General features: G+C 39.5%; 1 protein-coding gene across 1 annotated transcript; it reads left to right on the plus strand.

The window, feature by feature from the left end:
- Nucleotides 1-9,907: 9,907 nt before the first annotated feature.
- On the plus strand, nt 9,908-85,258 carry FHOD3 (formin homology 2 domain containing 3; the record flags this gene model as incomplete). The annotated part of the gene is made up of 15 exons (XM_009877565.1): nt 9,908-10,042; nt 13,363-13,413; nt 17,864-18,078; nt 25,624-25,923; nt 29,525-30,414; nt 37,276-37,434; nt 44,787-44,969; nt 48,182-48,301; nt 48,784-48,945; nt 57,947-58,137; nt 59,778-59,970; nt 65,831-65,854; nt 68,541-68,712; nt 71,010-71,171; nt 84,621-85,258. Coding segments are annotated over 15 exons (3,040 nt in total), but the record flags the coding sequence as incomplete, so codon positions are not given.
- Nucleotides 85,259-103,301: the final 18,043 nt, after the last annotated feature.

The following is a 103,301-nucleotide window of genomic DNA, read 5'->3' on the forward strand; positions in this document are numbered from 1 at the left end:
GTGTATATATATATATATATATAGGGTATATATACATGTTTAAACCTATGTAACACCTCACATCCTTTCCAATATTAGTGCCCAGAATGATTCAGGTTAGGTTTTTTCAGCATGCATGTTTTTCTAGCCATGAAGTATTGATTTAATGCTTTTTTTCAAGTGAGTAATTACATTAAGTTTAGCTTTGCAGAAAGGCATCGTTTTTCATTTGCTCATCTTCCTAGAGTAACTTGCCTTGATTTGTCTTTCCTGATCTGAATTACATTATTGCCAAGTGTAACCATGATAAAAAACTGTAAACAGGTATTTTCACCCCCTTCTGCCTCAGCAAAATAAATGCAAGATAAGCAAGAATTCAAAGTATCCTGCTGCTTTTGACGTTTTAGATTTCCAAGCCTCTGTGCAGTGGTAAACTTCTGATGGCTGCTGCAGCAAAGAAAACCCCAAAGCCATTAAACACTGAGAATGGCTCAAGATGGTTGGACCTGTCCTGCAGGAGGTTGATTGTGCGGGCCCTGCTCCAGTAAAGGAAGCAAGCTTTCATTCCAGCATGCATGTAAGTGCATTGCTGGTTTGGAGCCAAAATGCCTTGGCCCCACAGAATGAAGCTTGTAAAATTCGCAGATTCATGGAGAGTCAGGCCATAGGAGAGCTCTGTAATCGTCTGTTGTGACCTGGAATGGGTCTCACAGAAGCTAAATGAAAGACTCTTGTACCTTCACGTGTTTTCAAGTGGCAGCGCATGACTTCTCCTGGAAAACATTCCATATTTATCATCACTGCTAGGAAATTGTTTCTTATTTTGAGGCCACTTTGTCTAGCAGCATCTTCCAGCCATTGTCCCTCGTCCTGCTTTCCTCAGTGAAACTGTAACATGCTCTACCTTCAACTATCAGATCACCCTTGAATGTTTTAAATGTTTTAAGTGTTTGAACACAGTGCTCAGAATGACGTCTTTGTCTTTCCTTCATGTTACGTGTACAGCTTTCCACTTCACATGGTAAAAATCTCTCTACTCTTGTTTAAATTTGCAGCTTTCTATTCACGGTAGTTGAATTCAGCAAAAAAAGACTTTTTATATTTGAAGGATGTTACAGCCTGATACTTTCTTGTGTAAGTCTCTGAGAACTGTGAAAAAAGTGTGTATGCTACAGCTGCACATTGCCTGCAGGATAGATGTAGTTATTTCTTGAAAGATAATTGAAGTTACAGGATCAGATGCCATTTTGCATCAAGTCTTGTGTTTTTTGAGTGTGCTGCTATTGCAGGCTCTAATGGTGTGACTACTTTGAAGAAGGGCAGAAGCTTGCTTTTATTTCATTGTCCTGAAAGACACGGGTTGCAGAAATCTCTGTGCAGAGATGGGCAGATAAATTTGCTCATTGGAGAGTAGGCTATGTAGTGCATGAAGCAATGCTCAGTGCTAATTAGTAAGTGGAAGGTGTTGTGGACGTTTTCACAGTCTTCTGTCAATTGTGTTTGCCTTAGATGATGTAAACATTATTTCCTATCTCCTGATGGTAAGAATTTACATGGATTCATACACAAGAAGTAGTTAAAAGATGAGGGGAGGGGGAAGGAAGATACTTGATAAGAAGCAGATGTATATCTGTGGTTAGTTACAAGGTGAGTTTTCTGCATTCAGCTTATGATTACAGTTATCCAAAGCCTTCACAGAAAGATTCCTGTCTTTTATCATGCAGGGAAGAGATTCAAATGCAGTTCCTGGTAATGTTTATCTGACCTTCGAGAATGAGGAGGAAGGAAGAAGCAGTATTTAGAGCAGTGCCCATTGAAGTGATTCATGCTTCATTCAGTTACCCTGACAGGCCTTTCAAACCCTTGGCTGCATTTTGCTTCTGTAAACAAGAGCTACAACTTAGGTGGAAAGAAGCAGTGTGGTTGACGTTTTGATATTCATACTTTTAAAACCCTCTTTGACTAAGATTGGTAGGGAATCCAAAAGAGTAGTATAATTCAGTGCAAAAGTAACTAGATTTTGTTCTTTGAAATCCACATAATGTATATATTTCTGATTGTACAACAGAAAAGGCTTACTTGACTGTTTCTCAGTTTCTAAATTCAGCTGCAGCCTTTTGCCAACTTCTTGCAGTACTGTTATTCTCTCTCATTTCTTTGAGTCCCCTGTGGAGAGCCATGTTTCTGAAGTGCATATTGCAACCATGGGAATCCTACTGAAGAAGGGCAAATTGCAGGGAACTTTCAGTTCAACCCTTCACTGGGAGAGGAGAAAGGGTGGATTAGTTCCCTCATATGTCTAAGCTTGTGCAAGTTGCTCCTAAGGCATAACCCAGTTTTCCTATTTTGAACTGCCAAAGACTGTTTTGCTCCATAAATATACTGCTCCCACTGTTCATGACTTAAATCACCAATGAAGTCTCTTCCCAGTTTCTAAATAAATAAAAAAAAAATCTTGATTTCTTAACCTTATAAGTCTTAGTAACAAAGGGAAAGAGCAAGATATGACTGGAGCACAGCAGGCATTTCTCTGTGCCTTCGTGTTGCCATCTTGCCTGAGGCAAGAAGGTGTTTTCAGTCTCTTCTGTGTTTTCATGCCTTGTGCTCATATGTAGGGTATTTCTGTGTAGCTAAAGACTGTCTTCCCAGACTATGAATCTACAATGGTCTCTCAAATTGAAAGCTGCAGCCTGGAATCTAGCTGAACAGCAAACTCATTACTTGCAAAGCTTCACACACACCCCAGTGTGGTTTTGATGGTGAAGTGTATGCATTGTTGATCGTGGCCGTAGTTAGAGGAGACCCTGAAGGAATCTAAGTTCTAAGGCAGGATCTCCTGAACTGAGCACCAGCTTTAATGCATTCCGTTGCCAGAAAAACATCCTGCTGATGTGTCTGTCAAGGTAAGTTTCTTCTGATGCGTTCGCCAGGAGGTAGTTTACACTGATCTTGACGGTCAAACAGTATTGCAGTTAGCCGTCGTCTCCGGGCACTGTGTGCCAAGGGCACAGTTCATGGTCCCCATTCTCTTGCCTCTAGCTGTTAAATCAAATGCCAGAAAGTTCAGCTTGCAAACCTCCACTTCTGGATCTCTTGGCCAGTCACTGCGAACTTAGTCTCCACCTCTGGCTGGTCCCTCTGAAGTTCTTCCAAATCTCCTAGCTTGGTAAGGACCTGCTGTGGTGTTTGCAAATTATTCCTGTTTGATGCACTCCAGCTTTTCCAGACCATTAGAAAATAGGCTTAAGAAGACGAAATATGTTTCGTCCGTTAATCTATTTTCTGTCTTACTTGCTTTATGATCTACAGCAGTACATTACCTTGGGCTCCTGTGATGCAAGGCCTTAAATGTTGAGGGTTCATCTCCATATTGTCCTATGTCTTTTAAAGGAAATGTACCTCCAAGCATTTATTTCTCAAACTAGTGCACACAGACACTGTACATGACTAGATTATACGTAACTTTCTCCACTGATTTTAAAGGCACTTTAAACACTGAAGTGTGAACGTGAAGTGTAGCAAACATCTACAAATACTCTGCTTTTGAGTTTTATTCCCTCTCTAGGTGACTGAAAGAGTGATTTCTGGAAATCTGGTGCTTTTTTCAAATTCGTGTCTCTTCAAAACAAAATGAACTGCTTGAGAATGCTAAGCAGCTTTTCAGTTAGACTTTCTACTAATATAAAGGTCCCTGTAATTGGCAGCACCAGGGAAGTGCTGTTGGATGAAGCTTCTTGGCAGGTTCTTTATTTTTCTTTTCTTCTTTTTTTTTTAATTAGCCCGCTATCACTAATCTGCACTCTGGAGTTACCTTACTCCAGCTGTTAAGCACTAAGGAAAAACAAGAAACCCCACTCTACAGTCTACAAAGCTGCTGCTCTCCCAAGAATAGCTCCTCTTTCCTTGGCTTTCTATTCTTTCTGCTTCTACCATCTTCTGTGTGTCTTAATATGTACTTCTGGGCTCTCAGACCAGAGACTGTGGTTATTTTTTCTTGTGGTAAATGCCAAGCACATCTTTCACTCTGAATAGCATAATGAGGAAGGGATAGCTTGGTAGTTGATAATAGTGGCCCAGGGCAAAAGCCTCAAGTTTATTGCTGAGATTTTAAGAGGAGAAGTGACCATAGGAATTGTCTGATGATTTACAGTTTGGGAAGCAGTGGTGGCTTACACTGGGCTTAACTGCTTGTCGAACTACTGTGTAAGCAGTATGCTTGATTGTGGGTTTGTAGACTTCATTGTAGGGCACATGTTTAAAGAGAAAGCGTGAGCCGAGTTACGGTTTCTGGCTGAGCATGCAGCGCGCGGTGCTCATGCTCAGGAGAGGACGCCTACCTTCACCTGGATCTACAGGGAGGCTCTGCAAGCCACTTCTAATTAATCTGTGACTGGCATAAGGATGAGAAGCTGCAGGCTGGAGAAAGACAGAAGCGCAGGGTCAGACCTGTACACGTCAGGCTATGAGGGGAGCACATATACTGAAAGTCCTCGTGTCCTCGTGTGTTGCCCTGGCTCTGCACAGCTCTGCTGCTTTATTTTGCGTAGCCCCTCAGGCCGGTTAAAAGTCTAACTTTAATCAGTTCCTCTCTTGCTCATTCTCAAGTTTCTTTCTCAAAGGAAGCATTAGTCAGTAGTTACATCTCTCAATTTGGTGTTTATTTTTGAGAGGAGTTTTGTAAAGGTTCCTCAAATAATGTTTAGTCTGTTTGCAAAATCTTATATCAACATGCTTTTGAATTTGCCATGTCATGTAGGGAGACATAACACACGGAGAGTTTCTTTAACTGTGAAAAGCAATATGGCTCTTGGCAGCTTTGCCTGATCTTTTGTCTCTTTCTAAGCTGGAAAGTGGATTTATTTTGTTAAAGCCAAGAGACATTTAGAGTTACTTAAGGCCTTAGTAGGAGCTGCTGACTGTGGTTCCCTCTCTGTAGCATTCCTATGACTGCTGGAGCACGAGCACTTTGAAAAAAACCTCGTAATTAGTGCTTCCTTATAAAGGTTATTAATTATTCTGACCCTTGTTATATTAAAGAAAATCCTGAATATTAACCTTGTGACCTAAAGGGATTTCCTCTCATAAGTCATCTGTTAATTTTTTTTAGCTCCTAAAAATATACATTTGTATCTTGTATTCTTGCTATAGATATCCATTTCAGTTTGGAAGATTTTAAAAATGGAACTAACAGAGGAAAACACAGTCACAAAAGAGGAGTATTTCAGAGTTAATGTGTATGAAGAAGTTAATAACTGCAATTGTTCTGTAACAAAGTACCTTAGAGTAAGACAAATATTTTCTTCAATTTTGAACAAATTAGAGTAATTCAGTTCACATATCCCCTTCACAATATAGAGCTGCGATGGAATATAGTCAGAAAACTGCAAATACTTGACAAAATTGTGAGATATCTTGTGTGTCCCTAACCCGATGTTTTGGGTGATGATTACTAATTCACTACTATGTTAAATGCAGTGAGTCAGGTTAGCTAAATTTTTATTCAAAATTTTTGGGGGCCTATAGTCATTGTTTTGGCTTTGTGTCCTCTGCCTGTGTATATTTTTATTGCCTTCTTTTTCCTGTTTTTTTTTTTTCCTATTCTTTGCTTTTTCCTCTCTTCTACCAACACAGTAAGTAACTGATGACCTCTTCAACCCCAGGTTGTAATGCCATGGTGTGGAGCTATATTGACAAATCCCCAGACTTAAATGTGTTCTTGCTGTGTGTTTCCTTTTTGAAATCAGAGTGTAATAACATAGCTTGTTTAGCTTTGCTGATTTTAACAGCAGGCAGAAGAAAGTTTTTCTTAATATTTTTATATTAATAGTCCATTCTTAGTAGTCTTGTGTTCTCTACAAGTCTGAAAATAGTAGTCAGAGTAAGCATCCTTCTAGACATTAAAATGCTGGTGCATATTAGCTATGACCCTGTTTTGTGAGTGATCACTCTATTATGCTTTTCTTAAGTATTCACATACTCCTTTCTGTTAAAATCACCACCTTTGATTCAGTGCCAGAGGTTTTTTTAGCTTTTTCCTTGCTTACCCATTTTTAAAATGCAGCCTACAGCAGTAAGACTTAAATATTCTTGAGGCCTGAAGATACTGCAACCTTTAAACAGCATCAAAGCACTAAAGTTACCTGAAGGCTCAGCCCAAGCCTTCCCGATGGCTGTTTGGCCAGTCTTGCTGCCATTTGCAATTCAAGTATGAGTCCACCAAAAGGGAACATTTACTTTAAGCATTATTGCCAGGGGAATACAGAGACAAAAAAACAAAAACAGCCAAACAAACAAACCAAAAAAAACCCCACACAAACAAAAAAAAGCCAAGGAAAAAAACCCACCAGATTTTGCAGACAAACCAAGCATGGACAAATCAGTTTTCAAATTGTTTAGAATGTTTTGTGAATACCTCTTATGACTTGCTTTTCCTTCTGGCTGTTTTATGAGTGTGTAGACCCTGAAAGTAACACCTGTTTCCTCCAGGTTTAATTCATGCACATGCAGAAAATTAAGGATGGAGTCTACTGGATACTAAAATCTGCTCATTTACAGTTGAAGTTCACATTAAAAAGACGGTTGATGCACCCAAATACCAGTTAAATTACAGTATTTGATAGCAACAGCGACACTGTGAGTTTATGAAGTTTTCTAAGGCAAATAGTCTCTGCCCAGATGAGATGTGTCTGGTCGAGTGGGCTGGACACTGCAGGGTCTGACAACCTAAGCAAGCACTAACTCAGCAATATCAATGATGTTTCTTTTCCTGTCCTTTTCTAAGTGTGTCTGAAAACCCCAAAACCTGACTACTTGTGTTTTAAGAAGTCAGTGCCAGACAAGGAGTCAGCTGACCACATTTCTGTCTAGTTATGACCTGTTTCAACAGAACCTTCTCACAGCTTTGCCTGTTGGTGTGACCATTTCATGCAATAAGCTGTTGTGTGCAATATGGCAGGCCAGAACTGACTGTGTTTAGGACAAACGAGTTGAATCAGGTGTGTATGTGTACACCATCCTGTAGTGTGTAAATCGGCTCAATTATGGACTCATAAAATAACTAGTGGGAAATACCAGCTTTGGACTAATGATTATCAATTTGATTCATTTCCAAGAAGTGGCGAACTAGCATGGCACATGGATATTTCAGTTTCTTAGGCATTGGCTGTGGATCTTTTCTTCAGGTTGTTAGTCTGCTGTTCATACATCTGCATTTTTTAGCTGAGAGAGCAATGCTAGCCAAACTGCGCTAGATCAAACCTCCAAACAAGGTGTTTTGGCATGCAGAGGCATTTTACTACCAGGGTCAGGATAGAATCCTGTCTGCAGGACTAAGCTGCACTTTTCCATGTGATTGCCCTGTAATCCCTTGGATAAAAATCTGTATTTACTGTGGAGCCCCAAAGAGATTAGTCAGAGCAGAAGGCTTCCAACCAGCTAGATTCTGTGCAGACCTACAATCACTCTTTTGCTCTCTCACCCCATCTTTCCCCTTAATTTTCCTTCAGTTTTTATTAAGTCCTAGCTTCCTTTGACTCCCAATGGAGTGTACAGACTTCAGGGCAACTGGATGGGATGGGACAGGATAGCACGCTGAATACACAGAACAGATACAAGCACAGACTTGGCAGGGACCTTTTTTGCCATCTCTCCCAGTTTATTTCCAGATATCTTCATGCAGAGGCACTGTCTGTTTTTCTCCTTCCAAGAGCAGTTTCTGATGATGTATCCAACCTGATTCCCATGATTTTTCATGCTACCAGCTTTTGAATCTTAGTACAGTCGTGCTACTGTTTTTGCTGAAAGCCTTCTCTTGCAACAAGCACTAAAAGATCAAAAGTTAAAATACATTTAAAATAAGTTCAAGGGAAAATTCACCATATGTACTTGACTGTCAGGGCTTCAGGATTATTTTTTTTCCTTTTTCTCAGTGCTGAGGCATATTAGAGAATTTTTATGGTTTTGAGTGTGATCCAGAATTGATACTGTAGCTCTGGAGGCCTGACAGCAAGGAGGCTTACAGAATATCGAGTTTTATACCATCTTATGTAATGTTTGTACGGGTGGGATATGACATATTGAAATTCAATTTATTGAAATTATTGAAAATATATTCATACTGCCTGCTGCCAGTGGGGCTCAGACACCTACGTTTTGTGGTGTCCCTGCTTGTACATAGACAGTCAGGGAATGTGGATTTTTATGAATGTTTTTTTCTTCTGCTGCACCTACTTCCATTGGTGAACTTGTGCCATTACAGTAAATGCATACATTGTGCAACCATAGACGTGTAAATAACTGAGGGAAAGGGTTTGAGTTCTTAAAAATATCAAAAATTTATTCAGCTTTGTGTTGCTGGTTTGGAAACCTTCCTTTAGCCAGTGTTTAGTTTCTTTTCAGAAAAGGCAGTATCTATTTCTCTCATTAATCCTTTCATTGCAAAACTCATGTTACAACAATGCACAGAAACCGCTCTACATGAGTTATGTCTTTTTGATTTTATCAGTCTAATTCAATCAGTGTGGATACATTTACATCTGTATAAAACTACCCTGTGAAATACACATTTTTTCCTGTCTAAGAGCAGAAAGAAAGACATGTTTACTCTGAGATCATTGTGTTGTCATGTGAGGGGTTGGTGATACCAATATCACCATGCTGCAGAAAGATGTGTGAGAGGAGCTCCTCTCCTAGCCAAAGTAGTGCTTGCAGTAAAAAAAAAGAAAAAAAAAGTATCAAGAAAGAAGTGAATAGAAATGCAGCTTCTTTTAAAATGTATTTGCTACTTGAAGCTGTTTCATCTCAAAGAAAAAAGCATTTACATATTTGTGAAGTCTTTAGATGCTGCCATTTATGACAGAAGTCCCACTTTTTTGGCTGGGCATTTACTCACCTCATCTCATGCATCTGAACAGCCTCCTGAACTGCAGCTAGAAGTTTTATATGAGTTGCTGGTGGGAACATTGAGCCTTCCTCATTACAGTAACTACCATAGAGTATCCAGATCATAGTTCTGGTCAGAGGACTGCAGAGGAATTCCCTTTTTGGACTAATTCTTGATTAGCCATAAAGCAGGTGGTAGTAAACTGTTCTTTGTGTTCACTGTCAACAGAACAAGAACAATTTGGTCTGATTCTGTAATAAATGGCAAAAAAAAAAAATTTAGGCAAGACAGCACAGAAGCCTTCCTTGATGACAGGGATAGTTAAGCACTAGATGGATGTGTTATGTCCATCATTAAGGGGTTTTAAGGCAGGTCAGACAAAAAGCTTTCAAGAATGGTTTGAGCAGACTAAATCCTGCTCTGGGCAAGGAGAGGAAAATGGATAAGCTGTACTCCTCCAGACCCATTTCCTCTGATTTTTTAATAACAATTTTGATGCTACTGAATTATTATTATAACTTGCTGTACTGTCCCTGTGTACTTTGCTGATATGTTCCTACATGTGATTCATTTTGCTCTTGCAGCACATGCAGCAAGGAAATAATGATAACAGAATTTGTTAATGTGTAAAACAAAAATCTGCCCATACTTAAGAGAGCATTAACATCCTGAAGGGCAGTTCTGTCATCCTTTACTTTTGTTTTTCTGTATACAGAATTCTTAGGTGTTTGTGACACATCTGTTTTTAACATCATTACATAACATGTTTGGAAAGTGATGGAAAAATATTCCAGCCTTTTTTTTTTTTTTCTTCCTTTACAATTTCAAAAGTCCTTTACAGGGTTCAACTATCGTTTCTAAGCTCATCACAGTATCTAAAATCAGTTTAGCAAGAAGACAGCCAGTGCTTTGAAGCATCCACACATAAATATTGCCACGTTATTCTGCTGGTTGGGATTATGTTACTTGCTGAATGATTGCTACTCATTTTTTGCCAGTATAATCAATGAAAGTGACACTGAGAAATCTGATCCTCTTTCTCTGCAGGCCAGCTTTGGGTGGTCTCCTTACATCATCTTTTCGGCAGCACCAGGAATCCTTGGCAGCAGAAAGAGAAAGACGACGTCAGGAGAGAGAGGAAAGGTTGCAAAGGATAGAACGTGAAGAAAGAAACAAATTCAAGTAAGAACCAAATTTGCTCTCAATCTATTTCTTTAATTTGTGATGGATTTGTAAATCAATGAGATATTCAATTGCAAAAGAATTTAATTGATGAGTAGTTTGTGTATCTCTTTAGATACCTTTCTCACCTAAGTTTCTTAAGAACTGATATATTAAAGACATAATGGTGAGTTTTGGCATTTAATAAACCAGCAATTTTTTTAAAGACAGCTCTGTATTTGCCAAGTACACTGCCTGCATATCTGAAGAGGCCAGGTTTTATTAGCTAATATACTCCTCAAAGTATAATCTCAGTGGGAAATAGAGTTTGAAGATGAAACAGTGGCAGGAAAGCGTTGAGAAGGGAGGAAGAGACAGCACTGAGACATCCTTTTTGCTTTTATGTTCTGCAAGGTAAAAGTATTTTGCTGTCTCAGCAAAATACTTTGCTTGTGTTTTTTTTACTCCCTTTTCCTGCTTTTCTGAACTTGTCTATTCTTACTGGAAGCAACAATTGACAGAAAGTTCAAACCAGGGCCAGACAAAGGCCCCAGCTGAATTTAGGACTCTCCGTTTTCACTCTGAGAACATACTGTGTGCTGTGGGATCCCTGGGTGTGCTGCCTGAGGGTAGCAAGAGACAAGCCCTCACCTCCTGTTAAATCCATGCCTGGAAATCCCAGCACGGGCATTAGCAAAGACTGCAGGGGGCTTAGGGTGGATAAGGAGCCTATAGGTGAAGCATTTTGGCTGCTGTCTGAAGAGTGTACGTTAAGAAACCAGTTTGTTTCCTCATAAACCAAAGTGAAACGTAAACGTGTTTTTAGCAGTTAGAAGACATAATGTGGTAATCTAAAGAGCTGTAGGATAAATGTTTCATAGCCTTAGAGTTGGTATTTATGGAAAAGATGGTACTGGGTTTCATGTGAGTTTGTTTATTAGTATGCAGGATTGTTTTCACTGTAATCATCTCTTTAGTAAGTGGAAATGGTCTGTGTCATAGTGAATTTGGAAAGAGGAATAACTTACTAGTGGTTGGTTGGTTGGTTGAAGGAGATACTCTCCTGGCTCCAGAAGATAGCTAGTTTAGAAGAAAATGAGGCGGAGGGAAGGTGAAAGAGCACCATAATAGGATCTTTGGCAGCCAACAGCTGCCCAAGTTCTTCTGAAACAGAAACAATCAGGTCTCAGCCTTGAAGCCTTTTCCAAAAACTCTCTCTCTAAGTGGTATCGTCAGGCTGCAGCAGGCTACTGTGGAAAGCCAACATGATCTTTCAGAAAGTAGACTCCCAGACCAGAAAAGCCACCAGGACACTTGGCAGCTTGACCCGTTCGAATAACAGATCTGCACATTTCACTAGAGATTGTAGCTGTTCTGTCACTTAAAGAACTTCCTTAAAAGCAGAAAAACAGTTTTTAAAAAAATCTTCATCTTCGTCCTGTTACTCAAGAGTCAGAAACTGATTACCTAAACGCCATGACGGTGTTGCATATTTAAGATGACGATATTTCAGTGCCCATTGTTTTCTAGATTTGAGTTTGCTGGTCACTCAAAAGTTGTAACTTGTGTTTGAGTAGAGGGTCCCCAAAGCCACTAGATTTTGCAGACAGACAGGATCCCACAGCTGATTAAACAGTCTGACGGCAGGAGGACAAAGCCACAGCAGTCATGGACAATTTTCTAAGAGTTCTTGGGATTACATTATCATATCATCAGTCTGGCTAGAAACTCAGTTTCTGAAGATGTATTTTTGATTTAAAATAGCACTTGCAATTCACAGGCTTTAAACCCGTGAGCAGTACTGGATTTACCATCATGACTCATTTGTTATCTCATTCTTTCCAACTTTGCTTTAAGAACATTGCACTAGATTCTGGCACCATTATTGACAAATCAAGGATAATTTAAGGGAGAGCATCACCAGTTGTGAAAGTGCTTGGTTTTAGGAGAGACGTTAAAAAGCTTCATAAGCTTTTGGTAGCAGAAGGAATACTTTGCATAATGAACATTTTTCTCAGTAGAAGGACTATTGTACCCATTGGATATATAGAACAGTATGTCCTAAAGTGCAAGGGTTATTCTTCAGCTGTAGGGGAGGGTGGAAGTTGTCAAAGGGGAAAGAGGAATTTTAAAATTTGCCTGCTGCAAAATTCCTACTTTTTTTTTTTTCCTTGGAGTTATTCCCATAGCTACTGTAATTTGAAACAATACTCTGAAATTATGGTAGAAGTATAACCAGTTCAGGGATTTAAAGGATGTGAAGATAGCCTGTATGTTATTCCCTGTTCATGGACTTTTGAAGAGCACTTGCAAGCTGATGTTTCATAGCTATTTGTGTAGTAGATGGTAAGTGATTCATTAGATGACACAATATAAAGAGAAAAAATAGTGGTTTATTCATAAATGGAGTAGTTCTGAAAATCTTTCTCATACTCACAGGTTATGCTGTGGATAACAGATAGGGTGAAAGTCTCATCAGATTTGTCCACTGGATTCAACAAATTATTAAAAATATGTTGTAAGGAGCTATGTTACTGTGATATTGAGGCTGGCTGGGCATTCACTGGTTTCTGCTGTGCTCTGAGTTAAATTTGCCTCCACACTTACAGATGTGACAGGCCTGCCTGAAATTACAGAGCTCAGGTGTCCAGCAAAGTTGACTTGGCAAAAGCTAAATATACACCTTGTTTGAGGACCTATGGGAGGGGCAGCTGAGATGGAGGGATGTTTGTATCTAAAACTCAGGGTGAAAAATGAAGAAATGAAAGATTGTTACCTGTCTGATGATCCTGTGTGTGCCTTGTAAGAGCGAAATATTGCCCTACTCAGTAATGCCAGTTCACTGTCCTGTTTCCAGCTGTGACACCTAAAACACACTGCGGAAAGATATATTAGAAAGAAGGTCGGTATTGTATGTTTCCTGCCTTGGGCTAGTCTGCCAGATACCATGGTCACTGTTTCAGGGCATTGTAGATGGAGCAAATGAGGAATGGTTTAATAGTCACTAATGTGCCTGTTCATCACGGACAAGTCCACTTCATTGTATCTAATTTCAGATACCAGATTTCAAAATTTTGTCTTGTTGTTGTAGGTCTTTGTATAATTACTTGTAATGACCTTCTGAATAGCTGTATTTGATGTACACATACCTGTAGTGTATACATGGATAAGTGTACACACAGACTTTTCAGCCTTTTTTACCAATTTTTCTTGACCATAGCCTTCATTGTCTTCAGTCAGCTTGTTTATACTGTTCTTGCCTTCTCCTCCTGCCGTTACACTTCTGTTCCTTACCTCGTTTTTCTGGTTTCCTCTGTAATTTACTGCAATTCTCTTTTTAGCCGCGATTATTTAGACAAGAGAGAAGAACTAAGACAAGCGAGAGAAGAGAGGTTTGTATATAATGCATCCATCCTTCCCTTTGTTTGTTTGCACTTCATATATTCTTTTTTTTCTTTGCATTTTTAATTCTGCATGCCCAGAACACTTTTATTCCAAAAGAAAGTAGTTGTTTCATTAAAGAGGAGAATGAAGTCCAGCTGTAAGCACAGCAGTAAATGAAGAGCAGTGGGACTGGAATGCATGAGAATGATTGATGATCTATCTTTTATCTATTTGTGTGGGAAATAAGCTTACTCCATTTGCCTCAGAAACTTTCCTGAATTTAGTATAGTTATAAATTGAATAAGCCTGTCTTTCTTACCCAGTGGGTCTCAAACTTTCCAGAGGGTCAGAAGAGGCAACTGAGGATAAAGGAAATTGGGGTCACAAGTATTGCAAAACTGCAGTCGCGGACTGATAGAAACGGTTCTGATCCGTTCCCAGGATATTTGTATCTTTCAGGGCCAAGTGTTCTTTGCCAATGTCTCGGAGCATCCGCGAGTAAATTATAAAGCTTAGCAGTGTTTATCATTGGGGCATTGTTTTATTTAAATGGCATATTTAAAGGGACTGAATGTTTGATTTGTTGTTTGGGTTTTTTTTTATTTTTTAAATTCAGTTGAATAGTTTAGAAATTGTAGATTGAACTGGGAGCTACATGCTTATGAAAGTACATTTTTCAAGGAATACTCGACTAAAGACCTGTGCCTTTCAGTAGCTTCATCACTACCTCCACTAGTAATTACACCCTGGAGGGAGCTCTTGTTTTTACCTGGAAAATATGCACATTACTGAGCAAATAACAGATGAAGAATCATCCAGATTGCTTCAGCTCTGCTTTTATGATCCTCTAGAGGTTATCCTCTGGAGATACTTTTGGATTGTCAAGATCTGGAATTACATTTTCAAAATATGAGAGCAGCCATCTCAGAAATTGTTGTGCTGCTTTGTGTTTGTTTTGGTGAGGTTTTTTGTTTATTTTTTGGTTTATTCTTTTCACAAAATCATCGTGCAGAAGGTAGTTAATTTCTTCAAGTCTTATCTATTGTGACTGAAGCAGCAAATATTAAAAAAATATTTTGATGTCTCTAAAAGTAAGAAAAGGTAAATGGGCTTTCCTTTTTCCTTCCAGCCGAAACAATTACAAATAGTTTAAAGCATTTTCTGAAATAAGCATCGTACACTGATTTAGCTGAGTAAAACCTTTTACAGCAACTGTACTTATCAGCAAGATTTGAAACAAATTAGAAGCAAGCTCTCCATCACTTTCAAGTAGTAAGGGAGCATGCCAAGTAAACTGGAGTATTTTTGGAGAAGTCTTCATGAGTATGGCATCACTGCTGTGCAATCTGAGACAATTTCACTGGTTATTAGGAACGTATCTTTATCCTTAGGGCTCTTTTGAACTCAAATGTTAAACTATCAGTTCTTCCGCATAAAGCGGAAAGGCACGTGTTTGCTTTGACAGCACATAAATATTGGAGAAAACTTCTGTAAGTGAAGTCTTGTACCAGTAGTCCATTACATTCACCTTCTGTAGCTGTGGGGGGTTTTTTGGAAACACCTTTGCACAAATGAAGTTTCAGTTCCTATAGCAAGTTGCATTTTGGCTTATTTTATGAGAATGTGGAAAACACAATGCCAAGATACTAAAATCTCAGCTAAAATCTGGATTCCACATTTTCTCTGCATCGGTTTGGAAAAGTAGAAGGAGATAATCTTGAGCATATAGGAAAATCTCCATTAAAAGCACTGATTTGTCTAAATTCTATAAACTGTTTGGAACATTCTGAGTGCTACCACATTACCCTGGAGATCCAGAATTCAGGCACCCACTTTTCTAGTGGCTCTGGGGTGGCCTTGGTATGAGGGAGAAAATTTCCTGCAGTTTCAAGGGGTCTGAGTGTAACTGAGCACCATTCATTTTGTGCTTTTTGCTGTTAACTGATTTGAGGATGTTTTTACTTTGCTTGGTTGTGTGTTTTCCAGTGGTAATTCAAAAAAAAAGCCAAAGAAAAGTGAGCTCTCAAGCACTCTCTAATATGATTTACAGCTCAAAGGCTTTCCACCCTATGACTTTGTTGGTACATAAATATTTTAAACTGTCCTCAGAGCATTGCTGAGAGACCTAGAGATGTTACAATGATATTTTCATCTACTTGGTAAGTAGAATGTCATATTTATGAGGTATACCAAATGGGTAGCCCATAGACTTTAGGCTCTTTGTCTACAGAGAAAAGTCAGCACAGGCATGGTAATATTTCTGTGTTTCCATGATTTAAAGGAACATATATGTAGGGACAGTATGTCAATCCTGTAGTAGGCGAACTAATTGCAACAGAGTTTTGGTAGCTCATCCTTTCAACTCCATCAGATTTTGGTCTTTATGAGAACTTGTGTATTTGATGCTGGCATTCATTTGTTGTGTATACATTAGGCAGAAACAAAAAATAACATACATAAATGTCATTTATCAAATATGAAGTGTTGAAAGCCAATTCTTGAATGTTTTTTATTTCTTAGTTTAGTTGCTATATCTGCTTATTAGGTAACTAGTTATACTGATATACTGCCATGAGGGCTGCTGTTCTGTCTCCCTTTTTTTCCTCTCAGATATAATGAACAGACACATTCTGAGAAGGAACATCTTGATAGTAGTCCTCTGTTTTGCTGGTTAGTTGTGCAGCACACAGCTACAGAAGCTAAAATATTAAAGCAGCTGAAAAAGAGCTGAAGACAATAAAAACCTCACCCCCTTATATATAGAAGGATCCCTCCGTATCTTTCTAGTCTGTTGGCAAACTGCAAAACCCTTCTTGGCAGCAGCCAGTTGGGCTGTAGCTGTTTGAGCTAAGTGATCATTTTGAATGGCTCTTTCTGCTCCACTTGTGAGGAGGCAGAAGGCACAATATGTAAGTGACCAGCATTAGAAGAAAGACTGGTTTCACAAACTGTAACAAAACATTATGCTAATGCCAGTGAAAGGCTTTCTCCTCTACTGAAAAGGCAAAAATCATTCTCAAGAATTGGCTTCATGTTAGAACTGTAAACAGTTCCTATTTTATAACCATACAAGTATGTGGCTTGTTATATTTTCATCCAGAGTCTGTAGGGGTTCCTTTTCGTGCAGAATTTGTTCAAAGCTTGTGCATACCTCTGGAGGAATAAAAGAAAATGAGCTTGTTCTTCATTGTTGCTGTTTGCAATAAAGTAAATTGCCTCTGAAAACACAAGGACTGCTCTTCAAAGACACGTTTCTGTGCTTTCTATGAATATTTGCAAATTTGCATGCGTGTGTGGCTACCACGTGTAGTAAGCATGTTCATTAGCACATGTGACTGACTTCCTTACCCTGGCTGGTTTAATACACCTCGTACAGTAATTCGGGCTGTCATTGAGGCAGAAGGAGGGAGGAGAGGTGTTCCATGTTACGAAGCGTTCACAATGGTGGGCTACAGGAGGATGACCACAGTGTTTCAGGGACATAAGTAGTAGTCTTGATTAACCTATTTAACAGTTCACTTGTGGGTAAGGCAAACAGTTTAAATCCTGATCCAGCTGTATTCATGAATTTATTCCTTAGCAAATAATGATGGATAAAATTAGCAGACATCTGGAAGAGGCACATAATTCAAAGTTATTTTGGTCGAAATGTATAAAGCACACTATGAAGAATATGATTGGTAGCTGGTCTTAATAAACAGTTAGTGAGTTCTGCCTGCCTAAAATGCAAAACAGATGTATCTTTGTTCTTTTAAAGTGACTTTGATGAATAAACTACATGTGACGTCAGGTCCAAGCTATTGGATGTCTGAGTCCGACAGAGAAATTTTTTAGAATAAAAAAAGGAAAACTTTCCATTGTAGGCTCTGGAGAGAACAAAGTAAATTCCAGTGCATTGCTCACAGAGCAAATAGAAGCAGGTTCAGAGACTTCAGATAGTCAATCCAAACATTTATTATTGGTATTATTTTCAGGGAGATCTGTTTTTGTCTGCTGCACTGAACCATTTTCCTCTCCTTGCAGCAAGTCTCAGACTTTGGCTATTTGCATCACTATTAAGGGGCTCTGGCTTTGGAGGTGGTGTTTTTTTTCCTTTTTTTTTTTTTCTCTTTTTCCCTCCCGTTTTAGTTTTGGAAGAGGGAGGGCTGGGAGGAAGGTGAAAAGGAGGACAGACAAATGCTTCCAGAAGGAGAAGGACTATGCAGACACAAAACTGTATCTAAAGACTCTTTAACTCTTCTGGTTTTTGCTTTTGATTTGTCATGAGCCTTTTAACATTTTTCAGGGTAATAGTCTTTGCTTTGGTGTGCATATTTTGGCAGATTGAGCAAGCAGGCAGTTTAGTGCTGTACCCCTCGTGTCAGGAAGTCAGCTCATTCTCTGCAGGTGTTTCATCCATAAACAAGCATCAGCCACAGGCTTTTTCTTTACGGAAACCCTCTGGAATTTAACTTTCAGATACAAATACTTGGAGAGGTTGGCAGCGGAGGAGTATGAGAAGGAACTGAAGAATCGGAGTGTATGCCGAGGCAGAAGTGAGCTGTCCTTGAATCTGAGATCTCCTTCAGCTCCATCCTCGCCTGTACCCAAGTGTGTCAGCCCAGCATCCATAGAATTCTTGGAAGAGTCGAAGACCCCTTCCACCCCTTGTGGGACCCCTCAGCCCTCAGAAGGTAAGTGAAAAGGTAGACAGGGAAAAGAGTGGTGATTTTATCATCGTTTCTCTTGGGCTAGCAGTGATTTTTGATGCATGACTGTAAGAATATAACTTCCAAGGTGCCAAAGAAAAGGATCTTAACATATTGTCTTATTCTGTCTTTCTAAATTTCCTCCTTTTTTTGCATGGATTTGGATGTTTTCTAGTCTATTCAATCAAAGAATACACTGCAAATTGTTGCTGTGATTTATATTATCATTATCTCCTCCTATTAGAATGGAGTAATTGGAAAATACAGCATACAGAGGGTCTTAATTTTAACATCATGTTCCTCATATATTAGAAGTTACTGAATACTAAACCAACAATATTCCTGCCAGCAGATTTTGCTTATGTGGATTCCCTGAAAGAAATGCAACAGATGAGTGCCAAGATTATAATAACTTTCCAGCAGAGCATAGGCTGAGTGGGACAAACAGAAAAGGTCTGGAATTGAAGGCAGAGAGGGTATGTTGGTTATTTTTAACACCAACAAATACTCTTAAAATTGTAGCACAAGTAGTAAAGTACTTAAAAGACACCGCAAGCAATTAGTAAAAAGGAGATTATAATTAGAGTTTGCACAGTTGGTTTGCTGTCATAAAATTTATTGCTGTACAGAACAATATTTTTTGTGTGTGCACGTCATTCTGCCACTTGCATCATGTACCCCTCCTTCAGTCTGCAAAAAAAACACGCACCGTACAGATTTATATTTACGCCTCATGATGTTGCATTAACATTGGGAGCTAGAATGCATGTTGAGGGTGAATTATCACCATCATTCATTTTTATTTTATTTGATTTCCTGCTATGTGCTATTGGTGATTAATGCATTTGTAACTTGCACTGCTTGGTTTTATTGAGTGTTATGGCTGGTAGCATGCTGTAAAGCAACGCAATTTAGGAAAAAAGTTGCAAATACTAAATGCTGCATATGTTTATCCTCACTATACTAAGTAAGTGAAGTTTATTTAATTTAGGTTTATATATTTTCCCAGTCATATTCCCAGTTTTCTTGTCTGACACCTTAAAACTCTCAGTGGAATGATTTGAACTTAAAACACATGAATATTTTTCTATTACACTGATATTCAGAAACATCCAGGTGCCCATTTTTTTTAGCACAAGACTGTTTTCTAGAGCAAATAAGCTGGATTTTTCCACCATTAGGATTTCAGAGCTGGGTAGGGAGCAAGTATCTCTTTTATGATGATTATTTTAACATATTTCTCCTGGAAGCATTAAAAAAAAAACCCTGCAGCATGAAATGGAGCACAATCCATTTGGAGAATACATTTGGAGCAGGTGTACAGGGCAACTTTAGGCAGCAAGAATATATGGCAAAGCTATCAATACGCAGGTAAGGCAGGACGTCTTAACTAAAACTCCGGGCAGTATCAGTAGGCTTCAGAGGGCAACACCTGAAAGCCTGGTGGATGGACTACAAGGAAGAACGTATGAACGGGCAGGATAAACCTCCAGCCTAGGGCAGCTGTGGGCAGATGGCCAGGACAGCAGCAGAACAGGGCCCTGAAATCTGCATACTTCAGTGGGAGCTGTGCATAAGCTAGGACTGTTGTTTCAGGCCTACCAAGAGCATTGGAAAGGTCATATGAAGTAATGAGCATGTGGGCAAGGCAGGCTCTCTCGTCTGGGATGTGGCCAGATTGTAGGATATCAGCCAACTGCTGGCAGGCTTGTTTACCGGGTTTGTGCCATGGCCTCTAGACTATTACCTGAGTTTCTTATGCTCTATAATGAATTAAAATCTCAACTTTTACTGCTCTTAGGAAATCATAGAATCATAGAACAATTCAGGTTGGAAAAGACCCTTGGGATCATCGAGTCCAACCATTAACCCTACACTACAAGTTCACCCTTAAACCATATCACTCAACACCCCATCTAAACGACACTTGAACACATCCAGGGATGGCGACTCAACCACCTCCCTAGGCAGTCTGTTCCAGTGTCTGACCACTCTTTCTGTGAAGAATTTCTTCCTAATGTCCAGCCTAAACTTGCCCTGTTGCAACTTGAAACCATTCCCCCTGGTTCTGTCCCTAAATACCTGTGAGGAGAGACCAGCACAAGCCTCTCTACAATGTCCTTTCAAGTAATTGTAGAGCATGGTGAGGTCCCCCCTCTTCATGAAACTGAACAGAGCCAGCTCCCTCAATCGCTCCTCATAAGGTCTGTTCTCCAGGCCCTTCACCAGCTTTGTTGCCCTCTTCTGCACTCACTCCAACACCTCGATATCTCTCCTATACTGAGGTGCCTAAAACTGAACACAATACTCAAGGTGCGGCCTCGCCAGTGCTGAGTACAGAGGGACAATCACCTCCCTTCTTCTGCTGGTCACAAAATTTCTAATACAAGCGAGGATGTTATGAAATGTTATGAATCTCACTTACTAGATGCAGAAACTGAGGCATTAATGTGCTTAAGCTCATTGTAGGACAACTGAAATAGAGCCATGGACAGGAGCCAGATTACTTGCACCCCAAGCAATTACTTTGAACATGGGGGTCACCATCTTCCCAAGCAAGGATGAAACTGCAGGAGGAAAACATTTCCTCAGTTCTGTGCATAGGACCCTCCAAAGACTGCAAAAACAGTGATAAACAGGTGTGTGATATTTGTCTACAGAATTCAGAACCAGAAGTCAGGTGGGAAGTGTGTTCCTCTCCTAGCAAAACAATAAGTGTTTTTCAGATTTATTTTATACCATTTGTGCTAAAGTATACTTTGTCCATCCAGTATCTACTGAGCTTCAGAAGGAAATGGATTTTGTCTGTGGAATTGTATCCCATGCTGTGAAACATCTCAGTATCATTACCCAATACATTACTGAGCTGAAGTGTTTTCTCCTATAAAGCAATTGGTTCCACTAAAGTAATCAAGTCTTGTAAGACTTACTCTTGTAAAACTTGGGCTATGGCATTCAGAGGAAATGAAGGCAGTCCCATAACTGCAAAATGGAACTTAGTATTTTTTTTATCAGAGCAGCTACTTCCTCTTTTGTAATTTTATTGAAGAATATTTTATGAAGTGCACATGTGCAGTACAGGAGGGCAACAATAAAAAAGACATCTCTAAGGTCAGTCCACAAAGGAGTGGAGATGAATCTTTCTCTGAGAGGAGCAGCTTCAGGAAGTTAGCAGGCCAACCCAAGTGCACAGAGTGGGCAGCAGGAAGCCTTCTGAACATATTAGTAGCTGAGCAATGTTCACATAGCACCTAAAGTATGACCAGTGAAAGCATCTCAGCAGATGGAGAAGTACATGAGTGCTTGAGGGTGCAGTGAGGACGTTCCAACCCCAGTTGTAGAGCCAAAAGACCCATAGTACAGGAAGTCAGAGGAGGAACTGGGGTGAGGGACAAAGAAAGGCTATTTCTGACTTGATGAAGAAAGAGTCAGCTCCTTACTCGTGATCTCTCTGTGCCACTTCTTACCATCACAAGGAATGGGAAGAAAAGAATTCAGTAGGGATGGAGAAAGAGAGTCCCTGCTGAATTCCCAGCAAGGAGAATCCTGTGCTGGAGGAAATGAAGGAAGATAACTAACACTTCAAGTGACGCCCGAGTGATTGAACCAAGATGGCTTAGGTAGATGTAGCCATCTTCAGACTTACTGTATGCCTCTGAAAGAGACACTTGACATTTATATCACCCGTCTCCAAGTAGAGAGCAGAGAAAATAGATGAAGATGCAGTTGCCTAATCTGTTACCCTGAGAGGAAATTAGATGTGCACCCAGAGGGGTGTTTGTTCTCTCTCAGGGCTTGTAAGATGGAAGGGTTGAGTTCTTATCAGCAGATACTAGGGATACAACATCTCTTCTCTGCTTCAGAGTTCATTTATAGTTGAGTGCCACAAGAAAAGTTGTTTCCTTCCATGTGCTTGTATAGCATTATAATCTTATAGGCATATTTTTCAGAAGGGAGCAGTTTGCTCTCCACTCTAACCTCTCACTCAAAAGAAGGCTGTGACCAGCATCTAATCGGAGTGTAGTAGATCACATTGCTAAAGCTTTACTTGATCGAGTCTTGAAAATGTCGAATGTGGATTGCACCATCTCTCAAAACAACAAAATACTTACACATTCATTGAGGGATCATGCTGCCATCTCTTTTCTGGTGAGGTTACCCAGCTTCTTTGGGAGATTTCATTCTTCCGAGAAATCTTCACATTTTTTCCAATAATAAATTTTTAGAGATTAAGTTCTGGCAGAAAATGAAGTGGGCATATGACTCAAAAATTAGTCCTTAAAGCCATATTCAGTTTTCCTCCTCCTGATTAATACAATTGCAAGCAAACTTCTGCTCATTTAAAAACCTCTACTCACTCATTTGTTTTAATAGCAGTGGGGCAGGGAGGACGAGGAGAACTGGGCAAGCTAAGCCCTGAGAGGAGTGTGAAAAATAGCAAATGTCAGTGAAAAGAGATGACCTGTGCTACTGAATCTGGCAATCCCAGCTTGAGTTTTAAGAACTCCGTATGTGTAAGAATTGGGTGGTTTTTCGTTAAAAAATAATCTGTTCCTTGTAATGGCATCATATTTCTTAATTTCTCAGGAACAGCACCTTTGCTGTTGATACTTTTTTGTATGACCATACTTGCCTTCCCTGAGTTTCTGCACTCTCTGTCAGCAGGAGTCTGAAGACAAGGGACAGAGCCTGGTCCATTAGTTAACTCTTTTGCCACATACAAAGTTGCCACTTAAAGTAGTGTTTTGTCTGGTGTGAAAGTGGATCCAATAGATATGGGACTGAAAGTTCCAGCACATTTCAAATAGGCCACCACTAAGCATTCACTAAGAACTGTATTTTTTAACATCTTTAGAAGGGCTCACCAATAGCAGCACAATGGTTTACACAATGAAACTGCAAGTGATGGACACATGTTTAGCTTGCTGCCGATGTTCTCCTGCTACTATTTTCTGACATTCTTAGTTTTTAAACTGCTTTTTAAGAGACATGGTACTGGACTTAGCTCACTATAAGTTTTTTGGGTTATAGGGGAATTGTCTGATATTATCCAGAGAGAGAGAGAGACTATCAAAATGAGTGTCAACATATCTTTTGTTCTAGAAGTGCTTAGATTTTGATACTCCTTAAACCCACAAGAGCAGCATGTGTCAGCCTATTGCTCTTGACTCTGCAATATATTAGATTCTGATAAGATACAGCGTCTTTCTGGTATGTGTGGAATATTCCTTGTTTGAAGAGTATCCAGGATTCTTCTAAACATTCTTATTTTTTCAAGCACTTCTTATGTATCCCTAACTTTATCCTGTTGAATTTTCAGTGTAGCTTCAGGATGACAAAAGTGCCATAAGCATTAGCAGTCCTGGTCACGTTTTAGTCAGCTTCTTTCTCCATGTGAACCGAAATTGATCTTTCTGGTTGTTGCATGAGTGCCTTTGTTTTTAGAGAGACACGTCTAAAATTGTACTAGAATTTTATTAGTATCTGTTATTTCATTATTATCTATTAGAATTAGAAAATCTAAAAACTGTGATTATTCAATGATGAATTGATGATATTTGTATATAAGGATCATACGCAGTGTGGCAAGCTCAGTCTTTCACAGGACGGTACCGTCTTAGTTCCAGGAACTCCTGAAGGATTCCTAAGCTTCCATCTCAGTTACAGTCAAATCTTGGCTTGACTTTAAAATACCTTTGTGCTATACCTACACACTGACAGCTGTGGTCAGAATCACACCACTGGGATTCAGAACGCCTGCCAGCTTCTTGCCAGCTCTCTGTAATTTTGATTCTCTCATAGGCAGTGGCCAGGGTACAGTCATGTGTGAGGTACATTTAGCGAGACAAAGCATGTGCAGAGCTGCTCGCATATCTAACATTACACCTTTAGATGCTCTCTGTGTAGAAGAGTCAGAAAGGCAAGCTTCTGCCTGGGAGTGCTTTCAAACATCTTGGAGGGGTTTAAGTAAGCATGGGCTATATATTAAACATATTATGTGTACATTTCTATTAGATGCATGTCTGGTTATTTAACTAACTGCAAGTTTAAAATCAGTTGTGAAAATGTAGAAGCTTAGCTCCAGTGAAATCAGTGGCAAAAAAACTTATTTGTAATTTTGTACAATTAAATTCTATGAAGCAAAGTGGAATACTGTGGTACTAAAGATTCATTACTGAAAGTTAGTTTGAAAACCTGTGTGTTATTTTAAACATAAGCACAAGCACTGTCAGAAATCTTTATTCTTTGTGTGGGTGTCTCAGAAAATAGGATAGGCACACAACTTGAAACAATCTTAGGAAAACCTTATGGCCTTCGTTATTTTGACTTGTGCTTTCTCAGGATAAATCTATTTACCTGATTCCTAGAGGACTGAAATGTTTGGATTACAGTCCAGTGTGATAGGTTTTTCCCTTCAAAGATTTGTGTAGTTCTTGATGTCTCATCATATATCATGTGATCCAAAGTCCATGTCAAGTCCATAAGGCTCTTTTGCAATATTGTAATGAAAAATAGTTTAACAGAAGGGAAAAAAACAAGTATGACTTTCTCATGGTAGTTCAGCCACCCAACACAAGTTTTAGTACAGAAGTTTGGCAAGTATGTAGAAGTAACATGCATGCCCATTTTCATCACTCTTGCATGGCCATGTCAGTTTTCAGAAAAATGTGAGCTGCTTGATGTGAATATGTGTGGATGCTCTTCAGTTTCTTTGCAGCATGCAGAGAATATTTGCATGTGAAAATCTGCTGTTATAGCCAAAAACATAAAGGTGAATGAATTGATTTCACTGTCACAGAAGAAGAAAACAAGTGTACTATCAGCAGTGTGTGCTGTGTGACAACTGATAAAAAAGCTCATCGTATGCCATATGCCAACCAATTGGAAACTAAATTTGTGCCATATGCCAAGCAGTTGGAAACTTTGTTCAGTTTTGATGTGGCTATTCTGAAATAAATGTGCATGAAAAAAACATATGTTTTTTGTCAGCCAAATGTTTGACAGTGCCATTTCCAGACTGTGCCATTCAACTGTATTAATAAAACTAATATTTGTATTTTTTTGTTAAAGTGTTCCTCATCAGGTGAAAAAAGAATTCTGCCAGAACCTAAAGAAAATTCAACCAAAAGCCACACTTCTTTTTGCTTTTTAAAAGACTTCTTCCTTCCTGACTCTGTCTAGGCACTGAGTTGTCAATGCCATGCTCAGGTGGGATGCCCATTTTCTGCTGGTTCGTTCAAATCATTATGCGAATCCGACATTCCAGCTGTGGAAGTATGTATAAAAACAGTGGGCTGGCTCCAGGCAGCAAGCGAGGGGGTTTGCCAGGCGGCTCTCACGTGCAGGGCTGTCGTCGCACAACATTCATCAGTCTGTTGCTCTGTATGTTCAGCATGCTGCGGACTTGCTTTTTGTTTTCTTTCTGTAAGGCACTCGTGCAACTTTCACGTCGCTCTCATTTCCAGAGGTGAGCCTGAGATGACTACGTTGTTTAAGTGAATCTTTTTTTCCCGTTGTTCTTTCCACCAGTGAGTGCCAGTGAACCCGAACCAGAGACAGAGACAGAACCAGAACCAGAGCAGGAGGCTGAGGCCGAGCAGGGAACGGAGACACCCAAGGAAATAGAGGCTTCAGAGGTGGGACCAGAGAGTGAGGTGGAGCAAGGACCAGAGAGAGAGCCAGAAGAAAGTGCAATACTCAGTGAAAAAGAGAGGCAGAATGAGGAAGTGAATGAAAAAGACAACTGCTCTGCATCCAGCATATCCTCAGCAAGCAGCACTTTAGAGAGGGAAGAGAGAGAGGACAAGTTAACCAGTGACAATGAAACTGGTAAAGTGAAGCTTTTTCAATGATGAAGAGTTTCTGGTGCTAAAAAAATGTTAACCTAGCAGTACTTGTGTTGTGTTAATTAGCTAACAAATGCTTTGCGCCTATCTAAGACTTTCTTCACCATGGCCAAGTCTGGTCTACTCTCTGCTTGGAAATCTGCAGACTATGATGGGGTTTCTGTGTTTGAGGAACAGTAAAGCCTTTGATTTGAGACCATTTTCTTCTCCTAAGATTAATATATTAACTGCTGAATCACTGTGCTGCAGCAACTTGCATCTCTATCTCCCAGAGAATTTGGGACATAAAACAATGAGACAAGGGGCCATGATGACATGATTTGTCATTTGTCATTTGACATGATTTATGAGATTCCAGATACCTTCTCTCCTCATTTCAGTGGAAGAGAAAGAGCAATGAGGGCTGGGACATTTGTTGTGTCCCTCCAGCTCTCCTGTCTTGGTCAGGCTTCAGAAAGCAGAGAGAGATACACAGGAGCTGCTGAAGATAGGTCTGGACTATGGCCATCTTCAGCTCATGTGGAGCAGGCACATGAAATAGACCTAGTCTGGAAAAAACAAGTTCTGTAGTGACCAGTAGTTCTGGTCACTACAAATATGCTGCTAGCCTGCAAAACACCTTAAGAACCAGTTTTCTGCCTGGATAGAAGATGACAACCAGAGCTTGTCATACAGCACATAAAGGGAGGAAGTAAAAGGCAGATTTTGATCTTTATTGATTAGTTACTCTTTTCACCTCTTTATAGGGAGATAAAGGAATGTGGTGTCATTAGGGCATTTAGTTCCCAAGTTTTCTTAGGGCTGTACAGTGGAGTGTGTTGTCCTAAGTTTTCTAAATTCTGGGTAGGAAAACAAGAATTGCTTCACCGTATGAAATAGTCTTACCCTTTCCTGACAGAGGAGAGGTAACTCTGAATCACAAGGATTACCTCACAGAGGTTAACTGCCAGATTGTACTGTTCACGTTTAAACCCTATCACATCTTTTATCTGTGAAGCGTTCTGCTAATTTCATTCTAAATTTAAGAACTATCTTCTTTTCAACCAGAACCAAAATTAAGTTACTTGGAGTGATGTTGTACTCTTGCAGAATTGTCATGGTTCTGGAATGTAGATGGATATAGATGTAGGAAAGGGACGGGACAAGTGGCAAATGAAGGATGTCATTACACTGTGGCATAGTCCAAGATAGTCCAAGTACAAATAAGGGAGAACAGGTTCCCCTTGTCTTTGTCTGTTACCAGCTTGTTACCACTCTACTTACGTGCTTATATACTTTCTGTTTAAATTGACCTAGGTTACCAGCAGAACAAAGATTTATTAGAATGTGTGAGGTAGGAGGTCTCTCATAGTGAGTTGTTTGCTCTCTAGCTGGTGAGGACATTTGGAAAGGAAATGAGAGTGCTTTCTCCTCGAGTTCTCACATTCCCAACAATCAGTTTGCTGTTTATGAGGTGGCCTCTAGATGCATTAAGGACAAAGAAATAAATCCTTTGATCCTGACTCCTCCGTTGTTAGCCATCCTGCTCACTTTGGCTTCCAACAAGTCTTGTTTCTCCAATGGTATTGCAAAGCTTTACTAGCAGAGAGGAGCTCAGAAAAGGCCGTGAAGGTAGCAAGAGTCTTCACAGTGATAATGGAGCAGATAGAGGCAGGCTTGGGGAATCCAAATTAGAGATTATGTCTGGGGAAATTTTAACGAGCAGTTTTGCAAAGGATAAAATCCTGGAGGATCTCAGCTGGTGAAACTGAGAGCAGCTAGGTCACGTGGGATTTGTAGGCAGAACAATCTTGAACATCTTTGAAGGAAAGACTGGGAGTAGGGGGAAATCCTCTCGCAGGGCTCAGATGGGTAAAATCTATGGTGTGGGGAAGGAATTGTCTACTCATGTTGTCCATCAGGTGAGAAAGCAATTGCATTAATAGTGCCTAAGGAAAGATAAGTAATAGACACCAAGTGGCCTGCAGCAAAGTAGAAGGTTGTACCCATTGCTGAAAAAGATTTCTTATGTCTGAGGTTAGACCTCTGGACACTTTTTAAAATGTGGTTTAGAGGTTGATCGGCATAGAGGTGAGTCATTACTTTGTCCTTTGAGACCTGTCCTACATTTTAACATAATATTATTGTAAATGAGTGAAGGGGTTGTGGAGCTTTGGATGTGGGTCTCACCAAAGGGACACCTTCTCAGAGCATAGAGCTAGATGTCATGGTAAGAAAGCAACTTTGTTGTTGAAGGAGGCAATAGAAGGTGTTTAAAACTCTAAAGTATTGAAAAAGGTGGGAGCATAATGGGAGAAACAAAGATAAAGTAGAAGTTTAAGAGTAAAGGGCAGATGACAGGTATAAAAGAAAATTTTTGACCACACGAAACTAAAAGAAAGGCAGGCTAGCAATCAAAATAAAATGTGTTTAAGAAATAAAGTTTATAAAAAAATATGTAGGTAAAATGTGTAAAGACTATGGGGAACAGAAGGAATGTCATACAGGAAATTCAGTAAGTGTGAAGAATTATCTTTGCCCGTGTTTAATCACTTTATCTGATGCCCACTGGAAAAAGAAGCACCATAATTTTTGGACACATTATCCACATTGGTTAAGCAATATTATATTCAGGGAAATGTAGATGAAGAGACACTTACATCATTTATTTTTACAATTTGACCACTGTAGTTTGCTATTTAAGGTGCTGTCTCAAACATGGTATTTTGCAGATTATTGTTGAGAAAAGCAATATTCAGAAAGCTGAAGCTTCATTGCAGTGACATGTTGACTGATTGTGATTTGCAAAGAAGGCCATTAGGCTTTCAATGCCATCATAGGTTACAGGAAGGGTAACAGTGATTAGTAAGCAGCATTTTCAAAAATATTTTGTAAAGGTGCTCATATTCCTAGAAATAACTTTAAAAGCTGTGCTTATGCTTATACTTACTGAGTTGCCCTGAGAGCTCTACCTGGATATGCAGGCTGCTCTGTGATTCAAACTGTTTTGTGAAGATGAACCAGGTACTCAGCCAGGAGGTCTGAGGAACAGCCAGATGTGAAAGGTGTCCTCCTCTAGCTAGCAGGGAGGGAGGAGGAGCAGGAGGAGAAAGCAGTTACGTGTTGACCTTGGCATCACCCAGGGAAGATCTCTTTTATAAGGAAATTTTTCCAGAGTGGTTCTAGTTTATGGCCAGATGAAAAGTACGACAATAGCTTGTTTTGTGCCATTGTCATTTAAGCTCCATTCTGAATTACCAAAGGTTCTGAGCATTTGTGGGCTGTATAATATGGTGTAGTAAGTACAAAGTGAAACCTGACAGGAGAAATCCGAACCTTGAAATTCTGACAGTTATATAGTCCCTCCTGAGCTACACTGGTTATTTTCTGCTCCCACTTCTTTTTTGAGAATTACTCCCAGCCTGTCAAGATTGGGCCATATATCAGCACTGTCACTTATTTCAAAATTTTCCAAGCTACTGCTTACCCAGTTTCAGACTAATTGTGCATGTGTCCCCCAGTTTTTTTCCAGTGGGTTAAAGAGTGTTCTTGGTGCTCTGACTCCTTCTCCTTGACTCTTCCCATCCGTGTGTGTGTGATTGCAGGTCCGTGGTCACAGACCATTCAGGATGCTGGTGTGAATGAGCAGTACAGCAACATCCTCAACAACAAGCGGTTTATGCTGGACATGTTGTATGCGCATAACAAAAAGCCCAAGGATGAAGACGAGAAGGAGCTGGAGGCGAAAGAGGAAAAGAAGGAGACGGAGGAAAGCGAGGAATCGCTCACTAGCCTAGCCAGCAGGATCTCTATCCTTCAGGCCACGAAGCAGGCCAAAGATGAAAGTGTCAAAAAGATGGAGATTGGAAATCTGGACAACCAAGGCAGCGTGAAAGCCTTTGCAGAAAAATTCAACAGTGGTGAGCTGGCCAAGGGGACAGCTGTGCCTGAAGATGAAATCAGTGAACAGGTCCCCGAGAAAACACCAGCACAGCCAAAGAAGGAATCCGACTACATCTGGGATCAGCTCATGGCTAATCCTAGAGAATTGAAAATCAAAGACATGGATTTTACAGACTTGGGGGAGGAGGATGACGTAGATGTGTTGGACATGGATATGGGTCCTGGGGACTCCCTTGTTCCCCCTCCACCACCTCCACCTTCTTTTCTGGGTTTGCCTCCTCCACCACCTCCCCCGCTGTTTGGATGTCCGCCTCCACCTCCACCCTCTGCTAATTTATTGGCTCCTCCTCCGCTGTTCAGCACTCCTCAGGGTTTAGGGTCACCCCAGGTTTCTAGGGGTCAGCCAGCATTTATAAAGAAGAAGAAAACCATCCGTCTGTTTTGGAACGAGGTACGGCCATTTGAGTGGCAGTGCAAAAACAACAAACGCTGCAGAGAATTCCTGTGGTCGAAACTGGAACCCATTAAGGTAGACACGTCCAAACTGGAGCATCTCTTTGAGTCTAAATCCAAGGAACTGCCTGTCACAAAGGTACAGCTCATATTCACTTTGCTATTATTTTACTATTGTATTGGTATTCATTCTTACTTAGATCTAGATGATTTATGTTGTTTATATGAAAACAGTGGAAATTACCAAATGTGTTTCTAGCTTGGCCTATGATGGAAGATATTCCATGGCCTTAAACTAGGGAGATGAGTTTAGAGTGGTGCATGCGCCAAGCTGTCCTCCTGTCACAGGTCTGCTGATTCTGGGTTATCACTTCAGCTGGGGAATACTATCAAATTTTACATTAGCTTGTTAGTAGCTGAGTTCCAATGTAGGTATTGAAATCTGAAATATTTTCTGTTACATTCATATAAAGGTCAAAGCGTGATGATTCATATCTCTATATTTGACAATTCTTCACTTGGTAATATTTTCCTAATTGTTATGTGGAAAGGTTAGAGTATCAAACTGAATCAGCTGTAAACAGCCTACACGAGTCCTTTGTTCTGAAGGATCAATTTATCAGATGGACCAAGTTCACAGCTTAACTCTGCAGGAATGTTTTATACTCCTGAACAGGCCTATTTTAAGGCCTTAATTTGTACAATGTGGCTATCCAAATTTTATGATGGAAGCTGGTACAGGGAATAACCTCTGTAGCTAGGATTCCCTCTTCCTTAGTGTTGTTATAAAATAAATACACAAAAGCTGTTGATATGGCTGTTTAACATTAGCCTCAGCAACAAAAGGAAGTCATCTGTAGTTACGTTTCACAGGAATTTGCAGTAGCATTTGAAAAGTTATTAGCTTGAGCATTTGTTTTTCATGGCTACATAAACTCGTTCTTCTAAGCAGAGTAACCTATACCAGGGAAAAAATATTTTTTCCCAATTAAAATGCTAGTAAAAGATATCCAACTCTCTTACTTAAATCACTTATATGCTCTCTCTGTATGCCTAATATGGTTTATAGTGACATAAAACTCAGCCAACACCTTAAATATTTTACATCCCTTTGGCTTGCAAAACTTGTTGTATATAGCACATATATTATTGTTTGCACTTAATCTGGGGAGACTAGATACCTCACGGTCATTTGTCTAGGTTACTAATTTAAAATTTTCTAATAGTCATCCTTGCCCTTCTTGGCCAAGTGCAAACACTGCAATTTGAATAATCAAGCCTCTCATTAAGTACCTAGCAAACAACAGGTACATAAATAGATGGCTCGCGTAGATGCTGCTCAGTAAGTTGAGCGTGGCGCTAACAACACCAAGGTCGCGGGTTCGATTCCCATTCCGTCCCCATATGTTGCCTGATCTAGTCGAGAGGTGGCGTCCCTGGCGACAGGGAGGTTGGATTAAATGATCTGTAAGGTCCCTTCCAGCCTAGGCCATTCTATGATTCTGTGATTTTTTTTCTGACACAGATGTGTGTAGATCTGAAACGTATGGCGTAACAGCTCTCAAAACAGATTCAACTGATTATTCATTTGGCTGAGGCTAAGATTAATTTTTCTCTCTCATTCCTTTTCTGCTGAGGAAGGAATGCTGGTGACGTCGTGGCGTGTTAATTCTCTTCTCTCTCCCTGTAAAAAAAAAATCTGCCACAGATGGTTCATAGATGGAAGGAATGAGAGCATTTTCTTAGATCCATAAAACATTTAATTCCTTGTATCAAATGTGGAATGATGACATATTTGCCATTTCCAAATTTTAGTCTTTTGCTTAATGCCAGTATTGTAATTAATCACTCCGGCTGATTCTTAAACTTCTGTTCTCACCTGAAATTTTGATAGAATGGTAAGTTGCTGGAATTTTGACTTGTTTATTTTTCCAGTCATCCACTGTGCACGTTCCCAAACTACCTTTGGCCATTTTTCTTCCTTCACACTTGTTTCCAAAACCTGCCTGATGCTTTGGCGCAGCTTTTGGCTTCTGGCTGGAAGATGAGTGAGCAGGTTCCTTTGAAATTAGTGTAAGTCTGAGGAATGATTTAGGTGACTGCTTTCCTCTTGGAGACTAATAACTGCTCTCTGCATGAGACGTTATACTTTTGGCTCTCTTTCCACCTTGTCCCGTGACGCAGACATAGAAGTCTCATTGTCTCTGCAGAGAAGACAATGGTGACCAAGGAGTGCTGTAGTGGAAGTCTACCCACACTTCTGAGACTCCTACCTGGTTTTGGTGAATACCAGCAAATCTTTCAGGGTAGCAGATGGTCCTTAGTTCAAGTGAGAGTGGGAATAATTAGGCAGACCACGGAATCCGTAGAAGACTTGAGGTTTGGTACAAAGATTGCACTCAAATTAGGATAGCTCCTGCTTTTTCCAGACTGCTTGGTTTGTTTCCAGGGAGTACATTCCCCGTTGTGTCTAGTTTCTCCTGTCCAATGGCTACAATCCAAAACAGGTTTATTCTATAATATCATAAAGTCTGACTCACAGCTCAGTTTGGTTCAGCTGAAAAAAGGAGCGCAAAGCAACAAATCAAAAGACAGATCTCCAGATTTCATAACAGTAGATGGAAGCAGGTGCATGGAAAAGGAACAGTCCAGAAGGATGAGAGGAAAAGCAAAGTCAGGGGTGTAGGGGCAGGCTTGTCTCTATCCTGTGCATGTGCTCTCTCTTACAGCTGTAACCAATTTTACTCCAGTTTCTAATCTTTCGCTGTGATTTCCACAACACACAGCTATAAACAGCTACTTCCTGGCTCATGAGAAGTTTTTCATTAAACACAATAGACTGCAATAAAATAAAGTGGATTTTAAGTTGTAGCATATAATATGGGAGTTGAGGGGGAGGCAGGGCTGGGAGTGGACATTTTTGATTTTAGGAAAACTTGTGCCACACTGGACAACTTACATGTTGATTATATGTAGTGGAGGACCTTTAATTGCAGAATGTTTATTTTCTAGAATAGAGGGCCACGACATCATATTTGCCGATAAAAAAGAATTGATCAGATATCCCCTCCCAAGCCAGTCTAGAATTTCTTTCCTTCTCACTCCACCAAACAAAGCAGATATTTTAGCAAAGCACTTCAAAGTGTTTGTTTTTCTATGAAGAAAATGAAAACATGCAGAAACTACTAAATCAAGCATTGTTCAGGCCTTCTGCCATCCACTTGGTTCTGCATGTCATTTGAAAGTACTGTTTTGCTGACTCATCTGTAACCTATAAGATACAGTGATCCATCTTGTGCCCACAGACGTAAAAACTAATAGGAGGGAAAAATTAAGGAACATGTTTTTGTGTACACCTATATGTATGCTTAAACACATATTCCTTTTGAAATCGTTTGTTGCAACTTGAATAAATGTCAACATCAGTCATAAATGTGGACCAGAATTTCTGAAAAAGTTCATATGTATGTATCCTGGATAAAGTCAGTGGCAGTTGAATGATTCCATTTTAAATTACCAGTGTTACATCCTTGCTAATTGAGATAGAAATAAAAAACTGGCATCTCACTATTAAGGGATTGCCCATTTTTTTTCTGTACTATTGATGCAGATTGTTCTACAAGTTAAATACAGAAGATATTTCTCCCTTGATGCTCATATATAATTACTTATTTATATGACAACTGGAAAAATTATTTAAATTTTTCTGATTTTTGTGTTAATTAAAGCAAAGAGGTGTAATTTAGACTATGTACTCATCAGGCTGCAAATCACCTTCTGTGGCATGGGAATGGTTTTTAAATAAACTATCTGGACTACCCAGCCTTCACTAGAGCCAACAGAACCTGTCCAGTTAGGTCTTGTAAAAATCTAAACTCACTGTAATTGTTAATACGTTGCAGGAACATTTTTTTCTCACAAATTATACCACCTGATGTATTTATATTTTTTAATTTTGTATTTACATTTAGTAGTATAATATTTGGAAGCTCAGGGCTTATGTTACATACGGACACATTAAAATATGAACTCAAGTGCACTAATGCAATGTTCCCTCAAGCATTTGAAGTCATTCTGTTAATGAACTTAAAAAGCACAGTCTGAAGTCACCTACTGTTGTAATAGAAATTAGTAGTTGTAGCTTATTTTAACAGTCAGACACTTACACACGTGCAATTTCATTGCAGACAAGAAGCAGTTCTTTTCCTAGTGGTAGGGTCAAAAAGTTCATAGTAGTAAAATCCTTCTGTTTTCCTCATCCTTTTTTTTTATTATTTGAAAGAGATTTCTTTGTAACTCAGCCATCATCCTCAGAATTTAAGATCTCTTCTGGCCCTGTTTTTGAGAAAAGTTACTCTACCCCAAAATTTTGTACCCCATATGCAGTTATAACTCTGGAAAACACCTATGTGCATACATCCCCTATGCAGCTCATCTGTCTTTCATAACTCATCGTAAAGGAGCGAGCACACTGTTGCAATCGCAGTCGTCCCAGCGGTTAGCATCATATGTCCCCCAAATGAATATGTCTCTCTTGTCAAACTTAGTAGCTTAAAAACAGAGCTGTAGATTTGAGGTTTACTCACCCATACCGCATGTGGGAAGCCTAAATTTAAGTCCTTTCCCCCAGCCTTTTCCCTTCTGCATACATTCTTTGGAGCTGTGTAATTCTGTTCTGTGAAGGACAAGGTAAAAAGTGGTGGTTTAAAAAAGGTTTAGTGCGACGTAGACTCAAGAGGAAGCAGTCTCTGGTGGACCTCGCTTCTTTTTATGTGGTCTTGGCAACTAACTGTGGTCCTGAAAATGAGATTAATGGCCCTGGAAGTAAAAATGCCTGCTTTAAAGGAGAAGCTGCATCTCAGATCATTCAAGTAGCTCCTCAAGAAAAAGATGACTATCTTACTCAAAGGAGGGAAAGCTCAGGAGGGCTTCAAGGATGCTTTTAGGATGTTACAAAGAGAGCAATTTGACAGAACAGACATATAACAATTGAAACCAAATGTTTTCTTTGCTCTGCTGTTTACTGCAAAAACAGTCATTTCTTTTAACTTTAAAAAAACAACCCTCTTACTACTTTCACAGATCATACACGTGGTAGTCCCCAACTCCTGTAAACTGCACTTGCCTTCAATCTCATCTGCACACAGAAGTTGCATCATACCACGTTAATCGTGGAGGTATGGTGGAAGGGCTGTGGTGCCACACATGTGCTGGGCGGGCTGGTGGGACCGGTGGGCATAGCTCTTCTTGTGCAAACAAGAAACTGAGCTATGCCAGAAAAAAAGCATCTTTGTAATGATAAAACTGCATTCTTATTATGGGATGACCCACAGCTGGAGATACTTAATAAGATTGTGTTTACTAGCTTAGACAGTTCTTCCAGTGCAGAAGAGCATGTAGGGTAGGGTGTTTTTTGACTTGATGTCTGTACTGCAGACCCAAAGGTAGCGGAGAGCAAAGCTTCATGGTCTAAAAAGCAAACCTGAGCACAGGCTGAGACTCAGGCAGTGAGAGTCTCCTCCAGGGCTTCCCCCAAATCCGCAAGAGATGCGAGAAACACTGCTGCTGTAGACAACACAGGTGATTCCCTGTACTGAACAGTTGCAAAAGCCTGGAGAAAGGAATTACTCAGTCTCTCTCTTTGCCCCTTTGAGGTGCATCTGTGCTAAGGCTGCTGCTGCTGACCACAGTCCAGGTAACAGGCTCTACAAGGAGGTCACAGTCGTAGAATCATAGAATGGCCTAAGCTGGAAGGGACCTTAGAGATCATTTTAATCCACCCTCCCTGCTGCCAGGGACGCCACCTGTTGACTAGATCAGGCAACACACGGGGACCGAACATCCCATATCTTCAGCCTGTGCTGTAACACAGATTTAGTGAAGCATCTCTGCTCTTTCTTGCATCCATGTGCTGGTCTTCTCCCTACATTCCTGTGCTCCCTACATCCCCCAGCCTGTCTCTGAGGGGGCAAAGGAAGGAGAAACAGAGAACTTGTTTCCAAAGTTCACATGTATGGAGAGGGAGGAAAAAATGCTGTGTATGGAGCAGAGTCCTCTCGTCTTTCAGTTGCCTGGCATATGACATATGTAGTTGCCAGAGACACCTTCTAACCAACCTGGGGTAATGAGAGAAAGAGAGGCAAGCTGGGGCAGAAAAGCAAAGACCCCGTTAAACACTGCACTATGCCATGTAAATAATTTGTAAGTCACCTTGCTTAGTTGATTCACAGATGGGGAGAGAAAGCAAAAGATTTCTTATGTCTTCTCTAGAATGGAATTTAAATTGTATGTAGTTATTTCTTTGTACTTTCATTATTATATCTAGTCTCAAAACTTTGAAAAAAGCAAATGGTTGAAGTTGTTCTGCACCTGTGAAGGACTTGACAGGCATTTCATGAGCAGCAGGGTAGAATGCCCTTCCTCTGGCAGCCAGAGGTCAGAAAACCGTGACAGTGTCTCCAGAAAGGCCTCTGCAGCTCCTTTGCCAGTGCCCAAGGTGGATTTATAACACAAGAGAGTGCTAGCTGGCAAGTGGGAACCACCCTATCTGTTTCCCAGCCAGCCATGCAGGTGAGAGGTCGGTGGCCACTCCGAGTTGATGCATCCAAGGGCAAACTAAGCCTCAGAGCCCGTCAGCTGACTGGTTCTGCTGCCTGGCAGAGCTCTTGCCCGGTAGAGACAGCTTCAGGCTTTTTTCAGACCTATTCCAGCCTCAAACTGCAACGTTCCAAGTCCTCACAGGGACTTCTGTGTCTCAGGGTAGATTGGTTTTGCATGGCATCTGAGACTGACTTTAGCTCTCTGGGTAAATCCTGGTAGCTCATAGTAATACCAGCAAGGATGTGGTAGAAGAATTCAGCTTTTTTGGATGACTGTAAATGAGTTAGATTTACATTCAGTGTCAGCACACTTGAGCAGGGGAAATCATTAGTGAAAGGAGTGACTTTTTCTTTATAAAACAGGCTGGAGGAATAATATTCTTGTTCTCTTCTTTACCAAGAAAACTGCTGCAGATGGGAAGCGACAGGAGATCATTGTATTGGACTCAAAACGAAGCAACGCTATTAATATTGGCTTAACTGTGTTGCCCCCTCCCCGTACTATCAAGACTGCTATTTTGAACTTTGATGAATATGCCTTAAACAAGGAAGGAATAGAGGTAAGAAAGAATAGTCAATGTCTTCGAGTCTGCACTTTCATTGCTTCCTCTTTTTTTGGTGTTGCACATGGCACAGGCCAGACTTTTCATGGAAGAGGGCAAAAGGGATGTGTCGTATCATGAAATTTGTCAGATCGCTGCAGTGTGCTCAGAAGCATGTAGTATTTACCTGAGGTTCAGCATGCGCAGTAAACATGGATTCTCTGCTTGCTTTGTGCCTAAGTTTGAGTAACAATGAATGCTGTTAATTCCTGTCAAGATTTTCAGAGTATTGTTTGTCCTCCTGAAATACTCTGAGCAGCAAGAATAGGCAGTGAATTACTAGGGCTGATGCAACTGCTACGGGGGTTAATAAAGTTCATGCCCAGCTAGCTGTTGGAGCCGTTCTAGATTGTATATCTAATGGAAAACAAATACAGTGACTAGTTCTGCTCAAAATAGCATTTCTGTGTTACTGTTGTTTGAAGAAAAGCAGTTGGTATAAAGATTACAGATGATGTAATTTTTACCATTACATGTTCAACTTTGCAGATATTCTTACCGAGATCCAAGATGAGCTCTGTTTATTATTTTTTTTATCAAAGCATTTTTCTTGTATGAAGTGTAAAAGAAGCCCGCTGCTTCCCTGTTATTTTTCGTTGTGGTCATATTAATTTCAAATTATTTATTTATTTATTTACTTATTTTTAACAAGCTCATATAATCTAGAAAGAGTAATCTGCACAACTACAAATCTCAACCAGAGGCTGAGCTGCAGAGGACATGTATTGGTTCACAGTCACCTTTCAGTGGTTTGGCGCTGGGTTTCCTGATTTACCCCTTTACACCTTCACTGTGCTGACTACAGAAGAAAATGAGAAAAGCTGACTGGAATAGAAATGGAGTTGCCAACAGTTACATGCAAAAGAAATACTTAAGGCAAAAACATTGTTCTAGCTAGAAGGCAAGGCCTGATTTTTCCATACTAGAATATAGTTCCTTCCCAAAGCTGTAGCGTTTATTTGCTATACATATACTTTATTCATATTATGAGGGTGACAAATCAGGCTGAAAAAGTAATTTTTCATGACTCAGCTCGTGTACCTACCACTGCAGTGTGCAGCACTAGGATTTAAAGTGTTAGAGAGAAGTACCCCTCCATCCAAGCCCAACTTACAGACCACCAGTTAGATCTCTGTGCTGTAGGCAGTATTTCCGTACCAAGTCTAACATAAAGTGGCTGGTAAAGAAGGACACATTTTCATTATCTTCCATGTATCATCTCCTTTGGATTATGTCCTCGTCTGCCACACTTGACAGAAGTTCCGCTGCTCTACATGGATCACCCTTTCCAGTGCCAATATCTGTAGCTGGGCTGCCCGTCTGCTGACCACCTGTGGTGTCCACAGTTGTGAGTGCCTTGTACAACCACACCCTCCTTTGGATGACCTTTCAATTAGTTGCCAGAAACCCATAATTTCATTTAAAATATATATATGCAGGTAGCTTTCAAACTGAAGAATTCAGAAACCAGGAAATGATACATTGTTTATATGTGTGTACTCAGTGCCAAAGAAAATGGGATTTCTGAGTTCTGTGTCCACAGATTGGAGCGAAAGACATGAGTAATCCTGATGTGATCATTCAGATATTTAAAATCAAGAGAAAGGGTAAGTGGAGCAGAGCCCAAGTACTTTGCACCTTGAGGAATGAAGCCTTCATTGGTTGGGAAGGATGATGTTCATGGAGAATAGAGCTTTTTTCCCTCAATGTTCCATATTTATTTACTTATCAGCTATAAAACTTTGTACTGAATTCAGATTCTCTTCCTCAATCCCAAGTTACAGATTTTTCTTGTAGCACATTGTAGAGTCAGACAGACATTTATCACAAGACAGAAGGCTGGATTAAGCTATGCAGAATTGCCCAAGAGGTGCACAGAGAGATACATAAATGCGTCATTGTGAGTCCCACTGTTTGCAGCAGAGCCATGCCTTAGTTTTCTACACTGCCCCTTTGATCTACGGTATAGACAAGCTTGGTTTCTTGTTTCTCTTCTCTGTATTCATCTGTTATTGGCTTTAGCCTTAGAGGTAGCTTAGAGGGAACAAGGGTTACCTTTTCATATCTACAGTTCTTAAATACTAGGAAATAATTGCTAGTGATGATGAATGAATCAGTAATAGTGTAACCATCAACTTCATTTATATAAAACTGTAGAGAATAGAGCAAATTATGTGCCATATGGTATACTTCATAGCTAATCTGTGAGTTGAATGAGGCAGGACTACTATGGAGAAAATTTATGCAGTTGGTCTAGTTAAAAAACTGCATTACAATGCGTAGTCAAAAGCTTTTCTGCATAGTTAATTGTTTAGGAGAGACATTATGGCGAGTAAGCAGAAGGGAGAGATGTAAGGAGAGCAGGAGCAGAGATATCATGTGCAGTGAAGACATAACATTCACTGCTAAAATTTCAGAGTAGCTATAATTCAGGATCTTTTTCAGCTTTGAGACAATCCAACAAGGAGCAGAACATCAACAGAGTAAAAAGTCACCTAAGCCAGCATTTGCCTTGGCTATGACCTCTGTTTTCACTGCGGTGCATCATCACTGTACTGTTAGTGTGTGTGTGGCTTTAGTTTTGCAGCTTGGTGGATAAGTTCAGATTAAATGGTATCTTAAAACTGACCTTAGCAATTCCTTTAAGGACGGTGGACTAAAGCAGTGTTGATAGTAGTGCTAGCAACAAGGCAGCAATGCAGTGGGATGCAGACTATAAGTTTGGGATAACCCAACTCACTGTCCTACATTCTGCTGAATGCTGCTTTGCTTGTGGCATTTAACTCTTGTTAGTAATCTATACTTCACTTCTTAACTTCAAATATGTAACTAAGATAGGAGAAAAAATTATCCAGGTATTTTAAAGCCCTTCATACCTAAGTAGATTTTGTATTTTTAGGCCATATATTTGCATTGTTTAGGTACCTCTGAGCTGTGAAAAAGGGCAGCAAATGGGGGCGGGGTGCTAGAAAGGCATTCAGTATGCAGACCATTTAGTATGCAGAGGAGGCACTGTTAGAAACGTGTTTTCAGAAGAATGCACAACGTGTGGCTGCAAGCATACGTCAGTCCAACAAAAAACATTTTTACCACCTTATGTTTGCCAGAGTAGTTGTGTTTTCCTTTCTTTGAAAGCTTGGCATTCATTGTGTTCAAACAACTCAGAGCTTGCTGCAGAATAAAGAACTGCCTGCTTAGCATGGATGAGGGCTTTCTATGAGCTTATGCAAAAGAGGCAAACTTAAAATTCTGGCACCTAATTTTTATTAAGTGTATCATGGGCAACTGGACGAGTAGAGTCCAACAAACCAGTTCTTGATGCTTGTCTTTACTAAAGGAAATTAATGAATTCCTCTGTAAAAATGCTACTCTGTAAGAGAATGTGGATTGAAAACAAATTATATCAAAGAGTATGATTTAGCAGTGTAACATGGGTAATTCTGTGAGGAAGTTAAGGTGGTTTACTTTGTGCTTTACAACATAGCTTTATGATGCTGCGCAATATTGGTTGCTTTGGTATGTATAGCTTTTAGTAAAACTATTTGAAATTAAAAGGCTTTTCAGGTATGCTACGCCCTCCATTCCAATTGGACCACTAGGCCCAATTTGAAGTTCAGGTGTCTGGACTAACTAGGTAGCCGTTGACATGTGAAAAGGGGTAAGAAATTAGAGCCTGGTGTTAAAAAAGCTTCTCTCAGAATTGTATCATTTTTTGGAACAGTTGAGATAAAATTAGTGCAGCGGCCCTCACTTACAGTGAAGTCCTGACCTTCATATGCTTTTGGATTTTGTTAGAGTTTCTGCAGGTAACGCAAACTACCAATGTGTCTCTTTAACAGCTGCCTGGAAAGATAAAATGTGAGAGCCTTTTTGGAGCTGAATCATCTGCTGAGGCCTGTCAAATATCTGATGAAATGCCCACTAATGTGCATTTGGTTATGCAGCTTATGAATCTGTGGGCCTCGAGCCACAGAAAGCTTTGAACCCAACAACAAGCAGATATTTTGTTTACTAATCTTTTCAGGCTCCTGTCCACCTGGTAAAGTTGGCTGAAACCAAATATGAGAGCCAGGATGCCCCAGCAACCTCATCATCACTGAGAAGCTCCATTATCTCCTGAAAGAGAGAAGCACTTAATTTCCTCAGACGCTCTAGGCTACTCTCAGTTTCTGGTTCGGTGCTTCCTTGAGTCCCACAGAAACCCGTAACCTTCAGGCATATGGGGTTTATAAATTTTGCCCTGTTAGCCTTCCTCTAAGAAATTGTTGGAGATCATATGTCAGGATGGCTGAGTCCAGGGTGCAAGCTGTTTGATCCCTTCACTGAAAGTTTAAGCTAATGGCTGGAGCCAGCGGTTCGGGAGCAGAATAATTAGGATCCATTATCTCATGAGAACAGGATATCCAAAAATTACTTCTTTTTCTCCATGTAAAGATTTGTGCACTGGTTTTCCTCAGAATGCTAGTCTCTGGGCCAAAAGGCTGTGTAAGAATGCGTGGAGGTGAGGTATGTGTATCACATGTATTAGACAGTGTGAGAATGAGGTTTGTTGATAACTAGTTTTTAATTGATCTGAAGAACATTGTACTGGGGAGGGTATTATGAACTAATGATTAGATTCAAAGCTGTTTGTGATTTAATGGTCACATCAAGAGCCAGTAACCTTCTGCTCTGCTGTGGTTTTATGCTACTTTTGCTGTCAGTGATATTTAAAAAAATAAAATTAAAAGTAATAATGAGCTGGCAGATGCTGTACTCATCAGTTTCCAGCACTGAACAAATGGCTCAGATTAGTCATAGAGTGGAAATCAAGAATAGGAACATTTTACCACTTGCTCAGGGGCACACCAGTAATTCTGACCAGCAGAATTATTTGCCTGAGCAGATCAGAAGTGCTGGTGAGTAGGGCATGCTTACGGGGGTAGTTGCACTCTGGATGGTCTGAGACCCGCCAGCAGCTGTGGTCCCACCAAGGCGAGACAGCAGGGGTGATCCTTGGCAGCTGGTACCACGAGTACAGGCTATTTCACTTGGCATTCTCTGTTTCACATACTATGGTAAGCACAGCACAGCAGCCTCGCAGTACTTGGACTCGAATGCTTTTTGTCAGCTCCATCTGGCTTGTGGTGTTTACATGAAGCTCAAGGAGGAGGAGAGTCCCTTTGGAAATAGAGCTTACTGTTTCATTGCTCTCTTTAAAATGCCTGACAGTGGTGCAGAATCTCTGGAGCGAAGGCCCTGTACTACCACAAAATACTTGTGGGATCTCTGGGTAACTTCCAAAAGTTCTAGTTGTTTGTAGGAGGCAATTGAGAATACTGCTGAAGTGTTAGCCTTCAAAAATGCATCAGAAGCATTTTTGCATCCACTGCATGGCCACTACTAAACTCTCCATGTATCAGTGTTCATACGGTCCCATTTGCAAGCAGCCCTGGCTCAGCTAGGGGAGGGTGCTGGAGAGAGAAGTAGACACTAGGAGGCCTGACTTCTTCAAAGTACACTCTGCAAAACACCTTTTCTTATGAGTTTCCAACTCAGTCTCTCTTTTTTATGAACTTTTTTAGATGAGTATTGGTTAAGCACCAAGAAATTCCCTGAAGCAGCTACTTATAAATCTAGGTTGATGTTAGATATGACCTAAGTTACAGATTTCAGGATGGATAGATGGATGGCACATCTCAAAATCAATACACAGATGCTATCAGTTGGAACAGGTATACATCAGAATGTTTTCCAGTCATTGACAGGGGAAGAAAAAGCACCAGAGTGTAATGAGGGGTTTTTCTCCTTTTCTTTTTTCCTCAAGTTATTAATTTATTAAGGTAGAAGCTTGTAGTGTCTGAGCAGTAGGTTCTCTTTCTTTTTTTTCCTTTTTTGTCTAAAAGATAGAGCCAACATTAACAGAAAAAAAATTGCTTCTTTATTTATGTTTATGGGAGTCAGCATAAGAAGATGGACAGTAAGACAAATGCTGTGGCTAAAATCGAATAACTCCCATTTCAACAAATTGAACATTATTTGTTTGCTTAACTCTTGTTCTTAGCCCGATTGACCAGGAAAAGTCCCTTGCTCTCCATGCTTAGCTTCAGCGCTGTATAAGGAGCCAGATAAATTATCGGTACTGGCAGGGGGTGGTTCTGCTACTTTGATGAATTAGCTATGTCCAGTGCTGGAACAAAGCTTTAGTTTGGATTGGCAGGACTAATAGCTCTTTGGCTGTGTTTTTATTATTCTCTCCTCCCCTTCAAAACAGCTTCTGTCATTATAGAAGGCTACAGCAAAAACATGTAATTCCTTAGATGAATAAACATAGGTTGTGTTGAAAATTTACTACTCTCTTTTAATGAGGCATTGATCATCAGCATGAAGACCTCAACTTATCTGATGCCCTTATGTTGTTTTGTTTGTCTTTTTAGTTTTAAAATGCATTTATTATGTTAAGAACTAATTAAGAAGCAATACCTTAGAGAGCAATACTTTGAGAGGAAAAGCTGCCACATGTAAAGAAGCATGTAAAATCCAAGAGTTAAAGTGAAAATTTAGACGTTTTGAGCCGTACTGACAGCAGAGTCTGAAAATATTGAGAACCTTTTTCATCAATATTTTAGACTTTTCAGATCAAAAGAGGAAAAGTCCATATGTTATGTCATGCATAATTCGAGTTTAAATTCAATGCGTGTTCCTTGAGAAGTTGTCCTCAATTTGGGTGAAATTTTTGGGAGTGACCTAATAAGCTGCAATAGTTGTCATGTGTCATAAAAAAAGCCGTCTGAACAAAAAGTAATAAATTATGAAAACAGCAAGTCCTCAGGTTACTTCTGTATACTCACAAGTATGCTAGAAGATTTGTAGATATTGAGGTTAAAATGGACTTTAATATCTAGTCAGACCTGCTGTAAATCACAGGCCACAGAATTGCAGTTCTTCTAACCTCACTTCGATATACAATTTGCAGGAAGGTGGCCAGTTTTGACTCAAACATATGAAAGATGAGAATGGTCCTAACCAATCTCCTGGTGTCTCTTTCAGTGTTCCATCCCATAATTATCCATTTCCACCAAGTAAAAATTTTTTTTTTAAAAAAAAGTATTTTAATACAGATGTGATTTTCAGTGAACTCCATCTGTTTGAGATAACAGGCCTTCTTTTGCTTTCCTGTGCAGTGGGTTAGTTCTTGGTTACTACAGCGCTCTCTTAATTTACCAGCCAGGGACTCGAGGACTTTTGCTGTTTCTGCTGTGAAGCCACCAGAAGCCCTCACGTGCCTCTCCGCCCTGCCACTGATGCCTGCTTTTTGTCTCCTTTTCCAGAAAATCCTGACCATGATCCCAACCGAGGAGGAGAAGCAAAAGATCCAGGAGGCGCAGCTGGCGAACCCTGATGTCCCCCTGGGCAGTGCCGAGCAGTTCCTTCTCACCCTCTCCTCCATCAGTGAACTCTCTGCCAGGCTCCAGCTCTGGGCATTCAAGATGGACTACGAGATAGTGGAAAAGGTAAGGGGAAAGCAGGGAGGCAGGGGTGGAGACTTTTCCTAGGCTTTGCCTAATCTTTCCCTGACCTTGTTATTATATGAGCACGTATATTTTGAGGAAACGGTAAATGGGTCGCTTTTGTTTCGGTGGCCAACCAGGAAACAGCTAAAATGATCCTTCATAATCCATTCCTTCTATAAAACATAATTAGAGATTATGTCTTCCTTCCTTTAATTAGTCAGTAATGATATTGAAACAAAGAGGGCTAAATCCTTACCACATCTTCTCCAGATGTTGTTATTCAGGAAATTCTTACTTCATAGCAGTAAGAATTTTTCTTTGGATAAAGAATGAATGAGGACTACAGCATTCAGCCTTACATTGTAAAATGAGAATATTGATCTTACTGATCTTACATCCATTTGAACTAAGGAAAACACTTACCATTAAGGTTTTCTTATGTTTATAACTCTCTTTCAAAGTTATAAACAAAAGATAAGAATTCTTTCAGGTCTGTTCAGTTCAGAAAGACAGTTGCTGCCACCTTCTTCGTAGATGGCATTTATTCAGAGACGACTATAGTTGGCTTGTCTGTCATGAATGATGAATAACAGACAAAATTCTCAAAATGACAGCGTATAATTTTGGTGTATAGGATAAACAGAATGAAACTGTAGGCAATTTCAGCTACTTGCTCACTTTCACAAGCTCTTTTAGGAATCGCAGTGCAGGAGCCTTCTTCTGGCTGCACTTCTGGTGCATACGTCCTCTTCAAGTAGCTCTCTCCTGTATATATTAAATTTTTTTTATGTGTATCAGTGCCCATGTGTATATTAAAGGATCAATATAACTTTGTGTGATACGGATTTTGAGAATTGGGACATGCTTCTGAATATGCCTTATGTTTACCTAGCCATGGTTATTTAACAAGTTATACAACAGTGGATTGATTTGCAGATCATACTATCAAAATTACTCAACCTCTGCTTAATTTTCTTAGATTTCGGGAAATGCAATCACACTAATATTCAGGATTTTTAAATTGTGGCATTTTAATCTTAGACATTTACATTTATGACTTGTATCTTTCAAGTTCTTTCATAGAATCATAGAATGGCCTAGCCTGGAAGGGACCTTAGAGATCATTTTAATCCAGCCTCCCTGTCCCCAGGGACGCCTGACCCAAATATTTTTTTTTTTAATTCTGGCACAGCTATTTATTCTTCATTGAAGGTATGACAAGGCTAAATTGTTCCTTTCATGTAACCTGAGTTAGCTGTAGCTGTTAATCTATGTGTATTAAATGCAAATACAGCAAATTACATTTTGGTCACTACAAAGTTCCCATCGCAGCCAGATTTCTACCCCTCCCAGAATAGCATTTTTACAGGTGCAGTAGAGCAGTTTGGTATCAATGCATATCCCAGAGCAGCTGTACACAACTGCCCCAGGACCGCTGGATTCATTGCACACATGTAGTTGAGTTCATTTGTGCAAGTCTGTCAAACATTTATCAGGCATTTTCAGACATCTCACAGCCAGAAATTCTGAACCAATCCTCAAATTTCATTCAAGCATACCTTTTAGGTGAAAAGTAAAACGGTGCCAAATAAGGATGCGAGGTTTCTAAGGAAATGAGGTAGCTCTGCGTTATGTATCTGCTCTGTTTAGGTAGAAGGTGAGTTTTGTAGGAAGCAAGAATGGGTATTTCTTCTGATTGTACAGTATCTTGCTTTTTTGTTTTGTTTTTAATGCTATGATCGAATAAAATACAAAGACCAATTTTATATCTGTACAATATGCAAGAAAGTCTAAGCTTGGGTAACTTGTGTGTAAGTAGTTAAATGAAGAAATACAGTATGGCCTGCTTTGGAAGCCTTTTATGCACCTTCAAAATGTTCCGAATTAACCTTTTAGGCATCATTTTTTAACAGGTTGCAAACCGATACAAGTAAAATAGTTCCAAAGCCTGTGTTTACAGCAGATGCAGAGCAGTTTGATTCATCCCTATAATGCAAAAAAGCCATCTAAATAGACCCTGACTTTAAAGCAATTCAAACAATTCTGTGCAGCAGTTTACTGATTTTAGTTTAACTTGATAGAGTCTTGGATTATTTAGCACCTCTCCTCTTCTTGTATAAATTACTTTGCTCACTGTATAATTTCTTAATTTGTCTCGAATTTGCCAGATTCTTTTATTTTCAAGAGATTAACTAGAAATGTGTTTTTCCTTCATCTTGATGCTGTTATTTATAGTCAAATATCACTACAGTTGTTGAATGACTCATTGTATTTCTCCAAGGAAGTGAACTTCTCAGCTATTTTGCCTCTTGGTCTAAAATAATAGCTGAATTTTGGCTTCTTTGCTCATAAGCAGTGTAATAATTTGGGAAAAGAATGCTGGTTACAGATGCTTAGGATGGCATTTGGAGATAGAAACAACATGAACTCTTACTGTGCATACAAAATAAATAATCCTGGGCCTCACAGAAGGACATAGAAATAAGCTCCATCAACTCGATTACCCTCACTCTCTTCCTTTGAACTTTCTGGCGTAGTTCACTTCCCGGGATAATGGAACGGAATTTATGTTTTCAAGCCTTATCAGTTTACATACCTATACTCAGATAACACATGTGGATGGAAGATGCATTAAGTTAAAAGTTTGAAATGAGAACACTTGTAAAGCTTGATGTTTACAGTGGGTTGTTGGGGTGGGGTTTTTTTCGGATTTAAAGTCACACAAGCAGAAAACCATATCTAAAACTCAGAGGTGGCCATAATTTAAAGAAAGCTTTAGGGTCAGGCTACAAATGTCAAGTCAGCCAAGGCTGTAACTTTTTTTTTTCCCCCCGAAGATTAGAAAAAATGTTTATAAGAAGCTTTTTCTATCAGTTAGGGTAAGGGGATGTTTGTGCCCTCAAATGCAGCAGCCTCTTTTTTGATTCTCTCTTTCCCATTTGGAATCACAGAATAATCCCCAGGACAAGTAAGGCAATTGCATACATAAAGAAGCAACATTAGGAAAGTGTTTTATTTATTTTTTTGCTGTCCTTGCATGTGATTTATTAGCTGGAATATGGAAGAAAGCCAGCACACACGGCCAGTTTGCACTCTGCAAGACGCCAATTCAGGAACATTTTGCAGTAATTAATCTAAACCGTAGTATTAAAAACTTAAAGCGGCTATAGCCAACTGCACCCTTTACTTTCTTGTTTCTATTTTCATGGCAGGAAGTTGCAGAACCACTTCTAGACCTGAAGGAAGGAATGGACCAACTGGAGCACAATAAAACTTTGGGATTTATCCTGTCTACTCTACTAGCTATTGGGAACTTTCTTAATGGAACCAATGTAAGCCTGATGTCCCAGTATTTACCCTGCAGCTTTTTCCTTAAAAAAACAGAAGTCAAAACCATTATGGTAGTTGCAGTCCAGTTTTTGTTTTGTACCAGAAAAATAATTTAGAAAACAAAACCTATTTTTTATTTTTATTGTATATTGGGGTGCTCTTTGCCTGTTTTAGCATAACCTGAGGGAAATGTGGAGCTAGGCAGTTTTCTGGTGTAACTCCCCTGAGTTTAATGTTGATGCTCCCCTTTCATATTGTGAGAACTGTGTCATGAGTCGTTTTACTGCAGATGGACTGATTTTAGACCTACTCTTCAGCAAGTTAAAAATAAAAGCAATGTTTCTTCTTCTTTTCAATAAGTAGGATTATTGTTTTTCTTCTTTCCCCTCTACCCCTACATGGTCATCATTTTTGGCTACTAATCTGCAAGGGAAAAAATAAACATTTCTATTTTTCATTTGTTCCCTTTTTTCTCCCCTTACAGGCTAAAGCTTTTGAGTTGAGCTACCTCGAGAAGGTTCCAGAAGTCAAGGACACAGTGCACAAGCAGTCCCTCCTGCACCACGTCTGCACTATGGTGGTGGAAAAGTTCCCAGACAGTACTGATCTTTATTCAGAGATCGGGGCCATCACTAGGTCAGCCAAGGTATGTCTAGTGGGTAAATGCATACACATTTTTATAAAAACTCTTTAAAGTGAAATATTTAAGATTTTATTTTATTCTTTGATTTTGTTCCTTTCTGGTCACAGCACCTTTTATGAATGTGGATTCATTGTGTCATTCCCACTGAATTTCAAAGATGCTAGTACTCTCTCTTTTGAGCTTTATCTCTGGCTGTCAGGCAGTTTCCTCATCAATACATTAAGAGAGGGCCACGTTATGACAGCCATTTTAATGTTATATACATGATTAATGTATATAAATAACTATTATGAACTATTTTTGGGTTAAAACTTTATTCAACCAATACCTTCAAATGTATTTATTTTGTGCTTTGGGGAAATATTTTAAAGGGCATGGAGGGAATGAACTTTTTCCATAATAAAATTGTTTCCAGAATGAAATATTGTATTTAACTCCTTTTCTATCCTCCTCATCTTAATGATAGGAATTAGAGAAGATAATAGAAATAAAGGTAAATTGTGGCAGCACCTCTGTTTTGAAAAGTGGTAGTCCCTTGGCTAATGCATGCGTCTGGTCAATGGCTCCTTATGGTGTGCAGATTATTTATTACTGCTGCTAGCAGACATGATAGAAACACTGTAACCTCACTCTTGGAGCTCTCAGTGTGTGAGGTTTCATGGATGACCCTTAAAAAAAACAATACCTTACTTGATTAATGGAGTAAACATGGCAGAATATCATTAGGAGATGACAGACATGAAAATTCTTGTTTAAAGTCATGTCTCATGTGAAAATGGAAATAATTGCAGCAGATAATACTAGTGTCCATCTAGTCCAGATTCAGATAGTGACCAATACCAGCTGCTTAAGAGGAGAGCTTTGAAGGAGGAGGAAGATCTCTCCTAGATAAATTGTATTTTATGCGCTATAATACTCAATATATGCATAAAATGGAGGAAATCTTTTCCAGAGGCCACTTTCTTTGGATATTTGGAGCAGGGGAACCCTGTATGATACAATTTTTTTTAAAAAACGAAAAAATTAAATCTTATTTTGGCTTCTAGAGAAGTTCTTGTGACAGTGGATTCATTATTTAATTTTGTCTGAATTTGCCAGTTTCAAAATTTACTACCTGAATATATTAAGCAGTCAGAACTTATAAAATAAGTTCTCTCCATTTCATAGAATAACTTAGAGGATGAAGGGCTCCTGAAGGTCTTCTGGTCCATCATCCTTTTAAGTGCAAGACCAAATTAAACCAGGATGCCCAGATCCTTGTCTAAGTCTCAAATAATCCTTCTACATTTTTAAAAATTTTTTTTTAGACCATTTCATACTTTTTCTCAGTCTTCTGTTTTAGAATGGGCTAAACAATACCAAACAGTGTCCCAACCTCTCCTTATAAATGTTACGTTTGCTATGTTTGTCCCATCTGCTTGTGCTATCTTTTGTTAGACGTCCAGAAGTTTTCTCTGGTTTTGGACTCTTGCTATACATTTGACACTAGTTGTCTTTAGGCAGTTCACAAGGAAATTCGGGCAGTCTCCTGAGGCGATCAGGCGGTTCAGAACTGGGTCTGATACCACTGTGCACTTCATTGAAATCGACAGGAATGACCATGATCTACTGAAACAGATTTACTACTTGTCTCTCAAACCCCTAATAATCTTACATCAGGACTAATCAGAACAATTTCTTTCCATCTGTGTATTTTAACCTCTCAGTGTGCTTCCATATTTCCAGATCATTTTGAAATCCATAGTAAAGATCATGAGACAACTGCTGTTAACTCTGTCATCAAATGAGAATCAATATGTATTCCTTCTTTTCTTTTGCTCTCTTATCCTTACATATCATAAATAGCCCCCCATGAAGCTCTTGGGAAGATTTTGAGAGTCTAATTTTCTTTACTTGCTCTTATGTGTCCGCTATTATATAAACATATTTAGAATTTAGTGACTCTTTTGATATATTTGATTTCCTGTTATTCATCCTTTCATCCAGATTACCAAGTACAGTAATAAAGCTTGGAGCTCTACAAGCTCCTGAATGATCCTTGCTGCTTTTGTATAGATGAAACTTCAGCTATCCTCTGATTCTTCAAGTTACTAAGTGCAGTGAGCCAGTGGCTCACTTTATTTTAATTGCTCTCAGAATTTTTGTCTTCTGTTTGTTTACTGCTTTGTAAGACGTCATCCTCTTCCAACGTGTTTCAGCTAGCAAGGATTTGAACCTTGTTATAGTTCACATCTGTTAGAAAATAAAATACATAAAAGTAAAACGAGGTACCAGAATAGCTTTCTTCCCAACATCCTGTGTGGTGAAGTTGGATGAAAAGAATTCATCCTGCTTGCCTTCCCTGACAAAAGTCTTCCTCAGTTTCCTTCATCCCTAGTGATCCAGGACCTTCTACATATTTTCATTTCTTTTTTTTTTTTTTTGGATACCATAAAGGAATTAGTGGCTTTTGTCTATATCTTCAGATATTTGCTCTTCAGATTCAATCTCTGTTCTCTTCATTTTCCTCTTGTACAGTCTATGTTTAGGCTCTGTTTTATTCCCTTTGCTGACATTGTTTTCTCCTGTTTGGAAGGTTTTATTATTTTTTTTCTCTATTTTTTTCTCTGAATGATTGTTCATTTCTTAACATTGAGGTTTCTCTTTTTCTTAACATTGGTTTCTCTTTTTGTGCTTCTCTCTGTTAAGAAATTATCTCACTTTTTAATCACTAAATATTCACTTTTTAATCACTAAAAAAAAAATTATGTAAAAGACAGACCCCTTGTTTTCCAAAATCCACACCACCACCGCCCATGGTGTACTCTCAAGTGAATCTTCTACTTCTCAGTCTTAGAAAGTGGAAGAAAGTTTAACCTAATGCTTTCACTAATAAAAGTGAAGAGCATTCAAAATTGAGCACAGTCTTTCAGTGTGTGGTTTGCTGATTTAGTGGCCCTGCCCAAAGTGGATGAAATTCAGAAAAGGCCAGACAAAATCACATTAAGAGGAATTATAGCCTTAACCTTCCCTGTGATGCCCAAGGTCTCCCTTCTTGGGATGTTCCTGCATGTGTGACACCACTGATGGATTACTGTAATGAGCTCTATTCCCACTTGATCTTAGCTGCCACAAATCAAAGAGTTAGGACGTGGAAGCCATCCAAGCTGCCCTCTTCAAGGGAATGTTCACAAACGAGGCGAAATCTTGGTTTAGGAAAGCTGACAGGAAAGGAGAACTAATATTTCACTGTGGGTTAGGCTGTATTTTGAGCTCCATTTTGTCTACAAACATCTTTCAGAAACCACAAAGGCTAAACAATTTCCATCCTGTAGATAAACAGAGATGCCCCTTCCCCTGAGATGGACATCATGTGAGAATTTCCTAAGCCTCAGTTCATGAAAAAACCCACAAAGAGAACAGGCTGCCTCAACAGGAAGGAGTTGGAAGGACGAGAAACAAAATGGCATAGTTGTTGCAAAACTTGTGGTCTCTTTACTTGAAGGTCTGAAGCTATAATGGCAAAAAAAAAAAAAAAAGCGGACACAAGTGAAAAAAATTTTTAAAAAATAGAATTCTAGGTAAATAAAAGTATTCATAATTGTATAAAAATACATAAGGTCATGCCAGGGTACTGACTGTTTAGTATCTCATCATTAACTGACATTAATCTCATAAACTGACTGTTTAGTATCTCATCATACCAGCCTGGACGCCTTCTTGTGCGATCTACTGTAGGTGATCCTGCTATGGCAGCGGGTCCGGACTAGATGATCTTTTGAGGTCCCTTCCAACCCCTGACATTCTGTGATCAAAAGCACTTGCTTTTTTTTTCCTTTTTTTAAAAAAAATATATTTTGGTTTTTGCTGGAGTTAGTTGTACCAGAGCTGATGTGTCTAATACTGAAACAGACCCCCAGATTTCTGCAATTAAACTCATAATTATTCTTGGAAGTTTTCTTACCAGTACGGTGAGGAGGGATCGCATCAGCACTAGTATCTTCTCTGTTAGTGAATAAAAGTTATATTCTTACTAAAAATGTTCATCTTCTCTCTCAAGCCCAGAAGTGTTTTTTCCCTATACCTCTGAAAGCTGGCCAGCTCCATAAAGTAAACTTGTAATTGTCCTTTTCTCCCTCTAATTTTAATTTACTTACAAGATGCCACACTTCTGGCTGATTTTTAACCCCTGCAGCAAGACACTTTGATTAGTTGCAGATACTAGGCAATGGAGAAGCAGGTGTCTTATAGACGTAAGCAATAGGAGATGTTAACAACACAGGGGAGTGGGCAAGGATTGCTGGTAGGAAGGAACTTAGGACAAGACTGAGGCTTACGCAGGGGAGAAGGAGTCCTGCAGCTGCCCTGCAAGGGACTTGGTAGGGAGGCATGGAGAGAGAGGTGAAGCAGAAGTGCCATTCTGGCATGCTGTAGCTTCTGCTTGCTGTGCTGGGATGCAGAGAACAGAGAAAGGAAAAAAAAAATAGGGAAGTTTGTGCTGTCTTCTGCACTGCTTCATTGAGGTTTCTCTTGTCTTGCTTGACAGGAAGTATTTATGTGAAATTATCATTCAAGTATGCGTTCCCTACATTATTTCAAACAAAAATAAATGCTAGAAGTCAAACTATTTACCGTGGAATAAATGCGTTGGCAGATGCAAGGTCTCTTACGATTGTATCAGTCCTTGTGGCATCAGCTGCAGGGACACAGCTCCTGGCAGGGACTGGCAGGAACAAAGGTGAAGACAGAACAAGGTGAGGCAGGTCCTGCTGGTTGCAGGGCAGGCTGGGGCAAGGGGAAAGAAGCTTCAGCAACAAAGGAGACTTTGAGGTTTTGTCTGAAAGAGAGCAAATAAAGTTTAGCACATGTGCATGTAGCACTGTGTTGTTTCAATAGCATTCCAGGTGAAATGACTGCAAGCAGCACTGCAGGTGCCATAACACTGTCTGAAGGGACCTACACCACCTCTTATCAGTACTGCTCCTCCTCATCCCAGCTTATGGGAGCTGATGTACAGCATCTGCAAAAATATCTCATATTAATGTGTTTATTTTAGATTGTTTAAGGCACTAAAATGCAGTGGAGATGTGCATACAACTGGGTAGACTCATGTGGCCATACCTCAGTCATTCCTCTGTCTTTGATTTTTAATTAGTGGATTGATTCAGGTGTTCTTATTTCCACAATTATTTTGGTGAGATGCTAGCTCTTATCCTAGAATTGGACAGAAACTCTTTTATATTTTGCTTCCTTTTGAGAGCTAGCATCTACTTCACTTAAGATATGTGACCAGCAGTGTGCAAGTCGGACTGACATTGGTCTTGGTATAATTCTTGTGACATTTGGTGAAACAAGCCAGTGTGGAAATACTAGAGGAGACAAAAGTTTTGAACGTACGCCACAGAAGGTCACTGCACTCAGATGACAGTATGTTTGCAAGGAGCAATTCTCAGAATTTCCTCTGACACTGAACCAGCTCAGGAAAAGAGAAAGATTTCATGTTCCCTGCCAGAATGCATCCCTTTAATAATATGAGAACAGTCTGACCCTAAATTATAAACAGCTCAGACTAGGTTGTGGTCTGCTGCAGAAACTGTCATGAATTTTGAAGGAAGGAAGATTTTCTCTGTGATTACATATATCTTTATGGTGTGTGATAAAAATACTTGTCATTTTATTGTAAATTTGGGGCAACGTTTGTTGTCGTGAAAGTATCAATCTTCTATTTAAGGCACCTTCTGGGTAGGGTAAAAATGCAGAGATACAGATATTCCTTAGAAAATATCTAGATTTGATACATTCACCACTAAAAGAAACATGCTCTACCAATAAACAATAAAAATAGTATCAAGCAACAGAAAATCTATACGAGAAGACTGAGACTACATAAGTTCTTCACTGGCCTTCCAAAAAAAACCTTGTGAGAATTTACAGTGATTTTGAAAAGAAATGGTTTTTGAGCAGAAACCCGAGCTTCACCAGTTTCCCTTCATTTATTTGTTGGGTTTTTTTACTTCAGCCCAGTTGTGATGTTTTTGACACTGTTCAAAGGCTGAATGTAACTACATGAGGCAGGAAACATGAGTGTAATCAGGTGCAGCCTCTTTGATTTTGGGACAGGTTTGTACTCTTAGTAGTGGTGGAGCTTAGCCCAGAGACTAGAGGAGATTTGGAAGAGGAAACATGTGTAAAGCACATTCCAGCTGAGGGGAATGCTCAAGAAAAACGACCTGTTATCTCACAGCGACTGCAGTTGTTTGCTGTGTATGGCAATGCATACCTGAAATTGTGTATGCTGCTCTAGGGAATATAGAGCAGAAGGCACTTTATGTTTGAGTCAATGCATTTCATTCCCAATGACACCTCAAAACAGCCCTCCCTCTCTTTCACAAAATGTAAGAGTCCAATTCTTGTGTTGCCATGAGATGTCTGCAGCTGCAAAGAGAAACATCCCAACCTGAAGACGATAAAGGCTCCCTGCTGCGTGTCTGCCTGAAAGGAGCATGGTCTAGTATTTAATGAATTAGACACTTTTAAACTTGTATACATAGCAGGTGATACTGGATGTACGGCATGGAATTGAACTTGAAAAAAACAGTCCTTTTAAAGGACCAGGTTTCGTGGAACCTGAATGGGCAGGGAACTATATACTGAGCCGTTTGATGGTGGTGGCAATTTTGAGTCTAGTAAAAACCAGTGAGAACAGAAGTCGTTTGGACACTAGGTCTGAACTGAGTATTTAACTCTCAGCCCACTGAAGTGAGAAGTATCTTTTTGTGTTGTTGTTTATGGCCCACTCATCTGTTACTATGGCAGCAAACAATAAATAATGATATAAAGGGATTGAAATGAGTGCTGGCATTGCTGGAATGTGGTTGGAAGGTTTCATTCTTCGCCTGCGCGTCATTTATGCAAAATATGGTAGTGCATTAAATTGAAAAACAGGGTTTTATTTTTATTTTTGAAGTTGCCCATCAGTGACTTACACCAACGGTTTCCTGAATCAGGCTGACTCTGAAGGGCTTGTGTCACCTAAACTAGTCTTTAAATCCTATTTGGATAGACTGTCTCCGGAAATATTAGATCTAGGTTTAGACCACTGTGTTCATCAGTTAAAGTGAGGCTATATTTTTGCTTTTCAGATGGATTTGTATTTAACTTACATTTTCCATTGATGCAAGTACCCATTCTTTTATGATATAAATGTGCATAAAAAGGAAGGGTTTGTTGGCAATGTGGTCATTGCTGCTCAGAACACATAAAAGCTTCTTTATTTCCACTATGCATTTGGCTTCACAGTGAAGAGAGAAAAGGTTCCGAGGATAGTCAAATTCCTTAGGATCTGCTGTTGGCAGATTTCAGGGGGCAGGGAATCCTCTACTTCTTTTCCCTGCAGATGTGCTGTTCTCCAGAGATATCTCTTGGACCCCTGCAACCTCAGAGCTGTTTGAGAGCTTAAACTCATTCTGTTTTCAGTGAAAGCTGTTATAAAATATCATAAAATTAAATTTCTCTGCTACAGGGGCTAGGAGACTTCCCCAACCATGTTGGATAATTCTTAGTAGTAAAACCTCCTCTTGCCTTTTTCTTAATAGAAATGCTAGTGTTTTTCCCCATGTGTGTTTTAGATGTACCATCTATGGAAAGCAGCAATGTGTTTATCATCAACAGTGAAAATACTGACCTAGAAAGGACTTTTAAAACATACGCATTGATATGGTTATAAGGAAAACAAAAGCCTCACAGCTGCTCCGCCTGCAGGGCTTTTCTGGATAGGAGAATGGATCAAAGACTGTTTTTATTTCCTTGTGAAGAGGAAAAATTCATCACTTTATAAATCACAGCAAAACCAAATCAAATCAATACCAGGAGCTTTTTAATAATAATGTATTTCTTATGGCTATGCTCAGTATAAGTCTCAGCAGTGGGTGCTTGCACACAGCTGAAAAGAATGAACTAAACCTGTCTCTGACACTTCTTCTCATTTAGCGTTAAGGAATTAACTGGAGTACCAGACTGTGACATCCCAAACACTGACGTGTTTAGAATCTGAGTGCTCAATCTGTATTTATAGCTTGGATTCATCTGAACTGTAAAGTGATATTATAAAATAAATGTTTCCTTTCTTCAGGATTCAAGAACTTGTTGGGTAGTTTTACTTTTTTCATCTGTCGTGTGCTGTGGCTGTGTCGTCAATACATTTTGTCTGGTTGTTAGCAACACATCCTGAACGTCTCCTGTAGACCGTTATGATCTGAACACCTTTTTTGGTTGATGAATAAAGGAGAAGCTCTCTCTCATCTTCTGTGGAATGTGCTGGCTTCTGTCCTGACGAATGTTACTCTAGGACGCAGTCATTTATTTTAACTGTGTTGAGAGACTTTCAAAGCCATTGTATGATCCTGTTACAAGGCAGCCAATTTGTACTGTATATCAAGGGGGAAAGCTGGTGCTGAGATCACTAAATAACATTTACTTTCAGTAGAGCTTTAAAAAATTCTGCCCCATGAATTTTGGGATTAGAAGGAGATCATCTATTAACAAGTCAGTGCATGGCTAAGGAGTAGATCCAAGTGCTTCCTAAATTGGAGACATGTTGGCTGGGTACAACAGTGAGCAGTAAACAGGGTATAAAAAGCTATGAGTAGTAGAGAAAAGGATTAAGAAAGAGAAAAAGTTTTGTGTTACCTCAGAAATAACTGAGCCGTGTGGTTGCTTAGTGCAGGCTTGAAATTATTAGCCAGAGCAAAAAAGCATCACTGTTTTATTGTCCCTTCTTTAGGTGTTAGGCCCCCGAGACTTCTTTTGTTTTCAGTCTTCCTTAATAAGATTCATGTCTAGACAAAGTACAATAAAGAAAGCTATTTCTTAATTGTTTAGTAGTAATTAATAACATGAATTAATGTTGTGCTGCCACTACATTTACTCTTTCTTGTACATACAGTGCACTGTTCAAATATCCAAGGATACTACCACAGTGTTTTCACTTAGTGTTACATTTTGTTTTCTTTTCTTTTTTTTTCAGGTTGACTTTGAACAACTCCAGGAAAACCTGTGTCAGATGGAAAGACGATGCAAAGCATCATGGGATCACCTTAAGGCTATAGCAAAGCATGAAATGAAGCCAACTCTAAAGCAAAAAATGTCTGAGTTTCTTAAAGACTGTGCAGAAAGAATCATAATCCTGAAGATTGTTCATAGAAGAATAATTAACAGGTAGAGAATTAGATTGGTGACAGCAGTATCTTGATAACAAATTACTTACTAAACTTATAAATTATGGCATCATAAATATGTTTTCTATAAGTGTTTAACCCACATTCCAGCAAGAAATGTTACCAGGATGTATGTGGTGCATACTTTGTTCCAGGTGCTCTTTAAGAAAGATCCCCACTCCAGAAAGTTTATGTATTTCTGATGAAAAGAAGCAATGATCGAGGGAAGCATTTATTTCCAGGGTGCCATAACTGAGTCTCTTGACTCCTAGTCCCTAAAAGCTAGCAGCTTTATGGTTAAGTCACTTTATTTTCTGTCTTTCCCTGAATACTGTTGAGGAGAAGTTGGCTTTACTGTTTGGTAAACAAAAACAGGCTGTGGCAAAAAAAGAAGTTCTAATGACAAATCATGTGCAGAAGTGGAAATGAGTCTTGTATAATGAGTTCTTCTGAAGGTGATACCACTCCTATTTGCAAGATCTACAGCTATGTGTTTTATGCCTATGGAACAGAAGACAGATTAAGATTCCTCTCCTTAGGAATTACTGTTGAGTTTAGTTTCATCCCGTGGAATTAACAGTAATTGTAGTGCTTTGAAGTGTACATGTTCATGTTAATTCTGCAACACACGTGAACTTTGTTTTTTTTCCAGATTCATAAATGTAGCTTGAGTCATCTGAGTAATTTTTCTGTGTTCCTGCTTATTAGTGAAATTTTGAGAGATTTTCCAGCTTCTGAATAACTTCCGAATTGGTTTGGATTCCAAATGATCCCAGATTTGTGGATATACACTTAAGAAGCTGATTCAGCTCTTCTTTTGTTTTCATCATGACTTGGTTTTCTTGCCATAAGCAAAATCCTAATTGTATTTATCATATGCATTGCACAAATAAGAAAAATAGTAACTATTTTCTGTTGTGTCCTGCAACTACTACTATAGTTCTCAAAAAAATGTGTCCATATACTTGCACCTTTCTAGGTTTGGGAAGACTTTTATCACCAGGGGTGTAGATGAAGTTAAAAGGAATTCCCATACATTTTTAAACATTTAGTGCACTATTGTAAATAGTGCAATAGAGACGTAATAGTAAAAACTGCAAAGCTCTGAATGCCATAGAAGCAGTAAAACTGTGAATTGAGAGTATCCAAAAACAAAGTACTTGGTATATAAAATAATTTTATGTTCACTTTTGTGAACCAGAAATTCTTTGCTTCTTGTGTTTGCTAGCCTGTAAATCTGCATTCTTCTTGTCTAGACTTTCCCCAACATCCTAACAGCCTCTTTGAAGCTGCTTAATACAAATAAATAGAATTGAAACTTAATAAATATTTTTTCTATAGCTGAAATTAAGTTGGTCATTCACATGCCAAATTAGTCATATAAAGTAGATGGAGTTCCATAAACATCATATCTCCTGCATCAGCCTGGGAAAGTTGACTGGGATGAAGTTATCATAGACTAGACTCTCATGGTTTTGATTGTAAAACATGCCAGTGTTATGCAAAGTGCCCATGAGAATTCTCTAGCATAAAAGAAATGATGAGAGCTAATAAAGTAATAAATGGATTCACTGAAATGTAGATTTTTCTTCCCCCAGAAACTATCGATAAAGAGTTTTTTCCCTTTGCATTTTTTTCCAGGTTTCACTCGTTTTTATTATTTATGGGCCATCCTCCCTATGCAATACGTGAAGTCAACATCAATAAGTTCTGCAAGATAATTAGCGAATTTGCTCTGGAATACCGCACCACCAGGGAACGAGTTTTGCAGCAAAAACAGAAACGAGCTAACCACAGGGAAAGGAACAAGACCAGAGGGAAAATGATAACAGATGTAAGTGGCAATATGTATCTCCCACAGCATGGATTTTTAAAAGTTTCTTTTATTGAATACTGTATATGAACTGTTGTTACTCTTTATTCTTAAGAGATTCTTCTACTCTAATGAAACCTGTTCTCTTAGAAGACTGAACTTGCAAGTCTTTGACTGTGTGTATTTCTTTACTTTATATAAATTTATAGAATAAGAACAAACTGAAACTAAACATCCAAAAGAGCATCTGTGTGTTGCACAAACAGTGCCCAAACTGTCTAGAAGATGTTAGGAGCTGCGTGTACCTGATCAGCCAAGAACATGAAAGAAGGAAAAAACCCTAGAAATTCGGCTTCTAATTCAGGACATGATTTACACGATCAACCATAGTAGCCATTTAAGTGATTACAACTGAATTTAAATGGATTTTTCCTTCAACTTTGAATAGTCTAATATAGTATTTAATCTTAGTATTTTATCTATTTTTGTATATATATATGCATACACATGCACAGCAATTTTCTACTTAGCATTAAAGCACAGAATAGCCAATTTTATGGGAACAGACTACTTTGGGATTTTGAAAGAATGGACAAATTTATGGTCATAGTAAATGGTACCTTGCAAACTCCTCGACTGTATGATTGCATACTGATAGTATAAATTAAGATGTTTTCTCAGTGTAGTGAGCTTTAAAATCTCCTTGTTTTTTTTTCTTTTTATCTTATTTTCTTTTGTTTTAAGATGTAGTTCGATTCAATCCTAATAAAGTTCTAAGAGGTGTCAGTACTTAATAAAAGTTTCCAGCTGTCTCAAAATCCAAATCTGGAGTCTCGATTAGATGTGAGTGGTTCAATGCATATGAAGCTGCCCCTGCCTTTGGCATGAGAAGCCCTAAGCTAACTACAGTTTTATGGCTCAGGCAACATAGATAAAATGTATTTATTGAGACTGATATCAATTGAGATTGTATTTAAGTCATTGACTCACAGTCATTTGTAGCTCATTTCTGGCATTATCCTCTTTAAATCTGGAAATCTACCCCATCCAGAGAAAATTTTAAGCCTGTATTATTATCTTAGAAGATTTTCTTTTTGACCTGGCCTCAGGTTAAGGAAGAGACTCTGATTTTATCTGAGGGATATAATATACAAGTTTTCAGAACTGCCTCTGGGGAACTGAAATCACTTTCTTTGCTTCTCAGTTTTCTGGACATATTCTAGAGGAGCTAAAAGATAGCATTAACGAGAGAGACTGGTAAATTAAAATTTTCATTTCCTCGAATAGCTTCAGTAGTTTTTACCAGTTTAAACAATACAGTAATGTTGAAGGAGTTACTGATTTCCTACTATATGATGTAGTGTTTCTGTATTATCTGTCCAGAAGAAATGGCAGTGGCAGGATGGAAAGCTGCTGTATGTCCTGTTCCTGCAGGAAACACAAGGAGAAGGGGAAATGTGATCTGGGAGAGGGAAACCCACTGGCAGCTGGGTTCAGGAAGCAGAGAGAAGGGACCCTTTAAAACCAGAAAAAGGCTCAGGGTTGACAGCTGGTCACCGAGGAGCAGAGCCAGGGATGATGGCTGTTTTCTGAAAAAGTAAGAAAGGAGGCAGCTAAGCCTTTCCCAGAATCACAGGATGTTAGGGGTTTGAAGGGACCTCTGGAGATCATCTAATCCAACCCCCTATGCCAGAGTGGGTTTGCCTGGTGCAGGTTGTACAGGACAGTGTCCAGGCAGGTTTTGAATGTTTCTAGAGACAGAGACTCCAGCACCTCTCTGGGCAGCCTGTTCCAGTGCTCTGCCGCTCTCAAAGGAAAGAAGTTCCTCCTGATGTTTAGATGGAACTTCCTATGTTCAAGTTTGTGCCATTATCCCTCGTCCTGTCACTGGGCACCACTGAAAAAAGGCTGGCCCCATCCTCCTGTCACCCACCCTTCAAGTATTTATATGCACTGATAAGATCCCCCTCTCAGTCTTCTCCAGACTGAAAAGCCCCAAGTCCCTCAGCCTTTCTTCATAAGAGATGTTCTGGTCCCCTAGTGATCATTACAGCCCTTAATCATCTTTGTAACTCTTTAAAGAAAAAAAACATATTATTGGAAGTAGATGTCTTGTTCAGCTCAGGATAGTTGAGATTTAATGAGAATTAAATGCCATCTGATAGCTAGTATTTCACCTAAAAATACATTACAGGTGTCCAGAAAGGGGGCATTTTTTGGCCATCCCTAATCTACAATTATATAGTGGTCCTATGATATTAAAAACAAAACACCTGCAGAAGTGAGAAAAACACATTCTTTAGAATTCTCCTTACAGAGATGTTCATTAAGGGAGTTATTCATGAGGCCACATGGTTATGGCTTAAGGACTTACTAAATCTCTTTAACTGTAGCCCAGTAATATGGCCTCATTTACCACTCCTTTGGTTGCAGTACATCATGAAACAGAATTAAAGTTGCATCAGACTATTTGTCACAGCTTCCTTTGACAACTTCAAAGTCAGATCTACCTCAAAAAAAGTTTCCAAGTCAGCAGGATGGAGGATATTTGTGCGTGAGGAATGATGAAGAAGAAGAGTTTTACTGTAGTCTTGTGCTGACTGTGTTTTTATCTGGTCTTGACTTTCTTAATGTTTTATATTTGAAGGCTTTGGAAAGACATACCAGTAACGCATTGACATTGTGCTCAGCTGGTTACAAAACACCGATAGAAGAAAGTTTAGATCTTAACATTGGAAGGAAACTCTTTGTAGAAAGTACTTCTAATAAGAAGGAGTCATGTGGAATTTTAATTTCTGCTTTTGGTGATCTAGAGGTTATTTGATATTTACGACCCTGTCCTTTTAAAAGTTTCCTCAGTATCTCATTTTTATCACCTTTCAGTACGTTGCTTTTAGGCAGAAGAAATGGGACTGTAGCAGAAATTGGAAAGGAATAAGCCAGAACCATCCCAGTTCTTACCAAGTGGGGATGTATCTCTTAAACCCTGGTCCCCCCTGCAGACTTGGAAGGCAGACGGGTGCTGGCGCTTTGCATGGAGAGAGTCTGCTGGCTCTTCACATGGAGAACTTACATCAGCCTCAGCAACGGCTCACATGGAGTAGTGCCGAGAAGCACGATAGGGAATATTTCCAGCCTTTCTTTCAACCTTTTAACACAAAGATCTTCATGTTTATATGTTCTTTAATAGCTGAAGTGGACTGGGCACTGTCAGTTTAAATCTTGATGAATGTCGTGTGCGGGAAACAGAGACATGGCGGGATGGGGAGAATGAGGACAAAATACAGTGAGGTGCCACAATTTCACAGGGAAAATTGCCTAGTCTGTGCTACCTTATATCTGGCTTTAACCAATGATAGCACTCACTTCAAGCACACAAAAAATGACAAGCAAGCAAAATAGGAAAAAAATACAATTATAGATACAAGTCTGAAGGTTTTAATGATTTTTGATAATAATAGGCAATATAAGCATCTGTCTTCCAGATTTATGAAGCTCTGCTTTTGACAATACTTTAGAGCTTCAATTCCAAAATTACTATGTATAGAATTAATATTTTGAAACGTTAAATCCACAACATAGAAATGCTAGCCTAAAGGAAAAATCATAGAGGGGGATAAAGGGAAGAAGGGAGGAAGGGAAGGATGATCACACATTGTCTTGTAACATCCAATACTGGGTGACAGAAGAATCAAGCAACCTTTTTTACTTAAAATTAGCATGTTGTGCCTGCAAGAGGTATTCACTATATCAATATTCTCTCAGTGCTTTTTGGTAACATTACATGTTGAAAATGTCCTAATTTATTAGTATTTCACAGTGCATTTATAGTGCTGAAAAGAAGAAGGAAATAAAATGCAGAATGCATGCACCTGAGCGAGAGCAGATTCCCTTGTAAAACAAAAGTTGGATTTATCTATTTTGCTACTTTGACTCCTATTGTCAGTAAATACTGGGGGCAAATGTCTCTGCAGCCATGGAAACATGCTGGGAATGATGAACTGCTCCTCCTGTGCACTGGAGTAGCTTTGGGTGTAGAAGGACAGTGGTTCTAGATGTGAGCCCTCTCGTCCCAGAGCAGGAGGAACTGAAATAGTGATGCCCCAGGTACTGGGCATGAACAAAGTCAAACAGAGAGTACATTGCCATTGAAAATAGTCTGCAGCAAATCACTTTTAGCTAGACTAAATGAGCTAAAAGATAGCATTAACCCAAGAGATTGATAAATTAAAATTTTCATTTCCTCAGGCTGGGAAGGCCAGCAGCTGGGAATTCCCCTGTAAAAATCTAGCTTGTTATAAAGTAATAATATGATACACTTTTGTTTGGAGCACACTGTAATGTGTGTACTCCACTATTTCACCTTTCCCAGAGTGCCTTTTGCATATTGTTTAGCTTAATTTACTCTCCTCCTGCCTTTTATCAGACAGATGTACATACGGATTAGAATTCAAGTATGTTCTTGCTTCCCGTTCTTCTCCTTTCTGTTTCTTAGTCATGCCAAAAAGTGAACAGTGGCCTTCTTCAAAAGAATTGCTTTACAGTGTGACTCCCTCCGTCCAGGGGATGGAAAAAACCAAATGGATCATTTTAATGTAAAGGGAACATACCTGCCAAGGTCCCTCTGCAAAACATCTGCCTGTGTTTCTGTCAGTGCTACTGTGTCCAGAGAAAAATAAGCATCTCGCTCTTTGAATAAAACATACCCTTAAAAAGTAATGTTAATGTTCTGCTCAGCACTCTTACAGCTAATCTTCTTATGGAGATTGTGCTGAATCTAAACTGAGGGCCAAAGTAAATCAGCCTTTCATTTTTAATGATGAATGTTTCTGGAACAGAATGTATCAATCTCAGACAGAAATCATAGTTGAGATGGAGATAAGGTCAAAAATATGTATTAGGAACGTTAGGGAGGGGAATAGAATTGGTGGAATGCTTCCTCTAAAAAAACAAAACAAAACCCACAAATAAAAGAAATGCATTGGATTTCTAGGCTATGTTTGCCCTTTAAAAGCAATCAAACTGAAAATTATGGAAACAAGGAGCCCAGATGCTTGTGAAACTGTTTTATTTCGGGAGCCTTTTGTGTGGGACACAATGAAGAATTCTCTAGGCGTTTGGGACCACCATGGTAAATAGTTCGCTAATTCCCTGTTAATCCCCAAATGTAAGAACACTCCATGTGCCACAATATTTTGATATGCCTACTGCATTTAATATAGCATAAATGACAAAATAATTTAACAGGCCTGCTGTCACAGAGGGCAAAAGCCCTGAATGACAAAAGATAATTGCATCTCTCTAATTTCAAGGATCTGATATTGAACAGTTACTGAAGGACTTTAAGCATTTGATTTGAATGCTCTGTTCAACTGGAAGTTGAAAAGCCTCAGATTAAAAAAGGAATTAAAACAAGCATTTAAGTGCAGAGAAAAGGAACTGCCAAGAAGCTGACCTCTGCACTGGGAGAAAGAGCAGCCAGGACCTCCCTGTGCTGAACAGAGCTGGGAAAAGGAGAGGGAGTCCTGACTAGTGCTCTCAGTTTTCCACAGGGCAAAGTGGGCAAGCAACCACAAGAGAGAAATAGAATGGGTTAGGGATAGTTTTAGTTCATCATTTCTCTAAGAAGAATCAGGAAATTTTTATATATCCTACTAAGAGTGAAATCTGTTATACGGACAGTTAACTAAAAAAAAAAACTGAGCAAGCTGGTTGTCAAAGGAATGAATTCCTTATACACTTTGTATTTTTTTTATGTCCTCCTATAATTTTTTAAACACTACCATTGGTTACCTCTTACTCTGTTGTGGTTTGACCATACTGTCTTTCCTAAATCTTGCTGTTTGTCCTTCTCCACTCTATCGTTTGTTTCCCATGGCAGACCGATGAAGAAGAGGATGCTGAGGTATGGTTCTCTGAAAGAGCATGTCATTCCCATGTTCCCTGTGTGCTCTGACATCTAATTTCTAACTCAGATAGTGTGGACTGCTCAACTCCATCTGCTCAACTGAAACTGTGAACCATGACATTTTTCTCATGGCTTTTTGGCTCAAACATAAGAATGCATTTTTAAAATCAGCTTTAACCGTATTCATACCTGCTCTCTTGAATAAGGATATCCCTATCCAAGGCCTTAAACATTTAAGTTTCTTCAATTTCTTTTCCTTAATGCCTGTTTACTAAACTGCGAAGTATCCCCACTACCCCAAACATCAGTGTTCTGAATCATCAGTTCAGATCAGAGAGATCATCAGTTACCTTGGGCTACGCATTACCGTGATAATTTCATACCGATTATTAAGATATGCAGTCCAAATTGTATCATTTTTTAAAATATTCAAAAGCATTAGGATATGGAGATGCAAAGCAAATTTTAATGGTTCTCCTTGCTGTATGAATTGTGAATAAGATGCTTCAGTCACCATAAAGGCGAGCCATAGAGTAGTTCATGTATTTATCATAAAGTGCTCCTGAAGGTGATGTTGAAAATTACGAAAGGAGTGAATAAATAATTTAAGGACTATAATGCACTAGCTATATTCATAATAAAACAATTTTGATACCGAGCATCTATTGTGCAATGCATTTTTTGTTCAGCAGTAGACCCTTCTTCAATTTGCTGAACATAAACAATGTGGCTTAATTCCCGCTGTTTCATAATGGCAGTCGTTTGCTCAAGAGACTGGGGTTTGGTCATTAATCTACAGCAACATTTGAAAATTAAGGAAGTGAAATAATACTTCTGGCTATAAAGCTTCTACCCCAGTGATTATTTGTATTGTGTAGCTTGGGTGCAGAATAAAATTACATGAATTAGTTTGTTTATGCCAACATTTAACTAACCTGTGTGAATAGTAGCTAACAGTCATGTGAAGACTTTACCCTTTGTTTTTTTTCTGAGATGGTATTGATTAGCTTTATAGCCCATTCTGTATAAGTGACTATTCTTAATGCAAAAATGGTATGCACTTTCATAGAAGTTTCTTTCTAATGTTTCTCTGTCTTTTGATTTCACATGTGAAACTCTAGCACTTACATGCTTAACACATTAAACTCTAGCACTTACATGCTTTCCACGTTTGCAAGCTAACATTTTAACAGGAAAACAAACTTCTCATTATCAAAAATAAATCCCACATTGGTATATTTAGCTCAGTGCCTTGTAGGGATTATTGTTTTGCTACTCAGTTAACTTGCTATCCTACCCCAAAAAGTTATTATGTTAAAATAGAATCATCCTGTCACTGATTTCCAGATGAAATATTTTCAATTTGCATTCTTGATAGCTCCAGTGATTCAATCAAAGCTCTGAAAGTAGGGCACAATCTTTTCCTCCAATTTACCATTGGCTGACAGAAAGGATCTGCAGGTTTGCATCCCTTTAACTGACTGGCTCAGTACCATCAAGTGAATAAATAATGTTGTTTATTGTGGAAAGGAAGATGAGAATACAGCACACTTTCTTTCATCTGTGCTGAATTGGTCAGAGGAAAAAAGATTAAAAGGAAAAAGAAAATATATTTCAGTTTCTGATGCTGGGCTGATTATGACTGAGAGTGCCAAGGGGTATTATTATCTGTTGATGCCTGTTTGCTGTTGACAGAGATGGTATTTTCTGCAGCCAGGACTGTATTTTAAATGTGTTTCATCCTTTCTGTAGCTCAGAGCAGTGGAGCGAATGCCAACATCGCAGCCCTGTGTAGGCAGAGGCTGGGAAGGGAGAGCAGCCCAGCATTGAGAGCTCTTCTCCTCCTCCTCAGACAGTGTCCGTTCCTGCTGCTCTCATCCATTCCTCGGTGATGGCTGTTCGCAGTAACCGGTGGAGCTGCTGCATCCACGTGCTCTGCCTGCCCAGCTAATGTAGCCGCTGTTGTTCATGTAGTCCTGGCGACAGGGGAATCACGGGGCAGGCTGGGGAAGCAGAGGGCAGATTCCTAAATCTCTTGTAAGGTTTTGTTTGTTCTTCTAACTGCTGACTGCAATTTTTGCGTTTTGGCCATGGAATAGTTTGGCTGGGTGTTTCAGGACCAGGGATTTTTTCAGCATTACCCTGAATATATTTTAAGGTTATTTTGTAGGTATTTGTCTTCTAATGCAGTTTGAGAGTTTTCTGTGCAGCAATGAAGGGAGGCAAGAGGGAAAGGCCTCTCTTCCCAGACTGCTCTCCCCGTTTTGCTTTGATGCTGAAAGGTGACTGGACAGAAAAATAAGTGATTTCTTATTTGTGTTGGGTCTCATGCTGTCTACCTTGCTGTCATACCTGAGCCCAGATTAAGCCCAGGCTGGGTCAAAGGTTTCAAAGTAAATCTTTAATTTGTACCTTATACTCTCAGGCAGAAGGTCAAAATTATAAAGCTCAAGCTAACGCATGTGGTTTTGCTCTGTGTCTGCTGTCACCCTGGTTCCAGTTTAATTCTGCTCAGGACACGTGCTCTGGGAGAGGAGCAACTGTTGCCTGGCTCTTTTGGGAATAGTTGCACTCCAAACCAAGCCCGGGAGGACACTTTCCTCCTTGCAATTCGCAGTTGAGACTCTGGCCCGTTATCCACACCATTTTCTGTTAAAACAACAAATCCTTTTTCTTCCTGCAGTCTGGCAAGTTCTCCAGCAGCTCGACCCCCTGCCAGAGCCAGCCCCAGGGGCTGCAGTACGCTGAGGATGCTGCAGAGCACGAGAACATGAAGGCTGTGCTGAAGACCTCCTCAGTCGGTGGGGAAAGCACCACGGCACTCGGGGTCCGCACGCGGAGCCGGGCCAGCCGAGGTACGTGGCAGTGTTTGACTTGTGGCGGTATGTCTCACAGCAAGGCAGCCACATGGTGGCCTGAACACAGGTCATGGCCCTGTTGCATAGCACTTGCAGTCGAAGGGACCAGAGAAGAAGACCCCAGTGGTGGTCCCATGCTGAAAGTGATTTGAGGGATGGGGATGTAGAAGAATTTCCCTGAAATTTTAGCACATAGATCACAGCCAAAGTAGTGCCTGGGGGCATTAGGAACCCAAGCCTGCAGAAATTCTCACCTCTCCGCACACCGTGAATGTGGCTGCCCACTACCCCCACAGTCTTTATTCTTGTTCTCATCGCGAAAGCAAAACGGAGAATCTGGAGAGCCCATGATGTGGTTTCCTTTTTACTTTCAATAGAAACAAACAGAAAGTAGCAATTCAAATTGAAGTGAAAGGGCCTTGCAGAATTTTAGGAATGATTGCAGAGAGGAAAATGAGTAGGAAAAGGATGATGAATCTTTTAACCACTTCCATGCTAGTCTGCAAAGGCAGTGGAATAAGTGGAGACTAGGAGCATAAAAAGCTACTGTGGACAGCCCCATCTCTCCTTGCTGTCCTGACAGATACCTCTTTCTTTGAGGTCCACAGCGCTCTTCTCTTTCCAAGTATTACCACGGGTGATTACTGAAAGCTGACAGGGAGCAAATTAAAACCTGACCCAATCTTCTAATCTCAACACCTGATACTCTGAGAGAAGAGCTCACTGGTACAACCATTCTTATCAACAAGATTACCTTGTTTTCTGTCCAGGACATGATCACTGGTACACCTCTTCATTTAAGTAGTCACTAGACCACTTTATGCTAAATCATTTTACAGACACTGGGTTCAACAGTTTATTTTCTTTTATCTTACCATCACCCCCTCCCATGCACATGAAAAATGATTTTGAAGTAAAGGTGATGCATGAAAATTCAAATCTTCGGTTTTCTGTTGTGTATATTTTTTCCTCTCACACTGAGGTATCTTACTCTTTCTTGATTCCTTTTTGGTACCACTGATTGCACATCCAGATCACCCACCACTAAGTCTGTGTGTGTGTGTGTGTCATTTACAAAGGCTTGAAACCATGAACCCATCTAATTTAGAGGTTTCATAGCCCCAATCTAAGAAGCAAGTCAACTAGCTACAGTACAAAAGGTGAAATAATTCAAGATGCACTGCAACAAGCTGAGTAGCTGAAGTAATCCACTGAACACTAATGAGAGGTGTGTCCTGATAATGAGAGTCAGCCTGTGGTCCCCTGAGTAACAGCAGAGACAGAGGAGGCATGAGTCAGGCAGAAGCTCATCAGGAGCGCTATTGTAACACAAGCGCTCTTGATGAGAGCCAGGAGGCAAGCAGCAGAGCAAAGTGCTAATCAGAGCTGTTAATTGATATCACAGACATGATAGAGAGCGGCCTTGCTAGTGCATTTGTAGCAGCTTGCAATTCTACCACACGCACTCTTTTGCAATGCTCACTGTCAGTGTTCACACTGAATACTAATCTTCAAATTATTTAAAAACGAAAAGCACATGGAACACTAGTCTGTCATGGATGACGCCAAAGATATGTCCGACACAGCTCTGTGGAGTAAGGAGTGCCAGAACCTTGGGTTCAGAGACATGGCTTAATTGTTTCTCTGTGGTTTTAACCACAATTGTATATTTAGCTTTTCAGCTTGCCAACAACTCTTGCTATTCTGCTCACATACAGAGCATGTGCAGTTGTGCCAGGACACATACAGCATTGTGGTGAGGTGACTTCTTCATTGTAAAAGGGACAAGACATGGCAAACCACACTTAGTGCCCTTTTCACATCTTCTTTGCAATTGGCTGTCATACAGATTCTTGGAAATTGATTCTTTCTCTATTTTGGTACAAAGGACCTGTCTTGCTGATTTGCATCAGTCTCTAATATGTGTCGTGTCTTCTAGTCTCTGTGTAATAGGAGCAGAGGGAAGCATGGTCACACAACACTAGCAATCTTTGGCTTATAGGTGGTCGTTAGCAGACATTTACCAATTGTACGGTCAAGAATTAACTCTGAGGCTGAAGGGAATAGAAAATTATAATTGCATTTGAGCTCTCTGTTCTCTGCTGATACAGCAGAGAGTCCTAGGGTATTATTTAGAAATACTCTCTGTTAGGCAGTCTTCTTCTTTTGCAATGTAGCAATGACTGAACTGCCTTCTTTAATTAAAAATAAAAATAAAAATGCAAAACTAACAAAAGTGACACAAGGGACTTTCTATGTTATTTTCCCTCAATTCATTTCCTGGACTTTTCCAGGCCGTATCAGTTCGTGGAACGCTGGCAATGATGACTCGCCTAATGCAACAGATGACGCAGCAGATGAGATCATGGATCGCATTGTAAAGTCCGCCACCCAAGTGCCAAGCCAGCGAGCGGTGCCTAGAGAGAGGAAGAGGTCACGAGCAAATAGGAAGTCATGTAAGTATATGACTATTAAATTTCTCAAAATAAGCAAGTGTGCAAATATTTATGTATATTAGTGTAGGAATCACACCTTTAGCAGGCAGACATGACTTGGTAGATCATAGTAGCTGAAGTGTATATTTACAATTGGCACACATTCCTCTTGCCGTTCTTTAAACAATGTTGTATGCAGTGGGTGATTCTGTCTTCTACAGAACTTGAAATATCCTTAGCACTAAGAGAAGAAGAATGGTTTATGGTGCTTTAGAGCTGATGACAGTAATTATTCATAACTAGAGAAGTCAGATCAGGACCTGAAATGGAGACTGCTTAAAATGCTATAAGGTACCGTGAGCTGGCATAAATAGTTGTGTCTGTAGTTGAATATATTCATAAAGCAAAAAGTAGTTTGAGATATTTCACCTTTTAAAATCTTTCTCTCTCATGCTGTGTACTATCCTTCCACAGCCCTGAAAACAAATTGTGTATTGCTGCTTGGCTGCAGAGTGGTTGTAGAGGAGCTTAACTTCCACTGGGAAGAAAAGGTAGCACATTTATAAGGTGGTCTTTGAATGGTGTAGTGTGGCCACAGGGCTAAGATAAGGCACTTGACTTTGAGCAATTTGATTTCTAATTTTAGGAAATACAATGTTTAAGAGGTCATGATCTTTCTGGGTGTGTTTTTTTCCTGGTGCGCAGAGACTACTGCGATTACTATGAGAAGGATAAGTACCCTAAGAACATTAGATTTTATTGTTTCATGTCATTCACCGTACGTGGCTTTTTGACTACCTTTCCATCCATCTTTTTAGCATTTCTTGGAAGTTAGGACAAAGAGGAGACAACAACAGTGAGTGAAAAACGACACGGATTTTGGTTTTTGTGGAGTTACTCTAACATAGTGGGTGATCGGAAACATGTGGTATAAGCAGTGATTGCTGCAAACTAGCATGTGCTGAAAGCATAATCACTTTGCCCAACATGCTAAGAAAGGAACTTCTGCATGTGGCAAGAACAAAAGCAAAGGGAACACTCTGGTTAGACGAGCCAGACAGCAAAGAAAATGAGCTGACACTGGATTGTCTGTCTTACTTTCTGTCATATGCTGTGCCGTACCTCTTTGTGGCATGACCTTCTGCTGCTACCCACTTCCACACATGCTGACTGCCCTAGTTGGCTTGTGCATATCAAATAAACCTCCTGTATGTTTGCCTATTTCCATGGTTTATCCCATGATAAAGTATTTCCTCTGTTACCAACACACCAAAAAGTCTTATATTTGCTTTTTACCATGTACCTTTTTCCCAAAGACACACTTGCTGCAGGAAAAAAATGAAACAAAACAGGATAATGATAGTAAAAATACTATGTATTTCCCCATGGAGTTGGCTTTTATACTCAGTAAAAACAGTAACAGGGATTAAGCATTCAGTAAATGTTTAGGCTGGGACTGATTTCCTTTGTAATTAATCATGATAAAATCCAGCTCTTATGCTTATTTGTTCTTCAAGATCTGGATGCGACTCTTAAGTGGATTAAAAGACAGTTTCAAAACAAACATAAAGTTCAGTAGTTTAGCATCGCTTTCAGCTGACGTGTGCTGAAATAAAGTGTGAAAGGAGAATGTCTTAACGTTCTGATAGATAGTCAATGTACCTGGATGATAAATAAATGAAGTCATTTAGGTCTAAAATACACTCCTGATAATAAGGCATCTCCATGAGCAGAACAGAGACTAGCCTTTGTCAATGCATGATGTGAGTTAAACGAGCAGAAGGTCTTCCATTAACATCTCAGAAAGTGGGCTTTTAGGTATACTACTTTGATTTAGGTTAGCAGACACTGATATTTATTATCTGCAGAACAAAAAGACCCTGTTATCTGATGGGTTTGACTTACCACCTTCAATCTTCAGGCTCCTATACACATCCTTTGTCTTTTGCCGTGAGCTTGATATTCAGTTATTTGTGGGCATCAAAGCAAAACTCAGTTGCAAGGAATCATTTTCACGGCGCATCATGTTGCACAAGTCTCATTGCTTTCAGTACGGAACTGGGAATCTTGTCAGGCTTACTTAGGATTCAGCAAATCAGTTAGTGAACCTGAGCTGAGATACATGTTTTTAGCAAACTCAGAAACTCAAAATATCTATATGCAATTGTACTGTAAACATTTCTGGTGGTTCAGGTAGGAGATTCTTACAGGTGATAAAGACAAGAAAATGTGATGCAAAAAGCAAATGATACTCAAGTAATCTATAACTGGGGGCGGGGGGGGAACAGAAATTGGAATATGGAAAAGGTGAAGTTAAATTCAATAAATAGTTGTAATGAGAACATCAGACAGTTTGACATGTTTATTTGAACCATTTTACCTTTTGTAATCATTGAGCAGCATGACTGTATGTGGTATGCAGAGAGCTTAGTTAAATCTTAATGATGTAGAAGAGTCTGAACTCTCGGAGTCATCAACAGAACTATAAATTTGGAGAAGGAGTAAGGCAGTGATTCATGCAACAAAAGACAGATGGAAACGTCTGCATCTGTTGGTTGAAGATACAAAAGGTCACTGATAAATGTAGATATGACTGAAGTTGACTGAGTCCTAGTAGGAAGGAATTTGTTCAGTGGGAGCTGAGAAGGACTACAGAAAGCTAAGGTACACAGTAAGTGCATAGCAACGGAGTTTCTGTGATGATCTGCAGAGACGTAACTTAATTGTGTGCTAGACCTTTACACAGCTGAGGTTTTTTAAGATAAAATTTGACATTTAGAAGCACAGTAACCAACTGGATATCATTGGCTCCTGATGGGTGTTCAGTGACCTGTCTACCAGACATACTGGAGTGATATTATATATGAAAAAACAACATTTACAGTTGCATTTGTTCATTAGAGACCTCATCAGAAAGCCACAGAATTGAATAAGCCACAGAAACTGAAAACTGAAAATCACCCCTCGAGGTGGTTGTTCAAAGACAACTTCAAGGCAAGTTGCCATGCATCCTAGCATCTACTGGTTTTTTTTCTCTCTTATGTCCTTATTCTGAGTGTAAACAACAGATCCCAGCCTCTAGAGATGTCAGTTCAACATATTTTAAAAGCCTAAAATATAAATCAGGTTGAAAATATACTGTTTCTATTCTTGAAGACTGAGGGCAACTTTCTGTGAGAAAAGTTTTTATAACATTATGGGGGCTATTCAACTTAGCAAATCACTAAAACTAATATAATTAAGATTGTCTGGTGCTCCCATAGGGTTAGGATGACCTTCACAAATGATGCCATAACACACAGTCAGTACAAGGGAAAAATAGGATAAGGAAGTTTTAAGAATCACTCTATTTGATAGTCCAAATTCTGTTGAATATAACCACTGAAGTTAATTTTAGCAGCTTACAGAACAATATGACAAGCATCGCATCAGTGGATTTGGGGAAATAAAAATTAAACTCTCAAGATGAGATACCACTGAGATCTCAAAAAACAGTCAAGAAAGGGGGTTATTTAATACAGAGAGCTAAAATTTTTTTTAAAAATAGTATAAGGTGGATAAGCAGAGTTCACTGTAAAGATTACAAGAAGTGAGGTAGGGAGAAGAAACTGCATATAACCTGCTTAGAAAATCCTGTTACTAATGAGAGTTTCACACTCTTACAGAGGTGCCATTTCTGTGTTGGTCTCATTGAACTCAATGGATCTGTCTCAGGAGAATGATGTACTTCCCATGAGTCAGCGTCACAAAGAATCATGCTTCGGCTTAATTGTTGTGAATAAGCATATGGGATATATTTCCACTAATTTCAGCATATGCAGAGCAATACTTGGAAATGTTGAGCCAAAAAGGGTTGTGTTTTCTTTATCTGTGCAAGCAAATAAGCATTTGCCAGACAAGATTCTAATAACATGTGACTAATATTTAATGGTGAGTAGCGCAGTGGTGGTTGTACTGGGTTCTGCTGGAGACACCGAATGAGGACGTTGCAGAGTGAGAGGCTTGTTTTCCTCCACGTAGTAGTTTTATCTCAGAGTGTCTCTGTGTGTGCACTGGTATTTCTCTTTGATTTTATTACAGTTGAAAATCTGTTTTAGATTTGAGTTAGAGAAATGGGTTTGGACCAGATAATAATTAATCCGATATTCAAATGAGATGATCAAAAATATTTGTGATGTTTAAAAAAGAAAGACATTATAATGCCATATTCTTTTATTAGGCCTTGGAATCACATGTTAGCCTAATAATATACCCTGTGACGGACCCTTCAGATGTGGAAACATCTCATAAGGATTTATTGATTTATTTGCATAATGCTTTGCGGGGAGTAAAAAATTCTTAGAGTCATTATGCAGAGAAATGGATCTGAGGTACCATCCAAGTAATCTGTCAGGCCCATATGAGTGGATTCTAGAGGAGGTAGGAATTGAGTCAAGATTACCTGAATCCTAGACAAGTAAGCTCAGGGCTGGTGGATTAGATTTAACTACAGAACATCCCAGGTCAGGTATTTCTTACGAAATTCCACCTTCAGTAAAAGTGAAATAGGAGTTAGCAAACTGTCATCAGGTGCCAAAACGTGCAAAGGAGCTCTGCCAAGGGTTCAGGTGTGTTAGTAACACACACAGCTTTGGAATAAACATATTTGTCAGCAAACAAAATACTAGATGGGAGACCATTTGAATCCTAAGGTGTGTATTTTTTGTTTGGCATTCATAGGGTGCTTCAGTTAACTTTTTCTCCTTTTCTTTGTGTTTTCATTATTTTTCATTTTTGTATCTCTGCACTTACTTTTTCTGGCTATGAAAAGATACACAAGTGCCAAAATACCAGGAGGGAGACTGCTCTTCTGGTATTTATACCCTGACTAAATGCAGGAGTTAATGGAAATTATGCTTTTAAAAAAATAGAAACCTTACAAGAAGAAAGTCTATATAAAATACTTTAAAGGCAAGCAACTCCACTTAGAATTCGCAGCTAATTATTTAGGATTTGAGTAACTGGATCCTATCAGGAGTTAGAGGAGGGGGCAGAGTAATCTAGTTAGTGATATACATTTTGCAACAATTCTTTGCATTTAGAAAAAGTAAATCACCAATGGTATTCCATATCAGAGTCTGTTTGTCTTCACACAAAGTATTGAGCCTTCAGAAGGTCAATACCCAGTTAATAAAAATCTAATTATTGAATGAAAACAGAACGTGAGATAAAGCACTTAAAATTCTGCCAGCTGGAAGGTTATCTCCATTAGATGCTAAGATAGCAAGTGTCTTCTGGATGTCTTTTAAGCAATACATTCTTTCATCCTTAGAATGGCAAGATCTTTGCAAAAATGGCAGAGCCAAACTTCACGATCATTCTGTACAGTTCCAGATTACATAGCCTTCAAAATAAAAGTTTTTTTGAAAGGCTGGTTTAAAAATCTAGTAAAAAAAATACTTATAAAAGAGGCTTAAATTAATTTTCCAGTTACTATTTTAGAGGAATCTATGAGTCATTTCTGTAATGGTGTTTATTCCGATATAAATTATTTGTTTGGGAGCTCCTATCCTTAAACTTTCTGCTTGAAACAGCTTTATCTTTTTTTTATATAAGGAAAGTCAGATATGGAATTAACCCAGCTTGCACCATTACATATAGTCCTCAGTTTTGCATTGGACTCCAGTACCAATATTTAGAGATACTGTGGACTGTAGCATTTGCTCAAAATTGAGCAGCAATTTTTTAATTACAGCAACCGGGGGTGAAAAAAAAAAAAAGGTGAGAAGTCATTGCAGTGATTAGAAATCAGAATTAAATACATGATGTTTAGAAAAAAATACATATGATTTATCCCTGTTTATTTCAGTTTGTAGAGAGAAGTCAGAGATGTTGAACACTACACAGACATTCACATGCACGTGTATTTTATATTACCCAAGCACAGAGGACATGATGTAGGTACGAGGAGAAAGCTGTTGCTATAATGGCTTGTCCCTCGTGATTTTAGGGTGGCAGTCACCTCATGGGGTTAAATGCCTGCCCAGACATGCTTCTCTGTGGAGGAAGAGGTAGCCACTGCTCAGATTTTGCACTTAGCAGAGGCTGCATCCTAGGAGCCGGTGAAGCCTGTGTCCCAGCAGGATCCGACAGCAAAGGCAGAACATTGGCACAACCTTGTGCTGGGTCTCCAGAGGGAGTGCTCTGCAGCTCCCCATGGGGCTTCTAGACAAGGATTTACAAGTGCTGGAATTTTTGTGGCCATTTCTTCTTGGCCAAAGGGCACTTTCTTTATTGCACCAAAGAACAAACTGAAGGTAACGTGGGAGAAACCGGCAGGAGATGAGCAGCTGGTAAAGAGCAAGTGATGTCAGTATACGTAGAAAATAAGGCTGTTTGTGCTCCCAGGTCACGGAATATCAGTATTGACATTTTCTATATAAATGCTTTTGTTATAGTATACACTGTTGGTATACTTTCAACTGTAGATGTGTAGAAAAAACATTCATTTTTGTCTGCATCTTACAAGAGATACAAATAGTGGTTTTCACTTTTATCAGTTTGCCATTAACTGCATCAGTGAATTCATCTAAGTTACCCTCTGTTTTCATGTTAGTTGGCATATTCTAAAGGTATATTTCAAGGCTTTTGAATTCTTGCCACAGGATTCATTCCCAAAAGTGGGATAGGTAAACTTTAAATATTAAAACAATATGTATGGTTGAGTTGCACACTGTTTGTGCAAAGTTGCTAGGATATGTATTTTGTTTGGTTTCTTTCTATATTGAAGTGGCTTTCAAGTTTATTTCCAGTCAGTAATATACTCCTTATTTACGTTATCCTTCCTGCCTGAAAAATTATTTTCAGCATCTGAGTAAGAAATCATCAGTTTTTGGCTGACAAAATCACTGACTTGTTACGTAAAGAGCTTCATGTTAGAACGAGAAAAGACGAGGAAGTACAGGGTTGCTTTTCAAATTGCCTGACAAAAGGAGTGCAGTAACAAAATCCATCCGATATGTGGGTTTCCAGAAGAGAATCGTGATATCACAGCTGCCAAAGAGAGCCCTCTGCTGCCACGAAGGAGTTTAGCACAAGGATCTGTGAAGGCAGGAGTTTGACTGTGCTTGGATGTGTCAATTCTCACAGAAGATGAATATTTCACAGAGAGCTATTTTGAATTTATCTTGCCCAGGCTCTACATCAGAAATATATATATGTGTGTATATAGGGCTTTCTCTAGGCAGAATAACACCACCCGATTAGCATAATTACAAGATTCTTTTGATCATAGTTACTTTTAATCTAATGGGCTGGTAGACATGATGCCTTTCATTGTTTTCATAGTGCCAATTCCTAATGGGAATAATTAATTTGCATTCCACAGAGCCTGGGTGGTCAAACATGGTCACACTCCTCTGCTGAGTCACTCTCCCTCAGCTCGGCGTTCATAAGCCTGAGCTACCCTCTTAGTTGGTCATTTTAATTTTTCAAATAGAATGTAAGCACTTGTGATAAATGGCTTATTTTCTGTATCACAGCTCCTGCCTTTTTTTTTTCCTATACATTTTTAATGTATAGGCTGATCTTGAAAATAGTATATAGTGCTTATATGCAGACTGAGTTGTTGGTGAGCTGTATGCCCTTGATGCTTTACCTATTAATAGGGGAATCATTTTTGGTGAAGTTAAATCAGAGAAATTATGAAGGGACAGGGGCAGCAGGATTGCCCTCAGTAGTATTTTTTTACAGTGGCATTCACAAAAGTCCTAAAAATGCATTGTGGGGGGATTTTGTCACAGAAGGCCTTCAAGGAAGGGGTTAAATCTTCTTTTCTGCTTTACTGTTGAGACTGTGTAAGTGATGATTTCTGGAATACATAAAGTTGGAAACAAACATTCTGAGCTACATGTTCAGTGTTACCTTGAAACCAGTATGCTCTTCATGCAGCCCAGGTTCTCCAAAGCAATATTACTTTTTATTCCCTATAAAGTAAACCACCTGGAGGTGAAACACAAGATTTCCTCAGAAAATGGCACTTTGGCCTCTTCCAGTGCTAGACTCATCACAGCCACCATAAGTTACACCAGAAGATGGTTGTGAACCACAGAATTTCTGTTAGAAGAGACTTGTGCTATCTATGAAGTGCTGACAGGACTAAAAGCAAAACTATAGGGCAATAATAATACGTTGTTTCGTGGAGCTTCCTATGTGGCTGACCTGGACAAAGACTACATTTCACACTGTACTTCTTCAAAGAAGTGCACGATAAAATCCAAAAGTTTACCTACAAATCCCTATAAGAAAATCTCTATGCACAACGTTTTAGTGTTTTTATCAAGCATTTAGGTTTACTAATATTAAAAAATGACACATGAATAATTAAACATGAATATAACTTATTAATAGTGACATAAAAATATACAAATGCAGAAAAGGATTAAAATAAGAGAATCTGAACAGGAATGTCTGGGTTGAACTCTTGAGCTGCAAATTGCCATTGCTGGACTCATTGGAGTAAAGTCCAAGAGGATATGTTAAATGTAAATATAAGAGCAAATATGCAAGCTGAATGTGGGTAAGTAACAGAAAATAAAACTAAGATACTTGAAATGAACTGACATGAGATGGTGGAGCTGGCCTGTATTCCCTTTTATAATCTGGCCTTCCAGCTGTCCTCACTGTGTAATTGACAGCCACTTGGAATTTTCTTTGCTCCAAAACAGCAACTAGCTGCTGCATTACTTCACAGCTCAGCCCAAAAGAAAGTTCTGTGACTGCTACAGCCTTTTGTAATAGGAATGATGATTACTGTGTGACTTCTCAAGCAGGAAAATGGCCCTGTCTATGCAAAGACCAATTACTCATCCATACAAGTGTAGACACACATGGCAAAAGCCATTGCAAATGAGAGAATAAATGGCACCAGCCAGATTGATCCTTACTGTTTGTTGCATCCTAAGAAAAAGGTAGGGGGAGGGCAAATTAAGAATGCTGTTTGCTCTTTGAAAGCAGCCAGTCCCTAGGTCATTACAATCTCTGACAAAGCTACACTTAGGAAATTACTCTTCTTAAAATTACTCCCAGCATACTATGAGAGCTATGTATAGATTTTTATGTGTAGATTTTGACCCAACATGCAGAGTCAAATACATCAAGTTCATCATAAGCACACTGCATTCTGCCAGGATATCAAATTAATTCTATATTAACAAAGAATATCATACTCTGTGACCCTAGAAAAACAACATTTAGATTTTTGGTTATGGGATCTCAGCAGGCCTTGCTTGTGACAAGAGTAAAAGTTATTTTGTCTCTATATTATGTTTCTTTAGCAAATATTTTAAAAATTGCTTGGAGAACCTAAAAGGTCATTTGAAAGTCTTATTTTTATTGTCACTGCCTCCAAAATACATTCCGTAACTCAGTTTAATGTGATCTGCAGCAGGCCAAGAGTTTTACAAGCCAAGATATTATGTCTAGTCCAGTTAGAGACATGACAGAGTTAGTGAAGAGAGGAGAGTGAAGATCCAGTTTGAGAAATGTAATTTTGCAATGCCTATAAAACACGGAAGGAAAATCTCTCTCTACATTCAGTTTTAATGACTGAATGTGTTCATGACCTTTCCTGAGGTAGAGGAACCTTGGCCAAGCACTTTGTGAGGAAATAGACAAATGCCTGAGGACATCTGTGTAACAGTATATCAAGACAAGGTTCACCCACCTTCCAGAGCAGTCCCTGCTCCTGTAGATAGCTCAGCTTTCTCCTGGCTTCGTCACTCGTAAGTCTCCATTGTCCACAAGCCAATGCAGAGAATAGCGGGGCAGGAACTTGTTCTTGTGTTACTACTCATACTGCACCTATCCACTGTATCTTCAGATGAAGAAAGGTACTGTAATTTGCGCATATTAAAAGGTGTCTTTATATGAAAATGGTAATTATCAGGCCACTTTCATCGCCCTAACTATAAAGTATTTCAAACTCCAAGTGGATTCATCTGTGTCAGACTTTCCTGTTGCATTGTAGGGGCAAGAATTGAATCTTTTGAGTCTGGACTGTGATTCTGTCAGCTGTTATCTCTCCACTTGCCTGATGATGGTGGACAGCTTTAATCTTTCCAGTATTCACAGTACTTTGCAGTATTTGGCCCCACACACTTAGTTTACATAAGTCAGCAGCCGTCAGTGTTTATGGGAACGAACCATTCTGTCACTGAAAGGATTCTTCGCATCTTTGCTTTTTATTAACTATTTTCTTGACAGTCTCTTTATGACCACCAAAGTCCTATGTTATTTGGAGCCCTTTTCTCCTAACTGCTGGCCTTAAAAGCTTAGGTCAATGGAATATTTTAAAATCCAAGTTAGCTTTCTCTGTATTATAAGAGAGCTGAGATAAGTTAGACCAATCAATCAAGGGATGCAACTAGATTGTTACAGCTGTATATGTCCCAGCAACTAATTGACTATTGTCATTACTACTTTCTTTTGCAATGACACAGGAACTAGAAACCTAGGCTTGGCCTCCGTTGTGCAAGTCATACCGCAAACCCAGAACAGGGCACTTGTCCTTGGCACATGCTGCCTACGGTATTTACTTTTTTCAGTCATCTGAGGGTTATACACAAGGTCCTCAGACTAAGACTTTAGTATGTTTGATAGGTACATATTTGGAGATTCAGAGAGAAATCTTGCTTATGTAAAGAAAACTCCTTAGTTTTCTTCCTTGTTTTTCCATGAAGAGAGTTTCTATCATGGTATTTTAACTCCTGATTGTGACTTCTTCATATTAACTCTTTTCTTCAAAGACACCTACATGTTACTCTAAATTCATTTGGCTTTTCCTAGTAAACTGCTAATCCCATAACTCAAGCTAATGGGGAAATTTAAAAAACTCTCTTCTGCTTGGAGGAGGTTACAGAGGCACAGGTTTCTCTTTCAGTTCTGAGATGGAATCTCAGCCATAGTGATTTGTGCAGTAGTAATTTTACTGGCCTAAAGAAGGTTATTCCAGATTTACATTATCATAAATAAGACCAGAGTTTTGTACATGACCAGTATTAGCAGAGCACCTCAGTTCTTATTAAACGTTTACAAACAGGAATAGCAATTCCTTGTTCCCTCGCTCTTCCTGTCTTACCATCTGACAAGAAAAATAGCTTTGTCTGACAGTGCTAATCGTGCTCAGTTTGCAAATGTGAGTGATTGTGGTGTGAGGGAGCTGGGGATATGTGTGAGAACAGTCATGAACATGGATGGATGGAAACTTCCGCAAAAGTGTCTAAAATGTGGACATTTGTTCCACGTTCAGTTTCCCAGCTCCCTTTTGCCTTCAGTGGGAAGATGTAATGTCGTCTAGACAGCCATCCTGTGAAAGGTCGGTCTCCTGTACACATGTTTTTTCTCTGATGATGGGCAGTTTCCTTGGTTCAACAGTATAGCTGTTGTGTAACATTCATGTCCACAGAGGAGGAATGTTCAGTTAGGGAACAATCCCACTTTGGAGTCTAGTGACAGACTTTTGGCTGGTCTCTGATAAGCGCTTCTGCAGACTGATTGTATTGGTCTATGTTAACATGACTCTACTCACTGGTGGCCAAGCTAGCAATGGCCTGTGTTTGGCTGCATGTTATAGAGGGTACAGCAAATAACATGTTCAAGGGAGAGGCAGTGCAGGCATGTAAGCGGGTGAACTCCACTGGCAAGTCTTTGCTTTTGGTGAGACAGAAGTGTTTCTGCTGCACCTTTTTTGTATTTGTTCTTTCACTCCTGATACAGTTCATTTTGATACAGAAAAAAGCATTGGGTGATGCACTGAGACCTTAAGACTAAGGAATTTTGTAGCTCATATCTAGAAATTAACATCTGTCACCGTGGACATTTGGATATCAAATTTGAGAAGTATAAAAGGGTGCCAGGGATAAGGGCTGACTCGAAAGTCCATATTGGGTATCCTTCACCAGGGAGACTGGAGCATTTTTTGAAGTGTGTTGCTCTTCTGGTAGTACTTTTTTTTTTTTCCCTTAATCTTGGCTTTATCATAGAATCATAGAATGGCCTAAGCTGGAAGGGACCTTAGAGATCATTTTAGTCCAGCCTCCCTGCTTGCATTTAACTTTGTGCTGCTTTAAGATAAGCATTGTTAAACTTGGAAGGTGTTGCTTATCAGTATTGTAGGAAAAAGTGGGTATCATAAAAGGCTGCCATGCAGAGTCCTAGTGGGGTTTAACAAGTATGCAAATACTGCAGGAGAAAGGACAGGGCCTTGAAGAAAAACTTTCAAGTAAAACTTTGATAATGGAGAAACAATTACACATGTGGCACTTCCAGCTCCTTTGATTAACCTCAGTGACTGATGAAAGCAGTTTGACTATCAAATACAGATCACATATGTCCGACCCGCATGGTATCAAATGTTCAACTGTGCCAAATTTTGCCTTTATCTTACCTTCGTTTTCTATGCCGTTCCTTTCCCTCCTCTCACACCTGCTAGATGCTTGAGTGTGACCACCCAGTTTCAGTTACATGGACTCAATATCTTAGTAAGTTAGAGGTCTTAACCTCTGTCTGCAATTGGGTTTTTTAAGAGTTTCCTCTAGACTTCATTATTCTGGGACTCTGAATATATTTTGTTCAACATAAAGTCATTGTTTATGCCTTGCATGCAGCTTAAACTTCTGAATGTACTTTCTGTACTTAAGCAACATCAAAGTGTGGAGCGAACACCCCATTTGTGTCTTGAACTAAAGCCCGTTCACCTCACAATTGTGGCACCAGAGAAATGAGGAGCACCTTAATGCTTAGTGTGTGTAGTCGCCTGGTCACTTTTTTTGAATAAAAAATGGCAGTCACAAATTTAAAAGTTTATGTCAGGGCTAGTGTTCAGAACACTTCATAGGAAATTGAGAACAAGATTTTGGCCTAGATTTATCATTTAAATTCAGCTAAAAAGCTGCAGACTACTAATGGCAAAGATAGTTTTAATGATTGGAACTGACGATAAAGTAGTCACATTTCTAATCTTTTAAATTTTTGTGTTGTTTTTTTACACCTTTGAAGGTGATACTGATAAATTCAATTGATCCCTATAAAGATCCAAAAGCTCTTTTAAAAAATCTGTATGAAACTATAAAGTAATAGAGCAGATGATAATTTCCATGGACTGAAAATCAACTGATACAATTTCAGAGGGAAAAAAATCCTAAAATACTGTGGTATTTGTACTTAAAATGCTAAATGTCAACAACAAATGTCTTTTTTCCTGTTAGAAGTTGCTGGGTACTGGCTGCTCCCATGGATTTGGCATAGGGCCAAGTACTCAGTATTTCTGAACCTGAGGCTCTGACTACGTAGCAATTTTTTATTTGACTTAGCTTGCAGATTAAAAGGGTTTCTTTCAGCTGAAAGTCTGGTGTAATTATTGCTTCTAATTGTTTGCTTTTTCTTTGTTTTGGGTGGTTTTTTACCCTGCTTTTGGAATTTATGACCATCCAGTGAGAAGGACACTAAAGAGCGGACTGACACCAGAAGAAGCCAAAGCACTGGGCCTCATCAGCACCTCTGAGATGCAGGTTTAATGTCTCAGAGGTGGCGACCAGAAGAGCCGTTCATCTGAAGCACATAGGCTGAGAACCCTTCGGTGTGGAATTGACCTGCCGGCCTCCTCTGCTGCTCCTCCCAACAGCCCATCCTCTGGTAGTTCAATTTTAATAAGCAACAAAAAACAGCGCCCCACAGCCAGAGCAGAAGAAAGGTGGTCCACAGCTCAGCACGACATCCGACAGTAACTGAGGAAGTGTTTGATTGCTTCTAGGTGAAACCATATGGCTTCTTCTCTCATGGTGTGTTGGTGTGGGTAGGAGGGGGCTCTCCCTGAGTTATCTGTCATGTGAGCTGTGTTTACGCTGGCTTTCCTTGTGCCCTGTTTTAGTCATTGTAAATGTATGGCCTTTTGTCAATGCAAGAAACAGTCCTCAAAGAGGCAAAATAACTCCTGTTACAGCAACCCCAGTTTTCCTGAAGCAGATTCATTAAGCAAAGATGCACAGTCTGTGCAACCCTGTGGTTTGTTTGGGTTTTTCTATTATTTTGCCACCAAAGAATGTAAAAATATATGTATACCTTTGTATATGTACAGAATGAATGTGTGGATGTGTGTGCATGTATCTATACACATACAGTCATGGTGTGAAATCATGCTCCTGCTAAAGCTTGCTGGACCATGATTTTCACTCTGGGGGCCTTGCTGTTCCACCTGGACAGGAGGAAAGAATGTCTTTTTGTAGGAACTCAGTGTTATTCAATGGACTTTGTCCTATGGGGTAGGAGATGGCCTGCAATACAAGTGGAAAGTTTAGGAACCCGAATTCATGTGTATTAATACACACTCATACTGTACATAGCAGCATGCACATAGAGGGGACAACACAAAATACCTCCCTCTTGTTGAGCTATGGCTGTACTGTGCATTTGTACAGTTTCAAAGAGATCTAGGCCAACAATTTTACGTACTCGATAAATGCATTCAGATGCTAAGATCAAGAAGTTTTGTTCACTTGCCTGTGCCCTTCATGCTGCTTTTCTCTGCTGCAAGATAATGTGGTGGTGATTTTATTTCATATTAATTGTTCTGAATATGACGTGGCCCTGCTAAAAGCCTGCTGTGTTTTTGCTGTTCTTTACTCTTTTTTTGTGATTACCCTTGATGCAAGTGTAGAGGGTACCACATTGAACACTCCCATTACGTTTGCCCTTATCTCACTGTTTTGTAACTGACTTTTATAACTGCCCCCAGCATGCGTGTTTGAAGAACCTTTAGTCAACTCATCTGCCTTTAAGTGGAGGACATATACAGCAGTGAAGGTGAATTGAACACGGTCACCCTAGCCAATGCTGAAGCACTCTGAAGAGAACTTTGAATGTAAAAGGGAACTTTTTAAGCCAAAGTCTGTATATGACCAACTGATCCTCAAGAATGCACAAGATTATCTCTTTCCGTTGCCTTAGCCTCTAAGATTAAGTGTGTGTCTGCACAGCAGTAAGAGCTGAGGCTTCCTTCAAGCTAGTTAACTGGGGAACCAGTTAGGTAGGGTAGCTAGATAACTGGATTCAATTTTCAAAACACAGTTGAAAAGTAGGATTAATTAACAGTCCATGCCGGGCTTCTAATGCCATAGCTATGTTGCTTCTGGCACCCAAGCTAGGTCAGGTATATCATCAAGTTATTTTACTCTGCTCTCATTAAGGGCAGGATAATCACTGAAGATTGTTCAGGATAGTTGAACCAAACACAATAAACCTTTGAAACCTCGGTCATCTATCACATTGCACTGAGCACAGCATCCAAGGGATAAGCAAACTAGGTAGATGACAACACTGCAGTGAGATCTGTGGTGGAACATCCTATCTATGCCATCTCTCTCTTGATGGTAACATTTAATTTTTTGTTTGCCATTGTCAAAGTCTGTGGGTAAAAAGTCACTAATGAGCAAAGTTTCTTGAGGATAGCATTGAATTTGATCTGGGTTTTTTTCCCGCAGCTTGTTAAAAAGTCAATTGTACAAGTAAGCAGAAGGCAATAGTTGTGTAATTACTAAAATGTGTATTTGAAAGCTAGGAAAAGGAGGAAGCTAGTTAGGTAACAGAAAGAAGTGGCATATAAATAATGTCACTGTAAAATAAGCAAGACAAAAGCATCTGGATTTTAAAGTGGACATTTATGTGCTGCTCACCATTATGGACTTTTTAAATCTCTCTTAAGGATGCTTAGAACAAAGAAATGAAGGTCATGGGGGTTTGTGAAGGTCTTGGAGGTCTGAAACAAGAGGAAGACACCCTGAATGTAGCTGCTATGTTGAACTGTTATACTGGTTAAGTGATAAAAAAAGCCAAAATATAACCAAATGTGTTTACATTGACAGAGGTCCTATATTTGATCGGAGGGGGGAAAATCAAACAAGTTTTTAAAACAGAATATTTTAATTAAAATGTGCTGAATGTGCAAAAGTGGGTGGCCGTTGGTGACCACTTGCTAACAAGAAACAAATCTGTGTTGCATTTAGACATAGTACATCGTCTGTGTCTGAAACGTTATGTAGCTGATGAATTACTAATAGTTGGGCATATATATTTTCTAAGAATTATGCAAAAATTGCGCAAAACTTCCTACGCTCCTTATCAAGAAGAAAATTAAGTGTAGGGAGTGGGATTAGAATAAATTCAGGAAAGAAAGACAGTTTCTTTCAGGTTCTCTGGATACAAGCATATTACAATGTGAAGCATATACAGCTTTGTCTGTTACTCCATTTTGCTTTGGTTTTCTCTATTTTTGCCCGAATTCCTGCTCTCTGTCTGTAAAACCACTGTCATTTTTTTCTGAAAGGTAACCTGGTTATGAGGTAGTGCGCAGTAAGATTCATTATAAAATTGGCCAGTGGCCCAATGTGCCCAATGTAGCAATTTTTCCTCCAGAGTCTGCTGGCATGTCCTGAATGTGGGAATAACATTTGTTCTCCTCCACCTAACAAGTGGTTTCATGATGAATTGGAGGAATTGGTTATATTTGCCTGCCTTCATCTGTCTGTCTAATCAGATTGTAACCTTCAGGATTGGTCTTGCTGCGTTCCCCTCCCATCGTCAAAAGACCCCACCATAAGGATGCAACAGTTGTTTTAAAATGTGTGTGAGATATAGGTTGGTTTTGTGACAAATACAAAGGTCTTGGAAAACACGATGTAGTAACATGTGTTCCCACTTCTTGCTTAGAGATGCAGGAAGGCTGTTTTTAAACACTTGCAGCCATAATAACTACCTCTCTTCCCTTTCTCATAGTGCGAGTCAGCTACAAATGTCGTGCCCAGAGTTTTGTATCTCCACCAAGCTCTCAGAGCTGCTGCTGGTCTTCGTTTCAGCACCTATCTGCTGGCAATAAATTGTCTTGTCTACTACCATAATGCCTTCCTGATTTGGATGCCGAGGTAAACTTTAGCACGTGAAATGGCCGCCAAAGGGAAGCTATCCTAATTTCCTTTCATCTCCTGTGGTGTTTAAAAGCGGGCTGCATACAAATACTTTGTATTCCCTCGCTCCCAGCTGAGGGATAACTTTCAGTAGCAGTTATGTGGCTGCAGTGAAGAAACACCCCTAAGGAATGCTGTGTGCCACAGTGAAAAGTGAAAGATCCCTCACAAAAATTAAATTCATCACTCTTCACCTTTCAGTAAGGCCAGGCACCAGGTTCATGGATTCCAGATGTTTTATAGCCCCTTGGCTGCTCCTTTTGACCCTTCTGTTTGATAGATCCCTGTCCATAATCCAAAAGCAACCAAAAAAAATGGCATTTTAATGAGGGTCTTTTTTGCTCCGATAAATACTGGAAACAGCATCAAAAGCAGTTTTCACAATACATTTCTTTTTCTCTTTTGACCTCCTTTTATTTTGAATCTCTGTAGTGATTGACTCTGTCAGCAAAATAAGGCTTCAGATTTGTAGCTAGACAAGATTTTGGCTTTAGCTTAATAGAAAGTCACCTCTGAATACCTAGATAAGAGTTCATGCCCTGATTTAAGAGAAATTTGGAGTCAGAGCTTTGATGTGACTAAACAGCAAGGGCCTCCCACAAGGTGCTCCATTCCCCCTCAAGGTACTAGATAACCTGGCAGGACAGCACCTTAAATCCCTGGTGTGCTGTGCTCAAAACGTACCCTGACAGCTGCTAAAAAAAAGCCGCAGGTGAGGACTGCAACACTGACCACAAACCTAAGGGGCACGATGCCACTGTGGGTGCAGGGAATGGTTCCTTTAGCTGGGCACGTGCTCTGCCCCGGTGTCCCCACTAGTGTAGCCACAGCAAGTGTCTATCGAAAGCGCTTTGGAACCAACGGCGGCCGTCTGGATTCAGGTGTGCCTACGCCGTGAGGTTATTGTTTTTACAACGGTTTGATTTCACTGAGATGAAACGGGGAACGGGTGGCAGCTGACCAGTTTCGCATCCTTCCTCCTCCCACTGCCGCTGGCGGGCGGGCGTCCGCGCTGCCTGCCGTCAGGTAAAGGGTATGCGGGGACCGGGTGTCAGGCAGAGGCACAAGAATAAATCCTCTCTGGTTTTCACTCCTGTACTCACTGCGCTTGTGCTGATCCTCTCGCTGTCTTCGAGGCGGGTTGTGCGCACGTGGGCAGGGAGCCCGACCCTCTGCTAGGCCCGTGTGGTGGCTCTGCGTTTCCTGCGTGGGGATGCAAAAACACTTGCCTGTGCTGTAAGGACTACAGCTCTTGGTGTTTTGTCGGCAGGGAAACTGCTAGGTACTTACAGGCACTAAGTAATAATAAACTGAAGCGTTTTTGAAAGAGAAAATGTGTGATTATAGGCAATTGTTGAAATTTATTTGCAAACACTTGAAAAACATGAAAAGTCTACTTTACTTTTTGAGTTTTTTTCTTTTTTGACTGGGGCTCAATTGGCATTTCAGATGTGATTCCAGGAGGTTTTTGGCAGGCAGTTTAGTATTTACATAGCGAGTAATGCAAGGAGTTCCAGAGATGTTGTATAGTTTTATGCTTAGGCAAAAAAAAAAAATAAATATTTTTAAGTAGTCCATTTCACACTGAGTGGCAGATAGAGATATATTTTGTTTAATCACTATCTAATACAGAGGCTTCTGTGAAAGAAAAGGTTTATTTGTAGCATTGGGTGCATTTCTCCTTTTTAAAGTCTGTCTGCGTATAGTGTCCTTTTTTTTGTGAGCTGGGAATTGTAAAAAAATGTAAAGTAGAAAAGGACGTGTTTCTTAGACGAAGGAGAAATACTGTAAAATTGTGTAAATGTCACTACTCATGTTTTCTCTGTTCTGTGTAGCATAGTGTAAAATAGGCTTTCCAGCATTGTGTTATTCTGTGAATTGTAATTTAAAACACAAGCCATGCATGGTCAGAGATATTATCTACAACTCCTTTTGGCTGAGCTTTTGTTTTTGTTTCTTATTTTCTCATTTTAGATGAATTTGTTTTATGTTAAATTTAATTTTCCATGAGACTACATTTTGGTTTCTCCGTTTTATTTCATAAAGAACTTGAATTACTCCTTAAGATTTTATTACACACAAAGCTCACCTACCGTTTGAATTGATCCTTCAGAAGCTTTTTTTCACATTTTGTGTAAACCAGTATTTTCTTTTAACACACCCTTCATCTTCCTCTTTTCCCCCCACTGTCCCCACTTTGCTGTCTGGAAAGATGCAATCATACTTTTATTTTTTTTCCTGTGCCATGCAGGGTCAAAATGGAAGACTGACCACAAACCTGTGTCCAAAATTTCTTAATATAAGTAGTTGAAAAGCTCACCTCTACAGCATTATGTAAACACATCTTGCAATAAAGCTTTATAAAGCACTGACTGGGCTGGTTCTGGTTTTGTTGGTGAAGCCAATCACAAGAGCTTTGGTGGGCAATGGGTGGGGAGGGGTTCAGCTGCCATTAAGTCATCTGGGTGGTCTCATCATAAAAAGCTGATCTTTTACCCCTAGTTTTACAGTTTGAGCCTAGTTCCTAATCTTGAGTGAGGAAAATGGAACGTGGTTCTCAAGGATTTCATTAGTCCAGCTCTACAAATCCTCAGTAAACATACAGGGTTACTGCTTGCTGCCGTTGGCTCGGAGTTGGTTCCTGCCTTGAAAATACTCTGTGCACAGATCACGTTGCATAAAGGCGTGAGATTTACAGAAGCAAATATAAATAAAATGAAAGACTACCTGTGTGCAGGCGAGAATTTCAGATTACCTCAAGCTATGAAACGCCACGTCTGGCAGGGCTTCATAAGTGTAAAGGTGGTGAGGAAACAAGACATGCCTTTAACTTGGCTGAAAAATATTTCATGCATCACCATGGTATGTAATTTTCTGGTGGCCACCTATGAGTGCGCCTGGACGGGCAGTTTTCTCCACTTGCTGGTGTCTGATTCTTTCTTTTCTTGCAATTTTCCAGCAACTGAGAGGGACCGAGTTGACAAACAGGACATCCCTGGCCCTACGGAGGGTGAGCCGCAGTGCAGGAACTTGCATCTGCTCTGCTCGCAGGTTCAGGGACTGAGACGAGGAGGGGGGTCAAAATGCTTGGGTTTCCATTGCTAGTCCTGCAACAAACCACTCACAAGTAATTGCTCTATAGAGTTGCACACGTGATAAAGTCAAAATACATTATTCAAAGACAGCTACGCATGTTTATAGGCATCCTGACAGATAAGGTAGGTTAAGTGAGAGTTGGAGAGAAAAAATTTTCACCTATGGTTTCTGAGATTGTAGGAGCTGATTTAAAATGCTAGGTATGTAAGTGTCCATAGGGAAAATCACCACCTTCCTTCTTTTTAATTACTTTTTTTAAGTTATTTCAAATAAAAAGATGCTTTTTGGGATATGGCTGCATCTCTGAAAGAGCTGCTTAGCATTCCAGATGCACTGGTGTAAAGTCTAGAGGATGAAAGGCTACTAGCCAGAAATGTGGTAATGCTTTCTAAAATAAATATATAAACCAAGTTTATTGGCCAGACACTTTTCTATCACAGCATATCCATTAGCAGTTCTAAATTCCAGATGTGCAATGACAATGCGTACATATATTTTTCAGACCTGGTGCCCAGTCAGAACTCATGTGTTGTCACAGAGAAGCCTCTGGCCTGTAGTCAGGGAACAAGTAAGTATGCAGATTATCCGTCGCACAGCTGCATACCCTGGTTTATAGACCCTTCAGAACACTTTGAGAACACACAATTAAAGAAAAAAATACATTTTTTTCCTATTATAACTTCTCCAAGTTTTCTGATGGGAATGCAGTTTGGAAAAAGGAGAAGACTGTTCTTGAAGCTTTACCCCTTGCGAGTTTCTTTGCAGGAAATGAAGAATGACGGCTGTGCTCCATTAGTCAAATATGTGATGAGACAGACCTCTGCTGGGAAATCCCAAAAGGAACACAGTCTACGTGAGGTGTCATGCCAACGAAGGCCTCTCTTCCCAACTTTTCCTGAATGATTTTTAAGCAAGACTCATCCATCTGCAGAGGTATCCTGCTCAATAATACTGCTTCTCAGTTCCTGGGAGTCAGACGGGGCTGTTCTCCTCCTCAGTGCCCACCCCTCTCCCACCACTCCACCAAGCTTGCTTCCTCGCTTGAGCCAGGTCAAGAGCCTTTCATTTATTATTTATCTGGATCTATCTGGAAAAGACCACGGAGCATGGCAATGTACAGCATACGTGTTCCAGCAGTGTGGAGGGTGAGACCCTTTTGTTGTTCTTAATGGGACACCCAGGATCCCTGGGCACATTCTGCACCGTTATTTCTGTAATGGTGAATGTAAGTGTTTCAAGCATACATTAAAAACTTAGAAATAAGTTTATAGCCCTCTCTTGGTGAGTGTTCAGATCTCTCTGCCTAGACAACAGACAAAATAACTAGTCTGAACTTTTATATGTATTTTCCTTTGTTTGATCCATGCTTAAGGTAATGCAAGAAGAGCAGCAGTTTACAAGCAACAAAGAAGAAGAAAATAGCAGTGAAATCCAACGGCACTTGAAACTGGGCAAACTTGAAGGCAAAGGTGCGGTCAAAGCCACATCATTCCCTCCAGTCAGCATTGTACTGGATCTGTCTCAAGACAACATTATCTGTGTCTGTCCTGGAAAAGCCTCGTGTTTGCTTAACAGCAGTGGTTTGAAATCTTCTCCCTGCAAAGCCGAGCCAGGCTCAGGTGAGAGACTGACAGGTGACAAAGGCTCTGGAGTGTATCCATCACCACAAAGGCATGTTCAGTGACCACATGTTGGGTGTCAACATTTGTACGAAAAACCTTGGAGTAACCTGTGAAAACACATTTCTTGCAGTTATCCAAAAGCTACAGCAGGGTGAAAAATCTCCTTTTTAATAAAGCAATGAAATATTCAGACTCTTGAATGAGAGCTCAATCCTTGTCCAAACTTCCTATAAGTATGCACTGGGAGGCTTAAATAATCTTGGCAAGATACAGCAAAGGAAAATTATTGTTAAAAAGAGGCCCTAGATATCATTTCAACAAACTTTTTCCCCACGTAAACTTACGGAAAATTATTGACCTCATAGCAAAGTCAAGAAAAAAAGAAACTTCTTCTTGCAAAATGCCAATACCTATTTGAATGTGAACTAGACTGCCTTCACATAGGTTTATCTGGAACCCCTCCCAAATATGCCACTTTAATTATAGGTAACAATAGCTGTGCAAGTTAATAAATAAAAATCTAAATAATCACAGTGTCAACAGTGCTGATCTGTATAAATCTAACTGTGAGTATGATGATAAATAAACTATATTGAATGTCAGGCAATAGTGACCAAAGCCAAATGAAAATTTGATGCTATTGGCTCTCTGAGCAGTGAAAGGAGCCTCATGGACTTCAGCGAGGTTGAATCAAGCCCCCAAAGTTAACTATTAGAACGTTAAACTTGATGGCAAATGAAATTGTTTCTCTGACAAAATGGTCCTAAATCATTTTAAACTCCACAGTTTCACTGGGGAATTCTCTTTCAAGAAAGGATAGCACACTGTAGTCTGAAAACCAAGAGTGAATCCTTGTTTCCAGAGAAATTATCTCAAATGTGTTCAGATTACAAGTATGTGGGATGAAACACAGCTAGCATCCAAAATTATATAGTCTGGAAATTGTATATCTTTTTAGAAGTCAAAACGCTGCAGCGTCTGAAAACAAAACAATCTGAAGTAGTCAATTGCAATATTTATTTTTTTTTTATGATGCAACATGACAACCACTAAATTTCCTCATAGGAAAATAAAATTTTAGGACAAATCATTGTTACAAAATTCTTTACCATGTCTTTACGGACAGACACTGGTAAATGGGTTACTAGAAACCAGTAACTATAAGTTTAAGGCAGATATAAGAAATTTCTTGACATGCAGTTTTGCTTAATGTACTAGTTCCTTCTACAAACCGGCATCCTCCATGCCATGTTAACTTACACCATTTTAAGGTGGTGTTTTTTCTTTCCTATGGTGGGAATGAGTTAGCTGGCATATAGAATAGATGTGTTAATTATTCAATAATATCCTATAAAGCTTTCTAAAGGTAATCAGGGTATTCATAAAGTTGTGATTCCTTGATACTGGTTAATCTGAGAGTGGACTTTACATGAAGGCATGTAAAAGCTAAATATTTCTATTTTCAAATACCTCTTAACAACATTATAAAAATTGTTTGTCATGAGTGCATATGTGTACTTATTTATGCTTATGGCACATCGCAAGTAGGCTTTTGAATATGCAAGTGGATTTGGTAATGTAGTAACTTGTTATTTTGCCTTTTGAATTTAGTTTTGCAAGGTGGAAAGGCAATGAAGTGGTTATATGAGTGGTTTAACTTGTGCAAAGTATTTGTTGGTAAGAGCAATTGACAGTGTCAGAAAGTAGCAAGGTTTATTGGCCCTTCAGAGCATGAGCTCTTCAGCCAACAGTGAGGCAGAAGACCTAGTACACTGGGATACAGATCTCCTGAAGAATGATTAGCAGTTTATTACCCGCTTCTTACACATTATTAGTGTTCATTTATGCAGTCACAACTTCTTGCATGTTTAGACATCATAAGGTCCCAGTAAAGGGGAGCACCGAGGCACATGTGAATACTCAAATTCCATCAAAGAGGGCTCCTCGCTGCAGAAAGGACACCGAGGGAGGAGGAATGAACTAATTCAAGTAAAAAAAAGAAAGCAACATCAACACCTGAATCAGCAGTACAGGGTAAGAATAAGTGAGGAAAAGCTTTAATGACAAAGACAAGATTCTTTATATTAATATGCAGTATATTGATATACCCAGCAAAGAAAGCCAAAGAGATGATTTTAGCAGCAACACTTGTAGCGCTGGACTAAGTGAAGCTCAGATGTAAGTTTGAAACCTGAGAAGAGGATGTTTAGCTGAATGGGCAATCTAGGAAGGCTGACCTTTAGAGAAGTTGTGCATTAATTAAACTACATAAAAACAAAAACGAGGTGCATTGTGACCTACGTGACTATAAGGAGAGAAGGGTGGTGTGTAGAAAGAAAGAGGAAAAAAAAAGGGACATCATACATTTCCTGAGTATTAGGTGCATTTGCCTTAAGCAGGCTGTCTAAAATCCGGTGTAAAGAGTTCGATAATTTCCCAGATTTCTTTTTTGCAGTGAGCACCAAGAATATAAATGCAATGGAAATGAGGCAAGAGTCACAGAAAGGAGCCATTGTGACCCTTTCTGCCTTCAGACAATCACTAATTACTTCAGTGTGTGACAGCAAGGACATCCCCCCTTGTTGGGCTGCAGTGAAGTCCTGACTGGGGTACACGGGGTAAATGGTGGTTCAGCTGTTACTGCAGCCTCTGTCTTTGGCAGAAGGAGCTCGGATTCCACCTCTGGGATCAGTGTACAGGACTCTTGCTGGGGTGAGCATCATCCACTTTGTGGCCCGTGACTTTCCCATTTTCAACATCTATATTGAAGCAGCAGTGGGCACAGAAATGGCCAGCAGTTCTCCTTGGTAAGGGATACTCCCCCCTTTTCCTCACAATGAGTAGCCTTAGGGCTCCTTCAAGCAACATTTTGTACCCTTAGGATGGCTGAAAAAAAGATGATACAGTGCTACTAGAATTATGAGAGCAAGGACCAGAACAAGTTAGAGGCTGCAGACACGATGCCAGAGTCTGAACCCCAGCAAGAAAAGCACAGAGACCCCTCTCGTCTCAAGTGGGATTGAATATTGTGGAGATGGCTGCACTGTGCTTTATATTGTACAAGACCTTGGTAAAAAAGTATTTCAGTCATCAGCTGGGAGGATTTTGCAAATGTGTATCTCCCCTAAGCAAGCACAAATTAGAGCAGGATTATGTCAGTGGTTCTGAATGCTCAATGAAACATGCAGTTGGTCACTCCTCTTGTCAGGGATCTCACGGACGTCACTGACAGAACCTCTGGTTAAACTTGGGATTGTTCTCTCCTCTGTCAGTCACTCTTCATCCACCCTGATGGAATTACTCGCCCTTTATAAACCATCTGGGTCAGCAGATACCAGCAAAGTGTAATGCAACTCATCCCCAGCTGCTAAAACTGATCAGAGGAAATAGGAAGAAAAGAATCAAATCGCGCTGTGGTCTCCCCCGTCAGACTGTTCGCAGCTTAACTTTCTCCTTGGCAGTGAAACGCGTGTAATTGTGGAGAGAAAGCTGGCTTACTGCAAGGCAGAAAATGTTTAAGTTTTCTGTGTATAAGCACCATGTTTTGCAGGAAACTCTAAAAAATTGTTCTTGACAACACTGTCATCTTTACGTTGTAAAGATGTAAGTAACCAACCCCAAAGTAATTGGGGTAGTTTTCTTGCAAAGTCAGAATACTGAGATTAAAAGTCATTGAAAAACGTGTCTAACTCTAGGTAGGTAGCATTTTGCTTTCTCTTTGCTCATCTTAAAGGTTCCAGTTACTCATTGTCCTATTGTTCTATTTTTGTTAATATGGGGGGGGCAGTAAGTTCCAGGAATTAGTTTCACATGATCTATAAGTTTCCTTATGTGGTCTCTAATGCCAGAGTGCTGACCCAGGAGTGAGAACAGAATCCTTGGAGCAAGCCCCTGATAACAACCTAATATCACTGCGCTCCCTTTCTGTGCTTCCTTCCCGGGATCCAGAAACAAATAATCACATACAAGCCCATTGCCTCGAAGTACTCATTTTCTAATGTCAGCTTAATTTCTAATACAGAAACTACTTGTAGCAAGTAAGTAGGATAAATAAGCTGATGCTCTTTTCTATTTCACACAAAAGATTTTCTGATTAGGTTCTGTCATTAGGGGTCTGGTTAGCTCAATCAGTTGAGCACAGTGCTAACAACGCTAAGGTTGCGATTTCGATTCCCGTTCGGTCCCCATGTGTTGCCTGCTGTAGTCGAGAGGTGGCAACCCTGGCGACAGGGAGGCTGGATTAAAATGATCTCTAAGGTCCCTTCCAGCCTAGGCCATTCTATGATTATTGCCACAGACAAATGTACAGTCTCTGTAAAGAAGATCTTACATGTAAAAGTTATTGAAAAACTCAGAACATTAAGGGCAGAAGATAAAAAATTGGGGGAGGGAAAAAAATTGGGGGTGGGCAGAAGGGAGACATTATGGAATCCAGTCTGGAAGCTGAAGTAGCTAAAACTGATTTGGATTTTTTTCATGAGGAAACAAAAACCAGCACTATTTGGAAGGGTGGTCAGTCTTGGTGACCCTCCCGGAAAAAGGAAAAGACACTTTATTAAATCTGTTTCTATATTTTCAAACAAAACTTACATTTTTAAAGTTCCAAGTATAGATTAGCTTTGAAATTGTAATAAATATAGAAGAAAGTTCTAAGAACTTGGGAAAAAAATTTTAAATCAAGATTTTAGTTTTGAAAAGATTTGAAGCTTTTTATTTTTTTTATACTAAGACCCTGTGACCATTCTAATACTTCAAAGGTGTTAATGGGATAGAAAATTCACTTTCTGTCAAGTTATGTGATAGATTGGAAAGCCAAATAATGGAAATATAGGAAATAATAGAATATAGATTGTTCACGTAAAGGCATAATTACTTGTTATATACAGTTTGCTTATTGACATATCTTCACTGGGAATTGAAGACCTAGAAAAAATGAAGTTGGAAGAAAAAAGGTTAAATTTAGAAGTCTATGTTCACTAGATGGCAGCTGTTGAAATCCAATCACAAAATCAAGTGAGCCAAAGACTTCTTTAAGACATCTCTTCATTTAGACTGACGCAGTATGGAAAATTATAGGTAACCTTAGTGCTTCAAAAAGAGTATAAGATGCTACTGCTAATACCCATACTCACAGTAAGGGTACAAGAACTCTCTCAGAAAAAAACGGAATTTAAAATAGATTGTTCTGACATAAGGGTTTTGGACTATGTAAATAGGTGTAAAATTTTTGAAGAGGATTCAATTTTGTAGGCAATTCTATCTACTTAGCTCTATTACCTCGGCACATAAGCAGAAAACAGAATTTGAGTTTCAATTACTACTCCTTTATTCTGATATCATAAGATTTTGTTACACTTTTATGAGCTGCGGGTTTAGATCAAAATTTGACCTCACAGCACAAACTGGTGAAGAGAGTTTCTTCCTTCTGCTTTGAACCACATGAGACATCTTTGCAATCTGGAGCTGTAAATGCATTTCAGAGCAGACTGTAGTACCACTAGGTACAGAATTGTTTATATAGCACTTAGTCATGGTCACTTATCGTGAGCCCGCTATTGAGTCAGGCGGAAGGATGCTTGTGCTCAGGATGGCTACAGGATAAAATGACACTTTGCCACAACAGCAGGGAGAAGAGGCTGTCTTCCCTTGTTCCCATTATAAAATGTGAATGCAGACTTGAGTGCACTGTTGTCAGAACATTTCTGGCTGTCCTTAAAGCCCACATTATTCTTAAGTGGATTTTCCACTATAGATCATTTTCTGACATGTTTTGACTTTGTAGCACATCGTAGCAAATGACTTCTTAAAAAATACATGATCCTTAAGTGCAGCCCTGTCAACATTTCAGATATTGCAACCAACCAATTCAGGTCTCTTAATTGGGAGGACTATGGTTGCAGGATAGCTGCCTTGTGGCATGTGTTTTCAAAGTCTTTACTTATACTTGGCAGAAACTACATTATCCACAGCTTTGGAAAGAACTTTTGGCTGAAGTTTCTGGCTGTGATAAACCTCATGAATATAGTTATGCCCAGAGGATAATTGGAGTTGATCATGAGAGTTTGGAGACTTTTTTTTTTAAAAAAAAATTATGATAGTGTTCTCTATTTGTCACCCCTGAAGTTTTAGTTTGTATATGAGGCTACAAAATATCAATACCATCTAAACTGTATGTCTTTTAGATTATAATGGACTGATTACTGCTGACCTGTCAGCTGGAGCAGTTGCATCTGCTACAATTTCATTATGTGTAAACAAGGAGTTTAGTATCTAATTATAGACCAGTTGCATCTCAATACATTATGCCAGTGGTTATTTGAGCACATAACTGTTTGCCCAGATGTTCATATGGCAGCCTAACCAAAGCCAGTAATTCTAGAAGGTTCTGAAAACTCTCCCAGGGATTGCGGGTGGTTTCATACCACAGTGTACTGCATATCTGATTTTAACTTCTTATCAAGGAGGCTTCTGAAAAGCAGACTGATGCCACACCTCACACATGTGCAGGAGATCTCAAATCCTCCAGACATCACCTGGAGAAGCACCCAGGTGAGACGAGCTAGTCCTTAGGCAAGGTTTTCTGCAGCTGAAAGGCAGCTGTCATTAAGTGAGTGGCACTCTCTCTGTTTATGCTGCAGATCATGTTTTATCCGGGGCCAAGCAGGTGAACAAAATTTGCTGCAGGTGTATGTGAGTAGTTCCTGAAAACCTGAGGAAAGCATAGAATGTGTGTCTGAAGGAAGAGCTTACTAGTACCTTTAGAGCATGACAAATGCAGCTCGGAACCCATAATCATCGCTTAGCATAAACGAGTATTGTTCTTTGCACCTACTCAAACTTTAACATGTGCCAGCAGATGACCTGCACGCATAAAAACACCTTTGTAAACAGGCGTCAATGGCACATGCGGCTTGGCGCTGTATGGGTAAGTAAGCCACAGGTAGTTCTTGCCTTGAGGAGTTAAAAAAAATTATGAGGCATTTGCGTTGCATGAAATCAAGTAACCAGAGCTGCAACTCAATGTACCAGAAAAGCGTAGGAGAACAGTTATGGGATGTGGAACAGTGGTTCAATCCACTTGCAGGTTACAACAGCACCTTTACCTGATGTAGTAGGGAATATCACAGGGTCCACACGTGAAATGGGTAGGACAGTGGCTCTACATACCACTTGTCACAGGTACAGCTCTGCTGCCACATGTAGATCCTTGTGTTTGTTTTGCCACCAATGTGGCAACCCCTGCTGCACTGACATCCTAGGCTGTTGGAATAGGGCACACCAGAAAACTGGTTCCCAATGCATTTGAAGTGCTCTGTTGATGCTTCATAACATCTATTTATGTTAAAATTAAATAAAATGCATTTTAAAGAGTTAAATGCCTTCCCAAATGCCTAATACAGGTTATATCTGCTTTGTTACTTTTATAATCCAATCTTGTTTTCTCATCAAGTAATGACCTGTACTTTGTTTAAATGAACTTACTTCCTACAAAAAAAAGCACATATTAATTATATCACTGTCCTTGAATACCTCTAGCTGTGGCAATAACATATTAATTTTTCCATTAATTTCATGAGAGATTAACAGAAGTCTGCTCTAGTCCACTGGGTTATCTCCCTTGCCCTCCCTGACTCCCTCACAGTGTTTGCCTTCTGGAATCCTGCTGGTATTCAAAGCATTATTAAAAGTTCATTCTCCTGGACTAAAGATCCCTCAGGAAAAACTTTAAGGACTTTTGCATTTAAGATATTCGGACCTGATAATTTTTTCCTAGTTTCTCTCTCGCTGAATACTGCTTAGCAGAGTGGTTAAAAACTTAGTTCTCTCTTGTGAGATGAGTATCTCATTCTACTTCTTTATAAATGCAGAACAGAAATATTAATGACATGTTTCTATCTTTTCTCCATCAACATTCCATCAACTGCTAATGAGCTACCCTATTGCAAGAATCAATGCCTAGTATATGCATTTTCTTCTTAACATTTGTAGCTCTGCCAGTCATCATTTCTGTTTCTACCATCATCTTTTTTTTTCATTTGACATTTATCACCTCGCAGATTTCACTTTACCACCAAAAAAATTATGAGCCTTTAGCCAAATTTATCTTCTTTCCTCGTTGGAAAATCAGGAAACCCAATTATCTAATCTACAGTTCTCATAGAACTCCAAGTTTTCATTCACAGTTCTATCTCCACATTTTCCATGTCACTTTTTTTCCTCTTTCAAATTTTTCAGACATAAATACCAAAAATAATATTACATGGAGCTATTCTCCCTGCATATATAAGCTAGTTATGATCACAGTGATTTAATATCTTTCTATTTGCCATTAGAAGGTTCAAAAGTTAGAAACAAAAGTTAGAATGTGTTAGAGAGTTATAGAGGCAAACAGGGATTCAGTTACAGTGAAGATCCAAAAAAATCATGATTGTAAATAATGAACATGGCAAGGTTCTTGCACAAATTCTCATACTTATCTACTATGAGATTTATTGGGCAAAATGTAAAATTGTAAAAATGTCACTAATCACTTTTCCTTAATATGGCTCCACATCCATACAGTCTATCATAAATGCTGTAACTCATCATTTTTCAGTCCAGTCAAGCCTGCCAGATTCATGTATTTTTTGACCCTGTCAACTTGATGAGAAGGTGAATTAGAGAAGTAAAAGCTTAGAGGATGCATGGAGTATCAGCGTGTCCTTGCAGAATGGTAGAAGTTTTTTTAATGGTCCTTACCTGCTGACAGAACAAGGCCTGGTTAAAATCATGCTAAAAGCAAGTTTCTATTTTTGTCTACCGGTCCTGTAAAAGTTAGAGCTGCGCTCTGCTGATGCAACTAGTTAAAGCTTGACACTCTTGCCTTTGCTTGAAAAATGCCACTGCAGAGCTTATCACCACGGTAAAGCTTTTGATTTTGTGCATAGAGTGACAGAGCACCATGTGGGACCTAACCTCTTGGGTATAACCCAGCTTTGCCCATGCAGGAATTCCTGTGTGCTAGGAAAGGCTGCTGATCTCATTGCTCTGCCCCAGGGAACTCTAGACAAGATGAAGTCCTCATGTTTGAGCTCTATACCTACCTGGTTCAAATCCCAGAGTCTAATTCAGAATAATTCACACCTAGTCCAAGATGGGTTTAGTTTTATTGCTTGTTCATAAGAGTACTTCAATAACACTTCTCATTACTGTTCTTATTCCATTGGTAATCCCTTTATTTGTAAATAATCTATAAAAGGGATGAAACAAGCCTTTTGAAAGTTTTCTTCTCCTAATGTAGAGATCTGGCAGTTTTGGGTAGGTTAGTCTAGAAAGCCTCCTTCTCCTAGAAATTTAGAATCCTTCCTATCCTTATCCTATTAATCTGGAAACGTCTTCATACATCTTACTTTTCTAGCCACCTAAGGAAACCCAAACCAAATAGTTAATCCTGCTCCAGCCGGTGACCTGTGATTGCCATAGGCAGCTCTGGCTGCCTCCTGTCTTCTTTGCTTTTGCACTGAGGAAGAGTTGGGTCCAGTGTAGATTCCTTGCTTCAGAACCCTCAGACAAGAAATCTGAATCAAGACCTGCATTGCTCGGCTGAACTACAGTCACAGAGGGCAGGGAGATCACCTACCAGCAGCCAACGTACTTCCAGACCACGGTGCACTCCCATTGCACAGATGATTGTAATCTGAGGGTTGGCCAAGAATATACCAGGTTAGTATATGGAACAAAACTTGAACCTTCTGTATCTACAACCCTTGAGTATTTGAGGAAAAAGCCTTTCATCCTGAAAGCTAGAGAGACTAAATAAACGTCTTTAAGCTATTTAATTGGCAGAGAGGGGATGTGGTGGATTACTGGGTTACACAAAACTGCGTCTTATTGGGAGGGGGCAGGAATGAGTAATATTAGTGCACTCATGAATTGATGTTGAAACCAGATACAACTAAGATGATCTCTAGGGTATTCTTCCTGGTCCTTTTTATTACTTTGTTGTTGAAATTGTTTTCTAATATTATTTATTGTCTCAGATATCACGTTCCCATCTCTTGAAGAAAAAAGACTGCCCAGTCTTTCATCTTCTGGTTGTATTTCTTTGCTTCATTACACATTTGTTTTTATGAAGTATTTGATCATATTTTCCAAAAATTATTTAAGCTTTGGGTATCCTTCTAAAAGATATTTTTTAGTTCAGCCAAGAAGTTATGGGCCTAAGGCCCATCTCTACAATGACAGAAATCAGACAAGTTAACTGTTGTGATAGATGTTGAGTGGGCCATAACAATGTATAAATACATTGCTGACCTTATTACAGGGTAGTCACTGTATGAGTACATTGATTAAGTCTAAAAAGAGGCTGTAAGGAAACAATGACTCAAGATAAGCCATTCCACAGGAATAGGATAATAGGAGACCAACTGGCTCCAAGAGCACTGGCGTGATTTCCTGCT

The sequence above is a fragment of the Apaloderma vittatum genome, unplaced genomic scaffold (assembly GCF_000703405.1).
Source record: "Apaloderma vittatum isolate BGI_N311 unplaced genomic scaffold, ASM70340v1 scaffold3491, whole genome shotgun sequence".
Classification (NCBI taxonomy): Eukaryota; Metazoa; Chordata; class Aves; order Trogoniformes; family Trogonidae; genus Apaloderma; species Apaloderma vittatum.